Here is a 127,984-nt window from a genome sequence, read left to right as displayed (position 1 = left end):
AGTTGACATTGATTAGTTGACATAACTGACTTTCGGTCCATCAGCACCGGTGCTGCCCAGGACGGTGTCCTCTCTCCCTACTTCTTTGGTCTGTACACCAACAGCTGCACCTCCAGTCACCAGTCCGTCAAGCTCCTGAAGTTCTCGGACGATACCACCCTCATAGGGTGGTATCTTGTCCCACCTGAGAACAATGGAAAAAATGTTTCAAACTACAGTAGTTTTATTATTTTTTACTTACAAACTGCCAAAAATGAGCCAATGAGATACAGCAGTGATACTTGATGCATGTCTCTGTATAGAGAGATGGCGGCATCTCTGTCTGTGGAGAGATGGCAGCATCTCACTCTACATGAGACCACTGTGTTTGAAACAGCTGGAGGCCTAACTTACTGTATGGATTTTTAAAGTCAATAACATTCCTTTACTTTATATGTACTGTTTATGGCAGTGGTTCTCAATGTGCGGGTTGGGACCCCACAGGAGGTCACAAGATCATTTGGGAAGTCGCAAGATTATTAATTGGATAGGAAAAAAGCAAATTTATTTGAGACACATTTGTTTTTTTTCAGATGTTTTTGTAAAATATTGCATAGTTTTGTGCCTCTCTGATAATTACATGAAACAACCTGAAAAGAGGAAATCATTCTTTAGTTGAAGTGTTCACCACTCTGCATATGCAGCCAGTGACGTGCGTTGTCCCGGGCCAAAAAGGTTGAAACGCTGCACTGCTTATGGCAGTGGGTCTCAAATGGGGGTCCGTGGCACTTTGCAAGGGGGTCCGCGAAAAAGTTTTCAGGAAAATAAAAATAAAAACGTTTTTGTTGTTGCAAAAGCTTCATAGTTCAATGGAAATATGTTATGCTTTAAACCTAAATTGGTTCAAATGATTACATTCTAATCTAACAAACCTATCAATTTAAAAGTTGAGCATGTCACCGTGGAAACAATAAAGCTTAGCCCAAAATCACAAATCAGAATGAGGGGGTCCCCGGTATATTTTCTATCTTGTAAGGGGTCCTTGGCTGAAAAACATTTGAGAACCTCTGGCTTATGGCACTAGCTTCACCACTTCTTCTTTTCAGCAAAAAGTATGCTGGCCTACACGGCCCAGACAGAACTGAGAGCTCAGCATGGGTTTTAAGTTACACTCAGAGACATTAAGGACGCCCTAATGTCATGTTTAAGATGTATATCAAATACTCCACTTTGAACAATCATTTGTTCCTGATGGTTTTCTCCACAAAAAAAGGTTAAATGACTTTGCCTCCTTTTCCCTCATTAAAAATTCCAAAGCAACCAATCAGGGTTATCTAGAACATAACTAGCCAATCACAGCATACAAACAATGGCTTTAACTGCTGAATACTGGACAGGGATTGGCTCCAGTGATGAATCATGCTGGTTGAAAACGGCCTTTTCAGTGAGCTCAGAGAAACGTTCCACTTTCAGCAGATGATTGTGTAAACATGCAGTCTTCTAGTGTCAAACTCTGCACACATCATTCTGCACAGTGAAGCTCAGACATCCAACTGAAGGAACAAGAAGATCAACAGATTTTTGACTTTAGTCTACTTGACAGCCTACAGAGCTCATGTTGTGAACCAGGAAATGTTGAGTACCCAAAACTTCATGTTAGAAATGTATGGGTCCCCATCATATAAAAACAGCTGGATGCTAAATTTGCATATGTTGAGAAATTTGCATAATTAGCATAATCAACTATATGGACAATATTTCAGCAACTGCTTGGCTGATTTGGAAAATATTGGAGTGGTTTGGGCGGTTATTGAGGATGCTGAATCCATTTCTGGCATTGCCAAAATTCAAAATGGCTGTTTAAGCCAGAAGTGGCCACATCTCAACTCCCGGTGGGGCCGATGATGATGTTTCAGCCAAAAGACGTTTTAGAGGACGCTGAATCGATTGGATTGGACAGATAAATCATGTATTTGAAATAACTGAAATCATTTTATTTTAATTCACAAACCATTGGAGGTAACAAAGGCATCCAACTAGAATAATATGTCTATTGCTAAATAATATGCTCAAAAAAAGAGAAAGGGGAGTATATTAGTGAAAATGTATAACAGGTAGAAAACAGGACTCCTGGAACTTGTTTTAAAGACAAGCATACTAAATGATCAGAGCAGAAAACAACACGTTACAACTGGAAAGCTTTCATCAAGCAAGAGCACCTTGTTCTTCTAATCTGCACTGTTACAAACATCCTCATCATCATTGTTACGAGTCAATGTTTAAATTAGGGATGCACGATATTGAATTTTTGATTCCGATACCGATATCGATAACTTCTTGCTCCTCAAGGCCGATACCGATACGATAACCGATAATATATATATATATATTTTTTATACATATTTTTTCCTGTAGTTTTTGTTTTGACCTAACCAGATGTATAAATAACATGAGCATTACTACTATGAACAAAACAAAGCCAAGAGAACAGTTTTGACTCTTCAAATAAAGTGACTATTTATTTTTCAAAATAAATATAATAATCTGAGTCAACTGCAATATGTCAAATTGTCAATGGCAATGTGTTTCCTTGAACAATAAATGAAGAATACCAACAACTATTTGGTCCATGAAACAACTATAGTATATACTATGTAGTATTACCTTTACATGGTATTATTTATACTAGGAGAGCAGCAAACATATCAAAAAACAAACAAAAAGAAATCAAACCAAACTACTTGGCATCCTATATTGTGTGTGTGTAGGTGTGTGTGTGTAACATGTAAACATTTTCGAATAGTAAGGCTCATCACTCTCAGTGGTACAAAAATAAAGGCCTATAGAACGGTTGCAATTAGCAATTCTTAATAAGCCAAGGATTCAAATTAAATACTGACAGGACAGTCAGACCTGTCTCTACATGTAAACAAAACAAATTGAAAAAGTGCATTGACTGAGACAGAGAGGGGGGGGGGGGTTTGGCCCTGCATCGCTACTCTTTTTCGACTACTTCTACTTGTAACTCTGGGTGGATCAGTGGGAGATTTTTTTTTATGAAGAGGAGCTTCTCTGCCTTATCGCATAGCAGTCGGTTTCTTTTCTCCGTCATCACGTTTCCAGCGGCAGAAAACAAGCGTTCAGAGTCAACACTGATATGGTGCTGACAGATATTTACGAGCAAGCTGAGACAGTCGCTCGTAACGGGACTGGTTGCCCCTCCAGTATTCAAGTGGGCAACGGTTCAACTGAAGGGTGGGCTCCAACAGATAGGACCGGAGCTAACAATAAAATCATCTTTATTTTTTCAAACGCCTTGTCGATAGGTACAGTCCCCGCCGGTTCCTTCCTAGGCTTCACAGCTTCTTGAGCCGCTTTCGCTTCCTCGTATGCGTTTAACACACCACCGTAGCGATGGCGATGTTTCAGGTGACTTATTAAGTTGGATGTGTTGTAGCGCGATGCCTTTTTCCCTCCTCGTGGAACTTCTGACTTGCATTTATTGCAAATGGCAAGCGAAGCGCTTTCCTCAGAAACTTTAAAAAAGTCCCAAACTACCGACGCCACGTTCGTTGTATCCCTCCTACCATGCTCTGTTGCTCAGCCAGCGTGCACTGCTGTTCTGGGACGTTCAGGCCATTACGTCATCACGCTGGAGAGAGGGAGCGCTGGATTTGTGGAAAAACAACCCCTTCCTAAACCACACACAATCACTGATACCATTGTACTGGTAAAACGGGAGGGGCCTACAAAAAAACAAACGCCCTCATCCCAATCCACCCACACCGCAGTTGTTTGACAAAAAAAAAATATTATATATTATCGGAGCTATTAACACATTCACTGCCAACAACGTATGAACACGTTTTCAGAATCCAGCTGTTCCCTGCCAACAACGTGTTTACACGTTTTTGGCATCGATTTTTTTTTTTGACGGTGGGTTGTGCATCTAAGCCTTTTACATCTCTTATATAATTATTGGAGCCACCGAACGTTTACAACCCATTCCACCGACCCACTAAGTGGCAACAGTGCTCTCCTGGCTAGAGAAAGGAAAGCATTTTTTTAACTTGTCAAGCCATTCTCAGCCCAGCCATTCTCCTTTTCGCGCTGATTGCTGGCGATGCGGGATTGCAAATTTACATAATAGATTCAGCCGATCTACTATGATCGGGTGATAGATTACAGGTGGAGGAACACACTTTGAAACACGCAGCATAAATATGACCAGAATCGCAAAAGCTTCTCTCAACCAAAACTCCAAACGAGCGAGTCCATCCCGACTTCCTCAAACAGCGGCCCAGACATGCAGGCACAGGAGAGCAGCAAAGCACTGACTGGTGACAAGCTTGTCCGCCCACGGAGGGCGGAGTTGAAGCAACTCGAGAGGGAGGGAGAGAGAGAGAGAGAGAGAGAGAGAGAGAGAGAGAGAGAGGGAGGGAGAGCGAGAGGGAGGGAGAGAGAGAGAGAGAGCGAGAGGGGGAGGGAGAGAGAGAGAGAGAGAGAGAGAGAGAGCCAAAAATGAATGGTTAAAGTGACAGTTCCATCCAATTTCACAAAAAGCCGTTTATCTCTGAATATTCTTTTTCACGCTAAAACCATGCTGTATTCAACTGCTAATGCTTACATAACTACTAACTCTACAAACTAACTCTTTTAGACAGAGAAAGTACACATTCTATTAGTACTTTTGAGATATTGTATGTTCACAAACTCCAAGCTGAAACGAATCCTCGGCTCTTATAAAATGAGCCATAATCCTCAAAAAACGGCTTGGCAGAAGCTACCTACAGCAAAAAAAAACGTCTGGCAGTCAATGTGTTAATAACGTTATCGGATTTATCTGAATGACGTCATAATTGTTGATATCGGGTCCGATATGTATCTGTCCCATAACTATCGTGCATCCCTAAATGTGTCACCTCAGTTGCTATAGGACCAATCAGCGTGACGTCACTGACACCCAGTATTGCAGAACCCCGCCGCAGTTAACTAGTATGAGTTGTGCCAAACAAACGTTAATATCTCAAAAACTATACATCACATCGCTTATATTTTGACATTCTGAGTGAGAGCAGAATTAGCTCAAGAGTTTGATGTATAATATATGCATGTCGTGTTAAAGTTGTGTGAGCTGTGGCAGTTTTTTAAATGTAAACAGGGTCAGCCGGCTAGAGTCAGACGCTCAAAACTCAGGCTCCATAGGGTTCCATTGCCGGTGCCACCCAGTGACGAAGTTTGTTTACCAAAATGCTGCTCGGGTGATCCCTCGTATACACATTGTTGCTGTAACTGTCCTGTACATAAGTTCACTCTGGGTGCAGTATTGTGAATGAGCCACTGTGAGGCGCTAAAGCGATAGGGGAGGATGCATGCTTGCGTCATCAGTCTGAGAGGTGTGCCCCCCTTGCTTGTGTTCAGTGTGTTCCTGTCAGTCGAGCTGAGCAGAACGAGGTGTTAACAGCACTGCTAAATAAATAAGCTGTGAGGCTAAAGAGAAGAAAAGTCTCCACAAGTTATTCATCATCATCATCACTTTTATTAACAGACACAAGGTCCAGTATAAAAACAGTATAAAATCAAATCATTATGACCCAGGGGATCATATGTGTATTTTGTATCCTGATGTGCTGTGTTCTCCCTCCCTGCCTGCTGTGGAGCTCTCCACAGTTTACTCTTGACTTCTTACTGCAGGTGCGGCTGGTGATTGGTTGGAGACTGATGCGGGCCGGCTTTAAAAAGGGGGCTGTGCCGAGGCCTCCTCACTCTCTCCTTTCCTGCTCCCAACCAGCCTGTGCCACACCAAGAGCTAGCTTAGCCACTCCTTTGTTAGCCTAGCTGGTAAATGGGTCATTGTAACCTTGCTCACCTTTGATCTTAAAAGCAGTCCTTATTACTGTATGTAGGGTGAGACGCCCTGATTTTTCTTTAGTTGTTTTCTCCTGTGTTTATTATTAGTTCATCAGGTAAGGTGCCTGTTGTTTGTTTGGGGGGGTTTTGTTTGCAGGTAAGATTAGGCCTTTAAAATAGATTGTGTTTATTATTTTACTCACCCTGATGCTCTCTACTGTCATTTCTCCATTAAAACATTGATGTGGACTGCAAACCTCTGTGGCATGGTCATCTTTGGGAGAGGGGAAAGGGCGAGTCACTTTTTTTATGTTATGTTTGGTGTCCCCTAGGCCGGGCATAACAAGACAATACATCAAATCATCACATACACCAATACAATACAATATTAACTCCCGTCAAGTCGTTTTCTCCGGGTGCAACGCAGGAGAGTTGTGCATCTGCCTTCTTTACCGTCACAATCATCAACCTCATCCTCTCTGTCTTCATCTTCTTCTCCAGACTCTATGTTCTATTCCAATGAGTGTGTGAGCAGGTTTCAACATGTACTATGGTGCAGCAGCACAGTAGCTGGTACAGGCCTGCTGTTGTACCTGGTTTTGAACCAGCTGTGAAGCTCCAGCTGATCATTTCCACAACAGTTGGCCCCTTTTCTTCTAATGATGTTCAGCAGAAGTATTATGAATGAATCTCTGGTCCCTACTCTATCCCGAGGCCTGATTCCTCTCATAGCAAACCAAGATCACTCACTGATTGATCATTGCCGCCCTGAATAATCATTATAAATTACTAGCTTCACTTCTTGCAAGCCGTCTGAAAAAAACATTACCTATATTGTAGATGAAGCTCAGTCTGGGTTTTTAAAGAATAGGCATATTTCAAATAATCTGTGTTTGATACTTGATTTATTAGATTGCTCTGACTTGGTTCAAAATTAGAGCGTTATTCTTTTCCTTGATTTTTAAAAAGCCTTTAATACCATCGAGCATGACTTAATTTGTCTTTCTTTAGAAAAACGTGGTTTTGGTGATTAATTTTGCAGAAGCATAAAAACATGATATAAAAACAGTAATTGTTCTATTTAATTGTCACCCGGAACTTCCCCTGAATTTGACGTAAAGCGCGGGGTCTGGCAAGGTGGCTCAATGTCTTGTGACCTCTTTCTTCTGGCCACTGAACTTTTATGTTGCCACATTAACACTTTGAGTGCCACGGCCCTTGGGCAAAAGGTGCTGTACTGTGCCACATAGGCCGCAATGCATTTTAATATAGCCATATCATTTTTTGTGTTCCTCTTATATGGACAACCAATAGCCTCAATGAAACTTTGAATCCTTCTGTTTCATTTAAAAAAAAAACTGTGTTTATAAACCGTTCCATTTTGGAAATACACCCCTCTGAAAAAGAGTGTTTTCGACCGAAAAGAGCATGCTGAAATTAGTTTTTGAGATAATCACATCTTTATGTTAGAAAGGCGACAGAATGAATTCTGCTTTGAGTTCGAGCCTGCTGCTTGCTGCCTGGGTGTGTGTGTGTGTCAATGGTTGTATGCTGTTAGTGCCCTGCGTGCCCACCCCCCTCCTCCCCCTCCTCCGTGGTGGGAGGAGTCGAGTGTCTCTGCTCTGCGGTTTGCTCTGTTTGCTCTGCACTGAAAAGTCCGCTGACTGCATCCCCCGCTCCTTCACAGCGTGTCCTTGGCTCCCAGCCGAGAACAATGTAACCCCTCAGAAAGACGCGGCTGTCGCCGTGTCGGCAACTAAATCATATGGATGGACCATAGCAGCGGACACGGATGGGGCTCAACCGTGGCAGCAGATGACTGCTGTTGTTCACAGGCACAGCCAAGTAACGTTATGCTTCAAGCATATCAATGGCGATTTCCGTTTCCTAATGACTTCTTCTCTCTTTTCTCCTGGCCTCTGTCTAATCGGGAGGGCACTGTCGCCACCTGAGGGTTCTGTAAAATAGGCTAGACACATTCAACAGCTCCCATATTGTAAGAGGCGATGTAAGAGGCTTAGATCGACATTCCCCCGTCAAAATATGAATTTGGAGTTATTGACGCCATTTGGCGTCGCTGGCAGTCTACGGTAAATTTCTCTTGACGCCATATGGCGTCGCTGGCACTCAATGTGTTAAGAACAGCAGACTGAAAGGCCTCACAATCGCTGATAGAGAAACTGTAATTAGCAGCTAGGGGTGCCCAAATTCTTTCCCATGAAGGGCCAAAACTCAATCTGGGTGGAGGGCCGAGGGCCAAAAATAAACATTGTGGAATTACATTAAAATGTATTGTGTTTTATAGAAAATTAACATTCTAAACCTAAAATAACATTTCAATATAATATAAATCTACTTTTTATCTGTTTGGTAATTGTAATAATTTGCAATTGGTTATAACATCTGCATTTGTGGGGAGCTTAAACATTTAATCAGTAAACACCCAGTTAAAAACAGTTGTATTTTCCACCTTTGTAATCAAGAGAGAAATTTGACTTAATTCACAACTTGAAAAATCCTCAAGGTACTTTGAAAAGTATCTTTTGTAAACAATTTGCCATGACAATTTGCAGGGATGCAATCTCAGGAGTGAACACAGTATCCGCAGCCACATTCAGACACTGTTTCACAAAGTCACCACATGAAAAAGCTCGTCCACCCTTTGCAATCAGTGCAGATATCTGATAACTTGCCCGAGTTGCATTCTGGATTAAAAAAAATGGGGGGGTGGGGGGGGGATCCCAAATCCATGCCGGGCCAAAACAAACAGAGCAAATTGATCAGCACTGAGCTAGAGGATGATACGACCCTCTTCCTAAAGGATGCTTCCCACATTCCCTGTGCTCTCAATGTTATCACTGTGTTCTCCAAAGCTTCTGGGCTTTCTCTCAACTTCAAATGTGAACTAATGGCTGTAAAGAATTTCAATCTATCTGAAATCTGTAATATCCCTGTAAAGGATTCGGTCATGTACTTAACTTACTGTACCTACCTTATTACAGTACTTACCTTATTGTCAACAAGGTTGAACACTCCAGATGCTCTCCAAACTTTACTCCCATTATAGATTTATCTCTCCTGTTTTGTCAGTTTCTTTTTTGTTTGTTTTCTTTATTCATTGTTGCTTTTATCTTTGTATTGTATTATGTTGTTTTTATAATGTTACTTGGTTCATATGTGAAGCACTTTGTAACCTTGTGTTTTAAAGGTGCTATATAAATAAAGCCTTACTTACCATTATTGATAAAAGTAGACTTGAGTGCCCACCGCCCGGGTGGGGTCGTCAAAAAGGGCCTTTCTGTGTGGAGTTTGCATGTTCTCCCCGTGCCCCCCTGGGGGTTTCCTTCATATAGGAACCCCTCACCAAAACATGCAATATCCTGCTTGCTGATGTGGTTCCTCCTCTGGTCATTCGGGGCACCTGTTCGGAGGGAGGGGAACTGGTTGGAATAGCGTGATCCTCCTACGTGCTATATCCTACCGGTGAAGCTTCCCCTGTCAGGTGAAAAGAAGCGGCTGGTTACTGCCCATGTGTCGGAGGAAGCATGGAGCCAGTTTCGGCTCTCCCCGGATCGGCAGAGGGTGAAGCAGCAAGCAGGATAAATAAATTAAAATGATAATGGGGGATAAAAATGGGTTAAAAATTTGGGAAAAATATATATTAAAAGAAAAGTAGAAAGAAAAGCTCGACTCATGACTTCAGAGAGATTTCTCTCTCAAAGGGAGAAAGAACTCTGCTAACTGGCGGAAGGTATCTATAGAGTCACATACACTGCCTTGTCAATTCATCTAGACAACAAGACAAGTAAAATGATTGACCAGATGCTTTTTAACTTCCTTTGGAAGAATCAGACTCACTACATCAGAAAATGTATTCATATGAACATGGTGGTCTCAACTTCTTAGACTTTAACACTCTAAATAACACATTCAAAATGAATTGGCTGGGAAAAAAACGTAATTATGGAATTTCATCCCTCACTCAATCTTCTCTCGCTTTGGTGCTCTTGATTTTCTCCTAAATTGTAATTATAATGTTGATCAAATTCCAGTGAAACTGTCTGCCTTTCACAGACAAGCATCGATGCTTAGGTGAATGATTTTCAAACATAATTTTTCACCCCACAAATATTTTATTTGGAACAACAAAGATATTTTGAAGAATAAATCTTTGTTTCTTCAGCACGATAACATCTTACTTGTATCCCAATTCTTTCATCCTGAAGGTTTTCTTATAAGAGGAATTCCCTTCTGTGTTTACGTTTCCTGTCACTCCTAATGTGCGGTGGTATTTGGAGCTTCCATCAGGAGTCAGAATGCTGTTGAAAGGATTCTCATCTCCTTTACAGCAGAGTTGCCAACTTTGGGTACCTGCTGGAGTGAGATGTTGATGGCATGGGTCATACGTGCACTTAATCATGTGTACGTGTAACGTGTCTCAATTCACCATCAGGCTTTAAACACTGGCACACCTACTGGCTACTATACCGCTTCGTGCACACACACACACACACACACACACACACACACACACACACACACACACACACACACACACACACACACACACACACACACACACACACACACACACATTGATATTAGTGAAATGTGGTCATATTCACCCAGCTACACACGACACAACCAAATAGTCAAAACACAGCAAATATACAAACACACAGAGACAGATTATGATACAAAGGTTATCTAAGGACAAAGCCGTACACCCCCCCCCCCCCCCCGCCCGCCTCCCACACACAGGTACGTATGTACGTACGTGCGCACGCACACACACGCACGCACACACACACACACACACGCACGCACACCTCCCGTGTTGACACAAACCACATTTTTGGACAGGTACAGGCACGTACACACACATATATACATACACACACACACACACACGCACACACACACACACACACACACACTTTTCCTTCCTTCTCTCTATTTCAAGCACCATCATGTCATTAAAGATGTTGACATGGTTGTTGTTTGAACTACCTGTATGTTGTTACAGTAACATCATGTTTTCTGTTTTGTATGTTACAAGCTGTATTTTCTCTCTGTGTACAATGTGCTTTGTATGTTTTGTATGTTACAAGCTGTATTTTCTCTCTGTGTACAATGTGCTTTGGCAATACTGTTATTCGTCATACCAATAAAGCCTCTTTGAATTGAATTGAATTGACAACTAAAGCTAAGTTCACACTAGGCGCTCCGAGCGCTTGGCGAGCTGATTTTGTTGCTCGGGGACAAACCCCTCCTGATCACAGGCAAATCATGTTGTCTCAATGCTCGCTTGTTTAGTGTGAACTGTGCAAAGACACAAGCGGGGAGCTCCCCAAGTACTCGCTGATGAGCCCATCATAGCCCAGCCTGCCAACAGCACCAGCCTTACCACACACGCACGCACGCACGCACGCACACACACACGCACACCCTGCATGCAAGAAACATAAAACTGATTAGAAATGGGAGAAACCATAGCATGAGTGGGTCAAGTCAAAGTGATCCCACAGCAGGACCACTGAGCCCGGGCAAGTGGTCTGTCCTCCTCCCAAGAGGGTCTTGGACCACAGGTTGGGAACCACTGCTCTAGAAGAATGATTATAAACTTTTTACATGTTTGAAGCCAAAGTCTCCTAAAATAGCATCACATTTAATTTGATAAAAGTCTAATAGTGAAATGTGGTCATATTCACCCAGCTACACACGACACAACCAAATAGTCAAAACACAGCAAATATACAAACACACAGAGACAGATTATGATACAGAGGTTATCTGAGGGCAAAGCCGTACTTCCCACTCCCCACCACACACACGCACACGCACACACACGCACGTGCGCGCGCACACACACATACACACACACACACACACACACAAACACACACACACACACACACACGCACACCTCTCCCGTGCTGACACACAGGACATTTTGGGACGGGTACAGGCAAGCACACACAGAGGCAACTACACACTATCACCTGAATCTCTACTCTACATTCATACATACATTATGGTTATTAAATGATCTTGAATGTTTATATCTTGTTGCCACTCGTTTCTGTGCTAGAAGAGGAAGTGTGACTTAGAGCTGTTTGCACCATGTTCACAGGAAACCGGTGCTGATGACCAAATGGAGCTTTGTGAAGCTTTGTGGTTTCCTGTGTTGAGCACATGATGCTTCACTTCAGATGAGACCAGACTTATGGCCTCTATAGTGAACAGGCAGAAGGCCTGACAGCTTGGAGCAGATTGACTGAAGCTTGACCCACTGTTAAAACACACCGAGTCTACAAAACAACAAGAGTTTATCAACACCCTCCTCTTACAAGTCCTATTTGTCCCTAAGGATTTAATTCCCTCTTGTGAAAGTACAGTGTTCACTTTTATTCACTTCTGTCTAGATTGTATCCCATAGTAAAATAACAGAAGTGAAAGTGCATTCAGGCAATCTGCAAAGCAAATGTCAGCTAATTCTGTGGATCTAATACAAGAACGTTTTGGAAGACAGTGAAAAACAGAGAGGAGAGGAGAGTAAACCGCCATCCTGTCAGTTACCTCATTCCCTTGTTATGTTTAATTTTTTTTTACAGACTTAACAGACAACAATACATCCAGCACAAATAAAAAAAAATAAGTAAAAATAAACAAAAAAGCAGATAGAAATACATAGAATCGCTTCGACATTAATAACTATTGTCCCACTCCTCACTAGAGGTCTTCACGGGTCCAAAGTGACCCGGACCCTGATGGACCTGGGAAATGTGTTCCCGGACCGGACCCATCTATTATTAGAAAGCTGAGACCCGGACCCGTATAGAAGCGAGCTACCGGACCCATACAGAACCGAGAAATACCGGGGCTTGAGTGGTGCCGATGTCAAAGTTGCTTGCTAATTGCTATTACAAGTTGTATAAATGGAACTTTAGTGCATCCTTCTTACCTAAACTAACGTTAATGTAGCATTCTCCCCTGGCTGCTGCTGCCAGGCAGTGCCTGACCGTGACGTCATGCATCATCCATTCAATGATCCTTGCCAAGAAAGTTTGTAATAAAAATAAATCCATGTTTTCTGTTATTCTTCTTGTTGATTGAAAAGCCATGGTTAACATTAATCCACTCATCATTTACTGTCACAGATCACATAAATGATACATTCCCTTGTTTTCAGCTTTGAAGTTGTTGCCATGTAGCATAATAACAGACACAATGGCTACGTTTACATGGACAGTTTCAATCCTCTTTAACTCAGAATTCGATCCCAATCCTCTTCAAATTTATCTTGTAAACACCTAAAGCAGAATGAAAACGGCCAATTCGATGTGAAGTCAAATTCGATGTAAGGGGGTGGTGTAGTTCGTTTCTCAATGCGATTGAAGTATTTTTCTATACATGTGAACGCTCTTTCCTCTACGATCCTCTCTAACTCACTGCGGTCTTTCTGCGCATGCCCGTTCCAGCTTTCATCGCCCGTTGATGACGCGCATAAACCGCGACAAGATGGCGAATTCTGGTATCATCGGTCTGTTGCTACTGAAGCAGCAGTATGATAACCACTTTTTGCGGCTTATTCTTCGTCTGTTGAGGAGGAACAGGGAGATAGGAAACCGTCGAAGGATTCTAAGAAGGGAGGCAGACGACCTATCATTTGCGAACAGCAGATTGTTGATTCAACGACTGCGTTATCTCAGCCCCATACCGCATGCCAGTCGCAAGGACAGACGGATGTGGATGAAAGTGCGCAGCAAAGACTGGTGGACCCGAGTTGTGTTGACTGAGTTCACAGACGTCGAGTGGAAAGAAAACTTTCGGTTGACCCGCAGATCCTTCATGAACCTCTGTGACCTGGTGCAGGGCTTCATGTCTCCTGCTGAAGCTACCGTCCGTGCACCCATCCCTCTTCATATGCGTGTGGCCATTGTCCTGTACAGGCTTGGTAGTTGTGCCGAGTATCGCCTTGTTGCAAACCAGTTTGGTATTCACAAAGCCACGGTTAAGAAATTCACGTACATGTTTTGCAAAGGCATGGTACAAGGAGGACTATTGAAGGACATGGTCAAGATGCCAAACGAAGAGGAGGCACTCGAAATAGGCAGGAGGTTCGAGGCCTCGCATCACATTCCTCAAATATTTGGCCTGATCGATGGTAAGTAGGCTATTCCCCTTTACTTTTTGATGCATCTTATTTCTGCTCATGTGCTTCGCTGTATAGAGTTCTGTTTGAGTCGTCACACACATACACTTGGTTCTGTAATTTGGGGCCCTGAGTTTGCAATGAAGTTTGTTTGCTTATTTATTTAGGTACACACATTCCAATCCTTGCTCCTTCTGATGGCTACCGAGATTTCGTTAATCGAAAAGGCTGGACTTCCTACGTCCTCCAGGCCGTTGTGGATGACAGATTCATGTAAGTATTTTCTTCATGGGATGTTCATATTCAAAACAGGAAGTTCACTGCGTGTGACGTGTACATATGTTAATATGTTTCAAAGCGATATTCCCAGTTACATGGGCAACTGGAGGAGTTTCTCCATTTACAGATTTTTTTTTTAGTATGCACATCCATTGAAAACGTTCATTTACATCAGAAGAACCTGTCACTTGATGATTGAAATTATTTGTGTCTTATAGTTTCAGGAGCATCAGCTGCAAGATGCCAGGTTGTGCCCATGACTCCATGGTTTTTCAGAACTCCGACCTCTTCCGAAGAGCTCACCTGCTGCCGCAGGTAAGCGTTCAGACACCATAGCTAGTATACATGCATACATACGTGTACCGGATGTGAAATGTGCACGTGCCTGTCCCAGGAGTGTAATGGTAGCGGTGTAGCAGACGAAGTGAAACTTGCCCCTTGATGAGACGCCTTGGCTGGTAGGGCCAAGGAAGATCTTCTTTGGCTCTCTTGGCCAAGGCGCTTACCTCATAAACGAAAGGTTGAGGGTTCAAACCCAACCCTGGGCAAGCCCTTTTACAGGGGTTACACATGCATACTATGATCACATTTTGCACGCCTTGCTTCTCAAAATCATTAAACATGTTCACATTTAGTCTGTATTAAACTTGGGAACCAGAAATTGATTTCACAAAGGTAAAATATATATACTCTATATCTCTTTTCAGGGTATCAGGAACATCGAGGGGGAGGATGTCCAGCTGCAAATAGTAGGCGACCCTGCCTACCCACTCCTGGATTGGCTGATTAAAGGGTACCAGACATCCCCTCACCTGACTCCAGAACAGGAATCCTTCAATGTGTATCTGAGTTCTGTTCGTGTTGGGGTTGAGCAAACGTATGGTCTACTCAAGTCAAGATTTCGTGTTTTGCAAAAGAAGAGTGAATTTCACTACACATTTGCCCCATACATGATCGCTACCTGCTGTGCCCTGCACAACTACTGCCAAAAAGAGAGAGACCAGGGGAATCCCAACTGGCAGGATGAGATCGACCCTCTGCAGTATCCTCAGCCTGTCCAAGCAGCAAACAGGAATCCTCTTGCCAACTGCACCAGGGCAAGGCGGGCACTGACGCTGCATATGGCGCGACACTTCCCTCTCCGCACCGGACACTTTCATTAGCTCAACAAAGAGCTGCCACACCAACCACAGACACATACCACACTAGCTGCCAGCACACTTCTTCAATCAAGCTCTATGGAGATAGTCACCTAGTGAACCTCATTCTGTCTTAGACTCAGGGCCGATTTTACCAACGGGCTTACCCGGGCTGAAGCCCGGGGCCCGGGACATCAAGGGGCCCAAATTTTTTTTTTTTTTTTTAATTAAAAAATTAAAAGATTTTTTTTTTTTTTTTTTTTTGGGGACCCTTGATGTTTTTTTTTTGGGCCCCCTGTCCAGGGTCTTCGCAAAAAATGTTTTTTTTACTGATGCCATTCAAAAAAAATTGCAGAGTAATAACATCCAGTGTGAGAGGGTGTCCACCCGCTATGCCGACCACTCGCAATGCCGACCTTAGGTTTAGGCGTGGGGGGTGGGAGAGGTTAGGTTTTGGGTTAGGGTCTGGGGGAGGTTAGGTTTAGGCGTGGGGGTGGGAGAGGTTAGGTTTTGGGTTATCGTCTGGGGGAGGTTAGGTTTAGGCATGGGGGCTGGGAGAGGGGGGGGACACCTCGGCATTCCGAAATGTCGGCACTCCGAAATACCGGCATTCCGACAAAATTCTAACCCTAACCTCGCCATTGCGAAAGAACCCTCCCCAGACCCTAACCCTAAACCTAACCTCTCCCACCCCCCACGCCTAAGCCTAACCTAACCTCTCGGCGAAACATTTTTTGGAGATAAAAAAGGGCCGCCTCTCCGAAAGCATAGAAGTCAATGATCGGAATGCCGACACTTCGGAATGGCGAGGTGTCCCCGGAGAGGGGAGGTCGGAACAGCGAGAGGAGGAAAGGCTCACCTACTTGACATTGATGTCATTGGAAAGTGACATTGTTAGAACATTGGACTTCACCACTCTAGTCAAACGCTTTGCCACGGCAAAAGTCAGGAAGAAGACATTTCAGGTACGAACAGACTTGAATACTGCTTGATTGATTTGTGCAATAATTGTGAGAATGTGTGTGTGCACTGTAATAATAACAGCAATAATAAATACTAAATAATAATAATAAAAGTGCTTGTTGTGACATCTCAGTGGCAATGTTTTCTTTCCAATCAGGCTGTTTATGAAAGAACATGATGGCTAAACCTACAGTTTGTGTTTGTAAGTTAGAATGCTGACAGGAGAGCAGGTGGTGACATGAAAGTTAATGAGAAAAGGAGAAGATACTGAATAATGACATCACAACAGTATAATCCTAATGTTGATTTAAAATGAGATATTCCTTTAAATACGGCTAAAAAAGGTAAAAAAAAAAACTCACATTTTTTTCGGGCGCCGCCGAAGCCCCCCCTTCCGCTTGAGGGGGGGGCCCTGCAGAGATGAATAGCCCAGGGGCCCATGAAGTGTAAAATCGGCCCTGCTTAGACTCACAGAAAAACAATGAAGTTCTTAGGAATGAACACTTTAGTTCAGCTAGTGCTAAAATATTTGTTGATAACAGATCCTTGAAAAAACACGAGACTTCACACAGGAGAGAAACAATTTAACTGCTCAGTCTGTGGTAAAGGTTTTAGTCGTAAAGGAATCTTGAAGACACACATGGTAGTCCACACAGGAGAGAAACAATTTAACTGCTCAGTCTGTGGTAAAGGTTTTGGTCATAAATCAAACTTGAAGACACACGTGATAGTGCACACAGGAGACAAACAATTTAGCTGCTCAGTCTGTGGTAAAGGTTTTGGTCATAAAGGAAACAACACATGAAAATCCACACAGGAGAGTAAACATCTAATTCAGGGTTCCCCTGGAAAATTCCTGTTTTAGTTCAATGGCTTCCATAATGCAGTGACACAGAAGCACTAAAAACCAATATAAATAGCAGCTGTGTCCTATTTGTATAGTAATAATTTCTGGTATTGATTCGGAGTCACGCCTTACTTTTTTTTAATTCAGGATTCACTCTGGTCCTTGAAATCCTCGAAAGTTTGTGAGCCTTAAAAGTTTGTGAAAATAAACATGGGTCATTGAAATTGCTTGAATTGAAAAATGTGTATGATTTATTGAACCATAAATAACACAAAAATACTGCCAGTACAAATTTCAATGCAAATCTCTGAACAAGAAAGTTTCTATCAGGCAAGGCACATGAGAAAAACCTGAGTGTTTGGTGGGTGGACATTGGAACATCAACAAAATAGTTCTCAAAACGATAGCTGTCAGACCCTAGTAAAGTGGCAGTAAAATATGTCACACTACTGCACATTTCACATTTGTTACAGTAGCACACACATAAAACATGTTCAACTCAGAGCTTGTGTAACTAATGAGCTTCAATAATAACACTTGAAATAATAATTATGATTTATTCAACAACCATTAAAGACATTACAAATTAGTGCAAATCTCTGTAATACTGGTACATTCGGAGACAAAAAAAACGTTTTCTATAAAGAGTAAACAAGAGTATATTTGGAGAAATGTTTTTTCTGTGAAACAAGGCAGTGTAAACAAGAGTATTTGGTGGGCAAACATTGGAACATAAACAGCAATAGTTCTCAAAACGAACATATTGTTTTTCTCAGCCCTGAGTAAAGTGCCAGTAAAAAAAGTAAACGTAAAACAGGAATCAAGTGCAACTTCCAAGTGAAAGCAAGTTTTTTATACCAGACAACTGCCAGTCCACTGATAGTAAACAACCTATACACCTTTGAAACAAAACAGCATACAAATGACCTCGGTTTTATTCTCACTATCTCAATCCCATCCTCATCTGTCCATCCGTCTATCCATCCATCCATCTATCTATCTATCTGTCTGTCTGTCTATCCATCTATCTATCTATCTATCTGTCTGTCTGTCTGTCTATCCATCTATCTATCTATCTATCCATCCATCCGTCTATCCATCCATCCGTCCGTCTATCTGTCTGTCTGTCTGTCTATCTATCCATCCATCTATCTGTCTGTCTGTCTGTCTGTCCATCTATCTATCTATCTATCCATCCATCCATCTATCTGTCTGTCTGTCTGTCTATCCATCTATCTATCTATCTATCCATCCATCCATCTATCTGTCTGTCTGTCTATCTATCCATCTATCTATCTATCTATCCATCATCCATCTATCTATCTGTCTGTCTATCCATCCATCTATATCTATCTATCTATCCATCCATCCATCTATCTGTCTGTCTGTCTATCTATCTATCTACTGTATCTATCTATCCATCCATCTATATATCTATCTATCTGTCTGTCTATCTATCTGTCTGTCTATCTATCTATCTGTCTGTCTGTCTATCCATCCATCTATCTATCTATCTATCTATCTATCTATCTATCTATCTATCTATCTATCTATCTATCTATCTACACATAAAGCATGCCCAACTCAACTTGGGGCCTACTCAAAAAACTAGGTTACCTATAACTAAACTAGGATGGAGGTGAACCGATATCCTCCAAATCTTCAAGAAAAGAGTACTCAGACTCGGCTTGCGGGTTCTCATTCTGTCGCTCAGCATTTGGGGGCTCTGAATGTGGGTATTGGCGCTGGTATGGTTGCTGTGTGGGGACAGTTTGAAATTGGGAGTGTTGTTGATATTGCTGGTGTGGAATGTGTGGATACGTGTGATGTGCGAATTGGGGAGGGGGACCAGGGTGTGCGGGAAGTGGTTTTTGGATAAGACGGTCCATCATCATCATCATTAGACGCTCAGTGGACCTTGCATTGGCGTCGATACTTGCCACCAGATTCCCCTCTTGTTGTTGTTGTTGAGCTTGGCGCCTCTGCTCTTGCTGCTCTCTGCGCTGTTGTTGCTCCTCGAGCCATCGGTGTTCTCTCTCCTGCATCTCCTCCACCAGCGTTTTCTGGTCCTCTGACCAGCCTCGCAGAGCCTTCTCGTATCCAGATGTGGCTTTGGCCATCTTCTTTCCTGTACAAAAAGTTTGTTTCCTCAGTTAGCAGATGTTGTGGGCATGTATTCGAAATAACATGCCTATACTTTGGGACATAGTTCTGTCAATTTGGGCCCAGAGTCTGCAACGAAGATCGTCTTTATTATATTAGTTTTAAACTTACGCTTTGTTCCTGTGGGCTGAGCACATGGGGCATCACCACCATCGTCATCTTCGGTGAAGACACCAGGTCTACAAGCTGCCTGAGTCGAACCACCAGCCTGGTGGTCAGTGGAGGAACCAGGTCTACGAGCTGCCTGAGTCGAACCACCAACCTGGTGGTCAGTGGAGGAACCAGGTGTAGCTGGCTGCTGGATTGACTCAGAGCTGTCGTCTTCCTCTGAAATACAATGAATGGAGAATTGTAAATCATACTATACTATTATTATTTACTATACTATTGTGTAGCTGACGCTTTTGTCTGAAGCGACTAACCAAAATAGGTAGATATATATTAATGTACTTTTGTATCTGCACAGCTAAACTCCAACAGACTGGAGGTTTGGAAGTGTGCTTTTCTTTCAGGGGCAGGTCCCTTAGCCTTTGACCTTCCTGGGCCTCACTGCAAGGCAGCAGTATCGTAACCCTGATGGGGGTGCTGACGGGTGCTCCACCTTGCCCAAGGATGACCCGGAACTATAGTAGGGCAGGGGCGTTCAACTCCCTGAGGAGAGTACTGAAGACAGTACAAACCCACATATCCACAAACATCATAAATCAATCATAGTTCTGATCCTGCACACACACACAACCTGCAGGCTACAGTAGTATTAGGGAGGTTGTTGTTGTAGTAGTAGCCTATTCCCTTTTTCACGAAGGTCTAAGTAGTAACGTTTAATAGTGGGACTAGTAGCAGTAGTAATAACTTAGCTAGCTAGCTATCTAGCTAGCACACCACGTAGCTGTGTAAAAGGCTAACCTGATATGCTGTTGTCGTTCGTCTCAACTGATTCTGTCTCGAACCCGAAGTCGACTCCATGCACGTCTGCTGTAGCCATTGGCCGTCCTCCCAGCACGCGGTCCATTTCATCGAAAAATTGGAATTCAGAGGGATCTGAGCCGCTCTTGCTGTTCTGGGCTTTCGCCTTGTTGTACTCCTGCTTCAGGGTCTTCCAGCGGTTGTGTACTTGTTTAGAGTCCCTATCAAAACCTCCTTCTACCATTTTTTCGGACACAGTTTGGTAGATTTCTGTGTTTCGATACTTTCGCCCATCCAGCCGTAGCATGATGTTGAACTCTTCTAAAGTCGTAATCAAATAAATAGTTTCTGCTCGGGTCCATCTCTTGCTTTTCGCCATGTTGTCATCTTGTCGCGGTTTATGTACGTCGTCATCCTCGCGCGCGTCATCAACGGGCGATAAGCCGGAACGGGCATGCGCAGAAAGACCGCAGTGAGTTAGAGAAGTTTGAGATTGGATACTATTTTCTCTTGTAAACTCGCAGGAAATAACGATCAATGCGAATGATTTCATTTCGAATTAAAAGGCCTCATGTAACCGTAGCCAATGATAACTTGACTGTTGTCATTTTGAACTATGAACTACTAGTGGACCCGTGGGAGTTAGACCCCTCTGGTCTGGAACACAGTGGTCTCCAAAACCTCCGGGACTCAAATTCAGCATCAATCACTGATATCACTTATCTATAATAACAAGGGCAAATCTGGCACAGGACCATGTGCGTCATGTGGCAACCATGGCATCAGGCTTGTCTGGGTTGTGTCTAGATGTGGTACAGCCACAGATGGAGTGACGCGACATCGTGGCAATTGTTATTCCATTTTATGTGTTACTCCTTGTATAGTGTCATGAAAGCAAAGATATAACACAGTGAGCTAAAGAACACATCCTCCACAATATTGAGTGTGTGTGTGTGTGTGTGTGTGTGTGTCTGTGTGTGTGTGTGTGTGTGTGTGTGTGTGTGTGTGTGTGTGTGTGTGTGTATGTGTGTGTGTGTCATTTTTCGGATCAGCCAAAACATTTTTAATGCAAAGTCATAGTTTTTCCAAACTTAGTGCTGTATTGTAACCAGCAGGAGGCCATTGATGTGTGATGTGATTTTGGTGAAGCTACAATGTACGACAGCAAAGTTATAGATTATTTTTGTAGTCTGTGTTGCACTTTGTAGATGGTCCCTCAGCACTCTGCTCACAGTCGGCTGCACATAGAGACCAATAACCTGTCACGTATGACCTCCCGACAATTCCGGGTCCAAGTGCCAAGCCGAGAAGCCTCTCTGCGTTGTCAATATGCCGCAGTGCTGTGTCCTTCATTGTTGGAATAGATCTAAGACAAAAAAAAAGATTCAACTGTCATTCTACCGCTCTCCTTGCGATGAGAAAGAGAAGAGGACATGTTTGCAGTTAATAAGGTTCACAAATACAACAAAGTTTGGCACTAAATCTAAAAAGATTATCTATAAAAATGTATGTTAAAGGAACACTCCGCCTATTTTCAACCAGCTTTGTATCATTAGAACATCAGTAGTATATCAGAAAACTGTAAACGGTTTTGAAGTCTGTCATTTAATTTGACAGTTATTGAGTGTTAAAGTGTGGACCAGTGACGTGACATCACTGGTCCGCACTAACTCAAATTAATAACTCATTAACTCAAATCAACTCTCAAACTGTAAACGGTTTTGAAGTCATTCATCTAGTTTGACAGTTATTGAGAGTTGATTTGAGTTAATGAGTTATTAATTTGAGACCAGTGATGTCACTGGTCCACACTTTAACACTCAATAACTGTCAAATTAAATGACAGACTTCAAAACCGTTTATAGTTTTCTGATATACTACTGATGTTCTAATGATACAAAGCTGGTTGAAAATGGGCAGAGTGTTCCTTTAAGTTAAAAAATGATTTATATAAAGATATCTAAAAAGATTCACGGGATCCGTCATAGTTGTTTTGAATGAGGCGAATGAGGAGCGGTGCCGCTTGGCCCCGGAGGTGACACGGGGTGAACATCTGTCATCAGTCTTAACAACCGATATTTGTCCAGCTTGTCCAGGAGGACGTTTAGGTGAAAATTAGGTTGTAGCTCGTGGTCTACCTTCTTAACCTGACATTGCCAGATGGGGGCGGTATTGAGATAATCCAGCTTGATTGCAAGGTTAGGTCTAGTTTACTAAGGTGGGAAAGAGGCGTGGTTTTTGTGCATTATAAACGCCTTGCTTCTGAGCTCTTGATCTGGGAAGTGTGAATCTGTCAACGTATTTCCAACTTTAGTGAATGTGAGCGGAGCTGTGTTTTTCAAAGGGAAGGCAGACGAGACAGGCAGTATTCACGCTGTAAGTAAGTTGCATAATCGTCACAAACAATCTTGTCATCTGTTTCAGGCAGTTACAGCACTGAAAATGCTAAAAGATTTTGCACACAAAGTCCGTGTTTTTCGTGCAAAATTGTCGCACGTTTAAAAATAAATACAACCTTATGTTGTGTCACCTACGTTTACACACTGACCACAAAACCTTCGTCAATCATTAAAGTTTTCGGAACAGGTTTGATTTTCTATGTTTTTTTCCTATCAGTCAAAAGGCGTTTGCGAGCTGTTTGACCCATCTGTGTCTGTGTTTGGAGGGAGGAGAGAGACAGCGGCCTTGACATTACAATTGTTTGAGTGAATATCACTGTTCACATCATGGAGTGCTCGAGTGACATCACTGATGATCAGGGGCGGTTTTACCATCAGAGCTTTGGGTGGGCTCAGCCCACCCAAAGGTCATGGGCCACTGAACCCCTAGGGGGGTCCGGGGGCATGCCCCCCCGGAAGAAAATTTTGTACAGTTTCAAGTAAAAATGGATCAAACTGGCGCACTTTGAGATCAAAATGAAGAGACTAGATCTATGAAGAACTACACACATCAATATCTTCTTTACCATTCTGTGGTTTTACCAACCCGATCTCCCAAAAAATTGTAAAATAGCAACGTTTGTGGACAAACGTTGGTATTTTACAATGTCGGCTAAGAAATTGTAAAATGGGAACGTATGCGTCTACAGCGGTGGGCGGGGTTTGGGCGTGTTTTACGGAGATTTTCTGTTTCTAACCCCTCCCCCTACTCTAATCCTCACCCTAACCACTCAGAACGTTAATATTTTACATTTTTCGAGCCGAAATTGTAAAATAGCAACGTTGGTCCATATCGTTGGTATTATACAATTTTCTAAGAGACTGTGTTGGGTTTTACAGCAATGAAAAAATAATTGTTTCCCTATATATACTATATATATTCTGCATACAGGTTACTATATGGTAGAATTATGCTTGCATAAATAATACCAAAATCACTTCAGGGGAGTTTCAAGTAAAGTAACATTTTGCTTTGTAGGCAAAACAAAAGTAAAATTAAATCAAAAGGGAACTTCCTAACTTATTGGCTGGAATAATATTCCGACAAGATAATAATATACTGTAAGCACTAAAGCAGGAGTTTGCAGTCAACTAGTTGAAATTAATATGTGGCAGTATTTGTGGGGGTCAAAATCTATGTAGGGTGTACCACCACAAATAGATCAGTGTATGGGAAACACTGACTATTAAATTGTGTGACTAGAAAGACACCAATAAATCTGAGAAAATGTTCTTTAATTTTGAACAACAGCACTACAACGGTGGCATTACAAATGGTATTATGAAATTATTGTGTGAAAAAACAAGAATGCCACTTTTTTCATGAACTTTAAGCAGAAAATTAAAAAATAGTTTTAAAGCAAAAATAAATAATAAATAAAGATCATTTTAACATTGGCTCAACCAGCCCATCTTACTGACCACCAGGGGTCCTGGTCCTTAATCCCTTTTTATTACTCCCATGCCACTGGTACTGTACACAAACAAGGCTGTTTAAATATCTGCCTTGCACTCAGACTCATATTAGGTAGAGGGCCGGATTTGTTCAACTGAGACCTCATGGGGGCCGGATTTTTTTTTTACTAAAATCAATTCGACTCATTTACCCATTTACTTCACAAAATAAATACTGCTCTTTCCATTTCTCTTTAAACTGCCTGCATTCCGTGTCAACCTTTCTCTTTTTCGACAGCATCTTGTTCAGGGGCGGACTGGGATCATAATTCAGGCCGGGCATTAGATACCAAGCAGGCCAGGCCGATACGGGCCGACGCGCATGCCGGCATCAGAAAAATTTGGGCCGTTTAAAGCTCAATTTGGGCCGTTTGAAGCCAGATGTGGGCCGTTTGAAGCCCAATTTGGGTCGTTTAAAGCCAGATTTGGGCCGTTTGAAGCCCGATTTGGGCCGTTTGAAGCCCAATTTGGGCCGTTTGAAGCCCAATTTGGGCCAAGTCCAATTTTACAATGAGATGCACCCACTTTAATCCTGAATAAAGTAATAAAACCACTAGTAAACCAGTAGGCGGCGCCTGGCCTGCTGTTCAGTGAGTTTTTTTTTTTTTTTTGCAGGCCAGGCCAGGCCAGGCCAGGCCACCGGGCATTTGCCCGACGTGCCCGATTATGCAGTCCGCGCCTGATCTTGTTGATTCTTTTGTTTTTTGGTAGGTAGCTGAATGCGCGATTCAATTCCAGCGTGGCATCATGGCGGCTTTGTTTACACCTGATGACCTACTGACATACTTCCTTGTAGTGCAGGTTAATTAACTTATGAATGAACTCTTAGCTTGCTTATTAGCCACACGTAGTTCATGATAATGGGGTGCGAATTTAATAATAATAATAATATATATATATATATTTTTTAATATTCCAAAACATCTCGCGGGCCGGATGAAACCTGCCCGTGGGCCGGATCCGGCCCGCGGGCCGTATCTCTGACATCCCTGCCTTAGAGGGAAATAACAAGCCTGTAATAACTTTTATTGAGATACTGAACTAACATCACAGCAAGACATAAGTGATGCCATGCATGCATGTTAAGCTATCGTCATCATCACATCAGACAGGCTGTGTAAAGCAGCCACTTGCGATTCTGAAGGGCTTAATTTCATTCAGATAACAAGGGACCCGTTTGAAAATGTTTGTCACTTATGCTCATATGTTTCTCAAAAAACATCACATCCATTTACACCCACTTACTGCGAGCTAGCATGACATGGCTGGCTGGTGCCATGGTAGCCTACCTACCTTCCTCCAGTCCACCTGTTTGTCTGGCAGGCACAGCGACAAGTTCTTTTGTTTAGCCTACGACAACGTTACGTGCTAATTTGCATATCAATATGCGCTAATTAAGTAACTACTAACGACTCTGACTGCTCAATGCTCACCTCAGTTTCATTGATCATGAGTGGGGAGAACGATTGTGTGGACTGTGGAGGACCACTTCGCTGCTGTACTGTGTGTGTGACCTGTGTGAAGTGATGTGGGATTAGGCAGATAGATGGAGGAGGGAGCGCCTGCGCAGCCACGGTTCTAGAAACTTTTCGGGTGGGCTGAACCCCCCTAAATTTTTGTCTCAGCCCACCCTAAGAACATAGAGGGGGGGGGGAAACATGCACACAGCGCATTGAGTGTAGTCAGAAACTGCTACTAATGACCACCATGGATTTGGAGAGGGATTAAAAAAAAAAAAAAAAAAAAAGTTTTTTTTGCCTCTATTTTTTGGGGTGGGCTGAGACTATTTTTGGGTGGGCTAAAGCCCACCCAAAAACGGCCTAGAACCGCCCCTGCTGATGATGTCATAGACATTGTGACAACATTACTGACAAAAATCATCACAATTCTCACAATGTGGGACCAAAATTGCAGACAGACAGACAGACAGAGACAGACAGACAGACAGACAGAGACAGACAGACAGACAGACATAAAGACAGACAGACAGACAGACAGACAGACAGACAGACAGATGCCACTTTGGCAATTTGATGTATGATGATGATGATGATGATGGGAGTATAAGTAATCAGTTATGTATATAAATAAATAAAGGAGCAAAAAGAAGGGAAAAAAAGAAAGAATTTGGGTGTGTCCCGGAGGCTTTGGAGACCACGGGGAGGTCTAACTCCCACGGGTCCACTAGTGTATAGAATTGGTGATGTCACCAGTGATGTCACTCAATGCGGATGTCATCAGTGAGTGATGTCAACAGTGATGATGTCACCAGATTATGTCATCATTGCTTGAGTGACATCACATCATCATTGCGTAATTAGGACAATCATCATTAGGTAATTAGGGAAATTAATCTGCCCTAATTACCTACAGTAATTAAAGTGTTCTTTCTGAAAGTTTCAGCCCGATCGCACGTAGAATGGCATAGCTGTGGCCGAAGAAAATTCTGCTCTGTGTTTTGGGGAATTTTTGACCATGTTGATCAATTCTCGAGTGATCAAAATGGCTAAATCTAATTCTGGCACCAGATCTGTGCAACACATGGGATCAACCCCAGCATTTAATATGAAATCATAGACTTTATATGACATCATAGACTTTATATGACATCATATACTTTATATGACATCATAGACTTTCAGCACCCCAAAGCTCACTGACTCCAGAGTCTCTGCGTGTTGTGGCATGTGGCCGCACCTCAATCACATCAGTGTCAAGGCAGGTCTTTCCATGTCTTTAGTATTTGGCTTTTGCACATTATGGGTGTGGTTAGAGAATGTTGTTGTGCATCATCTACTGTAACTACCTCCCTGTTCACTTCCTCTTTCTGCATCTTAAAGCTGTAGGCGATCTGACAACAGGCACAGACTGACTGAAAACTCTGTCTATGTTCTCTTCATTAAAACCAGGTCAGATGTCCATCCCATCTCTATAGACCTCTAGAGAATGCCAGGTAAGATCTGTGCAATTAATGATTTAAGTGTATAATGTTGCTGTTCTTATTATATGTTTTTCTTATTGTATTTATGGGAGAGGAAACCGTTACAAAATAATTCTAAGTTGCAAAATTCTCAGCCTTAAAATAAAAATAAAATAAAAGGACCAACTGACTGCCCCCCTGCAGCTACTGTGGCCAGACAGAAGATTTGGAGACATTAATCTGCAGGCAATCAAATGCATTTGCACTGTAAAATCTTTTTTTATGCCTAGAATAATATGTCTGAAACTTAGAATTATCTTTTTATTGTTTTCTCTCATAAGTGCTTCAAGCCAAGTTTGAAGAAGCTAAAGAGTCAAACCAATGATGCGGTGCCCTTTACAGGGAGCTTGAGCGTGTTTTGAATTATAAATATTTTGTTTTGCACAAGGGATGTTTGCACATACAAGGAAACTGACTTGGTGTGGTTGGTGCACAAGTTACTGTCTGGTGGAAACGTCATATCGCAAAAACAGCTATTTTTCACATGCAAAAAAACATTCAGATTTTAACATAGTGTAATAATGCCAATAGTATAATAGTGCCCTCTGGTGGCCATGTGCTACACAGGTTTTTTAGTTCATGGAGTGCTACCTGATCTTCTGCTATCTGTTGTGTTAGCTCCAGTCCTCAAAGATAAAGTGGGGAAGCTGAACAGCTCAGATAATTATAGGCCAATAGCTCTGGCCAGTTTCATGTCCAAAGTGTTGGAGAGACTTATTTTGAGTAGACGAGAGGTTCATCCTGTCTACTGACAACCAATTTAGTTTTAAACGAAAGCTTGGCACGGATCTATGGATTTTTGCACTTAAGGAAATTGTAGATAAATAGAATAGGCAAAACTCTACAATGTTCATGTGTTTTATTGATGCTTCAAAAGCATTTGAATGTATTAATCATGAGAAACTATTTGTAAAATGAACTAAAAGTGGGGTCCCTAGTTTTTTAGTTAGAATTCTGGCGTATTGGTATGCGCATCAGACAATGAGAGTGAAATGGGGGAATGTGACATCTGCTCCCTTCCATGTGTCCAACTCTGTTCGCCAGGGTGGAATTCTGTCTCCTGCACTTTTTAACTTGTATATGAATGACTTATCTGTGTTCTTAAATTCATGTGGTACGGGCTGTAGGGTTGGGGACTTGTTAGTCAACCACCTTATGTATGCAGATGACCTGGTCATCCTTAGTCCATGTAGTGCTGGTCTCCAACAGCTTCTGAGAATATGTTCACAGTATGGTGCTGATTTTGATATAATATATAATGCTAAAAAGAGTAAGATCATGATTGTCAGAAGTAGAGAAGACAGACATTCAACCTTTCCTGACTTCTATCTTGCTGGCTCTGCACTCAGTGTGTGCAGTGAGATCACATATCTGGGCTATATTATCTCAGATGACCTGTCTGATGACAAGGACATCTATAGACAGCGTCAGAAGCTGTATGCTCAAGCGAACATGCTGTGTCGCAAGTTCAGCATGTGCTCTGTACCGGTGAAGATCTCACTTTTTAAAGCATACTGTACACAGTTGTATACTGCCCACCTGTGGTGTCGTTTTAAACAAAGCAGCATCAGAAAGCTCACAGTGGCTTATAATGACAGCATGAGGCTGCTGTTGAGAGCTTCAAGAAGCTCTAGCGCGAGTTATATGTCTGTTAGTATCGGAGTTCCTACCTGCTCTGCTGTCCTGCGGAATCTGATGTATAGATTTATGTGTAGGGCATCTGTCAGAAAATGACCTCATTGCTGTCCTGACTAACCCTGTACGCAGTTCTGTCAGATTCTTTTCCAGACTGTGGAACCATTGGCGAACATGTCTGTATGTTAAGCATTGAGCATTGTGGAAGGCCTTGCTTGTTTTCATCTTGTTTCGTCTTGTACTGTGCTGTTTTTACTATTTCTATGTGATATGGATCTCCCTGGGTCTGAAATAAAGAATTGAATTGAATTGAATTGAATAACAACTTTAATAACACGTAATATAACATATTTTGCTGGGCCAAAATACCTGAAACTTTCACAGGTTATTTTCTACCTACTAAATCTTAAATCCATTCATGAAAATGTCAGAAACTCTGTGAACTCTGGTTTGTTATTCTTGTGTGGCCTGCTTCCTCCTGGTCACTTACAGGCTGTGTGTAAAGGGTGCTGAGATGTTTGGAAAAGCTGATCTTCTGGTTGCACGTCTTTGTGCTCAGTGTCTGGCCATTATACAGTATGTCAGTATAGTCGTTGGTTTGTTTACACATTGCTATTAATAGCTGTGCCAGGCAGCTTTCATGTCAGTGGCACAGCTCAGTGATTAGGGCGCTCTAATTGATGACAATAGGTTTTGGTGTCTCAACAATTCATCCTACTTTATAGACCATTATCAGTCTTATTTCAGACAATGATTACTAGACAGTAAAGTAAAGTATAGCTTTTGTTATTATTGTCTGTATAGTCCTTGTGTACTGTTTTCCCCACCTGTTGCCTATGTTCCGTCGTTAGTCTGCCTTTCCCCCCCACCTGTTGCCTATGTTCCCTCATTAGTCTGCCTTTCCCCCCCACCTGTTGCCTATGTTCCCTCATTAGTCTGCCTTTCCCCCCACCTGTTACCAATGTTCCCTCATTAGTCTGCCTTTCCCCCCACCTGTTGCCTATGTTCCCTCGTTAGTCTGCCTTTTCCCCCACCTGTTGACTATGTTCCCTCGTTAGTCTGCCTTTTCCCCCACCTGTTGCCTATGTTCCCTCATTAGTCTGCCTTTCCCCCCCACCTGTTACCAATGTTCCCTCATTAGTCTGCCTTTCCCCCCACCTGTTGCCTATGTTCCCTCGTTAGTCTGCCTTTTCCCCCACCTGTTGACTATGTTCCCTCGTTAGTCTGCCTTTCCCCCCCACCTGTTACCAATGTTCCCTCATTAGTCTGCCTTTCCCCCCCACCTGTTGCCTATGTTCCCTCATTAGTCTGCCTTTCCCCCCCACCTGTTGCCTATGTTCCGTCGTTAGTCTGCCTTTCCCCCCCACCTGTTGCCTATGTTCCCTCATTAGTCTGCCTTTCCCCCCCACCTGTTGCCTATGTTCCGTCGTTAGTCTGCCTTTCCCCCCCACCTGTTGCCTATGTTCCCTCATTAGTCTGCCTTTCCCCCCCACCTGTTGCCTATGTTCCCTCATTAGTCTGCCTTTCCCCCCCACCTGTTGCCTATGTTCCCTCATTAGTCTGCCTTTCCCCCCCACCTGTTGCCTATGTTCCCTCATTAGTCTGCCTTTTCCCCACCTGTTGCCTATGTTCCCTCGTTAGTCTGCCTTTCCCCCCCACCTGTTGCCCATGTTCCCTCATTAGTCTGCCTTTTCCCCACCTGTTGCCTATGTTCCCTCATTAGTCTGCCTTTCCCCCCCACCTGTTGCCCATGTTCCCTCATTAGTCTGCCTTTCCCCCCCACCTGTTGCCTATGTTCCCTCATTAGTCTGCCTTTCCCCCCCACCTGTTGCCTATGTTCTCTCGTTAGTCTGCCTTTTCCCCCCACCTGTTGCCTATGTTCCCTCGTTAGTCTGCCTTTCCCCCCCACCTGTTGCCTATGTTCCCTCGTTAGTCTGCCTTTCCCCCCCACCTGTTGCCTATGTTCCCTCATTAGTCTGCCTTTCCCCCCCACCTGTTGCCTATGTTCCCTCATTAGTCTGCCTTTCCCCCCCACCTGTTGTCTATGTTCTCTCGTTAGTCTGCCTTTTCCCCCCACCTGTTGCCTATGTTCCCTCATTAGTCTGCCTTTCCCCCCACCTGTTGCCTATGTTCCCTCATTAGTCTGCCTTCCCCCCCACCTGTTGCCTATGCTCCCTCATTAGTCTGCCTTTCCCCCCCACCTGTTGCCTATGTTCCCTCATTAGTCTGCCTTTCCCCCCCACCTGTTGCCTATGTTCCCTCATTAGTCTGCCTTTCCCCCCCACCTGTTGCCTATGTTCCCTCATTAGTCTGCCTTTCCCCCCCACCTGTTGCCTATGTTCTCTCGTTAGTCTGCCTTTTCCCCCCACCTGTTGCCTATGTTCCCTCATTAGTCTGCCTTTCCCCCCCACCTGTTGCCTATGTTCCCTCATTAGTCTGCCTTTCCCCCCACCTGTTGCCTATGTTCCCTCATTAGTCTGCCTTTCCCCCCCACCTGTTGCCTATGTTCCGTCGTTAGTCTGCCTTTCCCCCCCACCTGTTGCCTATGTTCTCTCGTTAGTCTGCCTTTTCCCCCCACCTGTTGCCTATGTTCCCTCATTAGTCTGCCTTTCCCCCCACCTGTTGCCTATGTTCCCTCATTAGTCTGCCTTTCCCCCCCACCTGTTGCCTATGTTCCCTCATTAGTCTGCCTTTCCCCCCCACCTGTTGCCTATGTTCCCTCATTAGTCTGCCTTTTCCCCCCACCTGTTGCATATGTTCCCTCGTTAGTCTGCCTTTTCCCCCCACCTGTTGCATATGTTCCCTCGTTAGTCTGCCTTTTCCCCCCACCTGTTGCCCATGTTCCCTCGTTAGTCTGCCTTTCCCCCCACCTGTTGCCCATGTTCCCTCGTTAGTCTGCCTTTTCCCCCCACCTGTTGCCTATGTTCCCTCGTTTGTCTGCCTTTTCCCCCAATCTGTTGCCTATGTTCCTTCATTAGTCTGCCTTTCCCCCCACCTGTTGCCTATGTTCCCTCGTTATTCTGCCTTTCCCCCCCACCTGTTGCCTATGTTCCCTCGTTAGTCTGACTTTTCCCCCACCTGTTGCCTATGTTCCCTCGTTAGTCTGCCTTTCCCCCCCACCTTAGTCTGCCTTTTCCTCCCACCTGTTGCCCATGTTGTCTCGTTAGTCTGCCTTTCCCCCCACCTGTTGCCTATGTTCCCTCGTTAGTCTGCCTTTCCCCCCCACCTGTTGCCTATGTTCCCTCGTTAGTCTGCCTTTCCCCCAATCTGTTGCCTATATATGTTCCCTCATTAGTCTGCCTTTTCCCCCCACCTGTTGCCCATGTTCCCTCGTTTGTCTGCCTTTTCCCCCCACCTGTTGCCCATGTTCCCTCATTACTCTGCCTTTCCCCCCCACCTGTTGCCTATGTTCCCTCGTTAGTCTGCCTTTTCCCCCCACCTGTTGCCTATGTTCCCTCATTACTCTGCCTTTCCCCCCCACCTGTTGCCTATGTTCCCTCGTTAGTCTGCCTTTTCCCCCCACCTGTTGCCTATGTTCCCTCGTTAGTCTGCCTTTTCCCCCCACCTGTTGCCTATGTTCCCTCGTTAGTCTGCCTTTCCCCTCCACCTGTTGCCTATGTTCCCTCGTTAGTCTGCCTTTTCCCCCCACCTGTTGCCCATGTTCCCTCGTTAGTCTGCCTTTCCCCCCCACCTTAGTCTGCCTTTTCCCCCCACCTGTTGCTATGTTCCCTCATTAGTCTGCCTTTTCCCCCCACCTGTTGCCTATGTTCCCTCGTTAGTCTGCCTTTTCCCCCCACCTGTTGCCTATGTTCCCTCATTAGTCTGCCTTTCCCCCCACCTGTTGCCTATGTTCCCTCATTAGTCTGCCTTTTCCCCCCACCTGTTGCCTATGTTCCGTCGTTAGTCTGCCTTTCCCCCCCACCTGTTGCCTATGTTCCCTCGTTAGTCTGCCTTTTCCCCCCACCTGTTGCCTATGTTCCCTCATTAGTCTGCCTTTCCCCCCACCTGTTGCCTATGTTCCCTCATTAGTCTGCCTTTTCCCCCCACCTGTTGCCTATGTTCCCTCGTTAGTCTGCCTTTCCCCCACCTGTTGCCTATGTTCCCTCATTAGTCTGCCTTTTCCCCCCACCTGTTGCCTATGTTCCCTCGTTTGTCTGCCTTTTCCCCCAATCTGTTGCCTATGTTCCCTCATTAGTCTGCCTTTCCCCCCACCTGTTGCCTATGTTCCCTCATTAGTCTGCCTTTTCCCCCCACCTGTTGCCTATGTTCCCTCGTTAGTCTGCCTTTCCCCCCCACCTGTTGCCTATGTTCCCTCGTTAGTCTGCCTTTTCCCCCCACCTGTTGCCTATGTTCCGTCGTTAGTCTGCCTTTCCCCCCCACCTGTTGCCTATGTTCTCTCGTTACTCTGCCTTTTCCCCCCACCTGTTGCCCATGTTCCCTCGTTAGTCTGCCTTTTCCCCCCACCTGTTGCCTATGTTCCCTCGTTAGTCTGCCTTTTCCCCCCACCTGTTGCCTATGTTCCGTCGTTAGTCTGCCTTTCCCCCCCACCTGTTGCCTATGTTCTCTCGTTACTCTGCCTTTTCCCCCCACCTGTTGCCCATGTTCCCTCGTTAGTCTGCCTTTTCCCCCCACCTGTTGCCCATGTTCCCTCGTTAGTCTGCCTTTTCCCCCCACCTGTTGCCTATGTTCCCTCGTTAGTCTGCCTTTTCCCCCCACCTGTTGCCTATGTTCCGTCGTTAGTCTGCCTTTCCCCCCCACCTGTTGCCTATGTTCTCTCGTTACTCTGCCTTTCCCCCCCACCTGTTGCCTATGTTCCCTCGTTTGTCTGCCTTTCCCCCCCACCTGTTGCCTATGTTCCCTCATTAGTCTGCCTTTCCCCCCCACCTGTTGCCTATGTTCTCTCGTTAGTCTGCCTTTTCCCCCCACCTGTTGCCTATGTTCCCTCGTTAGTCTGCCTTTTCCCCCCACCTGTTGCCTATGTTCCCTCGTTAGTCTGCCTTTTCCCCACACCTGTTGCCCATGTTCCCTCGTTAGTCTGCCTTTTCCCCCCACCTGTTGCCCATGTTCCCTCGTTAGTCTGCCTTTTCCCCCCACCTGTTGCCTATGTTCCCTCGTTAGTCTGCCTTTTCCCCACACCTGTTGCCCATGTTCCCTCGTTAGTCTGCCTTTTCCCCCCACCTGTTGCCTATGTTCCCTCGTTAGTCTGCCTTTTCCCCCCACCTGTTGCATATGTTCCCTCGTTAGTCTGCCTTTTCCCCCCACCTGTTGCCCATGTTCCCTCGTTAGTCTGCCTTTCCCCCCACCTGTTGCCCATGTTCCCTCGTTAGTCTGCCTTTTCCCCCCACCTGTTGCATATGTTCCCTCGTTAGTCTGCCTTTTCCCCCCACCTGTTGCCCATGTTCCCTCGTTAGTCTGCCTTTCCCCCCACCTGTTGCCCATGTTCCCTCGTTAGTCTGCCTTTTCCCCCCACCTGTTGCCTATGTTCCTTCATTAGTCTGCCTTTCCCCCCACCTGTTGCCTATGTTCCCTCGTTATTCTGCCTTTCCCCCCCACCTGTTGCCTATGTTCCCTCGTTAGTCTGACTTTTCCCCCACCTGTTGCCTATGTTCCCTCGTTAGTCTGCCTTTTCCCCCACCTGTTGCCTATGTTCCCTCGTTAGTCTGCCTTTCCCCCCCACCTTAGTCTGCCTTTTCCTCCCACCTGTTGCCCATGTTGTCTCGTTAGTCTGCCTTTCCCCCCCACCTGTTGCCTATGTTCCCTCGTTAGTCTGCCTTTCCCCCCCACCTGTTGCCTATGTTCCCTCGTTAGTCTGCCTTTCCCCCAATCTGTTGCCTATATATGTTCCCTCATTAGTCTGCCTTTTCCCCCCACCTGTTGCCCATGTTCCCTCGTTTGTCTGCCTTTTCCCCCCACCTGTTGCCCATGTTCCCTCATTACTCTGCCTTTCCCCCCCACCTGTTGCCTATGTTCCCTCGTTAGTCTGCCTTTTCCCCCCACCTGTTGCCTATGTTCCCTCATTACTCTGCCTTTCCCCCCCACCTGTTGCCTATGTTCCCTCGTTAGTCTGCCTTTTCCCCCCACCTGTTGCCTATGTTCCCTCGTTAGTCTGCCTTTTCCCCCCACCTGTTGCCTATGTTCCCTCGTTAGTCTGCCTTTCCCCTCCACCTGTTGCCTATGTTCCCTCGTTAGTCTGCCTTTTCCCCCCACCTGTTGCCCATGTTCCCTCGTTAGTCTGCCTTTTCCCCCCACCTGTTGCCTATGTTCCCTCATTAGTCTGCCTTTCCCCCCACCTGTTGCCTATGTTCCCTCATTAGTCTGCCTTTTCCCCCCACCTGTTGCCTATGTTCCCTCGTTAGTCTGCCTTTCCCCCACCTGTTGCCTATGTTCCCTCATTAGTCTGCCTTTTCCCCCCACCTGTTGCCTATGTTCCCTCGTTAGTCTGCCTTTTCCCCCCACCTGTTGCCTATGTTCCCTCGTTAGTCTGCCTTTCCCCCAATCTGTTGCCTATATATGTTCCCTCATTAGTCTGCCTTTTCCCCCCACCTGTTGCCTATGTTCCCTCGTTTGTCTGCCTTTTCCCCCAATCTGTTGCCTATGTTCCCTCATTAGTCTGCCTTTCCCCCCACCTGTTGCCTATGTTCCCTCGTTATTCTGCCTTTCCCCCCCACCTGTTGCCTATGTTCCCTCGTTAGTCTGACTTTTCCCCCACCTGTTGCCTATGTTCCCTCGTTAGTCTGCCTTTTCCCCCACCTGTTGCCTATGTTCCCTCGTTAGTCTGCCTTTCCCCCCCACCTTAGTCTGCCTTTTCCTCCCACCTGTTGCCCATGTTGTCTCGTTAGTCTGCCTTTCCCCCCCACCTGTTGCCTATGTTCCCTCGTTAGTCTGCCTTTTCCCCCCACCTGTTGCCTATGTTCCCTCGTTAGTCTGCCTTTCCCCCAATCTGTTGCCTATATATGTTCCCTCATTAGTCTGCCTTTTCCCCCCACCTGTTGCCCATGTTCCCTCGTTTGTCTGCCTTTTCCCCCCACCTGTTGCCCATGTTCCCTCATTACTCTGCCTTTCCCCCACCTGTTGCCTATGTTCCCTCGTTAGTCTGCCTTTTCCCCCCACCTGTTGCCCATGTTCCCTCGTTAGTCTGCCTTTCCCCCCCACCTGTTGCCTATGTTCCCTCATTACTCTGCCTTTCCCCCCCACCTGTTGCCTATGTTCCCTCGTTAGTCTGCCTTTTCCCCCCACCTGTTGCCTATGTTCCCTCGTTAGTCTGCCTTTCCCCTCCACCTGTTGCCTATGTTCCCTCGTTAGTCTGCCTTTTCCCCCCACCTGTTGCCTATGTTCCCTCGTTAGTCTGCCTTTTCCCCCCACCTGTTGCCTATGTTCCCTCGTTAGTCTGCCTTTCCCCTCCACCTGTTGCCTATGTTCCCTCGTTAGTCTGCCTTTTCCCCCCACCTGTTGCCTATGTTCCCTCGTTAGTCTGCCTTTCCCCTCCACCTGTTGCCCATGTTCCCTCGTTAGTCTGCCTTTTCCCCCCACCTGTTACCAATGTTCCCTCGTTAGTCTGCCTTTTCCCCCCACCTGTTGCCAATGTTCCCTCGTTAGTCTGCCTTTTCCTCCCACCTGTCGCCCATGTTCTCTCGTTAGTCTGCCTTTCCCCCCACCTGTTGCCCATGTTCCCTCGTTTGTCTGCCTTTCCCCCCCACCTGTTGCCTATGTTCCCTCATTACTCTGCCTTTCCCCCCCACCTGTTGCCTATGTTCCCTCGTTAGTCTGCCTTTTCCCTCCACCTGTTGCCCATGTTCCCTCGTTAGTCTGCCTTTCCCCCCCACCTTTTGCCTATGTTCTATCGTTAGTCTGCCTTTCCCCCCACCTGTTGAGGGAATATGCAACAGGTGGGGGAAAAAGGCAGACTAACGAGGGAATATAGGCAACATGTGGGGGTGTTGCCTATATTCCCTCGTTAGTCTGCCCTGCTAGCTGAGTTCTCCCATTTTGCCCTCTGTGTTCCTACCGTCCCAGCTGCCCCTCATGTTCCTGATGACTCCTCTGTGTATATATTGCCTCAGTGTGTCTGTAGCCCCTGTCCCTCGGTGTCGCGGAGCTTAGTGATAGTAATTTTGGGACTCTACGGCAACTCGGTTTGAACCTCGTCGCCGTCCTTAAAACGTCACTGCTTAAACTTCCTATTGTCCATGTGTACGGTACGTGTTGTGTTTTCTCTGTGTCTCCTGTAGTTCAAGGTAAGCCTAGCAATGTGCTAGTGGTGTCTGTTGTTGATTATTTCTCAGTAAAGTTCCTCTGTTGCTCCTGAACGTCTCCTGTCTGCCTCTTTCTGCATTTGGGTCCACACACCTTTTCTACACAAAACCTGACAGAAAATTAACAAATAAAATAAGATCAATATATGTGTTTAAAGGCTGAATTTGGACAGTGGCCATAGGTTACATAATGAACACGATAAGTTAAAAGAAATACAAGATATAGACAGATATAAAGATATAAACAGTATTAACAACCAAGTGTGGCAAACCAGCAGGTTAGATTTTGGCTGATAAAGTGTGACAGCTTTGTTTGTTCGTTTGCGGGTCATGTGGGTCAGTTCAGGACTGTGAGCAGGTCACACTGGAATCTGATGTTGGGTCAGTTCAGGACCGTGAGCAGGTCACACTGGAATCTGATGTTGGGTCAGTTCAGGACCATGAGCAGGTCACACTGGAAGCTGATGTTGGGTCAGTTCAGGACCGTGAGCAGGTCACACTGGAATCTGACACATTAGAAAACATTGCGAACAAACTATAAATTTGATGTGAGCAATAAATCAGAATTGAGCAGTAATATTTTAGTGACACAAACGGTCTTGCTCTGTGCACTGCAGATGTGTGTAAAGGAGAGACAGAAAGACAGAGAGAGGGGAGAGACAGAGAGAGAAAAACAGACAGAAAGACAAAGATAAATACAGAGAGAGGGGCAGAGACAGACAGATCGAGAGGGGGGACAGAGAGAGGGGCCAGAGACAGAGGGGGGGACAGAGAGAGAGGGGGAGAGACAGAGAGAGGTGAAGACAGAGAGAAAGGGGACAGAAAGAGATGGATGAGACAGAGAGAGAGGGGGACAGAGAGTGAGACAGAGAGGCAGGAGACAGAGAGAGAGAGGGGGGCAGAGAGAGAGGCAGAGAGGGAGGAGACAGAGAGAGAGGGGGGACAGAGAGAGACCGATAGGGAGGAGACATAGAGAGATGGGGGACAGAGAGAAAGACAGAGAGGGAGGAGACAGAGAGAGACATAGAGGGATGAGACAGAGAGAGACATAGAGGGAGGAGACAGAGAGCCAGGAGACAGAGAGAGAAAGGGGGACAGAGAGAGACAGAGAGGGAGGAGACAGAGAGAGAGGGGGGACAGAGAGAGACCGATAGGGAGGAGACATAGAGAGATGGGGGACAGAGAGAAAGACAGAGAGGGAGGAGACAGAGAGAGACATAGAGGGAGGAGACAGAGAGACAGGAGACAGAGAGAGAGAGGGGGACAGAGAGAGACAGAGAGGGAGGAGACAGAGAGAGAGGGGGGACAGAGAGAGACCGATAGGGAGGAGACATAGAGAGATGGGGGACAGAGAGAAAGACAGAGAGGGAGGAGACAGAGAGAGAAATAGAGGGATGAGACAGAGAGAGACATAGAGGGAGGAGACAGAGAGCCAGGAGACAGAAAGAGAGAGGGGGACAGAGAGTAGACAGCACACACACTACAGAGTAGACAGCACACACTACAGAGTAGACAGCACACACACTACAGAGTAGACAGCACACACTACAGAGTAGACAGCACTTACTACAGAGTAGACAGCACACACTACAGAGTAGACAGCACACACTACAGAGTAGACAGCACACACTACAGAATAGACAGCACACACTACAGAGTAGACAGCACACACTACAGAGTAGACAGCACACACTACAGAATAGACAGCACACACTACAGAGTAGACAGCATACACTACAGAGTAGACAGCACACACACTACAGAGTAGACAGCACACACTACAGAGTAGACAGCACACACTACAGAGTAGACAGCACACACTACAGAGTAGACAGCACACACTACAGAGTAGACAGCACACACACTACAGAGTAGACAGCACACACACACTACAGAGTAGACAGCACACACAGTAGACAGCACACACTACAGAGTAAACAGCACACACTACAGAGTAGACAGCACACACTACAGAGTAGACAGCACACACACTACAGAGTAGACAGCACACACACACTACAGAGTAGACAGCACACACACACTACAGAGTAGACAGCACACACAGTAGACAGCACACACTACAGAGTAGACAGCACACACTACAGAGTAGACAGCACACACACTACAGAGTAGACAGCACACACTACAGAGTAGACAGCACACACACTACAGAGTAGACAGCACACACTACAGAGTAGACAGCACTTACTACAGAGTAGACAGCACACACTACAGAGTAGACAGCACACACTACAGAGTAGACAGCACACACTACAGAGTAGACAGCACACACTACAGAATAGACAGCACACACTACAGAGTAGACAGCACACACTACAGAGTAGACAGCACACACTACAGAATAGACAGCACACACTACAGAGTAGACAGCATACACTACAGAGTAGACAGCACACACACTACAGAGTAGACAGCACACACTACAGAGTAGACAGCACACACTACAGAGTAGACAGCACACACTACAGAGTAGACAGCACACACTACAGAGTAGACAGCACACACACTACAGAGTAGACAGCACACACACACTACAGAGTAGACAGCACACACAGTAGACAGCACACACTACAGAGTAGACAGCACACACTACAGAGTAGACAGCACACACTACAGAGTAGACAGCACACACACTACAGAGTAGACAGCACACACACACTACAGAGTAGACAGCACACACACACTACAGAGTAGACAGCACACACAGTAGACAGCACACACTACAGAGTAGACAGCACACACTACAGAGTAGACAGCACACACACTACAGAGTAGACAGCACACACTACAGAGTAGACAGCACACACACTACAGAGTAGACAGCACACACACACTACAGAGTAGACAGCACACACAGTAGACAGCACACACTATAGAGTAGACAGCACACACTACAGAGTAGACAGCACACACTACAGAGTAGACAGCACACACAGTAGACAGCACACACACTACAGAGTAGACATAACACACTACAGAGTAGACAGCACACACTAAAGAGTAGACAGCACACACTACAGAGTAGACAGCATACACACTACAGAGTAGACAGCACACACACACTACAGAGTAGACAGCACACACAGTAGACAGCACACACTACAGAGTAGAGAGCACACACTACAGAGTAGACAGCACACACTACAGAGTAGACAGCACACACACTACAGAGTAGACAGCACACACACACTACAGAGTAGACAGCACACACACACACTACAGAGTAGACAGCACACACAGTAGACAGCACACACTACAGAGTAGACAGCACACACTACAGAGTAGACAGCACACACACTACAGAGTAGACAGCACACACACTACAGAGTAGACAGCACACACACACTACAGAGTAGACAGCACACACAGTAGACAGCACACACTACAGAGTAGACAGCACACACTACAGAGTAGACAGCACACACTACAGAGTAGACAGCACACACAGTAGACAGCACACACACTACAGAGTAGACATAACACACTACAGAGTAGACAGCACACACTAAAGAGTAGACAGCACACACTACAGAGTAGACAGCATACACTACAGAGTAGACAGCACACACTACAGAGTAGACAGCATACACTACAGAGTAGACAGCACACACTACAGAGTATACAGCACACACTACAGAGTAGACAGCACACACTACAGAGTAGACAGCACACACTACAGAATAGACAGCACACACACTACAGAGTAGACAGCACACACTACAGAGTAGACAGCACACACTACAGAGTAGACAGCACACACTACAGAGTAGACAGCACACTACAGAGTAGACAGTACACACTACAGAGTAGACAGCACACACTACAGAGTAGACAGCACACACTACAGAGTAGACAGCACACTACAGAGTGAGTAGACAGCACACACTACAGAGTGAGTAGACAGCACACACTAAAGAGTAGACAGCACACACTACAGAGTGAGTATACAGCACACACTACAGAGTAGACAGCATACACTACAGAGTAGACAGCACACACACTACAGAGTAGACAGCACACACTACAGAGTAGACAGCACACACAGTAGACAGCATACTACAGAGTAGACAGCACACACTACAGAGTAGACAGCACACACTACAGAGTGAGTAGACAGCATACACTACAGAGTAGACAGCACACACTACAGAGTAGACAGCACACACTACAGAGTAGTTCAAGTTCAAGTTCAAGTTTATTCGTATGTCCCAGAAGGGCACTTTGGTTCACATCAGACAGTAGTGCTGTCTAGACAGCACACACACTACAGAGTAGACAGCACACACTACAGAGTAGACAGCACACACTACAGAGTAGACAGCACACACTACAGAGTAGACAGCACACACACTACAGAGTAGACAGCACACACACACTACAGAGTAGACAGCACACACAGTAGACCGCACACACTACAGAGTAGACAGCACACACTACGGAGTAGACAGCACACACTACAGAGTAGACAGCACACAGACACTACAGAGTAGACAGCACACACAGTAGACAGCACACACACTACAGAGTAGACATCACACACTACAGAGTAGACAGCACACACTAAAAAGTAGACAGCATACACTACAGAGTAGACAGCACACACTACAGAGTAGACAGCACACACTACAGAGTAGACACACTACAGAGTAGACAGCACACACTACAGAGTAGACAGTATACAGCACACACTACAGAGTAGACAGCACACACTACAGAGTAGACAGCACACACTACAGAGTAGACAGCACACACACTACAGAGTAGACAGCACACACTACAGAGTAGACAGAACACACACTACAGAGTAGACAGTATACACTACAGAGTAGACAGCACACAACACTACAGAGTAGACAGCGCACACACACACTACAGAGTGTCAGGATCGGAGTTAGACGTGTGGATCTAATCGCGGGGAGTTGATGACCACGGGAAACTTGGTAGGTCTGGAGAAGCTGGGGTGTTGTGGAACTTGGTAGCTTGATAGCTGGGGTGTTGCACTGTTCGGGGTTTGGGAACAGTTGGTTGCAGGTTGCAGACGTTGCTTGAGATTGGTATGATCCTAGTTTAGATTATGAATCACTGGCCAGAGCCTGCCGGAACAGGCCTTTATAGATCCGAGCATGACACCACCTGTGCTATGACATCATACCGTTTGTGACATCATCAGAGACATGACATCACCTGTGCTATGACATCACTAGCGAAACGCATGAAAGACACTTATGAACCATGACATCATCAGTGATCGACGACATCATAGTCGGAATGACGACGTCAAAGTAGGAATGGTGACGTCATCCTAACAGTACCCTCCCCTCAACGGACGTCACCTGGCGTCCAATGAGGCCATCAAGGATGGCATCTGGGAGACAAAAAAAATCCGTAGGTTCTGGTGGAGGTGGTTAGACGCAGGTGGTTAGGCCCCAAAGGGGGGTGCAAGAGAGTGGAGGTGCTCCTCCCTAATACAGGATATCGAAGCCATAGATGGACCGATACGTGGATAGAACTTCCACCGGGTCCGGTGGATCCTCTGGGACCGGCCATCCCCCGGGGCACGATCCAAACATGGGAGGCTGGGGACCATCAAAAGGGTCAAATGCCGCCGTCTCCGAAGGCAGAGCCGCAGGGGGATCTGACACAGCGAGGCCTGCCCTCCCGACCTGTAGTTTGGGGAGGTCACCCACCGTCTCCTCCTTTAAACGCCTCTTATTTCTTCTTGCTCTTGACCGAGGGCTGACGACACTACGGGAGCCTCCCAGCATGAGTTGTTGGTCCAGCATGAGTTGTTGGTCAAGGACAGGAATTGGCTGCTGCTGGGGTACGGGTTCAGACTCGGCGAGGGGAAGGTCCACAGGTTGTGCCTCAGGTACAGGTTCAGACTCGGCGAGGGGCAGGTCCACAGGTTGTGCCTCAGGTTGTGCCTCAGGGCCAGCAGACTCGGAGACCCCCTGCGGGGGGACGGAGCCGATCCGCAGGCAGCGATTGAGCTTCCCAATGAGACGGTCGACAGTCCTCTCCAACTCGTTAACCCTCTTGGAGACACACTGCCACTCCTGGGTCCTGCAGGGAGCGCTACCCAACCGTACAGACCTTTCGGCTGGACACGTAGAGTCTTGATCCACTGAGAGTACCACGGGCCGGCGAGCAGTGGGACCACTTACTGGACGCCGGGAGCAGGAGGAGAGGTAATGCCCGGCTCGACCACAGTACAGGCAGCTCCGGGTGTCCAAACGGCGCTGCCTCTCCTCTGGTGTGATGCGAACCCTGCCGGTCGGATCACGGTACAGATGGCTGCTGGGACTCGAATGTGGCTGCCCCTGCTCTGGGATGACGCGAACTCCCCCCCAGAATATGCCCTTAGCAGCTGGAGGCGGCCGAGAGGCAGAGCTAGAAGCAACGACCGCTGTGGGCGGGGGAGTAGCAGGTCTGGAAACCTCCGGAACGGCAGTGCGCTCGGAAGCTGGGGCTTCGAGACGATCTAGCCGGCCAATCAAGAGGACGTACCGATCAGCGGCTGCGGAAGCCAGAGCCTGGATTGCTTTTTCCTGGTGGGCAATCAGGCGTCTTGACTCAAGTGCGAGGTCTTGCAGAGGCTGCGGGGTGACACCCTGGGGGCCTAGCCCTTCGAGACGATCTAGCCTTCTATCGAGACGATCTAGCCTTCGATCTAGGTGCTTAAGTATGACATGGAAGTCTCCGAACGTGATAGGACGAGTGGAGACATCAGGATGAGTGAAGGTATCAGGATGAGTGGAGATATCCAGCTGACCGCCTGGTGGGTCAGCTGAAGCGACCGGCCGGGTAACTGGCGTTGGGGCGACTGATCGCCCAGAAGCTGGGGCAGGAAGGGCAGAAGGCTGCGCAATGCCCCCCTGGTCGAGACGATCTAGCCGTCTTGCCAGGAGGGCGCACAGGTCCTCGGCCTTGGAAGCCTGAACTTGACTCTCCTCGACCATGAGGGCGTGCCGATCTTCGGCCTTCGTCTGGCCGTCGAGCACGTCCCGAAGGATGTCATCGAGGAGCGCCCGCTCCCGCTGCATCTCCGCGAGTCGCGCGCCCAGGCCAGAAATAGTAGAAATCAGTGCTGGCAGGGAGGTGTCGCCTGGTGGACTGCCTGACGTGGCCGGCGGGGAAACTGGGGTCTCGGGAGCCTCCTCCTTGACTGGCGGAAGTGTGTCCGCTGGATCCGCTTCAGAGTGATTGGGGGCCTCCTCCTTGATTGGGGTGAGAAATTTGCCCGCTAGATCCATTTCTGAGTGATTCATACTGTCAGGATCGGAGTTAGACGTGTGGATCTAATCGCGGGGAGTTGATGACCACGGGAAACTTGGTAGGTCTGGAGAAGCTGGGGTGTTGTGGAACTTGGTAGCTTGATAGCTGGGGTGTTGCACTGTTCGGGGTTTGGGAACAGTTGGTTGCAGGTCGCAGACGTTGCTTGAGATTGGTATGATCCTAGTTTAGATTATGAATCACTGGCCAGAGCCTGCCGGAACAGGCCTTTATAGATCCGAGCATGACACCACCTGTGCTATGACATCATACCGTTTGTGACATCATCAGAGACATGACATCACCTGTGCTATGACATCACTAGCGAAACGCATGAAAGACACTTATGAACCATGACATCATCAGTGATCGACGACATCATAGTCGGAATGACGACGTCAAAGTAGGAATGGTGACGTCATCCTAACACAGAGTAGACAGCGCACAAACACACTACAGAGTAGACAGCGCACACACACACTACAGAGTAGACAGCACACACTACAGAGTAGACAGCACACACACTACAGAGTAGACAGCACACACAGTAGACAGCACACACTACAGCGTAGGTAGACAGCACACACTACAGAGTAGACAGCACACACTACAGAGTAGACAGCATACACTACAGAGTAGACAGCACACAACACTACAGAGTAGACAGCGCACACACACACTACAGAGTAGACAGCGCACACACACACTACAGAGTAGACAGCGCACACACACACTACAGAGTAGACAGCACACACTACAGAGTAGACAGCACACACACTACAGAGTAGACAGCACACACAGTAGACAGCACACACTACAGAGTAGACAGCACACACTACAGAGTAGACAGCGCACACTACAGAGTAGACAGCACACACAGTAGACAGCACACACTACAGAGTAGACAGCACACACACTACAGAGTAGACAGCACACACTACAGAGTAGACAGCTCACACTACAGAGTAGCACATGCCGGCATTAGAACAAGCAAGCACCACAATTTATAAACAGCAAAACAAAACAGCAGAGAGCAGAGATATCAGAGGGTTTAGAAGCAGTTGCATGACTCTGAAAGAGAAACCACACTCAAGCGTTTAAAGGCTGATTTGGTGATGAGGCGAACTAGTTTAAGTGCTTTTTGTAGATTGTTCCAGTCACGGGCAGCGGCAGCACGGAAAGCCAACAGACTCAGAGCAGTATTCGTTTTGGGAGCTTTCAAGAGAAAAAGGTGCGCAGAGCGGGTGTTGCAGATTGACCCCACACTGACTACGTTTACATGCACACAATATTCCACTATTATTCAGAAAATGACAATATTCTGAATTTGATAAGGGTCATGTAAACGGCATATTCCAGTTGCATTTTCCCAATTTGCCCTTTTTCCGAATTTAGCATTTTCCGATTAAGACATCTAGGTTATTCCAGTATTATTCGGGTTTTCGGAGGATTCTTTGATCATGTATACAGCGCATTCGGAATATGTGTCTCAATCAGGGTTTTTACCACAGTTTGCGACGCATGTTGCCTGTTTGTGGTCAACTGATGTGTGCTAGAAAGCTCTAGAAGAGGTGATATAATCAATCCATCATCTCTGGCATGCGAAAAGAAAAGCCCACATTTCTGATCGGCTCCGCCTACCTGCATCTCTCTCTCTCCCCGCCCTCCCTCACGTGTCGGGGAGGGTGAGCTACGGCTGCATGTAAACGGGAATATTAGTGGATTATTCATTTAGTCGGAATATTGTCATTTTCCGAATATGGGCAAAATGTGGAATATTGTGTTCATGTAAACGTAGTCACTGAGAGCACGGGGGGCTTGTGACCGGGAGGTCGTCGGTTCAATCCCCGGGACTGGCAGGACAAATCTGGGTCGGAAAAGTGAAAAGGCAGCGCTTGCCCCTCCCTCATTACCACCACTGAGGTGCCCTTGAGCAAGGCCCTTAACCCCAACCGCTCCATTGGAGCTGATCAGTGGCCTGCAGATTAGACTGTGGTTGTACTGATCAGCTTCCAGGTGTGAATGTGAACAGGGCGCTCCTGAAAAAGAGAGGAGTGAGACTCCCCCTGTATAAATAATGGTAAAAAAAAGAGTAAAATTCCTTTTGGATATGTCATTACACACAGCCTTGCCACGCCAATACATCAAATTCTGCTGCTAAAATTGGGTATTAGCAGATAATTCAATGAGGCAATCAACTATAACTCACTGAGAAACTTTTATCACATCGCAAAGAGGGAAATTAATTGGGAAAACTTGTTGGACAAATGGACATAGGCTATTTACCTTCACCAATCCAATAACCACCACAGACTAACTGTCAATAAGCTCTCTCCATCTCTCTCTGTCCTCGGCACGAGTGAGTACACTCTATTATGCATGGAGAGAATTACAGCATATTGCATGCATCGCGCAAACAGCCATTGTGAGACGGGAATCTGATTGGTTTTGATTGACGTAATGCCCAGGCCACACCTGTGAATAATTCTGGTACTTAAGACCGCCCAAATCCTGTTTGCGTTGGCATTTTGGGGGCGCAGATGATTTGTCACGGCTCTAATTTGCGCCTGTGGCACGTGCCGTGAACGTTTCCGCATCCCCGCCAAGAATTGCATCCCCACCATATTTCTGGGCTGTTTTAACTTCGAAAACAGGGAGGTCACGTCTATCAGACAATTATATCACTTTTAAACAATTACATTAATAATAATAATAATAATAATAATAAACTTTATTTATATAGCACCTTTCAAAACACAGTTACAAAGTGCTTTACAACAAAAGCAGACACCGTTTTAAAATGCACGATGAATAAAACAAAGATTACAATTTAAAATTTAAAATTAAAAATTTAAGCCCAGAAAGAAAAACAAGCCCTAAAAACGACACAGCAATGGAAGTCTTAAAAGGCCAAATAAAACACAGTAAGAACAGTAGCTAAAAAGACGCTAAAAATCCCTAAAATCCCTGGAAGGCAGATTTAAAAAGGTGGGTTTTTAATAGTGTTTTAAAAGATGCGACAGAGTTTGCAGCCCTGATCTCCTCAGGTAGGTCGTTCCAGAGTATTGGAGCCCTGGCTGCAAAAGCTCTGTCCCCTTTATGAATTAGCCTAGTCCTCGGAACAATAAGAACAGGCGCATCAGCTGATCTCAGGGAGCGAGAGGGGGCATAGGGCATTAAAAGCTCAGATAGATAGCTAGGGGCAAGGCCCCTCTGGGCTTTAAAAGCAATCAATAAGATCTTAAAATCAATTCTAAAAGCCACAGGTAGCCAGTGTAGGGAAGCCAGGACTGGTGAAATGTGGTCGTGTTTCCTGGTCCGGGTTAAAATTCTGGCTGCAGAGTTTTGAACGAGCTGAAGGCGGGAGAGGGATTTTTTGCTGATGCCAGAGAGCAGGGAGTTACAGTAGTCCAGTCGGCTGGTGATGAAGGCGTGAATGACAGTTTCCAGGTTATTTCGAGAGAGAAATGAACTGATTTTTGATATATTTCTGAGGTGATAGAAGCAGGATTTAACCATTGAGTTTACGTGTTTGTCTAGGTTGAGTTTCTGATCGAAAATGACACAGAGGTTTCTACATTGGGGGGTAATAGACTTTGAGAGAGGACCAAGACTGTTAAAAATGTCGCTGTTTGTGCCGTCTTGCCCTATGATTAAAACCTCTGTCTTATCTGCGTTTAGCTGCAAGAAGTTTTGTGCCATCCACATGTGGATGTCATGCAGACAGTTAAGAATATTTGTGTTAAAAGAAGGGTTTCCAGGGTCAAAATTTAAATATATCTGGGTATCATCAGCATAAAAATGGAAGCTGATGTTATGTCTGCGGATAATAAGCATTATTAATAATGCTTATTGCTTATGCTTATTATATATATAATTATATATAATAATATATTATAATAATATATAATAATTATATATAATAATGCTTATTATTATATAATAAGCATTTCTGTATAAATCATTACAATATGCTCCCGTGAGGTGGGGATGCGTTTAGCTGCTGCCGAGCGGGGGTGAAAAACTCGGCATAACACCTGGACACTGGCGCAAGGTGGACTGCTATCTTCCCTGCCTTAAGGCATGCGCAAACAGATGCGCAACCACAAATACTGTAGGGGATATCACCTGTACCAAGATAGGGCTCAAGATGTTTATTGTCACTCGATGTACAAGTACACACGTGTGAAATTCTTGAGCTGTGTTGTGTTCCGTTACATGTTGTCATCACCATCATCATCATCATCATAATTGCCTCACCATCATCATCATCATCATTATCATCTTCAACATCGTATTACAAATCTGTTGTCTGTGCATGTCTATAAACTATAAATGGAATATAAATAGTATTGCGTCTTACCCTTCAATATACAAGTCTCTTTTCTGTGCATGTATATTTCTGTTGCCCATAAATAGAATGTTGCATTTTGCACAGCGGTTTGAGAGTCATTATTGGGTGGTTTTATTTATTATTTAGGAGTCTGGTGGCTTGGGGGATGAAGCTGTTTCTCAGCCTGCTTGTCAGAGTTTTTGGGGTTCTGTATCTCCTCCCTGATGGTAGCAGGGAGAACATGTTGTTGAGTGGGTGGGTTGAGTCTTTGACTATTTTCATGCCCCTCTTGAGGCAGCTCCCGTACCAGGAGGTGAAGCAGCCGCTCAACAGGCTTCGATGGTGCCTCTGTAGAAGTATTTTAATATCTTGGGTCTCAAGCCGATCCTCTTTAGTCGCCTGAGGCCGTGCAGGCATTGTTGGGCCTTTTTGGCAACAGAGGTGGTGTGGCTGGTCCAGGTTAGGTCCCGGTGGATGTTGACATCTATAGCTACTTGAAGCTGTCCACTCTCTCTACCTCTGTGCTCTAGATGGTGACCAGGCGGTGGTTCCCCCCCCCCCTCCTCCTGTAGTCTATGATAACCTCCTTGGTCTTGGCCACGTTCAGGGAGAGGTGGCTGTCCTGGCACCACTGTTCCAGGACAGCCACCTCTTTCCTGTAGGCTGTTTCATCGCCGTTGGAGATCAGCCCCACCACTGCTGTGTCATCCGCAAACGTCACGATGGTGTTTGAGGTTTGGGTTGCCACACAGTCGTGGGTGTAGAGGTCGTATGTGCTGGAGACACAGCCCTGCGGCGCTTCTATACTGATGGTCAGTCGGGAGGAGGTGCGGTCGTCTGCGTTCAGCACCTGCTGTCGGTCTGTGAGGAAGTCTAATACATCAGATCTGCAATTAGGCCCCGCCCCCTTTTAGGGCGAAAACACAAGCCTCTCCCCGTTGACTTTAATGTAAAAGCACTACCCCAGAAAATTATAGAAAAATAACAGAATCAATCTTGTTTATTAATGACCCCAAAACACCATGATGACATGACAATATATTACAACTCGCCTGGCCATAGAATGGGCAAGATACATCGGAAATATTACCTTGACCTAAAATCATGTGACTCATGTCACTATTTACATTACAGCCCCGGCTGGTCGTATAGCGACCACACACCTGCCCTCTGCCCATAGCCAAAGCAGGCTTAAATCCATACACGGACCTTTTAAACTGGTTAGGAAATCCTGTTGCCTCTATATCATATGACCTACATGGGCAATGAGACCATCGGCCAGGAGAATGGATATCAATTTGTTGTTATTTATCCTACATGCATACGTGCAGAAGGGAAGCCAAGCCACCACCCCGGCTTGCGCTGGGCGGGGGACGGGAGTTACGCTACGGGAAGAAGGGAAGTGGTAGAGCTGTAACGGTATGAAAATTTCGCATCACGATTATTGTGACCAAAATTATCACGGTTATCGTATTATCACGGTATTCGTAAAAAATGTATTAAAATGTTCAAAAAGTACTGAGAGACTCACTGAAATCATTTTACAACATTTTATATTGAAAACTCGAAAAAGGATTGATACATGCACTGAAATAATTTCTCCAAGGCTGCACATTTGCATCTGGGAGACTGTTGCCAACTTTGATTGATGATGGACAGTATTTACCATGTTTTTCAAAGCACTGTAATTACGGTACCACGGTAATCACGGTACCACGGTTTTAATGATAATGAAATTTTGAAACGGTACGGTTTATCGTAAAGAATTTTATCACGGTTATCATTAAAACCGGTTATCATTACATCCCTAGCTACCAACAGGCAAGACTGCGGCTTCACTAAACCCCCACCTCCGGCCTAGCGGAGCCGACGTTACACACAACTACAAGGGGTTCCAGAGCAGCGGGATTTTTCTCTCTCAAAACAATTGAAAACCGTCATGTTAAGGCTGAGCAAGGAGATTTATTTATTTATTTATTTATTTATTTCAGGGACAGTGCAACATTAATGAACATTTTCATGTAAATGTGGCGGATTATAGCCTTAGCTAATTTCCATCCGCAGTCCCTCGACAGGTGAGGTACAGAAAAGTTTAAAAGAAGAAATAAGAAAATTAGTGCAGATCGATTTTATTTCACCAGAGCCGAAGGCAGCAACATGAAAGACTGATGGAAATAACAGAAGAGAATTGGCAACAGGCGGACACCGTGGTGGTGAGTAGGTCAGAGATTGGTTATGAGTTACATGATTTTAGATGGGTCAAAGTAATATTTCCGATGTATCTTGCCCATTCTATGGCCAGGCGAGTTGTAATATATTGTCATGTCATGGTGTTTTGGCATCATTAATAAACAAGATATATTCTGTTATTTTTCTATATTTTTTCTTGGTTGTGCTATTTTACATTGAAATCAACAGGGAGAGCCTTGTGTTTTCCCCCTAAAAGGGGGCGGGAACATGTGGCGTCTACAAAATGACGTATTGCCGATCTGACGTATATCCAGTCACATTTCCTGTCCAGCCTGGAGGGCACGATGGTGTTGAGCGCTGAGCTGTAGTCCACGAACGTTCTTACGTAGGTGTCCTTTCCCTTCAGGTGGGAGAGGGCCATGTGTAGCACAAGGGCTACGGCGTCTGCTGTGCTCCTGTTGGCACGGTATGTGAATTGCAGGGGGTCGTGGGGGGGGGAGGAGCAGGGGGCGGATGCATCTGGTGAAAAAAATCCTTCAGCTTTGAGTGACCGTCACGAGTCCGTCTGAGAGCACGTGGAGCTCGGGGCAAAGCTGCTCATTGCAGCACTTTGAGACACCAGGCTGGAGCTGTTTTATGGAGCTTTTTCCTGCTTGCTGGTTTTGGTGGACAATAACCGTTGTTTCTGGGCAAATCTATCACATGACGGTGAAAACACAGATTGACGTGATATCACGTCAATGGCGGGGAAAGGGTTAATGGTACAAGTTATCAGACATGCTCGCAGTCACACATCAGATTGTTTATTCCACGTGTGAAAAGTGAATCAGGAAAGACTGCTTTTTCCTTTTACGCTCCTGATAAATGGAACAGGCTCACGGACTCTCTAAAACTGGAGCGATTTGTCTCTATAGAGTCGTTCAGAGTACTTGAAGATATGTTACATAAGGATTGATCTTGTTTTTCTTCATGTTTTTATCTTGTTATCTATTTATACTGTAATTTTCCATTTTCTATTTTGTGTTGTTGAAATTTCTAAATGCACTGTAACAGGGCATCCTTATAAATGAGAGCTTGCTCTCAAGGGCCTTCCCTGGATAAATAAAGGTTAAACAAAATAAAAAATAATAAAAAATAAAATATTTGTGGGTGGTCATGAGATGATTTTTGAGATAGGGAAATAAACTAGTCTCTTATGTAAATTTGTCATATTTATCATGTCCTGTAAAGGTCCTTACACATCAAGAGCGATGCGAATATACAGCACGAAATTGCGATAAGAATTTTGACCCACCTGTCAATCACAGCCACAGATGTGTACACGTCGGAAGCAAATTTCTGAAAAATCGACAGTGGTTCGAAAAAATAAACACAGCAATAACGCTCAGTGCAACTTCGCCGTTGGTATGCACGGTTGCATTGACTGATATAGGTTCGGAAAATATTATTGATGTGCGAATTAATCGCACGAAAAAAATGCTCCCGATGTGTAAGGACCTTAAAGGAGGTCACATGACCTCACTCTTCAGTTTTAAGTGGTCATGAGCCAAAAAGCCACCAGGACACCCCATGAGTGAAGAAATGACATAATTGTTATTTCAGTTGAAAATAACATCTGATTTGCAGGGAGCCACAAGGATCATCCTTGAAGGATGGCAGCCAACAAGCTGCGAAAAGTTTTGGATGATTTGAACGATGAAGAGTTCAAGACATTCAAGTGGCTCCTGCAGCAGGCTGACACCATGGAAAACTTCCCAGTCATCCCAAAGAGCCGACTGTGTAATGCAGACAGGCTGGACACAGTGGATGAGATGGTCCAGACCTACCAAGAAAACTCTCTGGAGGTGACCAAGAGAGTTTTGAGGGAGATGAAGAAGAATGATCTAGTGCAGAGTTTGTCAGAAGGTAAGTCATAGGAAGAGAAAAGTGCAGACAGGTGACAAACCTCGACCTTTTGGTCATATGCGTAAATTAAGTATACTATATTATAGGAACAATAGCATAAACTGTTAGCCTATCTTGCTTGCTGATAGATGTGTGAGGAGGGAGTCCGCTAACAGCAGATACATGTGTGAGGAGGGAGTCCCCTAACAGCAGATAGATGTGTGAGGAGGGAGTCCCCTAACAGATAGATGTGTGAGGAGGGAGTCCCCTAACAGCAGATAGATGTGTGAGGAGGAAGTCCCCTAACAGCAGATAGATGTGTGAGGAGGGAGTCCCCTAACAGCAGATAGATGTGTGAGGAGGGAGTCCCCTAACAGCAGATAGATGTGTGAGGAGGGAGTCCCCTAACAGCAGATAGATGTGTGAGGAGGGAGTCCCCTAACAGCAGATAGATGTGTGAGGAGGGAGTCCCCTAACAGCAGATAGATGTGTGAGGAGGGAGTCCCCTAACAGTAAACTTCATGACAGCAGGTCAATGGTTCAGGTTTAATTAAATGGGAACACATACATGGGTCTGCACAGAGGAACACAGTTTGTGTCACTTAAGGCTGTTACACACCAAGAGCGACGCAAATAAACATTAGGAATATTCAGAATCATTCACAGGCAGAAACAAGATGTGATTATGTGATTAAATAGGTTCTAAACAAACCATCATGACAGGAAAAAATATAGTCAACATCAAGCAGTGATGCCTTGTGAGGAGAGGAAAGAGCATGGAGAGTTCCACTGCTTGGTACACTTTACGCCGAAGAGGCGTGGCGCAGTGCTTAGCGCTTTTCAAAGCCAGGCCTTATTCACTGCGCCGGCTCCCCTACCAAAGTCACACACAGACTCACATGTGAAATCTCCCAGCATGCATAGAGGCTAATACATTTTGACAAGAAATAGCAACCAAATCAGCCTAAGTAGGCTAAGTGGTAGATAAATAATATTTATGTTAATGTAGCGGGGTTCACTCTGCGTTGTGTATAGTAATGAAGACACCACGACGACTGGATAGAGGTATATATCTGTATTGAGCAATAATGAAACATGGATCAGGAGGATGCAGCTTTCAGCAGGTCTGCATATTATGCTCAACAGCACCGTCTCTCTCAAAGTCCAATGCAGATTCCATTTTGGGCAACCTCACACAGTGAGTGTGACACCCACATTGTTACAAGACACCATTGTGCTTTTTCAGTCAAATAAATTATACAAAAACCATAGAAAATAAGATACAGAAAAGTGTGCAATGTTCCTTTAAATAAATAAAAATAAATAAAAACAAACACCCAACATACCTGTATTGAGCAATAATGAAACATGGATCAGGAGGATGCAGCTTTCAGCAGGTCTGCATATTATGCTCAACAGCACCTGTTAATCACCAGCAATACTATTCTCAATACATGACAGTGGTGGAAATCTTGTGAACTGTGCATCACTATAAAGACTAAGCAACGACAGGAAGGCTACAACAGTTCCTTTCATGTTTTCTAGAACTTTGATGCACAAGAATGAACAACAAGACATGGAAATTGCAGCACAAATCGTGAACTAATTACTGGCATTAACAATACCATCGATGGTAAGTAAAAAAGACTATATATATAGTAATTAACTAAAACAGTGACAAGACATAGGAATGCATACCGTCTCTCTCAAAGTCCAATGCAGATTGAGCGCAAATTGGCGGGTTGCGGAAGATCTGCACGCTATGGACTAGTCCATCTCGACCAACTCTTCCTTACATTCACTACTCAAGTGCTAAACGTGATGCACAAACTTGATCTACTTTGTAATGACTTCCGAAATATACATCTCGCCATCAACTGACGCAGTGTCCCGTAAATAATTAATATACAACCAGGAAGTCACCCATACAAATAAACAGAATGGTTTGGTCACTTTACCCTTTCACAATAAGAGTCTCCTGTATGCTTAACAGTGCAAATGAAAATAAAAGTCCAATCTAGCGTGACAACATCACACTGCTACATTCACCCCCACTGTTTTACGCTAGATCGTGAACAGGGCTCACGTCAGTACCCTTAGCAAAACAGAAAAACAAACAAACAAACAAAAAACAAAAAAATCACATTGAATGACCATCCCTACAGTGTCACCTGTAACCAGGTGTACTCCCTTCATTCTAAACCACAAGAGGTCGATCAGCTGAAAAGCTATCCCGTAAAGGATCAGGGAAGACAAGGGGTAGCTAATCCCTCACCTAACCACAGAAAAACATGCCATGTACATAATTATACTCATGAAGTACACCCAAAGTTACCTAGCTATGCCTAATGCAATAGACAGCGATGACCACGCAGGTCTGCAACTCCCAATATGACTCGAAGGAAGTTAGACTACACAAAAACAAACAAAAACAAAAGCGAAAGGGGAGAAAAAAAAATTTGGCCTAAAGATCCCACGCTAAGATGACAGTAAAGTCTTGACCCTTTGCGTGGACATTGTCTGAATAAACCTGTTAACTGGCCTGACCAACCTACCCAGCCTGGTACGAAACCCCTCCCCTCGAGCATCACCAGCTTGACTCGGCAGGTCGATGACAGTGACCGGCTCAGGCTCAGTCACATGTAACGCTAACGGTGCATCACTTAAGTCCTTCTCCGGGACAGTCACCCCTACACTGAGAGATCCTACAGTGGTTGTGTCTGACGACTGATCACTATCTTGATACACAATCACTGAGGACGAATCATCCGATCCGACCTCTATGTCCAGTCCGTCCAGTCCACATGCATGTTCCCCACTAGTAAGTGTGTCAGGTATGATCCTGTGATCGTCAAAGTCCCGTCTCTGGTCACTTTCCCCATTTCCCACATGCTGCCCTGCTGGTTCTGACATCTCTGCCCCGTCCACGTTGTCGTCTGTATCACCTGCACAGGAATTGGAAAGGTGAGCGACCCATCGTGCAGTTCTAACCTCACTCCACTCATCCTGATCTGATTCCTCTGTCATCTCTTGACTCGGAATAGTGCCGGTGGAGGGCGCCTCAGTCTCGAGCTCACCCCATGATGGCAGGGGCAGAAAGTTGACAGGCATAATTAGATTTCGATGAACAGTCTTAATTCTGCTCGTTACGGGGTGACGGATACCATATACATTCAGTGCATCATTTTTACTAACCACAATGTATACAGCTTCCTCCCAGCGATCAGCTAGCTTTTTCTTCCCACGCTCCCCCTTGTTTGCTAGTAAGACCCTATCTCCCTTCTCCACTGAATGTCCCTTTAGCTGACGGTTGTATACCTCAGCTTGCCTGGACTGTTGCTTCTCAGTGTGTTTTTGAGCCAGTGTCACCGCTTCTCTCAGATCTTTCTTCAGAGACCGGACATATTTGTCCATATCCACTGTATCTCCATCTAAGAGGACGCTTTCAAACATGACATCAACAGGCAGCCTTGGAGTGCGTCCAAACATCAAGAAGAAGGGTGGAAGTCCGGTGGTCTCATGGACCGTGCAGTTATAAGCGAATGTCAGTGTGTTTAACATCTGGGGCCATTTCACTTTAGACCGAGGTGGCAGGGAGCGAATCAGACTACCCAAAGTGCGATTGAATCGCTCTGCCTGTCCATTTCCCATAGGGTGATATGGCGTGGTATGGGATTTATCAACTCCCGCCATCTGAAGCAGTTCTGCAATGAGTGAGCTCTCGAAGTTAGCCCCTCTGTCAGAATGAATGCATGCTGGGAAGCCATAGATGGAGAAGAAATTATTCCACAGCACACGGGCCACTGTCTTGGCAGACTGATTTGGACATGGGTAAGCGCATGCAAGCTTCGTAAAATGATCTGTCACTACCAACACATCAATGGACTTGTTGTTGGCGTCCTCGGCTGACCAGAAATCAATGCAGACTAATTCAAGCGGTGCAGTGGTGACTATAGATACAAGCGGAGCTCTAGCTTCAGGCTCAGGTGATTTGCTCAGTACACATCTCTTACAGTGGCTCACATACTCCTTAACGTCATGTTCCATAGAATCCCAGTAGAAGCGCTGCCTGGTCAGCCACAGCGTGCGCTGCTGACCTTGATGGCCGGCATCATCATGAACCCCCTTCAGCACTTGGCCTCTCAGAGCAGTAGGCACAATGTACTGGAATGTCTTCTTCTTGCTCACGGAGTGTTTTGAAACGCGGTACAACAGTCCTAAACGAGTAGCGAGCTTTCCCCATTGTCTAAGCGTGCGGTTGGTTTCTTTTGACTCATGAACTCTCTCTCTTCTAGATGGGCGGCGGCCTCTGTCTACAAAGAATTTGACTCTACTGACAACAGGATCCTGACATTGCTTATCATATAACTCTTCGTGAGTAAAGGCTGGCAATGGGCTCTGTCCTGTTGACATTAACTGCTCCATCTGCTGTAAATGGGAGACTGCTCTCATTACTGCACCATCTTCCCAGCAGCGGTGAGTGTGGAGCACAGCTGACACTTCCTCGCGGGTTACCCACCCACTGTCGCTTGCTACATCCCCACAAACCCTAACTGAGCTCTGGATGAACGACGCTAGACCTCTTCCCTCGGGCTCTTCACAGCTAAGACGGAACATGTTCTGAACATCATCCACCTGCAGACCCCTAGCTTCCTCCAGTAGGACATCATATGGTGTTCTGGTCAGTCTATGCATCACTCTACGACTAACGAAAGGCTCCCTGCTCAACGCGTCTGCTACTGTATTCTTGGGCCCAGGTATGTACTGAATGTCAAAATCAAAAGGCGCTAATTTAGCCACCCATCTCTGTTCGCATGCGTCGAGTTTTGGCTTTGTCAGGATGTACTTAAGCGGGTTATTGTCTGTCCACACTGTAAACCTATGTCCCCGCAGCCAGTGACTGAACTTGTCATGAATAGCCCACTTCATGGCGAGAAACTCGAGCCTATGAGCTGGATATTTAGACTGGGCATGATTCAGAGATTTACTCGCAAAAGCGATGGGCCTAGCTGCTACATGACCCTCCTGCACTTGTGAAAGTACCGCCCCAAGCCCACTAGAAGATGCATCAACGGAGAGTAAGAAAGGCTTCGAAAAATCGGGGTGAGCTAACAGGGCTTGCTCCATCAATGCCACTTTTAAGGCTTTAAACGCCTCCCTACACTCAGTCGTCCAATCGGCCGCAATGAGTTTACGAGGCGGAGCGGATCGCTTCTTTCCCTTCCCTCTCCGTGGCTTCTTCCCACCAGTTGTCAGTTGAAACAGCGGCTTTGCTACAATGGAGCAGTTCTCAATGTAATGCTGATAATACACTACCATGCCTAAGAATGAGTGGATTTTTGTAGCAGATGGAGTGACACCATCTGGCTCCATAATGTCGCTCTCAGTCACACCGACGATGGCCTGCACCTTAGCTGGATCTGTTGATATCCCTTCCTGAGAGACAATGTGCCCCAAAAACTTAACTGACTTTCTCAAGAAGTGACACTTTGATGGAGACAGCTTCAAGTTGTGCCCTCTTAGACGTTGGAACACCATCTCAAGTCGCTGTAAGCTCTCTGCCTCAGATCTACCAAAAACGAGTAAATCATCTAAATAACAGAGAAGAGACTGGAAATTCTGATCTCCGAAGATCGAGAGCATCATCCTCATGAAGGTAGCCGGGCTGTTACAAAGTCCCTGAGGCATGCGGTTATACTCATGTAAACCAAGCGGAGAGGAGAAAGCTGTATATTTCCTATCATCCTCATGTAGAGGGACGTTGTAATATCCAGATGTTAAGTCCATGGTGCTGAAAAAGGCATTGCCTCCCAGCGCGGCAAGAACATCGGCCTGATGAGGCAAGGGATGTGCATCTTTGACTGTGCGAGCGTTAAGCCACCTGAAATCTGTGCACAATCTCAGGTCACCATTCTTTTTCCAGCAGAGGACAAGTGGGGACGCATACTCGCTACTAGACTTCCTGATAATCTCCCTCACTTCCATCTCATCTAGGGTCTCCCTCAGCTTTTGATAATGAGCGGGAGAGAGCCTTCGATAAGGCAGTCGAAAGGGCCGGTCATCAGACAGCCGGATGCGATGACAGAAGCTGCTGGCTTCACCACAGTCCATGTGATGTCTAGAGAACACATCCTCATACTCCTCGATCAAGTCAGTCATTTTCTCTTTCCAGAGCGGCGACACCTCACAGTCATCTACAGATAGGTTCTGGAGCCCCAGACCAGTCAGTCTTTCGTTCTTGCTCGTCGTACAGTCACCCCCAAAGCTCTTAGCTGTTAAACTGCCATGAGAGCTGCCACTGCTCACTTTACTCACATTCTGAGTGATTGTCTTTTCTGTGTCATTGTCAAAGTCTTCCAGAGCAATGCATGGGTAGACGTCAGCCACTTTGGCATTCCTTCTCAAGGTGATGACAGATGTAGTCGGATTGATAATCTTAACTGGAAGCCACCCGTCCCCCCACAGAGGTGTAGCTACCCTGCCTACTAGTATGTTACGGTGCACACAGCGAGACGTGGTTGGCTCTACGATAACAGTACTGCCCATAGAGAGTTTAGTCTTGGGTGGGAGACGGCCCCACACTACATGCTCACTCATAGGTTCAAGGGTTACGGCTTGTTTTAGCTTTACCGTTCCCACTTTGTCAGGGATCTCCTCCCCCCTCCATCTCTCAAGGTTGGCCAGGAACCCAATAAACTGGCTATTCTCGTCTGGACGTGATGACTCGGGTTTCGCCAGTATCTGCCAGTAGGCCTTGTCGGATTTGAACTGTTTGATGAGAGGCTTCATCACATTTGTGCCTACAATCAGCTCATCTACCTGACCTTCAACTATCAGGACTGGCACAAGGTAATCAAACCCAAATAACTTAAGTTTCAGCTCACACATCCCAACTGGACTTGTCTGTTTCCCACCACACCCCACAAGGATAATATCAGCAGAGGACATCAAGTCACCAGCTACTACTCCCGCCTCCCTCAGCCGAGGAACAATATCTGCACGCAGAGAAGTAGCCATGGACCCACTATCCAACATCCCCTGTAGCTCAACCTTATCCCCTGCTACCACGGTGGTAAAAAAAAGACTGTCACTCTTGGATGTTCTTGTTACACTTTGAAAAATCACTGTTTTGTCTTTGGGTGTTGCTTCACAAACCGACGTGTACACAGACTGACTATCATCATCACAATTGGAGGGGAAATTACACAGGCCTACACTGCCCTCCTCTGAATGGAGGCCTTCTAGTTTCCCTGAGACGGACCGGCTTGGCTCTGACCCGGAAACTGTGTCGGAGCGGTCTGTCCACAGTTTATACTGAGGTGCCCTGGGGAGAAGCATGTGAAGCACAGTTTGTTCATCCTACAGTGCACTCTACTGTTGTGCTCCTTACTACCACAGACCTGACACTCATAAGTTTGTTTGTGAGGGTATTTACGGTACCCCTTGTGCACAGACTGAGTGTTGCTGGCTAATGCCATTTCTAACAGACTCAAGACTTTACCCATCGTGCTGCTCTCGGACCCTGAAGACAGCTGTTCTGGTTCAGAGGTACATACGAAGGTAGACGTATTTGGCTTATCGTCGGGATCAACCCTCCCCTGTGGTGACTGTCCAATCGCAGCAGCAGTGTGCTGCGACACCCTGCCCCGACTAACCTTATGTTCCTTTAAATATTCATCCAAGCGATCCTGCACTTCATGTGCTGTCCACTCACGAGAGGGCTTACTTTTGAACACTAGGGCCAGCTCCTTATCAGGGCAGTTGCGGATGAACATGAGAACTAGGTGTAGACTTAGGTCAGTCTTAGGCTCTCCCTTACTAGTAAGACACTGCTCCGTGATCTCTGCAGCTTTGTTAAGCCTAATCCAATAATCAAGGGGCCCCTCATTTGCATATGGTGTGACAGCATAAAAATCCGCTAACGGCAGGTCTGACTGAACAGTATCCCCAAAATGCTGCCTCAGAATGCTAAAAATAACATTCACATCGCTAACAGTTGAGTTGCTGCGTATCCAAACCTTGGTTACATCTCTTGCCCTCCCCATCAGTTTGTTCATAACTTCCTCCACTTGTTCAGACCCCCTACATGTTTTTTTCTTGAGGTATGTCCTCATCAGCTCCTCCCACTCAAATACAGAACACTTATCTGAACTGTCACCTCGAAAGTAAGGAGGGGCATTTACCTCAGAACGTAGTACAAGATTGATCTTGGAAGCATCAATCACAGTAGTACCACATTGGTCAAAATGAGAAACATGTGGAGCTTGATCAGGGGCAATTACAGGTGAAGGCACTGGAGCTGTGTTTTGCATCAAACTCATCCTAATGGATTCTCCTATCTCAGTACCAATGGCCTTGACCAGGTCGGCCAACTGACTGGAGGATGTGTCAATACCAGTATTGCTAATACTAACGGGTGGGGGGACAGCAGGGGACCTACCAGGGGTGAAAATCAAAGGTGGGGCATCAAATCCAGGGGAACCAACCAACCCACTCCTCCCTCTGCCAGAACGTTCAGGGCTTGAGAACACATGATTCCCTGGAGTAGACTGTGCAATTGGCGTATACATTAGAACACCTCTGCCCCTCCCAGCACTCATACTCCCAGTATTAGGTCCAGAGACCCCCCCGGCATAGAAAGTCTCCATAAAAGCAATACTTGACACTCAGAAAATAAAAATATATAATCAGTAAACAAAATCCCCAATAAAACTTCAACACCGATAGAGGTGTACTCTTCAAAGGATCCGAGTTCCCCAGAACCCCCTCGGCACAGCAGGAGAAGAACGGCGTGGCTCAGCAACAGCGGTGGTCGGCTTCTGCTAACCAGTCGACGGGTCACGGCACCAGTTTTGTAGCGGGGTTCACTCTGCGTTGTGTATAGTAATGAAGACACCACGACGACTGGATAGAGGTATATATCTGTATTGAGCAATAATGAAACATGGATCAGGAGGATGCAGCTTTCAGCAGGTCTGCATATTATGCTCAACAGCACCGTCTCTCTCAAAGTCCAATGCAGATTCCATTTTGGGCAACCTCACACAGTGAGTGTGACACCCACATTGTTACAAGACACCATTGTGCTTTTTCAGTCAAATAAATTATACAAAAACCATAGAAAATAAGATACAGAAAAGTGTGCAATGTTCCTTTAAATAAATAAAAATAAATAAAAACAAACACCCAACATACCTGTATTGAGCAATAATGAAACATGGATCAGGAGGATGCAGCTTTCAGCAGGTCTGCATATTATGCTCAACAGCACCTGTTAATCACCAGCAATACTATTCTCAATACATGACAGTGGTGGAAATCTTGTGAACTGTGCATCACTATAAAGACTAAGCAACGACAGGAAGGCTACAACAGTTCCTTTCATGTTTTCTAGAACTTTGATGCACAAGAATGAACAACAAGACATGGAAATTGCAGCACAAATCGTGAACTAATTACTGGCATTAACAATACCATCGATGGTAAGTAAAAAAGACTATATATATAGTAATTAACTAAAACAGTGACAAGACATAGGAATGCATACCGTCTCTCTCAAAGTCCAATGCAGATTGAGCGCAAATTGGCGGGTTGCGGAAGATCTGCACGCTATGGACTAGTCCATCTCGACCAACTCTTCCTTACATTCACTACTCAAGTGCTAAACGTGATGCACAAACTTGATCTACTTTGTAATGACTTCCGAAATATACATCTCGCCATCAACTGACGCAGTGTCCCGTAAATAATTAATATACAACCAGGAAGTCACCCATACAAATAAACAGAATGGTTTGGTCACTTTACCCTTTCACAATAAGAGTCTCCTGTATGCTTAACAGTGCAAATGAAAATAAAAGTCCAATCTAGCGTGACAACATCACACTGCTACATTAACACAACATGCAATTCTAGAACATTTCAATATTGGACAAAATTAAACGTAAAAATCAAAACACAACCCTATGTGAAACTTATATGTAATCCAGGTCGTATATATATCCGTCGCAAACACAATGTGATATAGACGAGTGACGAGTTGTACTGTGATGTCCGCTCCAACAAGACTTAGTTTACTTGACACATACTTTTTCAATAAAAACACATTTATGCCATGACTTTACATAATGACAGCAACTTTACAAATGTTGCATCATTTAGCCTGTGCTGTGATGAGCAGGAGCAGCAGGTAGCCTACAAGTTATAAAACTAAGCCTGTCCTGAATGAGCCGAGTGCTTGTTCACTATTCACTAACTATAAAGTTATGTGTATACAACATAAAGATCATGGAATTGGATGCTATCAGGAATGTCGCCGATAGTTAACCTTCTATATTGTAGGCTAGGGAGACCGCATCAGCCTTGCTGAACAGATCTGTATTTGCCTGCAGCTGTAGGTTGAATCGCTTTATTCAGGCTGATCTGTGATGAGATATCCAAATTGGCATGAAGAGATGACAGCATGGAGCCTCAACCCGGACTGGATCGAGTGGATCGGAGTTTGGAAAGGAAGAATGTCATAGCATAACTGCAGTTCACCAGTGACCAGAGTTGTGAAAAAGGCGTGGTTAACGCTGGGTGTAGCGCCGAGGGGAAAATAGGGACTGCGCTGACCACGCCCACTAAATAGCACTTGGCCTGGCGTTAAACGCTATTTTAAGGCCAGGGGGAAGATAGGGCTCTAGGTGTTTGTTTGAGGTCAAAGGTCAGAGCAGAGGCTAGCCGTGTGTCTGATGTCAAATATCAGAAGTCATAACTGAAATAAGTCCAGTTTGAACACAGAGCCAGCTGTGAGCATTTGGTAATATGAGGGCATTTGGCAAGCTGAGTGCCGGTGTTATGCCGAACTCTGGCATCCCCGGCAAGAATTGCATCAATGATCAATGATTTCTATGGCAACGTACTGTTTAAAATATATAGGGCTCTATCTGCCCAAAAGCGCTAATTTAGCGTTTTTGCTCGTTTAACGCCGTGCGTAGGGCTGAACGATGTATCGTTTACACATCGTCATCGCGATGTGCGCATGTGCAATAGTCACATTGCAGGACGTGCGATGTCAAAAGCAAATTAACTCGTCATGTTGCTTGATAAACTCTCACTTTAGGGGTAGTCTACTGAGTGAAATGGCTCTCTCAAAGGAGAGAGACGCCCCGCTACTGTACTCACTCAATTAGTGCTTAGCTTCAACACAACAAACATGCACATAGAGCTCAATTGAATTACTTTTGCTCATGTTGCGTTGCTGACAGTAGCCCGTCTGTAAACGATGTGATTGCGGAGGCGGATGCGTCCACAGTTTGCATCGCACTAGCATACAGCAGGCTGCTGTAACTCATGTCCATGGAGTTCCACCAAAAAGCAAGACAGCAACTTATAATGACACGAAGGCTAAAGTGATTATTACTGAGAAGTTTTCCGTGTTATCACTGCGGCTCTCTCTCAGGCTCAGTCTCTGATGATGCATCAGATGATAGCAGTAACGTTACGGTAGAGTTAATCATACATAGCGACTCATTTACACAAAACATGTCGGTGAAAATAAAAAGACAAAAGACAAGAGACATATCTCGCCAATTAAATCTATTTTTATTACTTTTCACGAATGAATTGTTTGTCACCGGTCTGCTGCATGTGAATCCTCGTCTCTCTATTCTGTACTGCGGTGTGCTCCAAAACCGGAACTCCCCAGATGCGGAGCGTACCACTTGGTAGTTTCTGGAGGGGATTTCTGGGGGGTCAGACCAAGTGTGTAAAGTGACAGGGGTGTTTCACTGTTGATTTATTGAAACATTATTTAATACCTTTGAGTAGAAAATTAAAACAGCTGACCTCAGGCTCATTTAACGTCACAAGATGCATTTACATCTTGTGATGTAAATGCATCACAATGAAATCTAATGTTTTTCTGCAAATAGCATCATTGGGAGGTAGATTCTGGCATTCAATATTAGGGGTGGGCAATATAAATTTTATATCAATATTGTGATATGGGACTATATATGGTCTTAGATGTTGGATTATGGTAATATGGTGATACGGCATAAATGTTCTCTTTCCCTGGCTTTAAAAGCTGCATTACACTAAGTGAAGTGTAGGCTAGTGACATTTTAAAGTAGAATGTCCTAGATGGCACTCTGAGGCCTACCAGTGGGCCACAGCCCAGTGCTTGAGAAACATTAAAATACCTAATTCGACCTCCAAAATCAGATGGACTCTCTACAAAATCACCCCAATCATTATTTTCTTGCTATTCTGGTAATCTGGTGAAAATCTCTGTATTTTTTCATATTGCAATATATATCGCAGGCGGGGGAAATATCGCAATGTCAGTTTATTCCAATATTGTGCAGCCCTACCGTGCGCAATGCACATTGGGGGCGGACACAAGCGCATGCCTGACCTGTAATAATTGTACTGGGCATTGGCTGCCAGAAGCCAAAGCAGGCGTTTCAGCGCTAAAATGTGGTGATGGCATTATGCTATCATCAGCAGCGCGCAATTACTTTGCGCTAAGACCTTTGAAAAGGACCTCTTACGCGCAAATACCTCTCTGCGCTGGGTGCGCTGCATGGAGATTATGGCTGCGCTCCCAGCGCAGAGAGGTATTTGCGCAGTGGAAAGTGGAATTCCTTTTGGATATGTCATGCACAGCCTTGCCACGCCAAGACATCAAATTATGCTGCTAAAATTGGGTATTAGTAGATAATTCAGTGAGGCAATCAACTATAACTCACTGAGAAACTTTTATCACATCACAAAGAGGGAAATGAATTGAGAAAACTTGTTGGACAATGGACATAGGCTATTTACCTTCATAAGCCGGAGGGTCGTTGGCACCACAGACGATCTGTCAATAAGCTCTCTCTGTCCTCGCACGAGTGAGTACACTCTGGTAGTTAACTTAAGACCACCCAAATCCCGTTTGCGCAGGCATTTTGGGGCGCAGATGATTTTGGCACGGCTCTAATTTGCATTTGCGACACCTGCCATGAACCTTTCCGCATCCCGGCCGAGAATTGCATTCCCAACATATTTCGGGGCTGTTTTAACTTAGAAATCAGGGACGTCACATCTACCAGACAATTATATCACTTTTAAACAGTTACATTTCTGCATAAATTATTACAAGTATGCTCCCGTGAGGTGGGGATGCTTTTTTTTGCTGATTGGCGGGGGAGCAAAACTCAGCAGAACACCTGGCGGACGGCGCAAGGCGGGATGCTATCTTCCCTGCATTAAGGCAAACAGGTGTGCAAAGCGCTATTAGGGGATAGCGCCTGTCGGAAGATAGAGCCCACAATCTTCTTTGTGGGTGCTGATGAGAAACAATCTGACATCGATAGTTTATTAAGTTATTTCACCATATTTTGTGCTGTTTTGACTTACTAAATCAGGGTAGAATAGATCTCAACAGTCACGTGACTTTTCGTGAAGTGAGTTCCGCATTAATTTTCTCCATAGACATTTCGATAAATCCTTAAAAAACAAGTTTTAAGGCGTGGACCAAGCCAACCAAACATTCGGTTTAAGCAAGAACAAAAAATAACAATAGTGAAAATCAATTATTTTTCCTGTTGTTATTCTTTGTTCTCTGGTGCTTAAAATCAGGTTAGAGGTGACCTCCAGTCCTGGGTCTCTGCTGGCTCATGGAGGCCGACTTTGCTGCTTAAAATCAGGGTAGAAGTGACCTCCAGGCCTGGGGGTCTGTCTTGGCTCATGGAAGCTGAATTTGGTGCTTTAAAAGAGGGGGATGCAAATCTCTGCGGTTTGTACCTGCTGAGATTTGCATCCCCCTGTTTCAGCACAAATTATGGTGGGGATGCAACTCTCACCAGGGATGCAGAATTCGGCATTACACCGGTTTGGTTCAAAGTGTGTGTCAGGAGTGAAATAATGGAGCTAATACATTGTTTTATAACTGCAGAGTGATGCACTTCATAATCTTTCATAATCAAGACAGATTTTCCTCTGGTCAAGTTTGTAGGTGTGACTTGTGTCCTAGATCCTATAGTTATCAATACCCACAGACAAATATAACCAACCTATGTAGCCACCTATCTAGTCATCACTCCGACATGGTATTGTCGCCTACACATCATTTTGTCTTTGTTTATCTATGTAGATTTGTTCATGTTGCAGCCGAAAACTCAGAAAAATCTGCCTTGATCTGAAAAATGTGCTGCAATTTCACTCAGTGAAATTTTGACGTCAATATTCACAGTTGCATTGATTGATTATAGGTTTGAAAAAAAATATGATTGACGTGTGAATTAATGGCACAAAGGAATTACTCTTGCTGTGTAAAGGACCTTTATTCATGTGAGAGACTCAGATGAAAACTAAACATGATGAATGTTCACTCCCTTCAGTCCTTCAGTATAAATGTAAAGAGTTGTGGGATGAATAGGAGCTATTGGCTGGTTGGCTGGTGTTAAATGCAAGCCCTTTTAAAGTTTCTCTCTCTGTCTCTCTCTCAGTGGATGTCAGTGATGTCGGGGAGCCTTCAGGGAACAGAGGAGCTTCTCCTCGTCCGCAGCCTCCCACTGACAGTCAGACTGAAGGTAAAGCTATTCTCTGGCTCCCCCTGGCTGCCATGTTGGTCTTCTCACTGACCATTTTGTGTGGCTGTTAAAATGATGAACGATTTAAGGCGCTGACAGGGTTCTGCGCACCCTCGACTTGGAGCCTTGCCGCCAACTAGCGGCGACAGCGAGACTGTGCATACTCGAACATAACTCGGCGCGTTGGCTGCGGTACACGTCCACAACACGGGGTCATGCCTATGTTCCCCGGGTTCTATGTTCCCCGGGTTCTATGTTCCCACAGGCTACTTCGTAAGCATAATGGGCGAAGAAAAAATAAAGCGAAATAATAAGTGTTATATCACTATGTGGCCGACATATGCTTCTCTAGCCTCTGTATAAATGTTACAAATTGCTAGGGAAAACTTTCTTATCGTGGCATTGTGCCAGGAAAACATGAGGCATAGCCTACTGCGCCATAGCGCATCGCAGAAACTTTTGCAAGCCGAACCCCATATTTTCAAGATGAGCCAGAGACCCGAGGCAGTGCACTGTAGTATGGAGTCACGCTGAAAAAGGTGCGCTGTCTCTGGGCAGTGGGTGTTGGGTGCTGGGGGTGAAGTGAAGGATGGTTGTGGAGGCGTCCGGCGGTGCGCTACTCGCCGACTTTACGCAATCGAGCGGGGAACATAGGACCCGGGGAACATAGGACCCTTTTTCGGGAGCGGGGAACATACCCGGGGAACATAGGACCCTTTTTAGCAGGAGCGGGGAACATAGAACCCGGGGAACATAGAACCCGGGGAACATAGGTACGCTCCCCCAAAACACTAGGTGGCTTGTGGTACACTTATGTCCGTTACATATGACGTTATCATGTCGTTTACCAAGAAGTTGCAATCATGTCGGTGGGGGGACATTTTATTGTCCCTCCATTTCAAAACTCATTCCGGTGAGCCTGCAGAAGGCTTTGCTAGATGAGGGACAAGCACTGTTAAATAAGGAAATGGCATTTCTTCATTCCTCACAACAAGTACTTCATGTGCGCGGCCCAAGGCAATGGCCAATCACAGCTCTCGTGCTGGTCACGTCACGTCCGCGTTGATGCCGCGGAGTCACATTTTCGAGGAGCTGCACGCCCCCTCCACCGAGCTGCGCCGATAGGACGCCCAGCAGCGGCGACCCCCTCGGCGCAGTTAGCGCCGGCGATTTCGCGTGAGCATAATTTGCGCTTTAGTTCATAGGCTACAGTATGTTTCTTTTACTTGATGTCACAGCTGCTGAAAGCCTTATAAACTACATAAGATTATATGACCCATGAGAAGGCGGGTATTATGAACTATAGAGACACTGTGGAGCACGTCATCATTCAGAAACCACACCCAAAACAGGGGAAAGCAAACCCCCCCAATCCTGGCGTTCTCCTATGTCGCGTGCATGGTCGTGTGTTGCACACAAATATCATATATACGGAAGTTGAACACTCCAACTTACTTCCTTGACAGCTAGATCCACATTTTTCTTCTAGCCAATTCTCAATGGCTTCCTTGTTTTGCTCGGGAGATGAGAGAGCTCTGTAACTTTCTTCATGCCAGTGGAGATAGAGCCAAAGATATCTTCTATGATATCCTGAAGAAACAGGAGAGGTTTCTTATGGTGGACCTCAACCAAGAAGGTTACAATAATATAATGTCTATATATAGGTACAACATACAGTAGGTACTTTACAGTAATATAATGTCTATATATAGGTACAACATAGGTACTTTACAGGTATTAAACAGCTCTGGTCATGTGACAATTCACATGAAACATGTGACACTGCACATATTTGATTGAGACACTTTGTTACGTCAATATTTGCAGTAAATCTATTATATCTATAAACAATTTGACATTGATAGTTTATGAAGTTATTTCACCATATTCTGTGCTGTTTTGACTTACAAAATCGGGGTAGAATAGAGCTGGAGGGTGAGGGTCTCCCCTGGGTCCTTGAGGCCGAATTTGGTGCTCAAAATCCGGGTAGAGGTGACCTCCAGGCCTGGGTCTCTCCTGGCTCATGGAGGCCGACTTTGGTGCTTAAAATCAGGGTAGAGGTGACCTTAAGGCCTGGGGGTCTGTCTTGCCTCATGGAAGCTGAATTTGGTCCTTTAAAAGAGGGCGATACAAATCTCGGCGGTTTGTACCTGCTGAGATTTGCATCCCCCTGTTTCAGCACAAAATATGGAGGGGATGCAATTCTCACCAGGGATGCAGAATTCATCATTACACCGGTTTGGTTCAAAGTGTGTGTCAGGAGTGAAATAATGGAGCTAATATATTGTTTTATTACTGCAGAATGATGCACTTCATAATCTTTCATAATCAAGACATTGATTTTCCTCTGGTGAAGTTTGTAGGTGTGACTTGTGTCCTTATAGCTATCAATAAACACAGACAAATATAACCAACCTACTGTATGTAGCCACCTATCTAGTCATCACTCCAACATGCTATTGTGGCCTACACATAATTTTGTCTTTGTTTATCTATGTAGATTTGTTCATGTTGCAGGCGAAAACTCAAAATAAATCTGCCTTGATCTGAAAAAATGTGCTGCAATTTCACTCAGTGAAATGTTGATGTCAATATGCACGGTTGCATTAATTGATTATAGGTTTGAAAAATATGATTGACGTGTGAATTAATGGCACAAATGAATCACTCTTGGTGTGTAAAGGACCTTTATTCATGTGAGAGACTCAGATGAAAACTAAACATGATGAATGTTCACTTCCTTCAGTTCTTCAGTATAAATGTAAAGAGTTGTGGGATGAATAGGAGCTATTGGCTGGTTGGCTGGTGTTAAATTCAAGCCCTTTTAAAGTTTCTCTCTCTCTCTCTCTCTCTGTCTCTCTCTCTGTCTCTCTCTCAGTGGTCAGGGAGCCTTCAGAGAACACAGGAGCTTCTCCTCGTCCGCAGCCTCCCACTGACCGTCAGACTGAAGGTAAAGCTATTCTCTGGCTCCCCCTGGCTGCCATGTTGGTCTTCTCACTGACCATTGTGTGTGGCTGTTAAAATGATGAACGATTTAAGGCACTGACAGGGTTCTGCGCACCCTCGACTTGGAGCCTTGCCGCCGACTAGCGGCGACAGCGAGACTGTGCATACTCAAACGTAACTCGGCGCGTTGGCTGCGGTACACGTCCAAAACACTAGGTGGCTTGTGGTACACTTATGTCCGTTACATATGACGTTATCGTGTCGTTTACCAAGAACTTGCAATTATGTCGGTGGGGGGACATTTTATTGTCCCTCCATTTCAAAACTCATTCCAGTGAGCCTGCAGAAGGCTTTGCTAGATGAGGGACAAGCACTGTTAAATAAGGAAATGGCATTTCCTCATTCCTCACAACAAGTACTTCATGTGCGTGGCCCAAGGCAACGGCCAATCACAGCTCTCGTGCTGGTCACATCACGTCCGCGTTGAGGCCGCGGAGTCACATTTTCGAGGAGCTGCACGCCCGCTCCACCGAGCTGCGCCGATAGGACGCCCAGCAGCGGCAACCCCCTCGGCACAGTTAGCGCCGGCGATTTCGCGTGAGCATAATTTGCGCTTTAGTTCATACAGTATGTTTCTTTTACTTGATGTCACAGCTCCTGAAAGCCTTATAAACTACATACGATTATATGACCCATGAGAAGGCGGGTATTATGAGCTATAGAGACACTGTGGAGCACGTCATCATTCAGAAACCACACCCAAAACCCCCCCAATCCTGGCGTTCTCCTATGTCGCATGCATGGTCGTGTGTTGCACACAAAGATCATATATATACGGAAGTTGAACACTCCAACTTACTTCCTTGACAGCTAGATCCACATTTTTCTTCTAGCCAATTCTCAATGGCTTCCTTGTTTTGCTCAGGAGATGAGAGAGCTCTGTAACTTTCTGCATGCCAGTGGAGATAGAGCCAAAGATATCTTCTATGATATCCTGAAGAAACAGGAGAAGTTTCTTATGGTGGACCTCAACCAAGAAGGTTACAATAATATAATGTCTATATAAAGGTACAACATAGGTACTTTACAGTAATATAATGTCTATATATAGGTACAACATAGGTACTTTACAGTAATATAATGTCTATATAAAGGTACAACATAGGTACTTTACAGTAATATAATGTCTATATATAGGTACAACAAAGGTACTTTACAGTAATATAATGTCTATATATATATAGGTACAACATAGGTACTTTACAGTAATATGTCTATATAAAGGTACAACATAGGTACTTTACAGTAATATAATGTCTATATATAGGTACAACATAGGTACTTTACAGTAATATAATGTCTATATATAGGTACAACATAGGCACCTTACAGGTATGAGACACTTTGTTATGTCAATATTTGCAGTAAATCGATTATATCTATAATTAATTTGACATTGATAGGTTATGAAGTTATTTCACCATATTTTGTGCTGTTTTGACTTACTAAATTGGGGTAGAATAGAGCTGGAGGGTGAGGGTCTCCCCTGGGTCCTTGAGGCCGAATTTGGCGCTCAAAATCCGGGTAGAGGTGACCTCCAAGCCTGGGTCTCTCCTGGCTCATGGAGACCGACTTTGGTGCTTAAAATCAGGGTAGAGGTGACCTTAAGGCCTGGGGGTCTGTCTTGCCTCATGGAAGCTGAATTTGGTCCTTTAAAAGAGGGCGATACAAATCTCGGCGGTTTGTACCTGCTGAGATTTGCATCCCCCTGTTTCAGCACAAAATATGGAGCTTCATTTCATTGTTCCATAAGAACTTGTATTCCGGTGAGCCAGGTAGATGTCAGAAGCTCACTGGGAGTGAAGTGCAGTCAGCAGGATTCTCATTGGTTCAGATGTATCTCCATTCATGAGGAGCTGAGCTGAGCTGAATCTTCTGAAAGCGATTAGCCACAAAACCTGTCATGCTTAATTTTTTATATATCCTAAGAGCACTTTAGAGTTGCTCCAGAAGAACTTCTCAGCATCGGTAGATCCTAATTCCTGATTGGATGCTGCTTATCTTCACAGAAAAAACTGCAGCTGTCAATTCCAATCTTGGCATAGTTGTGACTTTTGTTAGTGAGACACATGATTTTCCTACAACTAGAGCGCAGTAAACATCTCCCTCTTCATTTTGAAGTCTCATGTATGAACTAGGGATGCACCGATATGAAAATTTTGGCCGATGCCGATATCCGATATTAACATTGCTGTTATGGCCGATAACCGATATTTACCGATGCCGATATGATCTGTATAAAACCACATTTTTATGATCGTCACATTTTGTACATACTGAAAAACACATGTTAACACTGAATTTGAAAAAGTTATGCATTTCTTTATTTGCAAAGCCTTTGGAAAAGCCCATAAATCATAGATTTACTGCATTATTTCATCTCAATGTGAAGAATTTGGCTGATAATGATAACCGATATTAACATTGCAACATCTGACCGATACCGATATGTTAAAAAATGACTAACATCGGCCGATACCGATATGATTGCCGATATATCGTGCATCCCTAGTATGAACACTGTGTCCTAGATCCTATAGTTATCAATACACAGAGACAAATATAACCAACCTATGTAGCCACCTATCTAGTCATCACTCCAACATGCTATTGTGGCCTACACATAATTTTGTCTTTGTGTATCTATGTAGATTTGTTCATGTTGCAGCCGAAAACTCAGAAAAATTTGCCTTGATCTGAAAAATGTGCTGCAATTTCACTCAGTGAAATTTTGACGTCAATATTCACAGTTGCATTGATTGATTATAGGTTTGGAAAAAAATATGATTGACGTGTGAATTAATGGCACAAAGGAATTACTCTTGGTGTGTAAAGGACCTTTATTCATGTGAGAGACTCAGATCAAAACTAAACATGATGAATGTTCACTTCCTTCAGTTCTTCAGTATAAATGTAAAGAGTTGTGGGATGAATAGGAGCTATTGGCTGGTTGGCTGGTGTTAAATTCAAGCCCTTTTAAAGTTTCTCTCTCTGTCTCTCTCTCAGTGGATGTCAGTGATGTCGGGGAGCCTTCAGAGAACAGAGGAGCTTCTCCTCGTCCGCAGCCTCCCACTGACAGTCAGACTGAAGGTAAAGCTATTCTCTGGCTCCCCCTGGCTGCCATGTTGGTCTTCTCACTGACCATTGTGTGTGGCTGTTAAAATGATGAACGATTTAAGGCGCTGACAGGGTTCTGCGCACCCTCGACTTGGAGCCTTGCCGCCGACTAGCGGCGACACCGAGACTGTGCATACTCGAACGTAACTCGGAGCGTTGGCTGCGGTACACGTCCAAAACACTAGGTGGCTTGTGGTACACTTATGTCCGTTACATATGACGTTATCGTGTCGTTTACCAAGAACTTGCAATTATGTCGGTGGGGGGACATTTTATTGTCCCTCCATTTCAAAACTCATTCCGGTGAGCCTGCAGAAGGCTTTGCTAGATGAGTAGTCTCTTAAAACAGACTGTTTCATCTACATCCGGCGAATGCAGCTATACACAGTCTGTACGTTACACCCCCAGAACATGCACAAGGAAGTTGGGAAAAAAACCTTCAGACAGGAAAGAAGTTTGACGGAATCCGACCAATCACGACACGTGTGTCCACGAAAAATGCGGCATATTGGATTCTGATTGGACTAATGAGCGGAAAACCCGCCTTTCTACTTCCCATTCCGGTTGGTGCATGATTCTCCCCCACGAAGTACAGACGGTATGGTGGAAGCATTTGAAAATTGCGGAAGCCAACTCGTCTGTTCTAAGAGACTACTAGATGAGGGACAAGCACTGTTAAATAAGGAAATGGCATTTCCTCATTCCTCACAAGTACTTCATGTGCGCGGCCCAAGGCAACGGCCAATCACAGCTCTCGTGCTGGTCATGTCACGTCCGCGTTGATGCCGCGGAGCCACATTTTCGATGAGCTGCACGCCCCCTCCACCGAGCTGCGCCCATAGGACACCCAGTAGCGGTGACCCCCTCGGCGCAGTTAGTGCCGGCGATTTCGCGTGAGCATAATTTGCGCTTTAGTTCATACAGTATGTTTCTTTTACTTGATGTCACAGCTCCTGAAAGCCTTATAAACTACATAAGATTATATGACCCATGAGAAGGCGGGTATTATGAACTATAGAGACACTGTGGAGCACGTCATCATTCAGAAACCACGGCCTAAACAGGGGAAAGCAACTTCTATGATATCCTGAAGAAACAGGAGAGGTTTCTTATGGTGGACCTCAACCAAGAAGGTTACAATAATATAATGTCTATATATAGGTACAACATACAGTAGGTACTTTACAGTAATATAATGTCTATATATAGGTACAACATAGGTACTTTACAGGTATTAAACAGCTCTGGTCATGTGACAATTCACATGAAACATGTGACACTGCACATATTTGATTGAGACACTTTGTTACGTCAATATTTGCAGTAAATCTATTATATCTATAAACAATTTGACATTGATAGTTTATGAAGTTATTTCACCCTATTCTGTGCTGTTTTGACTTACAAAATCGGGGTAGAATAGAGCTGGAGGGTGAGGGTCTCCCCTGTGTCCTTGAGGCCGAATTTGGTGCTCAAAATCCGGGTAGAGGTGACCTCCAGGCCTGGGTCTCTCCTGGCTCATGGAGGCCAACTTTGGTGCTTAAAATCAGGCTAGAGGTGACCTTAAGGCCTGGGGGTCTGTCTTGCCTCATGGAAGCTGAATTTGCCTCCTTTAAAAGAGGGCGATACAAATCTCTGCGGTTTGTACCTGCTGAGATTTGCATCCCCCTGTTTCAGCACAAAATATGGAGGGGATGCAATTCTCACCAGGGATGCAGAATTCTTCATTACACTGGTTTGGTTCAAAGTGTGTGTCAGGAGTGAAATAATGGAGCTAATATATTGTTTTATAACTGCAGAGTGATGCACTTGATAATCTTTCATAATCAAGACATTGATTTTCCTCTGGTCAAGTTTGTAGGTGTGACTTGTGTCCTTATAGTTATCAATAAACACAGACAAATATAACCAACCTATTGTATGTAGCCACCTATCTAGTCATCACTCCAACATGCTATTGTGGCCTACACATTATTTTGTCTTTGTTTATCTATGTAGATTTGTTCATGTTGCAGGCAAAAACTCAAAAGAAATCTGCCTTGATCTGAAAAAATGTGCTGCAATTTCACAATATGCACGGTTGCATTAATTGATTATAGGTTTGAAAAATATGATTGACGTGTGAATTAATGGCACAAATGAATCACTCTTGGTGTGTAAAGGACCTTTATTCATGTGACTCAGATGAAAACTAAACATGATGAATGTTCACTTCCTTCAGTTCTTCAGTATAAATGTAAAGAGTTGTTGGATGAATAGGAGCTATTGGCTGGTTTGCTGGTGTTAAATTCAAGCCCTTTTAAAGTTTATCTCTCTCTCTCTCAGTGGATGTCAGTGATGTCAGGGAGCCTTCAGAGAACAGAGGAGCTTCCAGTCAGCCACAGCCACAGCCACAGCCACAGTCTCCTCCTCTTCCTCAGCATCCCACTGACAGCAGTCAGACTGAAGGTAAAGCTATTCTCTGGCTCCCCCTGGCTGCTATGTTGGTCGTCTCACTGACCATTGTGTGTGGCTGTTAAAATGCTGAACGATTTAGTTCATACAGTATGTTTCTTTTACTTGATGTCACAGCTCCTGAAAGCCTTATAAACTACATCAGATTATATGACCCATGAGAAGGAGGTTATTATGAACTATAGGGAGAGGTAGGAAGAACTGGACGGACAAACATCTTTATTTGTCACACGACAACACACCCATGTGGCCAGCCACACACACACACACACACACACACACACACACACACACACACACACACACACACACACACACACACACACACACACACACACACACACACACACACACACACACACTTGGAATGCGTGCAGCAGCTCGGGTAGCCAGTGACCAAGATGAAAGCTTAAGACAAGCGAGTTCGATCGATACTTCTTGTAGGTGTTTTAGGTCCAGATGACATTTCAGCTAATCTCCATAAACAGATATCTGCATTATGAGAATTGTCTCTCAACTCCAACTCCATTCTGGCATCTCAGGTTGCTATCTGACAATGCCAGAAGAGGAAGTCTTGGCCCGGATGTCCGCTCTACATGGAAAACCCTGAAATATTGGCTGTTGCCCCCAGCATCTATTAGTCATCAGAGCGATAAGATTACGGGGTTCTGAAACTGAGACAAGGCTTCCTCGTTCTGTGGTTCTTGTGCTAAGTGTAGGAACACTTCTGACCTCTGGATCTCCGAATTTTGACTCTGGAATTTCATCTGATGGCAGCTTCATTTCATTGTTCCATAAGAACTTGTATTCCGGTGAGCCAGGTAGATGTCAGAAGCTCACTGGGAGTGAAGTGCAGTCAGCAGGATTCTCATTGGTTCAGATGTATCTCCATTCAAGAGGAGCTGAGCTGAGCTGAAACTTCTGAAAGCGATTAGCCACAAAACTTTTTATATATCCTAAGAGCACTTTAGAGTTGCTCCAGAAGAACTTCTCAGCATCAGTAGATTCTAATTCCTGATTGGATGCTGCTCATCTTCACAGAAAAAACTGCAGCTGTCAATTCCAGACACATGTGTGAGAACATGATTTTCCTACAACTAGAGCGCAGTGAACATCTCCCTCTTCATTTTGAAGTCTCATGTATGAAGACTGACCAACACTGACCATAGCTCTTCATGCTGGCATCTGAGAAATGATGCAGCTCCATCTTTCAGACCTTCCAAATTTCCACAATCCTGAGAGGATCGTACAAAGAGGCCACCATAGTCAAAATGCCACTGTGTTTTGCAGGCTGATCCTTGGGGCTAGAGGGGTCGGGACTCCCATGGGTCCCGCTGGACCCAACGCAAATCTCGCGGGAATGGGCTGTAATCGCGTTGGCACGGGCGGTCATAAAATAAACAGTGGGTCCCACGATTTCAGTCTCTCCTGGTTTACTGCTGAGTAAGCCCTCGTTCACACAGGATGCCGAATGTAAGCAGAACTGAAGCTTGAAGCAGGCACAAGCTGAACGTACGCCTTACCGTTCACACAAGACGCCTTGTCTTTTCCTTCATGCCTGCGGCGGCGCGGCTTCACGCTTGGAAATTCGGCGTCAATCCTGAATGATCGCTTCGGTGTGGCGTGAGCGTGGCTTCGGCAAGGCGTCAGCCGCAAGGCAGTTGAAATTGAGGTTTACATAAAAAATCCTCCAAGGCACTTGGTTCAAAGTGTTGCAAAGTGGAAATAGTTTCCAACAATCCAATTTGCCATTTTCAGCGTGTAGCAACGAGCTAGCGTGTAGGTTTCTGCCGTTAGCTTGCTAGCTAGTTCGTGCTTTTGTTTTAACTGAGGGCACTATTTACAGCGACACACAGGGAGAAGGGAGCGGAAGCCGCTCTGATTGACATGGTCGGAGCCAATGACAGAGCTTGTAATAAGCCGGGAGCGGACATCCGGCAGCGACTGAAACTGTCGCTCCAATGGGGAGCAGCTGTAGAGCAGGGGAGGGTTTATACCAGTAGCCTGTTTCCGTGCAGCCAGGCGACTCTCACGGAAGGGAGGGGAGGCTGGCCAGCGAGACTAGACCTGTTCTGAACACAATACATTTCTATATATGGCAGCAGCACCGTGGAATAGGCTTCCAGTAGAAATAAAAACTAAAAACTAGTCAGTCTTACCTCAGTTTTAAAAATAAATGTGGTAAATGGATGGCTGAACAGGTTTTATGTAGGACTTTGGAATGTATACTTTTTATGTCATGTTTGTGTGTATATATAATATTATGTACTGATGCCTTCTTTGTTGTATTGTGGTGTCTGTCTGAGACCAAGGACCACGATGGAAACAAGTCTGACTTTGTTCTGTCTATCTGTGGTGTTTTAATGAGATTTAATGAGACGTCTTTTTGTTTCATGTGTTTTTAACAAATCAATCAATCAATCAATCAAAACCAATCTTGGTTGAGCTCCTCGACCAAGAAGATTACAAAAATATCATGTCTATATATAGAGTATTTACTTTTACTTTATTTATTTATTTATTTATTTATTTAATAAATTAGTCATTTTGATTTCCTTTCTCCTCAGGGGTGCGCTTTGTGGAGAAACACCGGTGTGAGCTGATCCAGAGAGTGAGAATGGTAGACCCAATCTTGGATGAGCTCCTGAGAAAGGGTGTTATCGACCAAGAACGCTACGATCTTGTCAGATCTAAATCTGTCACTCAGGAGCAGATGAGAGAGCTCTATACCTTTCTGCATGCCAGTGATAAAGTCAAAGATATCTTCTATGATATCCTGAAGAAACAGGAGAAGTTTCTTATGGCGGACCTCAACCAAGAAGGTTACAGTAATATAATGTCTATATATAGGTACAACACAGTAATATAATGTCTATAAATAGGTACAACATAGGTACTTTACAGGTATTAAACAGCTCTGGTCATGTGACAATTCACATGAAACATGTGACACTGCACATATTTGATTGAGACACTTTGTTATGTCAATATTTGCAGGAAATCTATTGATACCTCCTTCAGTGACATTTTTAGAGCCTTATAAGCAAAAATGTTTTTTACGGGTGGGATTAAATTGAATGCAGCAGCCTTTAAACAGCACTACATTAGGAAAACATGATGTGATTTTTAAGAGAGCCCAGTTCAATGAAGTACCGCGGGACCCCGCCTTTTGTTATAGCAGGCGGGAGCGGCTGGTAATAACGTGGCTTGCAGGCGGTCAATGACACACACGTTGTGGGAGCGGGCGGTAATGATCAGAAATCCAGTGGGAGCGGGATTTAAAAAACAGTCCCGCTAGTGGTTAGACTCCACTTCCCATTGAATCCGGAGAAATCTCTCAAGGGGAAGATCATTGAACGTGAGGTCCACACTTCACATTGGATGCTGGTTCAGAGAGTGGTATGCTGGGTTCGATTCCCACCTGGGACGCTGTGAGCGCTGCCGCTGAAGGAGTGCGTGCCCGTCCGCATGTCCTCGAGTGCCCACCGCCCGGGTCGTCAAAAGGGCCTTTCTCTGTGGCATTTGCATGTTCTCCCCGTGCCCCCTGGGGGTTTCCTTCATATAGGAACCCCTCACCAAAACATGCAATATCATGGTCGCTGAAGTGGTGCCTCCTCTGGTCGTTAAGGGCACCTGTTCAGAGGGAGGGGAACTCGTTGGAATAGCGTGATCCTCCCACGTGCTATGTCCTACCGGTGAAGCTTCCCCTGTCAGGTGAAAAGAAGCGGATGGCTACTGCCCATGTCTCGGAGGAAGCATGGAGCCAGTTTCGGCTCTCCCCAGATCAGCAGAGGGTGGATCAGCAACCAGGATAAATACATTAAAATTAGCACTAATGGAGGATGAAATGGGATAAAAACTATTCTGGGAAAAAAGGGAGAGTGGTATGCTCTCTAGGACAACTGTATAATTTGACAGTCTTTATGTACAGTAGTTGGAGACCACCCATGGCACAGAGTTAATTCCCTTCTCTGGCAAGCTGAATAGCATCTTCAGTACTTCCAACACTTGTGAGGCCGCCATCTACACTCTATATCTTAACATATCTTTAACATTTCTCAGCACAAAAACACAAACGTGTCTTTGATAACTCAACAATAGGATACAGGATAGGTTAATGACATGGGCATCCATTTTAATTATTTCACCTTTGATTCTGAGATTTTTTTGTCAGTTTTGAACAATAGGCGAAGGCTACATTAGCCTACTCATCATCCCCAGCACCCGCTACTATAGTGAAGCAAGACGCCAGCCGAAGCCATCAAATAATGTAGTCTTTATCATTCCTCAATACAAAAACACATGTCCTTATTATGTTGCATCTCTCTCCCACTCTCTCTCTCTCTCTCTCTCCCTCTCCCTCTCTCTCTCTCTCTCGCTCTCTCTCACTCTCTCTCTCTCTCTCTCTCTCTCTCTCTCTGTGTGTCTCTCCCTCCCTCCTCTGTCTCTGTCTCTCTTTCTCAGGGGATGTCAGTGATGTCGGGGAGTCTTCAGAGAAGAAAAGAGTTTCCTCCAGTCAGCCACAGTCTGCTCCTCTTCCTCAGCTTCCCACTGACAGCAGTCAGACTAAAGGTAAAGCTCTTCTCTGGCTCGTCCTGGCTGCCAGTATGGCTGTTAAAATCAGGAAGGTCTTAACTGAGTCTTAACTTGGCCTAAAACTTCCTAGCAAGCAGTTCTATTTTAGGAGTGATTTAAGAATGTTCTTCTCAGAGTGACTCACCTCTGAGAGAGTAATGGTCAAGAACGTTGATCTTAGTGAGGAGGTGTGGTCCACTCTGTTGCTAGGTATGACACTCTTTTAGATGCTGTCATTGGTCCATCAGGACAAATCTCAACATGCCTCTTGTAATCATTCAGAATGTACACAAGGAATCAAATAATCACACAATTTAGTGTACAGCGAATAGAAGTGTAGTTTACTTACTGTCAAAAATGAAAATCCCTGTTTAATGAATAGTTAGTCTGTCCCATCAGTGACCTAGACAACACCGGGCTAACCCCCTGTATCCATACATGCTTTTCTATATGGTGGCAAGGTCCACTCGTCCAGTGAATGAAATAAACTGCATCATAGGTCTTTTTGGCCAGCGCACGCAGTGGTGCAGGCCCTATAACAGGGTTTGTCCACCCAATTTACAAGCCCATTTGGGAGACCATTTGGAAGCCCATTTGGTCGCGTAACACGTCAGAACGGAGCACTTTAGCAGAGGAGGAAATGGGAGATCTCCCAAAAACACAGAGAGAGGTAAACACTGCGCATGTGCTTATATTACCGAGATTATTAATGATACAAAGTGGGTTACCGGTAAAGCCATCCTTGAAGGCAGGGGTATTCAATTAAAATTCAAAGTGGTCCAGTTAGAGAAAATGTCCTCGAGCAAGGGTCCGTAACATCGCAACGTCTAACTTTTGTGACTATTCAGTGCCATATATATTGAAGTAGCCTAATAGTTGTATTAACATCTGCATGTAGTCAACAACTGACTGTTAAATCAAATAAAGTAATTCAGTATTTCAACAATGTTTATTTTCAGAAAAAATATATTTGAAAATAAAAATAAAATATTTTCAGTTTTCACGTTTAACGGATATTAGGTGCACTGCGCAGATCACACACATCAAAAACCTTCCCTGGAAAATAGATGTTTAAAACAAATTGTGAATGGAAGCAACCCATAACTAATTAGCGGCTACTTGTAATGCAATATCTGAATACTGCCTGATATCACAACCTGCCTGTTCCACTAAGGCTGCATGTAGTCAGGAAAACATTGTATTGATGTTGACAGTGAGAACATGTTTGTTATTCCCAGAGCACCAACCTTTAGTAAAAAAATAAAATAAAATAAAAAATAAAATAATAAAAACAAGCTCACAAGCATCTGTTAATATGCTACCTGTCAAATAGCCTAATACTTTTAGTTGCAGTTTAGATTTCATGGATGCTACTTTGTTCTACACAGATTTGCTGGTGAGAACAGAGCCTCCACAACTCATCACATGGTACCAACAAGAACTCCAACCTCACTTGAAGGACCTGTTTGAGTGGGTAAAAGTAGGATGGTCTGACAAGAACGATCAGAATCTTGTTGATATCTACACATGGCTCTACATCACATATGGAGGTGACATACGCAGGCAGCATGAGATACGGCAGATTGAGATGACATCAAGAACAAGAGCAGGCACAGAGGAATCCATCAAACTCAGTGACATCTTCAAACACCCTTCTGGAAAAGACATAAGAACAGTGTTGACCACTGGGATTGCAGGAATCGGCAAAACGTTCCTTGTGGCCAAGTTCATCCTGGACTGGAGTGAAGGAAGAACCAATCAAGATGTCCATCTCATATTCCCCTTCACCTTCCGCCAGCTGAATTTATGGAAGGGAGAGAGTTTTAGTTTGGCAGAACTAATTCACGAATGTATCCGGGCAACCAAAGTCATCAACAAGGAGGCTCTGAATTACATCTTCACAGAACTGCAGGAGTCAGCAAACACCAGATACGACAAGAGTAACTTCAAGCTCCTGTTCGTGTTGGATGGTCTGGATGAGAGCCGCCTTCAACTAGACTTCACTGCCAATGAAAAGTGCTCTATTGATGTGTCAACCAGAGTAGAAGTACTGCTGACAAACCTCATCAAGGGCAAACTGCTTCCCGCTGCTCGCCTCTTGATTACCACACGACCTGCAGCAGCCAGTCAGATCCCTGGAGACTTTGTTCACATGGTGACAGAGGTGAGAGGCTTCAGTGACCCACAGAAAGAGGAGTACTTCACGAAGATATGCACAAATGAGAAGGAGGCCAGCAGCATCATCTCCCACATCAAGACTTCACGAATCCTCCACACAATGTGCCACATCCCAGTCTTCTGCTGGATCACTGCTCTAGTTCTGAAGGCTCTGTTGAAAACCAGTGACAGAGACCTGCCAAAGACCCTGACTGAGATGTACATCAAATTCTTGTTGTTTCAGATCGATCAGACGGAAAAGAAGTATGATGGTAAAGGCTGGATTGAGTCACTTGCAAAACTGGCTTTTCAGCAGCTGGAACAAGGCAACTTGATCTTCTATGAGGATGACCTAAAAAAGAGTGGCATTGCCTTCAAGGAAGCCTCAGTGTACTCAGGTGTGTTCACAGAGATCTTCAAAGAGGAGGATGTGCCAAAGGACAGCTCCAAGATGTTCAGCTTTGTCCATCTGAGCATGCAGGAGTTTCTGGCTGCTCTTCATGTGGTCCTGTCACTCAACAACAGCAACACAAACGTAATGCCTAAGCCACGACTGAATGTCAAAAATCTGAGGATGTTGGTCAGCAAAACATCTGCCACAAAAGTCTACAGGATTGCTATTGACAAGGCCTTACAGAGTCCAAATGGACACCTGGACTTGTTCCTCCGCTTCCTCCTGGGACTTTCACTGGAGACCAATCAGAAGCTCCTAAAGAATATCCTGACACAGACAGCCAGTAGCTCACAGACCAATCAGAAAATAGTCCAGTACATCAAGGAGAAGATCAGGAAGGAACCGTCTGCAGAGAGAAGCATCAATCTGTTCCACTGTCTGAATGAGCTGAATGATCATTCTCTAGTGGAGGAGATCCAACAGCACCTGAGATCAGGCAGTCTATCAACAGACACACTCTCCCCTGCTCAGTGGTCGGCTCTGGTCTTCATCTTACTGTCATCAGAAGAGAAGCTGGATGTGTTTGACCTGAAGAAATACTCTGCTTCAGAGGAGGCTCTTCTGAGGCTGCTGCCAGTGGTCAACGCCTCCAGTAAAGCTTTGTAGGTGACAATAAAACTGCATATATTAACTGTATTAAAATGTGATCATAGTGACGTGAACGTTCACAATCACAACCACCAATCATGACATCATACATAATGTTAGGCAAACAACAGATGACTAAGTTAATCGTTAATGATAATTTAATAACAACAATAGCCAATAAGCTGCATCTAGTCATGGTGCTAAGAAATCCATGGTGCATCATGAGAATACAGTACTTTAATTGAATTAAACTAAATTGTAAATTGTATTAATAATGTACCATACTTGGTAATGGCACTTAGGGGGACCTGATGAAGTGCAGTGCCGGAATCTTGTGCAATTTGGCATAGCGCCACCTATTGGCAACACAAAATGTGGTTTATCTCAAGAGCCGTTATTCAGATCGACTTCAAACTTGGGGAGTGGGATGCTGGGAACTTGGCAGTCTATTGCCTAATCTGCAGGGCTGTCCCAAATACCATAGTTAAAGGAGAATTTCAGTTTTTTTGAACCTGGACCCATCTCCTGGCAATAATTATGATTTGGCCACTCACCCAGCGATGTCCACGGCGTTTCTGGCCGTCCTAGCGTTGCTTTGAGATCAATCAACTGACTTCCAAGTCAGTTTTAAAATGGAGCTGATTTGGGGCCAAGTGTGAGCCTGTCTTTCCTGCATCTAAATAGCTATTTTTATTCCCGTTTCCGCCACATATAGTAATAATGTGATCCCTCAACATCCACCAGAGTGATATTTCGCCCCAGGCCATTTCCTGGACTCTCACAGGGATCAAATTACCTCAAACGTGATCTCGGTCACCAAGTCTCGTGAAGTCCCGCGATACTTTCCTGCCGACTGGCCAACTACAGGTAGGACGCTTTGCGGTGGTGGTTTTAGCGTAACCTATGTGGGGTTTGGCATAACCTTCGTTATTTCGAATCCCACATAGGTTACAAAAACAGTCCGATTGTTTTCATATGCGTGTTTTTTAATCCGTCATCTGAAAACACAGACGGGTCCCAGCTCGCAAAAATCTATTGACTGATGTGAAAAACGCAGAAAATCGAACCTCGTCCGAAAACTTAAATGACGCATGTAATTGTCGGACTTGGTGTGTCAATGATGATTGACACAAATGAGGTCGTATTCTTTTTTTTTTCCGTGCGTCAATTTCGGACGAAAATATGGACTTGGTGTGCAAAAGCTATTAGAGCGTTGACGCTTTGCGGAGATAAAATCGATCATAATCAAAGCTTCTACGCCGGTATTTTTTTCGTTTTTCTTTCTTTTTTTGGGGGGGGGGGGGGGGATGGGGAGTCACACAAAAATAAAAAGTCCAGTTTGCCACGAAATGTTGTGAATTTAACGTCATAATAACAACACGTTCCAGGCTGTATGTACATCCATCTGATAGACGGAGCCAACTTCAGTTTCACTACCAGTCAGTAATAACAAATCCATGTGATAGACAGATCCATAGTATCTGTGACTGCTGCTAATTCATAACATTATAAACAAATTAAAGGACTTGAATTCACTTGAACACTTGTAACGTTACTCACACTGGGTTAGAAAAGAAGTGTACGAAGATTCATGTTTACAACAGCTCTGCAGACCACAGCTCAACGTCAGGTGTGACTACTGGCTGGCTGTTGGGTCCATTTGTTTGTTCTCACGGCGCGTGCCGGTGTGAGTTCCCCGTGTTAAAAACAGTGTTGGCCTGAATGACCCGCCCAGCCAGGAAACTAGAGACTGTCTCACAAAGCTACACTCCACGTTAGATATTATGGAGAGAGAAAGAGAGAGGAGAGGAGGGGAAAAAAACAATAACAACAAAGCGTCGATTGCTGATTTGAGTGTCGATTACCATGGCAATGATTCTAGCTTTGAAGCGTTGATTTTTTTGGGTCAGCCCTACTAATTTTGTGCTATTCGGCATAGCACCACCTATACTGACAAAAACAAAAAGCGCTTTATCAAAATGTGACGTGAGTACTAAATGGAAAACATTTTAAAGTTGTTTGTCTCCATCACTAATTCTCATGCAGACTGAGTGGCTGTCAGCTGTCAGAGAGAAGCTGTGGAGCTCTGGCCTCACTTCTCAGCTCCCAGTCCTGCAGTCTGAGAGAGCTGGACCTAAGTGACAACGAACTTCACGATTCCGGGGTGAAGCTGGTCTCTGCTGGACTGCAGAGTCCACACTGCAGACTGGAGACTCTCAGGTAAGATCCATTCACAGCTTTCCTCATGTGATTTGACACGTTGATTTCTCCAAAATAAGGTCCCTGCTCTCAAAACTCTCAGGTCAGTATTCCTCAATCTGCAAAGGGAGACTCTGCAAGTTTGACATCAGGACTCCAGAACATTTTGTCATTTTCACTGAAAATAAAGTTAGGATTTTCCAGAATGTGTTTTGTCTTGACCAACATTCATACACAGCTCTGAACCTGGAGGACTGAGAGAAGATCACCCATGCTTTGATCTCGTCATTTTGAATACTTAAACAAATAGTAAGCAACTTTAGGAGTAACACTTTATAATTACTATACACTATAAAGCATTAATAAAGCATTAGTAAATACTTAACTCATTGAGTGACATGGACGTCTTTCGACGTCCAATTAAATAGTGAGGTAGAGTGCCACGGACGTCTTTCGACGTCCAATGCGTTTTTTGATGGTGGGACGTCGACCAAAGCCTTCCGCAGCTCCTGTACAACTACTGTAGCTATTGGAGGTCTATAACCTATTTTACAGAACCCTTAGGTGGCGACAGTGCTCTCCAGGTTAACAGAAAGGCAGAGAAAAACAGAGAATAAGTCGTTGGGGAAACGGAAATCGCATCGCATCCGTATGCATCGATATGCATGAAGCGTTTTAACGTTAGATGTGCCTGCAGCAGGCAGCAGCCAATCTGCTCCCACAATTGAGCTCCTCCACTGCTGCGACAGCCCATTCGCATGATCAGCCGTTATTATTCTCAACTGGAAGCATACAGTAGTAGCCGGTGACAAACACACGCGGAAGAAGCTGGATGTCGCGGACCCTTCACAGTGCAGTCAGAGCAAACTCAGCAGAGAGCCACCTCCCATACAGGAGGAGTGTGCAGTTGAGGCGAGGCGGGGCGGGGGGGGGGGGGGTCGGGGGCACGCAGAGCAGCACACAACACTGACCCAGACAGACCCAGGCACCAGGACAGGGTTGGCAAACGCAAGCCAGAATATCCGATGCTCACCAGCAGCAAATCAAGATCAGCAAGAAGCTGCAACCAGCAGCGCACGCAGGGGCCAGCGCTGCTGGTTGCAGCTAAAAATATTATTCTGCCAAACAAAATTCCCTGGCCTTCACTGTTTTATTGAAGGAAATTATTTTTGAGGTGTGACTACATCAGAAAATTAGCTTCAGAGTCAGTGATGTGTTTGAAATGTTTAATTTCACAAAAGGGCCATTATCTCAGCTTCTAAAAAAAAACTGCTCTTTTTTGTTAAATCAAGCTATCTTCTCCGGCTGATAACTAAAGAACGGAAAATGATATCAATAAACCTGTTTTTGCTGATGATAGAAAAGAGTCTCATCGTTCTTTTTGCGTGTTCATTGTTTACATAGTAATATCACACAATATTCTGTGGGCCTCGAGAAATCACTGAAAAAAGCTCTGAAACTCTGGCACTGGGAGCGTCCGTTCTCCAAAACTGGCTGGCACTCAATGAGTTAATTCACCATGAACTCATAATTTATAAAGCATTATTCATACATTACTAAGCATTAGTAAGTAAGTCATAAACACAGTTATAAAGGTTTGATTCCCGATTAATAACCTAATCTGTAATGTGTTTAATGATTGTATTCTCATACTTTGTAAATGATAGATTCACTATTTATAAACAAGTATCATATCAATTATAAACCATTTATTTATGAGTTGTTAATAGTTCATAAGATCATTTAGAAAGTGTAAGTAAAGTAATAATTATCACTTTTCAAACGGAAACCCCCCCAATTCTCCTATTTCCCCAAATCCTCGAAACACACAATTGACCTATCGCTAAGCCCCACCCCCCGTCCTCACTCGGACGAACACAAGGCAGACTGACTAGAGTAAATGGCAGCCGTCACTGTCAAAGTTACATCCCAAGACGCTCTTCACAACTTTTTGAGCCCTGATATCGTCTAGAAGCTATCAGAAAGTACTTCACTATGCCATGGCAGTAGCCTACAACATTTAAAGCTATCGATAAAAATAAATGTGATACGTGCATGCCTGGAAACGGCTTTAGCTAATCTTTAATCAAACGTTTTAACGGAGGAAGACAGCAGGCGAGGATAACAGACGACTCACATCCAGAATTGACATACACAGAGTAACTTCTCCGTGGATTATATAGCCTATATGCCGAATTGAAGAGTGGCGCCTGGTAATCTATTTCATGTACCTCTGTATAATCAAGAAACGTTAAATAATGTAGATATTTTTCATAGCGAGACAACGGCACGCACGCATGGGTGGTGGTGTAGCAGATCAGCAGAGGCATAGCTTACAGCTTTTAACATCATGTTTTCCTCTCCTGGATCTTTTCTCTTTAGACTACCTCACATTTATTTGGAGAACGGGATTCATTCCAATGTTTTATGGTTTGACTGGTGTCTGGCGATGTTATAATCACATCAATCAATGTGCCTCCTCTTCACTAGTCTCGCTGGCCTGCCTCCTCCCCTCTCTATCTCTTCACCAACTCATGCGCATAACGTAATGACTGGAAACTCGCATAATTCAGCATTTTATTTTGCCGACTTTCTGAATACCATGATGATTTTATGATACCTTTTGGATCATGGAAGCCAAATGAGGGCAGTGTTTCCCACAGGATTTTTTTTTAACATTTTAAAGTAAAATGCATGAATTTGGTGTACTTTGAGAAAGCTTAAGAGCAAAATTAAAAGGCTAGATCTATGAAGAACATGTCATCATTACTGTGCTGTGGGTTTACAATGACAAACTAAATTTCTCCCTATAGGTCAGGGATACTCAACTTGCTTTGCCACTTTCGTGAAATGATAGAAGGTGAGGGGCCAGTTAATAAACAAACAATATACATTTTTCTGTAGCGGATTGTAGGTTTTTGGGGTGTCAGCCGGAGTTTAGGCTGACAGTGTTGTGCACACCGGATAGTTAGTTAGGTTAAGTTAGTTAGGTTAAAGGAACACTCCGCCCATTTTCAACCAGCTTTGTATCATTAGAACATCAGTAGTATATCAGAAAACTGTAAACTGTTTTGAAGTCTGTCATTTAATTTGACAGTTATTGAGTGTTAAAGTGTGGACCAGTGACATCACTGGTCCACACTAACTCAAATTAATAACTCATTAACTCAAATCAACTCTCAATAACTGTCAAACATTCTGTCATTCATCTAGTTTGACAGTTATTGAGAGTTGATTTGAGTTAACGAGTTATTCATTTGAGTTAGTGTGGACCAGTGATGTCACTGGTCCACACTTTAACACTCAATAACTGTCAAATTAAATGACAGACTTCAAAACAGTTTACAGTTTTCTGATATACTACTGATGTTCTAATGATACAAAGCTGGTTGAAAATGGGCAGAGTGTTCCTTTAAGTACATACATAAGTGCCTGGGTAGCGAGCAGATGGCGGTATTTGACAATTTAGCAGCTAAATCATAGATTATTGAAAGATATTCCATATTCCAGACTGAAATGCTATAACAGAAGTATTGGCCAGAATGACATGAACATTTATTGGACACTTATTCAGCGGATATCTTGCATGTTGCGTTCAGGTGCACTGTAAAAAAAAAAAAAAAAAAAAAAAATTTGGTCAACATCTTATTGTGGCGGTCAAAATATTATTGTGGCGGCCCGCCACAAATTCCTTTATGTATGGGAAACACTGGAGGGAGAAGACTCGTCAACTCGCTGTCACTCACCACGATCGCAGATTTAACTCCAAAACAGTAGCATTGTGGATGTGAGTGGATCTACATTTACTAGTTTAATATTATCAATTGCCTGGCCTCCCAGGATACCTCGTAATGTTGCATTTACCCCCATGCATATCGTTTGACCATTTTTTCAACTTATAAATGTATAAAACCAGAGGAAACTCGCGTTTTCTAGTGCTTCTCTATGGAGCTCTAAGCGGAGAATGTCCGAGTGTATTGTAGAGCTGCACGCGCTGTGATTGGCTCGTCTGCGTTTGGGGCGTGGCTTAGCGATAGGTCAATTGATCCCAAGTGAACCGCCCCATCTGCAAAGCCTTAGGGGAGTAACCCCACCTATCTACTGTTTAGGGATAAATAATTATTACACCTTTGACACTTAAAAACCTATAAAAATACACAAAAATGTCAATTTCACCCACTTCCCGAGGTCGTAGAGACTCATGGATGGGTTCGTTGTAAAGCCCATGCTCACTTCCTGGATAAGCGATGACAATTTCAGAAAGATCAGAGCGTCGGTTCCAAAGTTATTCAAGAAAATCCTCCTATTGGCTGTTTAAAAGGCTCTGGGAGGCTTAATTTGCATTTTCTCCCCATCATGCAATTCTGACCCTCTTAGAGACACAAAACCCTGAGTGAAACACATCTCTCAGAATCACCCCCCTGGCCGTTTAGGCATTCAGACATCTGCCTCCATTGGTCAAGGCCAGCCCAGACCTCCTATCTCATTTATTACATGCTTTATAAGGCATAGATAGTCCTCACTTTAGATGAGCTCACATGAAATACTTAACTAATGACTAGTAACTACCTTAATTAATCATGAGTTTGAGTATCAATAAGTGTTGATAAACCATCTATTAACCATCACTAACCATGTCCAAATCATATGCACAAATGTACACATGAATGTACATACGTTGTTTAATCATTTACTTACACGTTCTAAATGATCTTATGAACCATTAACAACTCCTAAGTAAATGGTTTGTAATTGATATAATACGTATTTATAAATGGTGCATCTATCATTTACAAAGTATGAGAATACAATCATTAAACACATTAGAGATTAGGTTATTAATCAGGAATAAAATGTTTATAACTGTGTTACTAATGCTTAGTGATGTATGAATAATGCTTTATAAATGATGAATTCATGATGAATTATGTATTTAATAATGGTTTATTAATACTTTATAGTGTATAGTTATTATAAAGTGTTACCACATTGGGTGCTGCTCAGTGATTTTCACTGCACAGTGAGGTTATCATTTCACAGCACACTGTGGGATATGTCACTAATCACAGTAACGTGAACGTTCACAATCATGACCACTAATCATTACATAATGTTAGGCAAACAACAGATGACTAAATAAATGGTTAATGATAATTGAATGACAACAATAGCCAATGAGCTGCATTGAGTCATTCAGTTAGAAATCCATGGTGCATCATGAGAATACGGCACTTTAATTGAATTAAACTTAATTGTAAATTGTATTACTAATGTATCAAACTTGGGGAGTGCGCTTAGGGGGGCCTGATAGAGTGCAGTGCTGAAATATCGGGCTGTGCGTTCAGGTCCGGGGTGACCACCTCCTCGTCGTCCTCGTCCTCCAACGCCTCTCCCAGCTCAATCAGCTTAGATTTGGCATCCTGTCGCTGTGCTGCTGTTAAAAAAAACAGGTGCTTGTGGCGAGGGTCCAGCATCGTTGCCACCATCGGAGGGGAGGATGTTATCTGGTCGGACTGCAAAATAATAAAATAAAAGTTGCTTAATGACCAATTCAAAATAATGTATTTGGGAAACACATAATTTAAGAGTCGCTGTGCAAAGTGTAATGTTTAGGCTTACCATCATTCGCTCAATCAGGGAGGAGCGGACTTTTCCCTTGAATTCCACCACTCGTGGGCAGTCGCCCTCTTTCCTCAGGAGATGTTCATTGATGAGGCCAAATGTGACAGGATACGTGTTGCTGATGGAGACAGTTAACTCCGCCGACATCGCTGTGGTTGCAATCTTCAGTGCGGATAATACAGGCGCTACGTCCTCCATGAGACGCCAGTATTCATCTTTCAGCTCCAGGGTTCTGGCGAGAGGCAGCTTGGTGACAGTCCGGTCAGATAGGACAGCGACCACCGCCCACCTCTGCTCCACTAGCCGGTCGAACATATCGCAAACTGAATTCCACCGGAAATCTTGATGGACTGGATGAGCTGGTGGGCTGGCAGCCTCTGTTTTTTTATTTTTTTATTTAGCCTTTATTTATACAGGGAAGCACTTGAGAGCGAGCTCTCATTTCCAAGAGCGCCCTGTTACAAAAGAACATATACAGAAGTTACAGACAGACAAGATTACAATATTCACACTCAAAAACACGAGCATTCCTCCTGAAGAGTGCTCTGTGAGAGCGCTTTGAAGGCTTCAAAGGAGACAAAGTGGTCCAATTTCAATGTGTTCTGAAGACTGTTCCATTTGTCTGGGGCATAATAAGAAAAGGCAGTCTTACCTTGCTCCGACCTCACACGCAGAGTAAACAGTCTGATGTGAGAACGTGAGCGTGTTTGATGACTTATGTTGATATGGGTGAGGAGTGAGGACAGGTACAAGGGGAGCTTTCCGGTTAGAGCTTTATAAATGAACAATAAGCAGTGTTGCTCTCTTCGAATCGTCAGGGAGGGCCAGCCCACCTTATTATATAAAGTGCAGTGATGAGTACGAAAGCCGTCACCTGTGATGAAACGCAGAGCACTGTGATATACTGCGTCTAGCGGCTTCAAAATGGAGGGGGAGGCGTGCATATATAAGATGTCTCCATAATCGAAAACCGACATTATTAGTGACTGTACTAAAGATTTCCTAGTAGAAAGTGAGAAACAGGATTTGTTCCTATACAGAAAACCTATTTTTATTCTTAGCTTTTTTGTAAGGTATTCTATGTGAGTGTGAAAGGAGAGTTTTGAGTCCAGCCAGATGCCGAGGTATTTATAGGAATTAACTTGATCTATCTGTTCGCCCTGAAGTGTACGGATGTAAATGTTGTTGCTGGGAATGGGGGATCTTGAGAATGACATCCATTTTGTTTTCTTTGAATTTAGGACTAGTTTGAGGTCAAGCAGAGACCGTTGGAAGGTGTCAAAAGCAGTCTGTAGACTTGCAGCGGCCTGTGCAGGAGTGGGCCCGAAGCAATATAGAATTGTATCGTCGGCGTAATAATGGACAAAACTATGACCGGAGGGGGAGTAAATACTATTTATGTATAGGGTAAAAAGGATTGGGCCAGAGATAGATCCTTGCGGGACACCATTGTCAATTAAGAGAGGACTGGATTTGTTGTTACCGACAACAACAGCCTGCTTTCTCCCAGAGAGGTAGCTGGAGAACCACCTGATGGAGAGATCGTCCAGGCCGATGGAGGACAGTTTATTTAATAAAATTCCATGGTTCACTGTGTCAAAGGCTTTGGAGAGGTCAATGAATAGGGCAGCGCAATGCTGGCGGCTGTCGAGGCAATTCAGAATATTGTTTATAACTAATGATGTGGCGGTAATGGTGCTATGACCGGGTCTAAACCCTGATTGATGGGGATGAAGGATATTATATGTGTCTAAGTAGTCCCGAAGTTGTTGGTTCGCCAAGGTTTCCAGAACCTTGGCTAAGCAGCACAGTCTAGAAATGGGACGATAGTTATCCAGGTCGCTGGGGTCACCTCCTTTAAGCAGGGGTGTGACCTGAGCAGTTTTCCAGATAGGTGGAATTTCACCGGAAGTGAATGTCAAGTTGAAGATGTGGGCAAGCGGAGCGGAGATCAACTGAGCACTAAGGCGTAGGAGAGATGGGGCTATGTCATCCTCGCCTTTAGATTTCTTAATGTTCAGATGTGAGAGGGTTTTGAGGACTTCATGGTTATCTAATTGTCTAAATGAGAAACTATCAATGAGGGTGAAGGGGGGTGGTGTGATCGCGTGCTTTCCCGTTTGGTCATGGGTATGAGTCACGGGAGCAGAACTGGCAGAATGCCTATCAAATAAATGACTAGCAGATGCAAAATGTTGATTAAATGTATCACATATCTGCGATTTGTCCGAAATGACTCCATTCTCACCGTTGATCTGAGGAGGGAGAGCGGAGGTGGGCGTGGTTTTCATTGATTTAATGGTTTTCCAAAAACTGGCTGTATTTCCTTGAGCGTTAGTGAGGGAGGTTAAGTAATAATTGGATTTGGCTTTCCTGATTGTACTGATGCAATTGTTCCGTAGCTTCCTAAAATATGTTGAGTTTGCTTTTCTTGTAGGGCTTTGGTGGCGACCGTGCTATGGTTAAAGTGGCTCACAAGCCTGCCAGCTGCGGAGATGACTTTGTTGAGGTAGATGGTGAATCCGTCATTTATGGGGAGCTGAAGTGTGTGAGCGAAGCAAGCCACCGAGTACCAGGGCACTCTGCAGGGGGCATTTGCTGCGATGATGTTCCTCGCGTTATCGTGCACACACGCCATAACGTTTTCATCAAGCCCCTACTCGTTCACTGCATCCTTTAATTGCTCGGCGAGGTGCTCTGCTGTGTGCCTGCCTGGCAAGCTTCTGGTTAGCAACACCGCACTGCTGACTCCCCAGTCCTGGGTGATGTAGTGGCAGGTGATGGTCACGTAGTTTTCGGTTGTCATGGCAGTCCAGCTATCTGTCGTCAGTGCAACCTTGCCGCCGGTAGATGTAACGTCAGCTAGCTCTGCTAGCAACTTGGACTTAGCATCACCGTATCTCTTCTCAAAGTGCCTGGTGATTGTGCTTCGGCTTGGGATATCGTATGCTGGTTCCAGGAGGTGCATCATTTGCTTAAATCCCCTGCCTTCAACCATAGAGATAGGCATCATGTCTTTTTCTATAACCCGCACACCAGATGTAACAGGGCTAAAAAAGCCACAGAGGAGGTCCAGAGGCTGAGATCAAGCAAAAAAGACTTACTTTATTTTACATAGTGCAGGACAAAACAGTGCAACAAAAGAAAAAGTGGATTAAAAGGCAGCAAACGTTTCAGTCGAGGACTATCATCAGTGCTACCTCTTTGACCTCTATTGTTAGTACTTCTGTACCGACGCACCCAGCCGAACTCTTTTAGATGCCTTTTGTCGGCGCAGTCTCACAGCTTTTTCTCTACTTTTTCTATAACCCCACAGATCGACTGGGTTATTTTCTCTGCTCGCCGTGAGTCACAACTTTTCCTCTTAAACGCTGAGCTGATGGTGGGTTGCTCTAGCGGAGACGAAGAGGAGCCAGCCAATTTATCTGAATGAACACCGTTCAAGTGATAGAGCAGTGCTGTCGTTGTGTTGGTGTAGCTGTACACCGATTCACAGTGTTTGCATACGGCAGTATCTTCTCCTTTCTTATCAAAATGTTCCCACACAACGCTTCTCTTCGCCCTCTTCATGGTCGTTGCAACTGTGTGGGTTTTCCTTTCTATTTCAGACCAATCTTAAAATGGCTGCCTGCCACCAGGTGTTCAGAGTTTACTGCGCCTGCGTGATGTGTCTGAAAAGGGCTATAGTAATACCATTGCGCCCTCTGGTGGATCATTGAGAAATTATTTGAAAACACCATTCTACTGTCAGAAATCAGAACGCACGTTGCTTTTTGTTTTTGTTTTGATCGAGTAATTTTTCTTTGCTCGAGTAAATCCTTAACAAGCAATTAATCGAGTTTCGATTAATTGTGTGCATCCCTAAGCCCAACCAAACGCTGCTGTATACACTGGCTTTGTTTTGTTTGTTTCTGACATTGTCTGACATAAATAGATTAAAAAAAAAAATTGAATTGTCCCTGGGCTGCAAACTCATTTAAACTGTGGAGATCAAAGTGATTTCTGTGGAGAGTAATGTTAGCGTTACTGGCAGGCTCTGTTCCCCCGAGACGCTGTTTCTAACTCGGCGTGAGAGCGCGCTCGAGGTCGCTGCTGGAGGAGCCGGCTGGAGGTATGTGCACATGGCCGTGTGCTCCAGACCGTGGGAGGCTTTGCGGAGCTGCGCACTGCGGAAAAAGTGCATCAAACTCAGATTGATAATCCTCTAACATCATTTGAGCTTATTGAGGTAATATATTAATATTGTAACAACAGATATTACAGATATAACGTCTATAATGAAGATGTGCCAACTTTGATGACGTGGTGTCCAGTATTTTAAGAGCAGAGGGTTTTTTCATTTCCTGGAAAGTTGCTGTTTTGGAGATGCGTGGTTTACATCGGACAGCGACGATATGTAATGTTACACAAACACGCAAAGTTCAAATTAAGCAAATATTGAATTAGTAGATGGGGTTCCTCCATATTTTGTGTAAAGCCAGAGAGTATGGAATACACAGGGAGAAGAGACCCACATGTATGATAAGAACATTTCAGCAAGTATGAAGTTGATTTAAAAAATCCTGCTTTAATTTGTGCTGTCCAGCCCTCCCACAGCTCATCAAATATGGCATTCACATAAAAATATTTGCAAGACATTGTTGAGTGACACTCTGTCCCTCTTTCCCTCTCTCACTCCCACACACACACACACTAGGGATGTCACGATACCAAAATTATGAGTTCGGTACCGATACCTGCCTAAGTATCTCGATACCGATACTCAAACGATAGCACGGCAAAAACCTAAAACATCAGGAAACATGTGCCCAGTACTCTACTGAGCACATTTTCTCCCTTTCTATTTGTTTAGCAGAACTCTGCCAAGGTGTATTGAGTCATTTCATTTTGTGTTCAGTCTACTTTAGTAGGCTATGTGGGCTAATAATCCTGGGCTTCTAAATGTGTTTTATTTTGGCACAAGGAAGGGATATTAACATGTTGTCCTGTGTATTAATGAATGTCATTATGTTTCTTATTTGCATGCACAATAAATAGGCTATTGAAATATATGCTATGGTGGTGGTTTATTATATGGTGTAATTTTTCATGTCAGGTGTGTTTTTGACAATAAATCACTATATCATTAATAATTGGACTATGGTAAATATTAGTATGCTGCATGCCATGTAAGGGTTTAATGACACTCTATGGCCTTGATTTAATTATTTAGTACATATTTGAGTCAGGGCCATGGTGTTATTGGGGCTTTTGCATTATGCAGTGGTCTGATGTCCCCTAGGTAGGCTACTTGAGTTTATGATTTATTTGATATTTGCTTTATATACACAGTCATGTCATGACTGTTCATCCTCTCTGTGCTCATACTACGCAGCACATATCTATTGCCTTAATTGCCTCGTCAAACTCCGTGCGCGGAGCGAACTTGTTTACACGCGTTTGACTTATGAGGGCATGCTGCATGTTGTCCTTCACATTCGCTAAAACGGTCGGTCTTTGAACCGAACTCTTTGAACAAGTCAGGATTGCATGTCGGAGAGAAATAGCCTGGTTCGATGTGTTGGATCCATTCACCTGTCGCTGGGTTTCCAACCAAAGGTATTGCAACATTTAATCAAATTTTCAGAAAGTTGGCAAAAGAAAATGCGGTAGCCTATTATCCACGTAATGTTCCACCCACTACCATTATGCCTAATATCAGGAATGTTGAAGAGGAGGGGCAATTAATTGACGTGATTAAAAGATCTCCAGACGCCGCCAGGCAAACCCTCAAACGAGGGAAATGAACCCCGTTCTCTGATGTGAAAACATCCTGGCCTGATATTCAGACTGAAGTGGAGGGAATCATGATGGCTTGGTGACAGAGAGCACACTGCTGTCTGCCTCTGCGGAGCAGCTGCTAACGTTACACGTGTGTGCATTTGTCTCGCTATGAAAAACATCACATAGCCGTTCATGATTATACAGAGGTACGTAAAATGTATTACCAGACGGCACTCTTCAATTCGGCATATATATAATCCACGGAGAGGTTACAGTAAGTGAATAAAATGTCAATTCTGGATGTGAGTCATCTATTATCCCGCTCTCTTGCTCGTTAAAAGTGCATGTTTTTGAATGCAGTTTGGTTACATCATCCGCTCGTTGCGGCTCCCAGACGTTTGGTGAGCGCCGCCAACAGCGCCGGTCGCACACTGACGCAACTCATGACATTTTAAAAAGTATCGGTACTAAATTAACGTGGTATAGTACCGTTTTTAACGACAGGGTAGCGCGGTACCATTGTGGTACCGGTATATCGTGCATCCCTAGACGGCGGGAGGCTTTGCGAACTCAGATTGATAATCCTCTAACATCATTTGAGCTTATTCAGGTAATATATTAATATTGTAACGACAGATATTACAAATGTAACGTCTATAATGAAGACGTGCCAACTTTGATGACATGGTGTCCAGTATTAAGAGCAGAGGGTTTTTTCATTTCCTGAAAAGTTGCTGTTTTGGAGATGAGTGGTTTTCATCGGACAGCGACGATATGTAATGTTACACAAACACGCAAAGTTCAAATGAAGCAAATATTGAATTAGTAGATGGTAGTGATGCGCGGGTCAGGGTTTTTTAACTCATTGAGTGCCAGCCACTTTTGGAGAACGGATGCTCCCAGTGCCAGAGTTTCAGAGCGTTTTCAGCGATTTCTCGAGGCCCACAGAATATTGTGTGATATTACTATGTAAACACTGAACACGCACAAAGAACGAGGAGACTCTCTTCTATCATCTGCAAAAAAAAGTTTATTGATCCCATTTTCCGTTCTTTAGTTATGAGCCGGAGAAGATAGCTTGATTTAACCAAAAACAGCCATTTTTTTCTAGAAGCTGAGATAATGAGCCTTTTGTGAAATTAAACATTTCAAGCACATCACTGACTCTGAAGCTAATATTTTCTAATGTACCGGTAGTCACACCTCAAAAATAATTTCCTTCAATAAAACAGTGAAGGCCAGGGAATTTTGTTTGGCAGAATAATATTTTTTAGCTGCAACCAGCAGCGCTGGCCCCTGCGTGCGCTGCTGGTTGCAGCTTCTTGCTGGTCTTGATTTGCTGCTGGTGGGCATCGGATATTCTGGCTTGCGTTTGCCAATCCTGTCCTGCTGTCTGGGTCTGTCTGGGTCAGTGTTGTGTGCTGCTCTGCTGCTCTAACTCTGTCTCTCTCCCCCCTCTCTCACACACACACACACACACACACACACACACACACACTCACATGCTGCCGTGCGCGACAACAGTTGTAGCCTAGGTCTGCTCTGGATGAGTTGCGCTGCTGCTTTCATGTCGGTCTTTCTTCAATTAATCCATGGTCTTCAGATAGCGATTCCCCAAAGTGCGGATGGCGTGACCGCAGTGTTTCAAATGGAGGTAGCAGGTATAGAGGTAGGCACTAGGCAGGCTACAGAAACAGTTCTTATTCTTCCCCATTTATTTTAATTACCTCATGCGCTCTCAATTGGCCATGTAGCAGTAGTAGGCTACTAAACGTAGTAGTGCAGCAGGTGCGCACACGGCTTGCAGATACGGCTAGACTCGCTGTCTGATTTCTTTTAATTACCTCGCTCTCAATTGTTCACAGCCTACTCACGTTGCAGTAAAGTTGACAAATAGATCACAGTCGAGTCCACAACAGAAAATCTGCGGTGGCATTATATGGACACTTCAAATAATAATTACAGCGAATAATCCTTCCAAAATGTTTGTTTTGAGAGCACATAGGCTACCTCATTGAAGCATTTCTTTACTCCATGTAGGCTATAGAGAGTGCAGCAGGAGTCTGTCTGATTGTGTGTGAGAGAGAGTTCACGTCTTTAAGGTTAATTACTCTGCGTGTTTCACTGCTCTAAATTATTTAATAATGTTGCTTTGTCACGTTCTGAGCCTGCCCCGCCCGCACCCGCGATATTTTCATAATTTGCCAACCCAGCCCGCCTGCGGGGCGGCCCAGCCCGCCTGCGGGGCGGCCCAGCCCGCGGGACCCGGCGGGTTCTGGGTGACCCGCGCATCACTAGTAGATGGGGTTCCTCCATATTTTGTGTAAAGCCAGAAAGTATGGAATACACAGGGAGAAGAGACCCACATGTATGATAATAACATTTCAGCAAGTATGAAGTTGATTTAAAAAAATCCTGCTTTCATTTGTGCTGTCCAGCCCTCCCACAGCTCATCAAATATGGCATTCACAAAAAAACGTATTTGCAAGACATTGTTGAGTGACACTCTCTCCCTCTTTCCCTCTCTCTCTCCCACACGCACACGCACACGCACACACACACGCACACTAGTGTTGTCACGGTACCAATAATTCAGTAGTCGGTACCGGTACTAGTGAATTTCCACGGTACTCGGTACCAATTTCGGTACCACGGTAAAAAAAACAGACTGATATTTCTTGAACATATTCTCCTTTATTAAAGTATGTTTCCAATGAACAAATGGCATGTAGCCTTCAACTTTAAAACAAAACAATGTGCTTCTGCTTACTTCTTCTTACATTCAACTCTGTATGGCAGTGAGTACAGACAGTGCAACACCAGTGGCATGTAGCCCTCAAGTATTTAATTTTATTATTATATTATTATTTAATTTATTTCACAGAATTGCTGGAATCCTTTTTTTTCAACGGTGTATATTGGTATTTGATCGATGCATAGGAATTCTGCCAATGCCCTATCACACTTTCTTGCTTCATGTGAGTTCTTGTCATATTTCCTCTGCTTTTCAAAAACATCAGGAATTGTCTGCTGGGTGGTCTTTTGGGCTCCGCGACTTGTGCCTTCCTCTTCATCTTCATCTCTCGCATACTGTTAAATGGAAAGTAACGTCAGTGAGATTTACTAAAATAAAGAGATGATAGAGACAGCTGCACATACACACATGTAGAGTGCAAGCAATTTTATGTAGCTAGTTTTAATTCACGGACATGTTTCACCCGAAAGAAGCTTGTATTTATTTTGATGCCATGTTGAACTATAGCTAAGTTCGGCTATTAGCCGTGTCCCATAATGTTTCCATTACAAACATTGCATTGCACACGTGTTACACTATGCTAGCTAACGCTGTACCGGGTATTAGCCGGGTCCCATAATGATTCCATTACAAAACACGTTACGTTAACGTTAGCGCAAACGTTTTTTGGTTACACAATGCATTGCCAGCTATCTCAAAAACGAATGTGACAGGATAAGGTCTGTTTGATATGTTGTTAAACGTGTTATTTTACACCGTTTGAAAGAAGTAACCCACCATGAATTATTTGAACAGGTCTGGGTGCCTGTCTTTCAGCTGCTTGGCGAGATTGGATGTGTTACCCTGTTTGGTTTGGAACTCCCTTTCACACTTTTTGCAGATGGGACTTTGGGGACTGATATTTCCAAATGCGACTCTTTGCATTCTTCTTCTCAACAAGTTGAGTTGTTGGAATAGGACAGGAGCAGCCACTCCTGCTGTAGCTGTTAGCCATTATCTTCGCTGCCTGTGCTGTGTCAACAAGCTGTGAATGACTGTTCGCGATTACGTGTGGACGTTCGGGGACACCGTAGTCCCGGAAGTGCGCGGGGCTGTATGCGCAGTATGTATGTTGATCAGGCAGACAGGCTAACGTTAGCTGGCGGCTGGGTCCATGAAGCCAAGCCATGGTGGCAAACTAAATAGTAAATTCGGTACCCTCGGTACCATGAAAAACAGGTACCGTTCAGTACCGTAGCAATGTAGTACCGTCCAAGTACCGAAGTACCGAGTACCGTGACAACACTAACGCACACGCACACGCACACGCACACACAGACACACACACACAGTACTCTCTCTCTCTCTCTCTCTCTCTCTCTGACACACACACACACACACACATACACACACATGAGATAACACTGCCAGTCATGTTTCGGGTCTAAACACTAATGTATGAGAGTAGTTCTGAACGTAAACTTACTTTGATGTCACATCAGTGATATATATTGAATATATTGAGATCCTGCGTCCACTCCGTTCTTGTGAGCATGACTGCTCACTACAGTGTGGCAGACTGTAGTGAAAAGCTTCTCCATCCGCTAAGTGGTTTCTACTTTAGCCGTGCGTGACGACCGCATGTTTTTGATCATTGTCAGTTCCTCCAAAACATACAACTGTTGCTGTTTTCCACCTATGAGTTTTGTTGCTTCCACACATGTATCTCAGTCAAAATAAAAGCTCTCTGCAGAGCCATGTCATTGTGACTTCATGACATTTCATATTACACACACACACACACACACACACACACACACACACACACACACACACACACACACACACACACACACACACACACACACACACACACACACACACACACACACACACACACACACACACACACACACACACACACACACACACACACACACACACACACACACACACACACACACACACACACAGGGCCCAGTTGCACAAAGCTCCTTATGTTAAGATTTCCATTAGGGTCCGAGTTAAGGTGTCCATAAAATAGAATCGACTACACAAAACACCCTTAAATCTTCTCGATAAGGTTAAACATTTTAGGGAAAACATAAGCACAAGATTTAAGGGTGTTTTGTACGATTCTATTTTATGGACACCTTAACTCGGACACAAGTACAAAGTAACATTTGCTTTGTAGGCATAAACAAAAGTAAAATAAAACTAGAAAAGTGCACTCAGTCAGTAGAGTGCAGATCTCCACCAGGTGCTGCTACACCTCACCATGGACAAACCCAAACCCAACTGCTAAGAAAACCACTTGCAGATTACAAGGCAACATTAATATTGTTTAAATGTGCATTCAGCGATGTTTTTGTGTTAAAATAGCCTAAATGTTAAATGGCTCTATATTCTGACAGCAATCACTGAAATAGAGTGTTTGGTCAGTAACTCCAAACCCCCCGCTGTACTCTGTCTCTCTCCTGTAGACATATAGTCCACCTCCCACTATCCAATCAGAGAAATGTTGACATTTTCTGGGAAACAGAAGGTCAGATCGCGATGGCTCTAAAGGACTATAATGTATTTTTTCACAATTGTGAATTGAGACTGGCTGCCACAGCTGTCAATCATCCCTTTGTATATCGTCAAATAACTACTTAAAAACAAACTGATCAGAAACATGACCACTTGAACATGATTAGCATGATAAGAACGATCTAAAATGATAGAAACCACCTTTGGGAAATAATATCTGATGTGTACGTTGATTGTTTAGTTTGGCTCATTTCCCACCCACTAACATGGCGGAGGCGGGACTTGTGACCTATACTGGGACTGACCGCCAGGGCGGCGATCTAAGATGATTTGGCCTCACTGAAAAGAGCTGATATCCTGTCCATTCTTTTTACAGTCAATGATCTATACCTCCATATAATGAAACTGTGTGTGTGTGTGTGTGTGTGTGTGTGTGTGTGTGTGTGTGTGTGTGTGTGTGTGTGTGTGTGTGTGTGTGTGTGTGTGTGTGCAGGCTGTCATTCTGTATGATCTCAGAGGAAGGCTGTGCTTCCCTGGCCTCAGCTCTGAGCATCAACCCCTCCCATCTGAGACAACTGGACCTGAGTTACAATCATCCAGGAGCCTCAGTGAAGGTCCTCTCTGATGGACTGGAGGATCCACACTGGAGACTGGAGACTCTCAGGTATTGAGAGGCAACGCCTGCTAGAAGGCTGAGAGTCACACACATCTTCTCTGTCTCAGTGAGAAGAGGAGGAATCTGCTCATCTGACTTTGTTTATTCCTCCAGTGTGGACCATGGTGGAGCGCAGAGGCTGAAACCAGGTGTGAGGAAATGTAAGTGTGTATTTAGTTTGATTCATTAACAAACTAACTTCAATGTCAGAATCAGAGTTATTTTATTCACCCAGGTATGTTTTCACTTACAAGGAAACTGACTTGGTGTGACCGCCTAATTTTAGTTGTATGAACGACCGTGGACAATAGCTCCCTCTTGAGGGACTTTCTAAGAGACTTAATGTGAAAGCAGCTGTGAGCCTATAACCATTATGACTTATAAGCGTATATAACCCTAACCCTCCTGAGGGACTTTCTAAGAGAGAAAAGTTCAAGTTAAAAAATATAGCTGCAAGCGGCAATTGAGGCGTCCAGGCACAATTTGAAAAGACAGACAGAGAGACAAAACATTACTATACTGTAGGTAGAAAGACACATATAGAGATAGAGAAATACAGATAAGATATGAACTTTTTGCATTTTTAGCACCCACTAGTGGTAGTTTGGGTGTGTTCCAGCAACACTGCTCAACATGTCTTACTTTTGGTGGGATTTGATGAATGGATTATGAGAGTTAGGAGGACATGTTTTGTTAAAGCGTTGGGGCCCTATAGCGTACACCGGTGCAGAAGGCATCTGCGGTAGCGTTTGCGTCTGTGCTGGCTCTCTTTCCTATCGTCCACCTGCACACCTGCAGGCCGTGCGCCCGGTGCCGGGAAGATAGCAAGCAGCTTTGTGCTCCCAAACGCGCCCGTGGGCGTGCTGCTCTGAAAAGTAGGTGTGTCCATGGAAAATCCTGACGCACTGCCATCGTACAGATGAGCACAAACAACTGTGTTTAGACGAGCTGAGACCACTTCTTACCACAATCTACACCTCTCTCTCTCTCTCTCTCTCTCTCTCTCTCTCTCTCTCTCTCTCTCTCTCTCGTCTATGTCTCTCTCTCAGGTTTATAACTTCATAAAGAAATGAAAGACCCACTTATTTAAAAAAAAAACTCAAATAGTAATATAATATTACAACTACTACTAATAATAATAAATAAATAACTTTATTTATATAGGACGAATCAGCATGACATCACAACAACAAAAACAGCACTTAGTGAACTCAGTTAACTAGTATGAGTTGTGCCAAACAAACGTTAATATCTCAAAAACTATCCATCACATCACTTATATTTAGACTTTGTGAGTGAGAGCAGAAGTAGCTAAACAGTTTGATGTATAATATATGTATGTTGTGTTAAAGTTGTGTGAACTGTCACAGTTTTGTGTGGATTTAGTCTAAAGTCCAGCCTGCTATGTGAGACACACTCAAGGCTGGTCCCATTATAAAGGCTGAAAAAAGCATCAAACATAAAGTGTGATTTCTCAAAGAGTACAAACGATAAATTAAAGCTGAGTTAAGATAAAGTCCTAAAAGTGCTGACTCGTTGAAAGTTTAAATGGAGTGTTAAAGTATGAAGGAGCAGTTAGAGGTCAAAGAGGGCGTGGTTTCACATTGAACTCTGTTTAAAACCAACAGCAGTTTCCTCCAGAAGCTGTGAAGCGGTTTGTTCCAAACAGCCTGATCCCTCATCCAGCAGCTTTCATCAGATCAAATACAGCTCAAAGTGCTTCACACACACACACACACACACACACACACACACACACACACACACACACACACACACACACACACACACACACTAGGGTTTAATCCCGGGAAACGGGATTCCCGGGAAATGGCATCCAACCCATTTCCTGTTTTCTGGAAAATGAATGACGGGAAACCGGGAAAAAAAAATTTTGTATTTTTACATGCAGAACATATTGGAATAGGCCTATATTTAGAAATATGCAGACAGTTTACTTTCTTAAATGATGTAGCCTATGTTTTAAAAGAACATGTAATATATTAGGCTACATAAGCATTGTAAAGTCATTAAATGATCACGATGTACATGTATAGACCTTATTCTCTAACCCTGGACAGCACCATATTGTTGACATACCGTCCTGCGCGCACACAGCGCTGCAGCTGACAACTAGTAACAGCCTTATTGTCGTTTCTGTTCCATTACAAAATAGTGATGCTAATGACACCAATAAAAACCCCACAGTTGTTATTTGTATGCTGCCGACGGCAGCCATTAATGCCTGTAATAAATAAACAAAAGAACGAGGTGAACAGACTTTGCTGTGAGGAGCTGTCAGAAAGTTTCACCTGTCTCAACTAACTATCCACACATCTCCTGTGCTGCTGACGTATCCTCAGTGTCGCTCCCTTCACGTCTGAGGACGGTACAGATAGAAACAAACCACGGGGACTTTATTGCTGTCATTACTACAGCCATGCCTAACGCAGGTCACCATCCGAACACAATTGGAACGATACAGGTAACGCTAACAGCGGCTAACTTCCTATAAACCCTGCTCTTACATAGGCTGTCACTTTGAGAGCTGCTGCGTTATGTCAACAATATGGCGGCGGTGGGCGTGTCAGTACGTGAGTGACGTCAATCGAATAAGATCTATAGGCATTTCAGAGACATCAAAGTGAATCAATCAACCAACAATCAATCAATTTTCTATTTATATAGCGCCAAATAACGAGGTATTGCAGGCAGATTTTAATACTATCTTCTCTGACAACAATGCTACAGCCAGTCATTTGAAATTTGATATCCTTTGCAGAGTGGAATTAATTTCGGATTTTATTTCGGCGTGTTTTGGCCATGTGCCTTTGTGCGCTGTGCGCCGGTGGAACACACTGAAAGCTTATTGCACAACATAGCCTAATAAACACAAAGCCCACGATGTTTCTTTTCTTTTCTACACTTCTGACTTGCTTGAGGGGATTGTGCCATGACCGTTAATGCAGTAGCCTACGAGACGGAGATTGAGCACCGTGCAAACTTCACCAGCGGTGAAAACGACAATCAGCCCAGCCGTGCGTCCTCGGTTCGTGTGCCCCAGGTTGGGCAATGGGCATGATGGTCTGGTTGTAGGCGATGTCCGTGCACAGAGGGGTGGAGATAGTCTGATACAGCCGTGCTCCGGTATGCGGTATGGAGATGTCTGGGCACGGCTGGAAGACGAGCAGTGCAGCCGCCAGAGCGCAGCGCAGCAGCCCATATAAAAGCACACGTTGACAGGTATCAGACAGCATTGATGTTGTGCGTAAAAGAGCGTGAAAACAGGCTGATCGACGCGTTTACGGCTCCTTTCTTCCACGGCAGTTTCCACAACTCTCTAAGAAAATATTTAGCCTAGGCTACTACAGGATTTATTCATACGTCAATCCAGGCGATTGGTGAATTATATAAACTCTAACGGCACTATATAGCCTAATACCTATATAGGTGCAGCCTACTAAAAACAGCCTAAAAAGTTAGTTTTTCAAAGTAAATTGTGATGTTTTGCCTTAGTTAATTAATATGAATGGCACCAAATAATACATTCGTCAGGTTGGGAACTAATAGGTATATTTCTCCTTGATGTATAAAAAAAAAGAAAAATGAATTCGGATTCCCGGGAAAGAGGTCTTAATTTCCCGTTTCCCGGTATGGCTCATTTTCGGGAAAAATATTAAACCCTAACACACACACACACACACACATAGACACACACACACACATAGACACACACACACACACACACACACACACACACACACACACACACACATAGACACACACACACACATAGACACACACACACACACACACACACACATAGACACACACACACACATAGACACACACACACACATAGACACACACAGGGCCCAAAATTAGAGCCCGCCACCCGCCAGGCGGGCATATTTTAGCTTTGGCGAGTGACGATCAGGGGTCTGTCCGCCACGTGGCGAGTAATGTTTTCACCCTCGCACTTTGGTGTTGTGGCTTCTCCTCTCCTCTTATCTGCCTGCTGCTGTCTGAATTTCACAGAGGTGGGGGCTGATCAGATCAGATCAGATCAGATCAGATCAGAAGAAGATGGCGCCGGGAGAAGGCGACTCGCTAGGGAGCTCTAGTGACTTCATAGACAAATAGGCTTGTATTCCAGTGTAAACGCGTTTTGTTTTGATTTCGTTGCTTCGACTTGCTTTGTAAATATCTATTGTATATAACAGTGTAACTGAATAGTGTAGATAGTGGCGTCTTCGCACTTTTCTTTGCAAGAAACCGCGACGGCGGGGACCCGCTCTGCCCGCTTTGTCCGCCCGCACGCAAAAAACAACAACAAACAACAGCCCCGCGCCCCCGCCATGGAGGCAGAGAACGGAGGCACGGACACCAGCGGATATAACATGGAAATCAGCGTCGGAATAAAATACAACAGGGACGCGCTGATCAAAATCAGGAAAGAACGGATATATCCCAACAGCAACTGGCAAGCTCCAGATCTTACGGATTTTCCTGAACTCAAAAAACAACGCTGGAGGAGGGGGAAGAGAGGGGGGCTTCTCGCCCGCTTGAGGAAGCGCGCGGATAAACCACCTCTCCCAAGCATACTGCTGGCAAATGTTCAATCGCTGGAGAATAAACTTTGTGAACTAAGAGCGCGTGCACAATACCAAAAAGACATAGCGCGATGCAATGTTCTGTGCCTAACGGAAACCTGGCTTACTCCTGACACAACGGACCACTCTATCGCGCTACCAGCATTCAGTGTATTCAGAGGAGACAGAAACGAACAATCCGGTAAGAAGAAGGGAGGGGGCGTATGTCTTATGATTAACGAAAACTGGTGTGTAAACACCACAGATATTGGGAAACACTGCTCAGCAGATCTTGAATATGTAATGGTACAATGCGTGCCGTTCTGGAGTCCGAGGGAATTCACGACAGTCACCATCATGGGCGTATACGTTCCTCCACAAGCGAACGTGACTGTCGCACTGAAAGAGCTGCAACGCGCCATCAGTGCACAGGAGACAAAACAACCCGAAATGGCCCTGGTGGTGACTGGGGATTTTAACAGGGCAAACCTGAGAGGCAGAATGCACACATTGTACCAGCACATTCACTTCCCCACGCGAGGCAGTAACACACTGGACAAATGTTACTCAAACATCCGACATGGCTACAAAGCCGTCCCTCGCCCCCCTTTCGGCAAATCGGACCACGCCTCCATCCTACTTGTACCCAGGTACCAACAAAAACTAAAAAGACAACCCCCAGCATTCCGAACCGCCCACTGCTGGTCAGACCAATCAGACGACATCCTGAGGGACTGCTTTGACCAAGTGGTGTGGGAGGAGTTCAAAGCTGCAGGAGACCTGGGCGAGTATGCAGATACGGTGTCATGCTTCATAAAGAAGTGCACCGACGACATAGTCCCCACAAAAAAAGTCAAAATAATGCCGAACCAAAAGCCTTGGGTCAACAGCGACGTCAGGGCTGCCCTTCACGCCAGGACCACCGCCTTCAGCTCTGGCACAACTGACCAATACAAGCAGGCACAATATGCCCTCCGGACCGCTATAAAAATAGCACGTAGAGATTATGGAAGGCAGCTGGAGTCAAAACTGGACACTAACAACCCCAGACACCTGTGGAGAGGGCTCCATGCTGCCACAGACTTCAAAGAGGTGAAACGACAGAACCCCAGCACGTCACCCACCCTACCGGACGAACTCAACGCGTTCTACGCTAGGTTTGACCCCTCTGCCAGAGCGCCTCCCCTCCTCCTCTCCCACCCCTCTCCCCCTCTCCTCCCCCCCATCACCCCCCCCTCCCTCCTCCCCCCCACCACCCCTCCTCCTCCCCTCCCCACCCCCCCCTCCTCTCCCCCCACCTCTCCCCCCCATCACCCCTCTCCTCCTCCCCCCCCTGCCACCTCTCCCCCCCCCATCACCCCTCCCCCTCGCCGCCCCCCCACCACCCCTCCTCCTCTCCCCCCCCCGATCACCTCCCCTCCCCCCTTCCTCCCCCCCACCCCTCAGCACCCGCACCCCCCCCCATTCCCACCTAACCACCAACCCCACCCACCCTCCACCCCCCACAGACCGCCCCCTCACCATCACTGAGGATGAAGTGTGCCGGTCGTTCCTGCGTATCAACCCACGCAAGGCGGCCAGCCCGGACGGCATCCCTGGGCGGGTCCTCAAGGCCTGCGCCCACCAGCTGGCAGCCGTGTACACAGACATCTTCAACCAGTCCCTCTCCCTCCGACGAGTTCCCTCCTGCTTCAAGGCAGCAACAATCATCCCCATTCCCAAACAGCAAAAAGTGACCAGCCTCAATGACTGGCGCCCTATAGCCCTCACACCAATAGCCAGCAAGTGCCTTGAAAAGCTGGTCATATCAAAGATCCGTCCCACACTCCCCCCGGACCACGACCCGCTGCAGTTTGCATACCGCCCCAACAGGAGCACAGCGGATGCAGTGGCACACGTGCTCCACACCGCCCTGTCCCACCTGGAGGGGAAGGACACCTATGTGAGAATGCTGTTCGTGGACTACAGCTCAGCATTCAACACCATAGTACCCTCCAGGCTGGTAAGCAAACTCAGGGACCTGGGACTAAACACAGCGATGTGCGACTGGATCCTGGACTTCCTGACAGACCGCCGCCAGGTGGTGAGGGTGGGCAACCTCACCTCCTCCCCGCTGACCATCAGCATAGGAGCACCCCAGGGGTGCGTCTCCAGCCCCTTCTGGTACGACCTCTACACCCACGACTGCGTGGCGACTCAAACTTCAAACACCATCGTGAAGTTTGCAGACGACACAGCAGTCGTGGGGCTGATCTCGGGGGGCGACGAGACGGCCTACAGAGAGGAGGTGAGGGTCCTGGAACAATGGTGCCAGGACAACCACCTCTCTCTGAACGTCTCCAAGACCAAGGAGATCATTGTGGACTACAGGAGAGGGGGGGGCACACACCCCCCAATCACCATCAACGGCACAGTGGTGGAAAGGGTGGACAGCTTCAAGTACCTGGGAGTCAACATCCACCAGGACCTGACCTGGGCCGGCCACACCGCCACTGTTGTCAAAAAGGCCCAACAGCGAATACACGGACTCAGGCGCCTGAAGAAGTTTGGGCTAAGGAAAGAAATCCTCAGGGACTTCTACAGAGGCACCATTGAAAGCCTGCTGACTGGCTGCTTCACCGCCTGGTACGGGAACTGTACCACCATGGACCGCAGGGCGCTACGGAGGGTGAGGCGCGCGGCCCAGCACGTAACAGGAGACGAGTTGCCAGAACTGCACGAACTGTATAACCAGCGGTGCCTCAGGAGGTCCCTGAAGATCATCAAAGACACAAACCATCCCCACAACAGCCTGTTCTCCCTGCTACCCTCAGGGAGGAGATACAGGGTTCCAAAAACACGCACAAATCGCTTGAGGAACAGTTTCTTCCCGCAGGCCACGAGACTCCTAAATATGCACAAATAGTGCAGTAGTCGTACCGCAGTACCGTACTGCAGCTGCTACTATTACGGATGCCTAACGTTTAATTGTAAATTTAAGTGTATGTTTAATAAGGTGCCTAACGTTTAATTGTAAATTTAAGTGTATGTTTAATAAGGTACATGCTATTTGCACATGTATGTATAAAACGTCGAATTTGGAATGTCTGAACACGTCTAACGTATGCACATGACATGTGCACCTATGTGCAATGAATATGCCACTGTCGTATAAGCCACCGACTTGTCTTATTGCTTATAAGATGCCTATTTCTTATTGCCTATTACTTATTGCTTGTTGCCTATTTGTACTATGTCGTAAACGGAGTCCACTGCACAAGAATTTCACACGTGGTACTTGTACCATGGAGTGACAATAAAAATCTTGAATCTTGAATCTTGAATCTTGAGCGCTCCTCTCTCTCTAACACTCTGACACACACACACACACACACATACACAGCAAAGTGTGCTGTGTGTGTGTGTGTGTGTGTGTGTGTGTGTGTGTGTGTGTGTGTGTGTGTGTGTGTGTGTGTGCTGAGCAAACACCGCTACACACGAATCAGCCACACTGCGTGTCTCTCAAACTCTCCTCCGCTCTCCTACATTCGTTGCAGTTGCGCCCTCACGAGTGGTCAAGCAGTTAACTAGTACTAGTGTACATGTATCCGTTGTGGTGTTTTGTCCCGTGTACTTCACCTACGGAGTCTTTCTCCTTCTGGTAACTTTACGTAGTTTTCAGCTGTATTGACTTTGCTTCACTTTCATGCACGCTGTTGCTCGACGGTCCTCTCTCTCTCTCTCTCTCTCTCTCTCTCTCTCTCTCTCTCTCTCTCTCTCTCTCTCTCTCTCTCTCTCAACTGAAAACAATTAACCCCTTTGCTGCCTCCCAGGTGCAACAGTACCCTCACTCTCTCTCTCTCTCTCTGTTAGTATTGTATAGCTGTAGTTTTGTAGTTTAATGTTAGTATTAGCCTATTACTGTAAATGTACTACAATTTTGGTTGTCTTATAGTGTTGTGCTGTTGGTGTTATTAGCATTAGTGTTTGTCTTCAGATGAATTATTAGTATTAATGTTACTGTGAGTGATAGTAGATGTACGTATACGTGACACAAAAATGTGTTGTTTTTTTTGGCCGTTAAGAAATATGCTTGGCGTAGGGCTGGGCGATATGGCCTCTAAAGAATATTGCAATGTTTTTCGGCTATATCGCGATACACGATATATATCTCGATATTTTTGAAATCTCTCATAAATGCTCACTTTAACCCTTCAGGGTTATTTTCGGGAAAAATATTAAACCCTAACACACACACACACATAGACACACACACACACACACACACACACACACACACACACATAGACAGTGCTTCACACAAGACATTATTCAAACCATAAGAAATAAGATCATAGAAAAGACAAACCATCTCACTCTGCCCATTGATTGAGACAATTATGCATGAGGAGATTCTGTTCCAACACACACACACACACACACGCACACACACACACGCACACACACGCACACACACACGCACACGCACACACACACACACACGCACACACACGCACACACACGCACACGCACACACATGCACACACACACACACACACACACACAGACACACACGCACAACACATAGACACACACGCACAACACATAGACACACACGCACACACACATGCCCACACGTAGACACACACGCACACACACGCACAACACATAGACACATAGACACACACGCACACACACATGCCCACACATAGACACACACGCACACACACGCACAACACATAGACACATAGACACACACACGCACACACACATGCCCACACATAGACACACACGCACACACACGCACAACACATAGACACATAGACACACACGCACACACACATGCCCACACAGACACACACGCACACACACGCACAACACATAGACACATAGACACACACGCACACACACATGCCCACACATAGACACACACGCACACACACAGACACAGACACACACACATGCGCACACATAAACACACACACAGACACAGGCACACACACATGCGCACACATAGACACACACACATGCGCACACATAGAGCAGGGCTCGACATTAACGGATGCCCGGTTCCGGGCAACCCAAAAAATTGACAACCATTTCTTGGCCTTTGGTTGCCATAGTGGCAACCACGTTTTAACATGTAAAAAATGAGCACAGCAGCAAACAGCAAAATATGCACCAAATAAATATTTTTTAATACTTGAGTGACACGCTGACATTTTATTGCTGTTACAATGGGAACGATGTTGCTAATTACCAGAAGGAACCCAGTAGACACGTGCGGTGTGTTTACTCAGGTCAGACGCTGCGCGCACACCGGCTCAGCTGCAAGCACACGTTTGATATGGCCAAACAGATAGAAGTTGTCTGGCTGTGTGAAAGCCCCAACTAACGTTAACCTGGTGTGGTGTCAACATCACAAATGAACCAGCAAGAAAGATGATTCGACTGACAAATAACCAGATGAACCGCTTGCACGAAAAAACAATGGCATTTGAGAGAAAGAAGACAACCGTGTCAGGGGAAACACACCTACTCGTAAACTATGGACTATTTCAGAAGGAACAAACAGCTCCGAGACAACAGCCGTGGCTCAAAGGTGTACTTTCATTTGAGATTGGTGAATGTAGGAAGAAGAAGTAAGACCGCAGACTGTGTGGAATTTCCTGATTACAGCGGTAGGGGAGCCCCTTTATAGTTGTGCGTCGCGGCTAACTGCAAAGTATGCATATTAGATTTCTAATGTAACGAGGCGAAGTGCGTCTGAACTGCACGCTGAAAGTATTCCACGAGAAAACACCCGCGTGTCATACATACGCAGCCCATGAGATCGGGTTGGAGAGAGAGAGAGGGATTGCGGCGGGGACAGAGCGGGCGGGCCAAGGCCGCTTCTGGGCCTTTTGGGGCCATCGACATAAAAAGAGATATCATTAATATCTCAATGTTTGGGGCCCCATGCAAAATCTTAGAGTGGGGGCCCCAAACCACTGTCATCATAGTATCCCTGAATGAACATGAATGAGAGGCATAGGCTACTTCATTATCAATAACGATTTTAATTAATAAATTAAGCACAATATGAACAATAACTGTAAAAAAATATATGAAAATGAAAGTTCACAAATATTAATTAAACAAATCCTTTCAGTGCAAATGCATTATAAAAAACAAAAAATAACTAAGATTTGTTTAGAAAACAAAATTCCACAAATGTATTATTATTATTATTATTATTATTATCATTATTACTACTACTACACCCGGTGCGCGCACTGAATAGGCCTATTATACTATACTATAGACTATTATACTTACTTTTCTGTCACATCGTCATTATTAAGCCGGCTTATCAGAATCAGAATCAGAATCACTTTTATTGCCACAGTATGCAAGTTACATAGGAGGAATTTGTCTTAGTGTCTGTCTGCAGCGTAGTGGTCACATCAATATACAGAGATAAGAAGTAGGAAAGCTAGATAAAGACAATCACAACCTTGCAAGTGCAATCAAATCAAGTAAATATATACAATATGTACATGAGTGGTGAAGTGTCCTGTGGATGATAAATATGAATTTACGTTGAATTTATATGAGATTTACAGTTAAATAGACGTTAAATAGGCAGAGGATTTACATGAATTTACAGGCTAAGTTAAATAGGCATTAAATTAGATACAAGTTCCAGTTTTATGGGGGGGGGGGTTCAGTTGAGTTTAGGAGGAGGTAGTGAGTTTGTGTGTGTGTGTGTGTGTGTGTGTGGGGGGGGGGGGGTTGTTAGTGAGGTCCTTGGTGGAAGGCGTTTCCGGGCGTTGTTGGTGAGGCTGATGGCAGTTGGGAAGAAGCTGGTCTTGTGGCGGGTGGTTCTGGTCTTGGCAGACCTCAGTCTCTTGCCGTGGGGGAGTGTCTTAAAGAGTTGGTGGCCAGGGTGGGAGGGGTCAGCCATGATCTTGCGAGACCGCTTCAGTGTCCTGGCTGCATGCAGGTCCTGGAGGGATGGCAGGTTGCATCCGATTATCTTCTCAGCACAGCGGATGATGCGCTGAAGTCTGTTAGTGTCTTTTGAGAGTGGCAGCAGCATACCAGACAGTGATGGAGGAGGTGAGGATGGACTCAACGATGGAGGTGTAGAAGTGCACCATCGTGGCCTTTGGCACTTTGAATTTCTTCAGCTGCTGCACAAAGTACATCCTCTGCTGTGCCTTCTTGGTGAGAGCTCTGATGTTCAGCTCCCATTTTAGGTCCTGGCTGATGATGGTCCCCAGGAAGTGGAAGGACTCCACAGTGTTGACTGGGGAGTCACCCAGGGTGATGGGGGAAGGTGGTGCTTTGTTCCTCCTTATGAATGCATAGTATCATTATTACTCAAAATATAAAGCGACCAAAAATGGCAACCATATTTTTATTCGGGCAACCAAAAGCTCCTGCCAGGTTGCCACTCCGGCAACCACTTTTAAAAGTTAATGTCGAGCCCTGTAGAGACACACGCACACACACAGACATGGGCACACAGACATGCGCACACATATACACACATGCACACACACACACAGACACAGGCACACACACATGCGTACACAGACACAGGCACACAGTCACACACACATGCACACACATAGACACACACGCACACGCACACACACACACACACAGGCACACACACACATTGACACACACACACACACACACAGACACAGGCACACACACATGCACACACACATGCACACACACACACACACACAGGCACACACACAGGCACACACACAGGCACACACACAGGCACACACATAGAAACTAGGGATGCACTGATCGATCGGCACGTGACCGGAAATGGCCGATTTTCACGTGATCGGCCTCGATCGGTGATCTGCGCCGGTCACTCTAAATAGCCGATTCTGTGAGCCGATTTTCACATGACGTGCGCGCACCCCAAAGCACCGAGACAGGCACCCAGCTACCACACCACACACGCCAGCATACCTTCCTCGTTGTGGATTTTTTTCACCGTCAGTGAAGTAGACAAATCTCGCAGTTTGTCACACATGCAAATCGAAAATAAGCCGTGGAGACAGAGATGCGGCCGAGTCCCGCTCGGCTGGAGTCCAGTCAGAGCGGCTCGCTTCACCTCACTGGCCCCTCTCTCTCTGCTCTCTCTACCCGGGAAGCAGTGCTGCTGCACCCGGCCACAGTGCACAGCCGACTTGGCGAGGTGAACGCGAGCATTGTGTCCAGTATAACCATTCCCCGACCTGCCTTTTCCATTCCACATCAGCGCTGGTGCCTCAGCCTGTCACTCATGTTGTAACGTAGATACAGGAGAGACTATTTGTTTCGTATTGCAAATAGAACGACGGACATAATAATAAAAATGCATCGGACTCACAAGTGTGCAAGGATTTCTGTGCGTGACGATATTTTTTCGGATGGCAGATAAAAATACGCATACCAAACTTCGGACTGTGTGTAAACTCCGCCTGATATTCAGACTGAAGATCGTTACTGTAACTCCTAAACTCATTTCCCCTCTACTCAAGAGGACTGGTCTGGAGCCAGTCTATAAACTCCTTGTCCATGGATCATTTTGATGTTCTGTTGCACCTGTTTTCTTTTGGAAAAGTACCGTAAATGCATGATAGCTGTGGGATATAGGCTATTGGATTTAATTTAATTTTTGTATTCATTGTATTTGCACAAAAAAGCTCTGTCCAGTAGCCTAACCTGGAACACTTTTATTTTTAGATGTGTTTGAGTGAGATGGTCCTACTTCATGCAAATGATAAAGATAAGATAAGATTATTTGGATCCCCATTAGATGTAAGAATTGTTCTATGAATCTTAATTTTCAAACAAAGTTACAAAAACGTTTGTGTAAGCTGTCAATTGTTGTTTTTAGAAAAAAAAATCGGAATCGGCAAAAATCGGTATCGGCAAGTCAGACTATTCAAAAATCGGAAATCGGAATCGGCCAAGAAAATGGCAATCGGTGCATCCCTAATAGAAACACACACACACATAGACACACACACACACACACACATGCACACACATAGACACACACACACACATAGACACACACACATGCGCACTAGACCTGTGAATCTTCACTGGCCTCACGATTCGATTCGATTATGATTCATCTGTCAATGATTCGATTTGATTCCACGATGCATCTTGATACAGCTCAAAGTATTGCAGATCCACGTATCACATCCTCAATTTTCTGTACTATTACTGCACATTTCATCAATTAATACAAGCAGTCAAATAAATATCAAGTCCCTTTTTTACTTTAAAGTGCTTTAAAATCTGAATGTCAACAGAAATTTAAACATAAACGATTCAACGATTCATCTGTCAACTAGGGCTGTGCCGATTCACTTATCTCCCGATTCGATACTATCACGATACTTGGGTGCCGATTCGATATATATTGCGATTCTTAAGTATTGGAATTCTACTATTTATTGCGATTTTTGTTTCTTTTTTTCTTTTCTTTTTTTAGTTTGTTTGCTTTTTTTACTTTAGAACATGGGAAAAGTTGAATCATACACTTCTAGAGACTGTATATTATATCATGAGTCGGGCTGGGCGATATAGTTAAAAAGTATATCGATATAACATCTTTCATATCAGTCGATATCGATAATTATTGATAATTTTAATTACCCTTAATAAAAAACATGAGAAGAAAAAGGTTGCATTTAGCCACTTCATTTTGAACCACCTTATTTTCAAGGCACACAGGTAGGTCTAATTTGTCACACACACACATACATGCTCTGAGTGCAACTGCAAGCAGTAATTTACAGACATGGTGACGTTTTACTTTGTTGACAGCCTAGCGTTGCCAGCCTTCTAAAAGAATGTTTGGTAACGTGTATTTCAGGGTTGTAGGGTTAACGTTAGGTGAATCAGAGGTGTGGAAAAGCCTGGGTTTTGCTTTGACTTGCCTAACTACATTATGTCATAGGCTTATGTAGGGCTGGAGGGCGACCGCGCTGGGGGCCGTGCGCCGTTGGTTGGGTGAGAAAAAGCCTTGCCTCGCTGGAAATGCGGTAGGCTACATTTCTCCAGTACAGTTTTATATACGCATCAAGACTCCACCCAAGCAGAAGACATAAAGTCATATAAGCTGTGTGCTCAATAGATGACACAATGAGTTATTCCTGTCCCAAAGTACAAGTAAAACCTTTCCAACACTTCAACTTTGTCTCTGCTCACAGACTGCTCCATCACTCCAGACAATTTCACCCGTCCCTGCTCACATGCTCTGACACACACACACACACACACACACGCACGCACACGCACACGCACACACACACATTCACACACACACGCACACGCACGCGCACGCGCACACGCACGCACACACACACACACACACACACGCACGCGCACGCACACGCACACACACGCACACACACACACATAGACACACACACATAGACACACACGCACGCGCACATTAGGGTTGTGCGATGTCATCAAAATACCCATCGTGATTGTTTTACAGTGAAACATCGTTTTGTACGATGGCATCATCATTGGGGTGGAGGTTGGGGGAATAATTCATTCTTTATTAAGTAGCTGCGTTGCTGTAATGTCATGTGGCTAGCCGCTGCAATGCGTTCACGTTAACAACAGGACAGCTGAGCCTGAGCTCTACATGATACCAGCGGGCTTTGATAGCCTCTGCTCTGTGCTACAGCACAGAGCCAGGCGACTGAAGTGGGCAGTGGCTGTCACTACCAGCAATTTGAACGGCGCAAAACAAATAACGTTAACGTTGTTACAGATCCTCACCAACAACGTGTGTGTGTGTTGAATTTAACTAGCTGGCAGAAAACCGACTGAATTACTGGCTGATATAACGTTAGATTCGCGTGGGCTTTTGAACCTAATGTAATGAGAGGGAGTTTAGGAGAAATGGCTTGAGAAACGCAGCTGCTGTATCTATATGGAGCGATTCCAACTTTCACTTTGGAAACAGGCGAGTTAAATTCACAGTTGAAGACTTGTACTCACTTTGTGTTGAAAACAGGAAAGAACGTGAAGTTTCTTAAAACAGCACACATTTATTTCTAACAGATAATTAATCACGATGATCCGATGTAGAAGGCTCAGAGGTCGATGGGGGGTCGGCCAATCACGATGGTCGATGCCATCGCCCATCGTGCCAACCCTAGCGCACATACACACACAGAGACACGCACACACACGCACACATACAGAGCAGAGACACACACACACACACACACACACACACACACACACACACACACACACACACTAGGGGGGGGGACACTGGCACCAAGTATTGATATTTTATTAAAATATGCAGGATCTTGAAAGTGATTCCCCCACAGCCATTTTGATAAACAGGGTCGTCGGGTTGTCAAAAATATTGATACTTAAATACTTACTCGACATTTTAAATGGATAGAATACTCATTTTATACAGTATCAAGTTTATCGATACCAGCAGCGCTTCCTCTGCCTCCTCCACGCACACGCACACACGCACGCACGCACGCACGCACACACACACACACACACACACACACACACACACACACACACACACACACACACACACACACACACACACACACACACACAGCAGCTGTTAGCTACATTAGCTAATCCCACTACTGCTGCTGTAACCACTTCACCAACAGTGTGAGTGACCAAATGTTTCACTTGTTAACCAGTCGGAGTGACGCTCTTTCCAGTAACATTTAGGCTTTGAAATGTGTTGACACATGAACCCTGCTTGTAGATTGCAGCTACATTGAACATGAAACACATTGCCGGTGGAGGTACCCGGATGTAGCAGACAAAGAGTATTGAAGGCAACAGACGAAGCCTGTTTTGTTGTTTTTTACAACAGCGCTCCCGCCTTGATGTTGCAGTGGAACCACTGAGGGGAACAACTCAGTCGTCAGTTCTTATCGATTTAACTTCTTTGGTGCAGAATTGTCGAAGTTGTCCTGCTTTGCTACTCGATGATTGACACAGACAGCAACCAGTCTGTACGTAAGTGAATCAGTGGGGATAGCAGAGCGTCCAGAGCCTAATGATGATTCATTTGGAATGGATTCATTGGGGTTGGTCAACTTTAGGCTAAGAGGCACACTGATGGCAGTAACAAATAGCAGACACTGTGATATTTAGAAGTGAATGGTGGACATGCAGAGCTGCTGTTTGGGCTGTCTTGGGCTATACACTCTGAGCATACTGGGGGCAGCAGCTCAGCTTGAGGGAGGCTTTGGAGGGAATTGGAGCCTCCATGAAACATGAAAGCTGGAACATCCCCACCCCCCACTAACTACTTAAGACAACTTAAAAATATATTGTGAATATATGCCATTGTTCTCTTGTTTTAATAATAATTTAAAAAGACTCTTAATGTGTAACTTTTCCTCTGTGGTATCAATAATGGTATGAGTGAGTGAGTGAACTCTGAGTGAGTTCATGTCAATTCTGCTAATAAATACATAATAGCTGCTTCTTGCCTTTTAGGGGTATTTTTTTCTCTTCAGTTACACAGATATCGTGATGTATCGTAGGTTAAATTTGTACCCTGAATATATCGATTATCGTAGAATCGCTGTATCGTGATAATATCGTTATCAAGGGCCAAGTATCGTGACCATATCGTATCGTGAGTTACTCCGCGATTCCCACCCCTAGCACACACACACACACATACATGCGCACATACACACACAGACATGCACACACGCGCACACATACAGAGCAGACACACAGACAGACACACACACGCACTCGCACACGCACACACACACACATGCACGCACACACATGCACGCGCATGCGCACATACACACACACACACATACATGCGCACATACACACACACACACAGACATGCACACACGCGCACACATACAGAGCAGACACACATACAGAGCAGACACACATACAGAGCAGACACACTCACACTCACACACACACATACATGCGCACATACACACACACAGACATGCACACACGCGCACACATACAGAGCAGACACACACACAGACACACACACGCACACACTCGCACACGCACACACACACACACATGCACGCGCATGCGCACATACACACACACACACAGCCATGCACACACGCGCACACATACAGAGCAGACACACATACAGAGCAGACACACTCACACTCACACTCACACACACACACACACACACACACACACACACACACACACACACTCACAGCTCCTCTTGTCTCTCCCTCAATGAAAAAAGAATAGATACAAAACTGCCCTTAATCTTAATCTGGCTTCCCACCCGCAGACACGATTGATTTAAATCAATAAATGAATATAAAATAAAATGAGCCACAAAAATGAAACAGTTGAATCATAAAGAGTGAAGTTATTAATAGAATAATAATCAACACAACAGGTGTGTTAGATGAGAAGCTGCTGTTGTATTGAGTCTTGTTCTCTCATCAGATGCCTGTGAACTCACACTGGATCCAAACACAGCACACAGAGAGCTCCTCCTGTCTGAAGACAACAGAAAGGTGACGTGGGTGAGAGAGAAGCAGCCATATCCTGATCACCCAGAGAGATTTGACTCCCTGCCTCAGCTGCTGTGTAGAGATGGTTTGACTGGTCGCTGTTATTGGGAGGTGGAGAGGGAAGGAGCGGTTGATATAGGAGTGACTTACAGAGGAATCAGCAGGAGAGGAGGGCGTGATGACTGTCTGCTTGGATATAATGAAAAGTCCTGGAGTCTGTTGTGCTATGATAACAGTTACAGAGCCTGGCACAATACCACAGACACAGTCATACCTCCTCCCTCCTCCTCTCACTCTAACAGAGTCGCAGTGTATCTTGACTGGCCTGCTGGCTCTCTGTCCTTCTACAACGTTTCCTCTGACAAACTGATTCATCTCCACACGTTCAACTGCACCTTCACTGAACCTCTGTACCCTGGGTTTAGTGTGTATGGCTCAGTGTCTCTGTGTTAGATAGAGGAGGAGTGAGAGAGAAACACACTGTGACCAAACACAGCTGCATGATGCTTCACTCTGTACAGGTTCAAATATCTTTCTTTTCATCTTTGTTATATTTGGTATTTGATTCATCTCATCGTTCCAAGCTGAACATTTTGATGTTTTCTAGAACCGTTTTTATATTTAATAAACACGGTTTTATCTGTTTACAAACCTGTTTTCTAATAAATGTGTTGACATTGTTCACTGTGTGTGTGTGTGTGTGTGTGTGTGTGTGTGTGTGTGTGTGTGTGTGTGTGTGTGTGTGTGTGTGTGTGTGTGTGTGTGTGTCCGTCCAATAGTGGTATTAGTAAACAAAACGAATAGCCTACTATCCACCCTAACACTCACTGTGTGTGCGTGTGTGTGTGTGTGCGTGCGCACGTGTGTGTGTGTGTGTTTGTGTGTGTGTGTGTGTGTGTGTGTGTGCGCGCACAATAGATCACACACACACACACACACTGAGGACAGACATGACTTTTAAAATGGGAAGAGAAGGTGAGTAGATTTTGCTTTGGGAAGAGGAAGAGAGAGGAGAGGGAGAGAGAGGAGAGAGGAGAGGGAGAGAGAGAGAGAGGAGGAGAGAGGAGAGAGGAGGAGAGAGAGAAGAGGGAGAGAGGAGAGAGGAGGAGAGTGAGAAGAGGTAGAGAGAAGAGGGGAGGAGAGAGAAGAGGGAGCGAGAGGGGAGAGAGAGATGAGAGAGAGAGAGAAGAGAGTAAAGCTGCGTTCACACCGACCTATTAAAGTTTTTCGCTGGCATCGAGTTTACATACAAAGAGACAGAGCGATAGGGAGGAAAATACGCTCGTCGCCCGAGATGAAATATCTCAACTCGAGCGAAATTACGCTGGCATCAGTCGCTCGCTGTTCAACGCTGATTGGCTGCCGTGTGAGAGCGAGTCAAGGATCACACTGGCTTGGAACAAACCGCTGGTTTATTGTGTAGCAACAAACCACATTGACAGACTGACAGCTGACATGAAGTGAAGTCTGTACTACCGGTATGGAGCTCGCATTAGGAGCACGCTGATAGGCTTAGCTTGTAAACAATGACGGTGGCTCGTAGTGGACAAACATCATGACATTGCGTAACGTTATAGCCCCCACATGTCCGTTCAATTCATGTGCCTGTTGATGAGCGATTTAAACACAGCGACAGAGCGATTCCAAAGAGTTGAATCAAGCGACAGAGAGAAAAATAAATATCTCGGTGTGAACACAGCTTTAGAGAGAAGAGGGAGAGAGAGAAGAGGGAGAGAGAGAAGAGGGAGAGAGAGGAGAGAGAGAGAGGGGAGAGGGAGAGAGAGGAGAGGGAGAGAGAGAGAGAGAAGAGGGAGAGAGAGAAGAGGGACAGAGAGAGAAGAGGGAGAGAGAGAGAGGAGAGAGAAGAGGGAGAGAGAGAGGGAGAGGGAGAGAGAGGAGAGGGAAGAGGGAGAGAGAGGAGAGGGAGAGAGATAAGAGGGAGAGAGAGAGAGAGAGAAAAGAGAGAGAGAAGAGGGAGAGAGAGGAGAGGGAGAGAGAGAAGAGGGAGAGAGAGGAGAGGAGAGGGAGAGAGATGAGAGGGAGAGAGAGGAGAGGGAGAGAGAGGAGAGGGAGAGAGAGGAGAGAGAGAGAGGAGAGAGAGAAAAGAGAGAGAGAAGAGGGAGAGAGAGGAGAGGGAGAGAGAGAGGAGAGGGAGAGAGGAGAGAGAGAGAGGAGAGAGAGAAAAGAGAGAGAGAAGAGGGAGAGAGAGAAGAGGGAGAGAGAGGAGAGGGAGAGAGAGAAGAGGGAGAGAGAGAGAGGAGAGAGAGAAGAGGGAGAGAGAGAGGAGAGGGAGAGAGGAGAGTGAGAAAAGAGAGAGAGAAGAGGGAGAGAGAAGAGAGGGAGAGAGAGAGAGGAGAGAGAGAGAGAAGAGGGAGAGAAGAGGGAGAGAAGAGGGAGAGAGAGAGAGGAGAGAGAGAGAGAGAAGAGAGAGAGAAGAGGGAGAGAGAGAGGAGAGAGAGAGGAGAGGGAGAGAGAGGAGAGGGAAGAGGGAGAGAGAGGAGAGGGAGAGAGAGAGAGAGAAAAGAGAGGGAGAAGAGGGAGAGAGAGGAGAGAGAGAGAGGAGAGAGAGGAGAGAGAGAAAAGAGAGGGAGAAGAGGGAAAGAGAGGAGAGGGAGAGAGAGAAGAGGGAGAGAGAGAAGAGGGAGAGAGAGAGAGGAGAGAGAGGAGAGAGAGGCCCAATTCCAATCCGCCCCCTAAACACTCAAGCCCTGAACCCTCAGTCCCTCTAATGGCCGCCATCTGAAAGTGGTTGAGTCATCAAGTGTGGAAGGGATCCACATTGGATAAATAGGAGGATTGGGACAGCAGACCCCTTTGCACTTGACAAGATGATGTTGACTCTGGCAGGTTTGGGGTTCACTATATATTGTTTATTGTCAAGACGCCTAAGGTTTTTGAGGGATAGACTCCCTGATGAGTCTGTTCTCATCCAGGCTCTGGCTCTGTCATTTAAAAATAAATGTAGCCTACTGCAAAATCTGCAATCTGCAACATGTGTAATTATAATTAAAATAAGCATAATAATGACATGTCACCCAACATTATACACAATGTCAATACTGTACAATACAGATTCGGTAAAACTATTTCTCATTCATCAAAAAAGTTGTGGATTGCAATTGTAATAGAAATGATCGATGATTATTCTAGGATTGTGTAAAATAACTACTTGCATTCGTCTGATATAATATTTTTGTCTAATCTGAAATCCCTATTAATGTAATGTTTCATTGTCAATTAAGGCATTCCAGCGCACTCGCAAACACCGCGTTCGTTTTCGCGCGTGTGTTCTTTTATTTTTTTGACAGATATTTGCAGCCTTCCCCGTTTTATACGTCACAACGCTATGCATTGTGGGCAATTCCCTTTCCGTAAGTGGCCATAGCTGCTCCCTTACGGTAAGGGGGCAGAAAGGGCTCACTCCGAGCCCTCGTTCACTTTGCGATTTCACTGTGGGACCAGTAGCGGCTCCAGCCAATTGTGCCTGGGGGGGCTAAGGGGGGGCTTAAATATTTACAGCAGGGGCTAACTTTTTCTACATAAATAGACAGTGGTTCTCTTCTCAACCTGTGGTACAGGTACCACTGGTGGTACGCGGGGGCCCCTCCCTCTCATACATTCATATGGTGGTAATTTCTCAGGTACTTGTGTAAAAAGGTTGAGAAACACTAATATAAGAAATTATAATAATATGATAGGGTGTGAATTAGGCTCTACTATTAGACAAGGAGGGCCCACTGCTTTTCCTTTGAGAGCCAAATCGCCAACCCAACATTATGCATGTAAGTGCTTCAATGAGCTGAAGACTGACTGTGTATTTAGCCCTTTGTCACACTGTATATGTTGAGACTGATGAGTCCAGTTACACAAGGCTATATGCAGCACACACATTTAGATGGTAAATCAAGAGTTTATATTCACAATTTACACAAAAGATTTAAAATGTGCTATATTTTAGAGACAAATTAGGCTAATCACTGCATATAGGCTATATGTAAATAAACAGTGCCACATACACAGGCAGGCACATCCATTCATCAATAGTCTGTGCCAGAGTAAATTGATAGATTGCACTTTATAACAATCACGCCAGTGACAACAAGACTGTATAGTGACTGAGGCGTTTTTTGATACTTTTATCAAAACAGTGTCCGCCCTGAGACTATGAGGTTGTGTGAGTTCGATCACCGGGCGAGCCATACCAAAGACTATAAAAAATTTACACAGCAGAGCAGTCAGACAAAGAGGAGTGCACAGACACTCCCCCAGCCACACAGTCACACACAGACCCTCACCTGACGTTAGTCTGCCAGGACTCATGTCATGACATGTAGCTTTCTGCTCAGTCAGCGACAGACAGCGTGCTGTCAGTATGTAAAAAACAACGAAACAAGCCATGTGCCGCGTGTCCGTCGGTGTACAGCGCAGACAGCTCCCGAACAGAGAGAGAGAGAGAGAGAGAGAGAGAGAGAGAGAGAGAGAGAGAGAGAGAGAGAGAGAGAAACAAGCCTTGTGTGCAGCAGCCTACCTGGCTAACATCAGTGCGCTCGATCCTGTCCAGTCCAGTGTACAAAGCAAAATAAAGTATCTCCTTTGTGATGGCCATCAACATAAACGCTTGATCAATATAAAGGCGCGCGATACTAACGCTAGACGCTTGTTTTATGTCCATTTTCCGTAGATATTGACCTATGATATTGACATGTATGTAAGGAAATTTAAGTTCCGCGGACCAGCTGAGAGAGAGACGCTTTGAGATGGAGCAGGCCACTTTGAGCAGAGCAGAGGGGAGGTCCTTCTATCACACCATGCCATAATCACTTGCCAGTAGGGTGAGAACCCCTCCATAACAAATGGGCCGGCCCGGTGCTCAGACAGTGCTGTGCTGTGTTCAAGGACGCTGGGAATTTTCACTTCTACTATGATATTAGCCTAGTTTAGTTGTATACATTAAGTTTTTGTTTTTCTCCAAAGAAATTTCCAGGGGGGGCTTAGGGGGGGCTTGGCTAATTTCAGGGGGGGCTAAAGCCCCCCCTAGCCCCCCCCTGGCGCCGCGCATGTGTGGGACATCCCTAAACCCTCACTCCCTTCACGTGAACGCGCCTCTAAGGGCTTGAGTCAGTAAGGGGGCGAATTGGAATTGGGCCAGAGAGGAGGGAGAGAGGGGGAAGAGATGATGGGAAAAGAGGAGGTGAAGAGAAGAGATGAGTCACTGATAACAGTTTGAGTGTAGAGTTCTGCTACGTCCACATGGACACAGATAGATTCTCCTCCATTCATAAAGAAACATGGCCTCCACACCTCCATCCACATGACAACATGAAGAGCATTTCAAACAGCATCATTTACTATCAAAGCCAGCGTCCAGATTCCACACTCACCCCGTCGGGCGACCAGCTGATGTGGGCGTGTCTCTCACTAAATGTCAGGAAGCTGAAGCTGTGGTTCAATACCACTTTTTCAACAACACTTTTTATGGCACAAGTGAGTTTTTTGTTTTCTTTCTTTCTGATCTTCATTTAGAACAATATTCATCACATTTTCTGAGTTTGCTGAAGAAATGCTTTTGATTTCTGAAAGTGAGTTGGAGCAGCCAGCTATTCAGTGCCTGTGTGTTTTAATGTAGAAAAGGCCACACAACACATAATGAAAGCTACCAGGCTACTGATGACAATAATAAGCTTCCTGTCACCTGCTCAATATAAACTAAACAGACATTTCCATGAGCAAGTTGAAGTGATGATGTCAGCGTCTTCAAAAAGCTCTGCTCCACCTGTCCACACCAATACAGCCAAACTGACTTCTGATATATCTCCTCACATGGAAGACATGTTCCACTGTGGGCCTCCCCCCAGACAAAGCTTGAGAAAAGGTGCCCCCCCCCCCCCCCCCCAGACAAAGCTTGAGAAAAGGTGCCCCCCCCCCCCCCAGACAAAGCTTGAGAAAAGGTGCCCCCCCCCCCCCCCCTCGCTCAGTTCCTGGATGTCTATGAGATCATGATGATATTATTTGATCCCATAGACACACAACAATTGAGCCAATATGGCCTGATATCATATTGCTGTTTGACATATTTCAGACTACAGCAAATAGCAAATAGCATAAAACAGGTGTGTCTGTCTGAAGGCATTTATTTGTTTCTGACTCTGGGAAAATGGGATAAAACACAAAAGTTCCCCAAATTCTGTTTTGGTCTTCTGCTCTGTTTTGCTGTATTAGTGTGGACAGCTGGAGCTTTTTGAAAACTCTGACATCATAACCTCAACCTGTGCATGGCAGTTGCTGTTTCATTTGTATTGAGCGTGTGTCAGGAAAGTAGGGCTGCACGATATTGGAAAAAACTGACATTGTGATATTTCCCGCACCTGCGATATATATCGCGATATGACAAAATAGAGATTTTCACCAGATTACCAGAATAGCTCCATTTTAAAGAAAATAATACTTCTAGAATGATTGGGGTGAATTTGTAGAGGAGTCCATCTGATTTTGGAGGGGAAATTAGGTATTTTAATGTTTCTCAACCACTGGGCTGTTTGCCTACTGGTAGGCCTCAGAGCGCCATCTATCAGGGTTCATACACATTTTGACATTACGACGTTACGACATTCTACTTTAAAATGTCACTAGCCTACATTTCACATAGTGTGTAATGCAGCTTTTAAAGCCAGGGAAAGACAACATGTATGCTGTATCACCATA

At 45.0% G+C, this 127,984-nt stretch overlaps 1 protein-coding gene and 1 long non-coding RNA gene across 3 annotated transcripts; both read left to right on the top strand.

Moving 5' to 3' along the window:
* Positions 1–14,150: 14,150 nt before the first annotated feature.
* On the top strand, positions 14,151–15,317 carry LOC310789458. Its single transcript, XR_014553337.1, has 3 exons — positions 14,151–14,257; positions 14,482–14,578; positions 14,971–15,317. It is a non-coding gene; the product is annotated as an uncharacterized lncRNA (long non-coding RNA).
* An 11,708-nt stretch (positions 15,318–27,025) lies between these two features.
* Positions 27,026–121,886, top strand: LOC310789453 (NACHT, LRR and PYD domains-containing protein 3-like). Of its 2 annotated transcripts, XM_083651095.1 has the most exons (13): positions 27,026–27,127; positions 52,484–52,762; positions 67,219–67,302; positions 70,181–70,252; positions 73,315–73,398; positions 75,751–75,873; positions 78,447–78,701; positions 80,344–80,451; positions 81,843–83,667; positions 85,700–85,873; positions 102,997–103,167; positions 103,273–103,319; positions 121,215–121,886. In XM_083651095.1, the coding sequence occupies exons 2-13, from the start codon at positions 52,510–52,512 to the stop codon at positions 121,733–121,735; spliced, it is 3,717 nt and encodes a 1,238-aa protein (XP_083507221.1). In that variant the 5' UTR covers positions 27,026–27,127; positions 52,484–52,509; the 3' UTR covers positions 121,736–121,886. The 2 variants fall into 2 exon arrangements, with proteins under 2 accessions (XP_083507221.1, XP_083507222.1); XM_083651096.1 differs by lacking the exon at positions 70,181–70,252.
* Positions 121,887–127,984: the final 6,098 nt, after the last annotated feature.

This window comes from Poromitra crassiceps (genome assembly GCF_964638095.1).
Source record: "Poromitra crassiceps genome assembly, chromosome: 14".
NCBI classification, from domain to species: Eukaryota; Metazoa; Chordata; class Actinopteri; order Beryciformes; family Melamphaidae; genus Poromitra; species Poromitra crassiceps.
This window is presented reverse-complemented; position numbering and strand designations above follow the sequence as displayed.

Coding starts and splice junctions, on each gene's coding strand:
- LOC310789453 (XM_083651095.1), top strand. CDS start 52,510: ATGGCAGCCAACAAGCTGCGAAAAGTTTTGGATGATTTGAACGATGAA. Junction 70,253..73,314: donor CACTGACCGTCAGACTGAAG/GTAAAGCTATTC, acceptor TCTCTCTCTCAG/TGGATGTCAGTGATGTCGGG. Junction 75,874..78,446: donor TGACAGCAGTCAGACTGAAG/GTAAAGCTATTC, acceptor CTTTCTCCTCAG/GGGTGCGCTTTGTGGAGAAA.